The 129403-nt window shown below is 37.1% G+C and overlaps 1 protein-coding gene across 1 annotated transcript; it reads right to left on the bottom strand.

Moving 5' to 3' along the window:
* Positions 1 to 27531: 27531 nt before the first annotated feature.
* On the bottom strand, positions 27532 to 125733 carry PRKCI (protein kinase C iota). Its single transcript, XM_057499922.1, has 18 exons — positions 125430 to 125733; positions 111682 to 111803; positions 78605 to 78694; positions 76947 to 76997; positions 65644 to 65729; positions 64058 to 64198; positions 53528 to 53582; positions 52384 to 52442; positions 48884 to 49060; positions 48401 to 48498; positions 47650 to 47736; positions 45656 to 45791; positions 36959 to 37046; positions 35824 to 35949; positions 34530 to 34609; positions 31682 to 31771; positions 31199 to 31314; positions 27532 to 27690 (listed from the first exon to the last, which is right to left on the bottom strand). The coding sequence occupies exons 1-18, from the start codon at positions 125528 to 125530 to the stop codon at positions 27603 to 27605; spliced, it is 1791 nt and encodes a 596-aa protein (XP_057355905.1). The 5' UTR covers positions 125531 to 125733; the 3' UTR covers positions 27532 to 27602.
* Positions 125734 to 129403: the final 3670 nt, after the last annotated feature.

Genomic DNA, 129403 nt, shown 5'->3' with positions numbered 1-129403 from the left:
ACGAGGTGGTGGTCTGGAATTTCTTCTTCAGTAGTTATGGCCATCTGGCAATAATAGAAACCAAGAATTTAGAGGTTATAAATGCAAGACCACTTCTGCCCTGTGACTTGATAAATGGTTTGGGGCAAATGTTTTCCTCTTGTTTCCATTTATTGATCTATTGATAATGACCTACTAATATTAATTATGAAGACTATGAAAATGAAAAGGATAGGGTAAAGTGCAAATAGTCGACGTAAATTAATTTTATTTTTATGAAGGAAGAAGAAAAGTCAAATAAACATTAATCCAGCACACAAACACTGCCTTGTGTTTTCATTTATACCTTCTTCTTTTTTCCAAGGAAAGGAAACCAGTTATAACTTGATAGTTCCAGTGCCTCCTCTCCCCTCTTCCTGGATCCTCAACAAAAAAACTTTTTAAAATGTTCTTTTAACAGAAGTCAGATGCTACATGGCTATATGGTCCTTCAATTTCACAAAAGAATCTCAGCCATTTGCTTTTCCTTCTCATTTTTTTCTGTAGCTTTTCATTTATTTCTACTCATCAAAATGATGATGATGATGATACTCTAACCTCCTCACAGCAATCTAATCTTTTTTTCCTAGTTATCCTCTTCCTCATGCACTTTACTCCCCGTATTAGTTGAGTGCTACTGTCCCTGCCAGTGCAAAGTTCCTTTCTCACATTAACAAGGCTTTCTTCTCCGGGCTCCTTTCTCCTCTTAACTGCCAAGTCAATACTGTAACTACAAGATCCCAATTCTCATTTTCATGCCTTTAACAAGATGGGAACCAGATGCTTAAAAACTATTAACTCCTCTTCCTGAATAGTGTTACCTAGCACTTCTTTTTTTCAGGTTTTAACTTGGGCTTTATGGAATTGGAAGGGAGGAAAGAGGAAGAAATCAAAGAGGAGTAGCCAGAAAGGGTAAAATAAAGAAAAATCATCCTGGAAATATCTGAGTTTTCAATGGGTAAATTGCAAAACTCTAAAATCACTGTAACAGATGCATTAACTGTATTTCATTGTCAATTCTAAGAATTTCCTTAATGTTTAGAAAGTCTTGCAAAGTTTGACTTACTGCAAAAGAGTCACTTTTTCTCTGTGCTGTTTTTTTCTGGGGAAAAAAAAATGGGAGGAATCATAATTAGCCTTATGATGTTGCCAAGCTATGATTTGAAACCTGAAAGTGGAGAAGTGGTGTCTAATATGTAGTGCTTGACTATAAGCAGCTCAAAGTGCTTCACACTTTCCTATGAGATTTATACAAGAAATTCCTTTTTAACAAAAGAGAAGTTGAGGCAGAGTTTAGGTCATGAGCCAAACCACTTTGCTGCTCAGTGGCAGAACAGGCATCAGAGCCAAAGGCAATTGACGCACATCAGTGAACGCTTCCATTCTTCATTTCCTCACTTTTTTTGGTGCTCATTCAAATAAACTGTAAGGATTGATTCAAATTAGCCAAAAAAGAGCAAATACTGAAATTTGCAGTGTAGTTAGCATCATGCCAAGCATTATGATGTATTTATCACAACCCTCAGTAATATTTACCCTTACTATGTGCAGTATTTTCTGATATTCTGCTCTTTTCTGGTTTTTTTGGTACTTCAATTCACTACTAATGCATTGAAGCATTAACACAGTTTAAGAAACAGCGCATTAAAAAAGAATAACCAGTGTTAACATTTATATAGTGTTCACTATTTCTATGCTCTGTGCTAAGCACTTAACACATAATAACTCATTTAATTCTCACAACAAACCTATTTGGCAGTGGCTATTATTACTCCACTTTACAGATGAAGAATCTGGCACAGAGTTGTGCTCAAGGTCACATGGCTAGCTAAAACCTTCTTTCAGATTGTGAAAAAGATTACACATGATTTTCAAATCAGAGTTCTATGGAGGATTAATCTGGATGTAAAAAAAATAGGATTAAAATTTACATTATATGACTTAAGGGGTCACTGAAGAGTATATTTCCTCCACTGTCTTTCTGACTTAGTGTTTGAAATTTCCATAAAATACTTTATTTCCATTAATATCAAGGTTAAACTGAAAATGTATTACAGGGGAAAAAAGCATTATTATGATCATTAATACCACTACTATCACTATTATTATTCTCTAAATTTCACAACGATGTCTCAAAAAGGCAGTATTATCTCCACTTATCAAGTATCAAGTGAGAAAACTGGTATTCTGGGTTCATATGAAAACTTTGTTACAGTTTGTTTTCTATATCAGATTAATTGGTCATCTAGCAGAATCCTATTATGATGGTACTTAAGATAAAGCAACTTTGATTCGAGGAAGGTGTAGAAATAGAATGTATTCATGGTATAGCTCAGGGAGGGAAAGCTCAGATAAAGGACCAAAGTGGGGTGTCCAGGATCACCAAATGGTAAAGAGAATTATAATGGCCTCCCATGGGATTGGCTGTCCAGCTCTGTATCTTTTCCTGCCTCCTGTCTCGCCCTCTGAACCACATGGCCACAGCAACATGGCTTCATGCAGCTATGGCTGACCTTGCCCTCAGTCACAGCCAGTGGGACCAGAAATAGACACCTGAGCCAAGCTAGGCCAATGAGCACCATCTCAGAGATGTTTGGAATGAATGCTGAAAGAGCCTAGCCTGAACCTGGCTGATGTATTAAATGGAGGAAATATAATCTCAAGAGCTACTGATGGTCATACTGTCTGTATTGTGGAGTGAAAAAGTTGTGTAAGCAGGTCTGCAGAAAAACCCAAATGAGGCAGATGAAATGAGAGGAACAGATAAAGTACTGATAAAATGCATATCTTACGTTCCAATTTGTTCCCAGGCTGAAGGGTATTCTTTCCTTGGATACTCCTGCACCCTTGAACTGAATCCCCTTTTTTGCTTTAGCTAAACAGAGTGGGTTTCGATTACTGGCAATCAAAAGAGTCTGCAAGAAGTGGAAGGATGGGGTAGTGGCAGAAAGACCTCCTCACTTCAGTTTCACATATTACTGAACTTAGTTTTAACTGTCAAATCTCAGTAGCATTATATTCCTCAACCAAAGAAAAAAAAAAGAATCAAACAGAACACCCTTTTGTGCCTTTGACATATAAAATATTTAAGGATCTTCTCACTTATTTTAAATGTAGGAGTCTCTAGGCCAGTGCTGTACCATAGAACTTTCTGAAATGATGGATATGTTCTATATATACAGTGTCCAATAGGGAGCCCTTCGCCACACGTGACTGTTGAGCACTTGAGATGTGGTTAGTGCAATGAAGAAATCCATTTTTTATTGTAATAAATGTAAATTTAAATAGCCACCATATGTGGCTAGTGGCTATCATATTGGACAGCCCAGCTTTCTAATAATTGAAAATAGGTTTTCTTCTGTGACAAGGTTCAATAGCAAAGCTGGTTTGCAGTGCCAAGATGAAAATCAAAAGAAAACTGAGAATAGTGCAGAAACACTAGGGAACAACTACAAAGTGTCCGTTCCAAGAATTATAAACTACTTCCCCCTGCCCCACCCCCAGCTTCGTGCAATAACTTGGGAAAAGGATGTTAAGATGTATACAGGATAATAAGACTTACTTTAAAAAAAAAAAAAAAAAGAAAGAAAGGGACAAAAGAGGGAAAGAAGGAAGGAGGGAAGCTGAGAGAGACAAGTCACTCTGAAATAATAAAATGGTTCTCTAGTCACAGTAAAATTTCCCTGATTGTATTAACAAATCTATAAAATAAATGTATCCCTCAGAAGGCATAACTAGTCAGCAAAATAGTTGTGCAGATGAATGCATCAGTCTCAAGGTATTCAAAAGCAAATTATGTATTTAACTTCCCTTATTCTGATTCTTCACCGGTGAAGCAGTCTTCTGATTATAATTGAGCTTCCCCACTTGCATGTGAGAAGGTCCATGCCAATGCAAATGTTCCAGTTCCTTTCTAACTGTAAACAAAGGCATGGCATGCTGGCTGTGAGCGCCAGGTGCTGTAAGTTTGGGTGAAGTGAACCTGCTCACAGACCAGATCCCATCTTGTTTGTTGACAAAATCAAGTGTCTGAACCTTCAAGGCAAAAAGCCAGGTTCTAATTAACCCAGATAACATCAGCCAGGTCTGCCTCTGGCAGGCAGCCAAATGACCTCCCCACACACTCCCTGACCTTCCCAGGGATTTGACTTCAAAATATTAATTCCTAATGTAGAATCAGGAGAAATTTTAGAAATCCTTAGTGGATTCTGGCATGGCCCAATAAGAACAGGAGATCCAGAGACGTTAGGAATGGAAGGTGATGAGACAGACAACTTAATTAAGAAGTATGTAGGAAAAATCTAAGGCCAGCAGTGTTCTTGTTTGGGAAGTATTGGGGAGGCAGAGTTCAATATTCTCTTTAAGAAAGTCTGTTTCTTGAGACCCAGAACTGACTTGAAACAAAGAATAGCATAACTAATTTTTTTTACAGAAAAACTTTAAAATAGAAAACTTTTAATTTTGACATCCTCCTACCCTTAAAGTACCCATTAAGCCTCCAAAGCAATTTTTCTCCAAGAGGGGCTTACCAAAGCACCTGCACCATTGTTATCTGAGGAGCTTGTTAAAAATAAAGATTCTTGGGTCCCAGAACTACCAAATTAAAGAAAGCTGCATTTTTGAATAAACTCTCTAGTGCTTCTCTGCCGTCTCACGTCTGAGAAGCTCTACACCAAGGGAAGCATGAGGAAAAAGTAGGGAGAAGAATTCTACCTTTAACTGGGGACAGCCAGGGCAGCAGGATCAGCCTGCAGACTTTCCTGAGAGAAGAGCCGCCTGCTTTCCAAACCCTGCCAGCTGTTTCACTACCCTGAGGGCAGAGAGTTTTCTTTAAATCTTTTACAAAATTTGCCAAGTTAAGCATAAAAGAGCACCTGGAATTTTATCTTTCTCCCTTGGATGCTAGCCTCCCTAGCCAGTCAAGCTGCCCTAACCTTGTTCTGCAGTAAAACCATTCTGGATATATGAATTATTTCCCAAAATAAAATTAAGTCTTTTTTATAAACAGTTTCACAGAAAAACAAGGAAAAGAACAGGTTATAAGTTTCAACCATTTTTGTGAACTAATCAGAGAAGTGAAACTTTTTATTTCTTATATGTTTACACACATGGAAAGAGGGAGTATATATTCTTGGTGTTCAGCAGGTGAAATATTAAGAGACCAAGAGAAATAGAATGATAAAAATATGACAAGATAGGTAGCAAAATTAAAATTTTTCAAACCCTTCAACTCAACAGTTACTTTTCTAGATATTCATCCTAATGAAGTTTTGGACAAATGCAAAAAGATCTACAAGGATTTACATCAGTGTTGTTTACAATACAGTAAGGCTGAAAACCTCTAGTATGAAATACATCAATCATGATGCATGCAACGCCTCTATCCTCCTCTGACAGAACCCATTTTGCTCACAGTCCCTTGCCATGGACTCTAGACTATTCCTTGAACAAAGGCTGATCACAGAATAGATCAGGAGTGGGGACCTCAACCATAGGCTGGCCAACAGCCTAGACACAGCCTGAACCAAAAAGCCTGGTCCAGAGGGGTTGATTAGTTAGGCCATTAGACTTTCTCCTTTTACTGTTTAACAGAAAAATACAGAATTAGCCAACTAGAATTGACATACAGATTTTTCCTTATAAATAAATTTAAAAGTTACATGTTAAAACCGTAGGCAGTAAAATGATTATTTGCAAATATGCCTTAATATTTTTAATAATTTTAATTTAATAATTTCGAAAATATGCAAATATAAAAGTTATTTCCTGAAGAAAAATACTAATAACACTGTTGTTTTATCCATTAATGTCTCAACCATTGATCTGTTAAATTAGTTACAGTAGGTGGTCAACATATTATTTTTAATTGACAGCATGGGAAATAAGTGTTGATAATAAAGTCTTATATTCACAAAGTTAAATATCTCAGATTTTAAAACTCACTAGAATTGGCCTCTATTGGCTGTGCATATTGGCTCTGTTACCAAAATTAGAGACTGTATTTCTAATGAATTTGTTTTCTTTACACAGGTAATATAGATTTTAAAGAAACCATATGGGCTCATTAAAAGTTAGTATAAATGTGAAATTATTACCCTGAAGTTCCATTAGCCACTTTGTTGATTTTTAAATAAATCAGCTTGTCAGATAAAGCTCTATATATTTTCCTCATGTACTTTAGTCACTTTCTCCTGGATGAACAAGTGCCAGGCATTCAGTATGTTTTACACATTTAAAAATAGATAAAATAAATACTACATTACCATAATTTTAGAAAAATGGAGAACAACTTGCCAATGAATGTTACAAAATTATTTAGTTGTAAACAATCATCCACACTGAAGTAGACTCCTAAAACTCTCCATGAAAAATATGCTGCAGAGATCACGACAGACAAAAATAAATAGGAAATGAGTCCAGCCTCCCACAGGCCTCTATGGCCCACCAGCAGCCCCACACCTGCTCATTCAACTGGCACCTCTACCTAAACTGGAAAATCTTCTGGTATCACCTCCCCAGACTTTTCTCCTTGCTTCCAGAAAATTATGCCAACCATAAGGCCAGCCCCATTGACCGTCCATATGTCAAAATGTTCAGAAATATGCATCTGTTGTTAATCAGCTGTATCCAATTTCTGCCCTTCAGGATATAACCTCTCTCCTCTTTAATTCTTATCAGTTGTGAGGAATGCTATTCATCAAAGAAGGCGAAGAGTACTGGAAGGCCATCATCCACTCTTCTAGGCACTTTACGCTTTTCTCCCCCTTAGATTTTTTTCTTTGGATCACATCAAAGCACCCGAAATGTTCATACTCAAATCAAGGAGTGTTCCCTTCCTTAGCAGTATTTGGGCATTATGCTCTCCATCTGTATAATGGATTTTCTAAAAAAAAAACCTCATTTTTTGGTTGAAGATGGCAAGGTGTTCCTTTTATGAGGACCCATGAGACAAATTTCTGTTGGGCCTCAATTGCTTTGCATCTGTCCTACAAAAAAGGTTGGAATTAACCACATTGTCCCCCAGTTCCTTAGAAGCTCAGAATCAAATTTGTAAATTATGCCCAATTACAGTTGTGTGTTGACTCTACACCTGGTTTGATTTTATTTTCCACCTGTAATTTCTCTTGCTCCCATTTCATTTCATCCATGAGACAAGGAAGGAGGAAGGGAGGAAGAGAAGTTGGAAGTAAGAGGAAGAGAAACTGGAAGTTCTGGTTAACTTATGCCATTTGTTGGTTCCTGTTGCATACAAATGTAAAGGCAATGTCCACTTTATAAGTACTGAGATAACTTTCAAGGTATTTATACCAACACAGTCACAGGGTCAACAGAGGGGTGAAAAACTGCTACTATCTCCATTCACCATGTCCATATAATTTAATCAGATAATTTGGTTAAGGAACAGATATCCATTCCATTTATTTCAAGTCACTTAGAGGTGGAGGAATAGAAGACCTGTAACTGGAACCAGAATGTCTGAATTCAGACTCACAGGTAGCCTGGCACCACCTTCTTTTCTTCATAACTTTGACTTACACATGTGGTATCCTTTCACCTGAGTTCTTTTCATGTTTCTACATTTAAATTGTCAAGAAGGAGACTCTCGTGAGCTCAGAATGTCTTTCTAAGACAAGCTATGCTGGTCAAGCCACACCTGGGAATGGCAGTCTTGGGTCAGGTAACAGCTCTTGCCTAACCTGCTGGAACAGGGGTAGTGGGCATTAAAACATGACTGTCTAGAAGAGCCTTTGGGCAAGGCAGCTTCTTTGGAGGGAATGCAGACAAGCAGGCACCAGAAACATCTGGTATACCATGAAAGAATTGGATGAGAAGAAGACTCCCTTTCCCCTTAACAGCTACTGAAATTTGGGCCTCCCTTCAAAGAGAGAGTCAATTCCCAAATCTTCTGTGAAGCTTTGCCTGTCCATCTCAGCCTTTCCTCATTCCACCAATCATTTATATTTACCATAATTATGTTTTAGAACACAATTTTATGATATTAGATCTTCATCTGCATTGGAAGAGATCTGGCAAAGCAAGAACTGTGTCTTAACTGCTGTCTGTGTCCCCCACCGGGTTTGGTACGTTCCTTGACACGGTACTCTCAGTGAGTATTCACTTTTGACGATGCAGCAGCTGATGCGATCAGTTCTGCTAACCCACCAAATAAATTAGTAATCCTATCAGCAAGATCCTGAAACACACCAAAAATCCTGTTCTTTATAACAGTTTACTACATTCTGGTATTTTTCTAGTATTTAGGAAGAATCTTAGAATTATTTTTAAATTGAATAAAAATTAACCACTGGGAAGAAAGAAGAAGTAGATTTCCTACCTCTCTCTCAGGCTCTTAATCCCCCTCTCCATCACCTTTTACTTCCTCACAGTGCCCAGGAAAGTCTCTCATGACTGCAAAGTTTAGATATGCCCTTTGCCTGTGTGTATAAAGAATGCCCTTTGGAGTCAATCAATGTGCCACAGTCTGCCAGTCCTGACTCGGGCACTTCAGACTCTCCACCAGGATGGATTTCCTGTCTGGCTAACACCCTTGGTGTACAGATTCTTATCATTAAGTCAACACATTCAGGCTCCCCAAGAGACTGCCTTTTTCCTGGTAGTACATTTCCTACCCATTCCTGCTTTGTCAGTGTGATAAGCATTGTATTTTTTAATCCACTCTGACTAGGCACTAGAGTTCTCTGCTGTCAAAGAAATAGCTATGGCCAGGACTCGTACTTCCAAGAAAAGTCGAGGTGCAGCTCAAGTACAGGTCTAGATCTACGGCAGGGATCATGAAGGCTGAAGGATTCCTAGACCTGCCCTCATTGGTCTCTGATGTTCCTGCCCCAACCTATATGCCTCCCCACTCCCCATCAGTTTATTTAATCAGAGAGCATGCGCCCTCCAGTTTACCACTGCCCCATTACTCCCTGTCACTGGCCTTGGCACATTCACACTCAGCAATTACTGCGCTTCACAGTGGCCAGCTACCCTGGATCTTCTTTGGCTCTGAAGACCTAGACTGACTCCAGAGGCCCAAGCAGAGCAGGCTCTGTGACAAGCCAGAGGGCACCTGGCATCCACAGTGGCTTTCTAAGTCTGCTAGAGAGAGAGCCAAGCCGGTGGGGTGACAGTCTGTGGGGCAAGGAAGGCAGGTCAGATTATGTGTGATTTGTTGGCAAGAATATTTTATCGGCACTGTTGGGCTCCCCATAGGTGTTCAGCAAATGGTTTCAGTAGCCATTGGTGATCATTGCCTAGATCCATTATTTCATTAGGTGCTGCAATATCATTTATTTCTTCCTCATTTATTAGATGGCATTTTTTTTAAAAAAAGAACTCTCCCTTATCTACTTGTCACCTTCGGGTATATATATTTTTTGTTATTGTTGTTTTGTTTTGTTTACTTTTTCTGGGAAAGGCAGGAAGTCTGATTCTTTCCTTTTATTTACCAGTTTTCAGAATAATGAACATCCTTCACAGATGACCAAGGAGTTTTTTGGGTTTTAATATTTTCTGTCTTACAAACTCATGGATTTTAGCATATTTTATGTATCCCAATCCATTACAGTTGGTTTTTGCTCAAAGTGTCCCACTTTGGGCCATAGTTGCTGCTTTGGTTCTTAGAGATGAATGACCCACATTCACCTAAGTGTTTACTTCCCCATATGACCGAGAGCTACTTTCCAGAACTTATAAAACAATTTGTTATGAGATGTTTAAATCTGGTATTTTTGGAACAAAATTAGGTGCTACTAGATTTTGGTGGACTCTACATTCTACTATCAAATCTGATTGTCATGTACATGGTGGGCATCAGCTCTGATTGGAAGAAGGAACTTCACTTCCATGCGTCACTGGTGTTGCTACTCCTGCGGAGCTGCTGTGACTTTTACTCTACAAGACAGAGTCTGGGAAGTGTCACATTCTTACGACCCAATAAACAGTGCTCCGGAAAAAATTAAGTATGCATCTTCCTTAATAGTCATTAAAAGGGAACTGAATGAATAAAGTACGTGTCAACCCATAAGAACAGCAATGACAAAATGCAGAAGATGAGGACAAGAGAAATGTGACAGTGAAGGTGAAGGGAAGCCCAGGATGATGAGCATGTTCTAGGCCAGATTAATGCAGGAGGATGAGAAGTGACAGAAAAACAACATACTTCCCAGTGTTTGAACATAGGGAGAGACTGATGGTGTAGTGAGAGTTTGAAGATGAATGAGTGATAAACAGGTAAATAGAAAATTAAGCAAAGGTTTTTTTACAGGTACTTATTAACTCTAGGAAAAACAAAAAGTTATTCAAGAAAGGAAAATCATAATATATTACCTGGCTCTGCTATGAATAAATAAAATTGGCAGAGTCCCAGTAATGTAAATCCTCTATTAATAACCAAAATTGTGAAATTGTGATATAACTATATTGATAGGAAGAAGAGGATGTAAAGTTTGTGTGTGTGTGTGTGTAAGAGAGTTGAACTTTCATCTTCCTTGGTAGGAAGACCTTAGATAACATAAAAAACTCAAAAACTTCAGAAATAATAAGAATACCTTATTTAGAATTATGGAGGTAAACGCGAAAAGAAACAATTTAAAAAGTCAAAGGTGGTTATTCCTGGGAAATGGGAATCTAGAGGATGAAGATGGGACAAAGGGATTTTATTTTCATTCTATTTGACATTTTAATTATGTCACTGTACATTTTTTAATTGAGCTATTTTCCGTTAAAAACTTGTCACATTTCCATGTAGCTCTAATTCAAATAATTCTGCTGCCAGACAACTAATTTCAGTCACGATTTAGCGTTCTCCCCTCCCTGAAGTCAAGCAAGAGCCCCAGATGGTCTCATGCATTCGGGAATATATGGGGCCGGCCCTCTTGTCTCTAGAGCCACGCCCTGACCAAGTCCATAATCTTTTCAGTTCTGGAGCCAGACTTGGGCAGAGGAGTCTTTCACTGCTGCCCTCAAATCTTAGTATCTCCCAATACTTCTCCTCAAAAGCTCTTGTTGCCTCTTGGGGCCCTACGTGGAATGGGACTCCATTGCCTCTGCTCACGGAACCTGAGAACACTGGCAGCGGCTCCATCCCCATTTCCTTCCTCCTGGTACTTTCCTTTCTCCTTCTCTTAATGAGCTTCTGGAAACCTAGGGCCTGTCCGTCTTTCCTATGGGGCAGTGCTAAGAGAAGGTACCAAACAGCACCTAGGGCATGCCTCAGCCCCTCCCCACCATCTTCGGTTCAAACAGTGGACTTCTCAACCTTATGTAAAGTTCTATGTAGAGAGAGCTTCCTGGCCAGGTCTCATGACCTGTCACTTGGCCCCGTCTCCACCTGCTCACTCGCAACAAAATTCTGCAGCAGTAACTGAGGGGAACCCCTTAGCCTTTTTGTCTTACTCATGTGTAATGTTTTTCTTTGGTTGTACTTGTAGAATCTGTGTATGGTTACAATTTTTATTGTGATTTTGTTTCTCTACAATTATAATCACCCAGTTTTCCTACTCCCCATAGGAGTGTGACAAATGCATCCTTTGCCTCATGGAGTCAGTTCTAAGTTACCAGCTTCCAAAGGGGCACGTACCCACCCCAGGGGTACACAAGATAATCATTGGAGTGTGGGAAGAAGATATGAGGACTTTAATTTGCATTTGCTTTCTATTTTTGTATGTTTTCTAATATATATACTAAATATACTTATAAACAAAAATGTACATAATTAGGGGGATGCGTTCTCAAACATTTTTTTCACTGATGAAGTATGTGATCTAAGATATTTGAAAGTTATGTTCTAGGACAACACTACCAATAGAAACATAATGTGAATCACAAATGTGAGCTCCATGTGTAACTTTAAGTCTTCCATAGCCACAACTTTAAAAAGTAAAAAGAGGTATAATGAATTTTAACATGACATTTAACCCTATATGTCCAAATTATTCTCATTTCAATATGTAATAAATATAAAAGTTATTAATTAAATATCTTACTTTTTTTAAAACTAAGTGTTCAACATTTGGCTTTAGTTTACAGTGACAGCTTCTCTCTATTTTGACTCATCATATTGCAAGTGCTCAGGGGTGTAGGTGACTCACGCCACCACGGTGGACAGTGCAAGTTCAAGCGTTTAAGAGGGCATCTGAGGTGAACCCTGAATGTAGACGGCAGACTTCCTGAGGTTGACAGAACTGTACCTGCCTCATGTCTACGGCACACTAAAGAGGTAGGTAAGGGGGAGAGAACTACAATCCATGGAGTATCTCCTCTGCACGTAAGCACTTTTACATCCATCTCATTTCATTTTCTAGCACTCCCTTTGAGATAGAGACGATTAAACCATATAAAGCTGAAGAAACAAACTCAGGTCACAGAACTAGTTAGAATCCCAGTTTTCTTCATCCAGATGGTGAACAGCAGATTCTTCCAAACACTCCTGTCTCTCCTCTGAAAGCTGCCAAAGTGATTCCACTCACCTTTGCTTAATGCTGTTGCCTGCTGAGGCTGCTTTCATAAAGCGAGTGAGCAAAGTCTGCAGTCCGACCACAGGGCAGTCGCGATGCCCTCCTCCAGCCCCCGGAAGAACAACAACAAAAAAATGCAGATTATACCACAGACCACTCTCCTGCCCTCTTAGTCTCTCCAACTGCTCAGTGTCAGATTTCCCAGTGTGGTAGCTTCCTAGCTGGGGCTCCTTTATGTGAAGTCAATCTGCAGTAGATTAATTAAACACTGTATTGATTTTCTATTCTCTGAGGTACTTCTAAAAGGGTTATATTCTTGCAACCCCTTCTCTGAGTTAGCGGAACATTCCACCTTTGCAAATGTGGTACCTCACACTTTATAACCGCCCTCCTACCCAGCCCCACCCAGACAGCATTCCCACCCCAACCCCCATCATCACTTGGCATAAAATCTTAACCTCTTGCCTTTCCCTAAAGAGGGTCATGGCATGAAGATGGGGAGAGAGACTTGCTGGTTTTCAGGTCATGTTGATTTAACACTTCATGATTTATGCATCCTGGCTGTTTTCCTTGTAGATTTTCATTTTTGCATCCTGCTAAATACCTTGCAGGGTGTTGCTCCTCTTAATTAGTTAAGGTTTGTAAGGCACATTACAGATGAAAGTGCTGGGTCAGTGCTAAATCTGGGCACCTGGGTATCCTCACGCTGTCCTTTGCACACGGGTTGTCAGTAAAACACAAACCATGAGAGATCTACATTTGAGATACGGCTTGGGTATACTTCCTTGAACTGTAGATTATTAAAATATACATACTTGAGAATTAAGAGTGGCGATAGGCACAGAGCATTCTTCATCCACACAGTCTTCTGGCCCCCATGAACAGTGCTTTCCCCACTTAATCAAAGCTCTGTGATGATGGGGAACGAGAAGGGAGCCTTCCTCATCAATTGTGCTGCCTCGGTGGTAGACCCTTCAGCTTCCTGTTACACAGCAAGTAATAAGCCTTTTTCCTTTTTTTTTGTTCAGTGAGTGGGCGACTGAAACAATTTAGCTTCATTTCCAATGTGTCTGAGTAGGAAAAAAGATTCGTTTAAAATTACAGCATGTTAAATTAAGTGTTGAGTAATGTTTCACCAAGAAAAAAATTTAAGTACCAGTTTCATTTGCTTTTGTTAAAATATTCACTAAACCTGAGTTTATCAAATTTCTAAATGTGTAAAGAATCATAGTAAGTATCCTTATTAAGGTATTGATTTCATGGCCGGGCTTTGAACAAAAGCAAAAAATGAGTCTTTTAAAAGATTGAATGGCTTCTCATCTTTATTGTTTTCTAATCCTCAACTTTTAAGTTAAGTTTATATTTTAAAATAAGACAACTGCTTGAAATGGAACACAGAAAGTTGCAGGCTTCTAATCTGACAACCAATTTATGCGACATTTTTGGTAGTTTTCTTTTTTTTATAAACAAAAAATAAAATATAAACTTACAGCTTAGAACATACTTTATACTTCCTCTCAAATCCATGAAATAGCTGTTACTACCTACCTACTTGCAAGTAATGTTAATAAGCATTATTATGGCCAATCTGGATTTCATTCAAAGATCAAAGAAAAGTATCCTTCATCTTTTAATTGCTTTTCAATGTAAGAAAATCCTAGGTTTATTTTTAATAATCTAAATTCCTAAATGCTCCAACAAGATCCTCGGTCAATGTAAATTTACGTAATTCATCTTCTTCCACTCAACTTGTTTTTCTATCATTAGTACAGCCGTCACCAGCAAGCCACATTCTTGTGGACAGATAGTTATGGGTATAGCAGGCAGGCTTCACACAAACATTTCCTTTTAAACCATCCATCAGTCTTCTCCCTCATTTCAAATGAGTTAGGTTCTTCAAAGAAGAACTTTTGTCCTATCCAGCCAATTTCCCTTTTCAAATTTGACTATTATTCCATAACTTACAATTCTTTCTCCAAGTCCACCTAGCCAAAAGATGTGAGTCTCAAAATGATTTCTTGGTCAGGCTAATTTTAAGTCTGCATACATTATATTTCTCTTTATAGCTGCCATGTTTTTATCAAGACAGAGTCTCATTTCAAAGTACAGTTATAATGCTGTTATAAACACAGCCAAGCCACAATGTAAGTACAATGAAAAAGCAAGCTTCAGAATAGCAAAATAAATATCTAGCTTTGCATCTTTCTGATATATATATATATATGTATATATAGTCTTTAAGCTATCTTTTCCTTTAGTATTTGATATAATCTTCATCAGTAGTGCTATGTATTCAGACTTTTCTATCACCTATCCTATTATTGCTTCATTTGTAATATTTATTTTAAGGATTGGGTAGCAATGTTTTAAATCATCTAAGCCTTCACTATAAAAAGAATTTGCCTTAAAATAATAAATGGAGGAGGGGAAAGCTAGTATTGATAGTATTTAGTGAGTGTTTTGTGTGTTCTAGGAGCTATGGGGTTAACAAAGAAGTATACATGTGACACAATATTTAGGGCACAATAAATCAAATATACATGAAGTGTTTCCAACTTTGATGGGGATTGGAGTGGCAGATTGCCTATGTAAAAAGTTCCACTATTACAAGGCCGTTGCATATGTTAAGAGACAAGTGAAGAATGCTCACTAGTGTATTTTATGTCTAGATGTCTTCTGAATTGCCTGGGCCAGCTGACTCCAGCAAGGAGTTCCTCACAGGAAGGAGAAGGTGAGGTACCAGGCCCCTAACAGGGATGCAGACTGGAGTTAGGGGGAACAAAAAGATGAGTGTGTTCAAGTGTGAATGGAGAAGCTTCAAGAAAGCCAAACCTATTGCATCAAAAAGAATAAAATACCTAGGAATAAACCTAACCAAGGAAGTGAAAGGCCTATACACTGAAAACTATAAGACACTCATGAAAGAAATTAGAGAAGATACCAATAAATGGAAATACATCCCTTGCTCATGGATAGGAAGAATTAATATTGTCAAATATTATTAGCCATCCTGCCTAAAGCAATCTACAGATTCAATGCAATCCCTATCAAAATACCAACAGCATTCTTCAACAAACAAGGGCAATTAGTTCTAAAATTCATATGGAACCACAGAAGACCCCAAAAAGCCAAAGCAATCCTGAGAAGGAAGAATAAAGCTGGGGGGAATTACACTCCCCAACTTCAAGCTCTACTACAAAGTCACAGTAATCAAGACAATTTGATACTGGCACAAGAACAGACCCATAGACCAATGGAACAGAATAATGAGCCCAGATATAAACCCAAGCATATATGGTCAATTAATATACAGTAAAGAAGGCATGGATATAAAATGGGGAAAAGACAGCCTCTTCGATAACTGGTGTTGGCAAAACTGGACAGCTACAGGCAAGAGAATGAAACTAGATTATTGTCTAACTCCATACACAAAAGTAAACTCGAAATGGATCAAAGACCTGAATGTAAGTCATGAAATCATAAAACTCTTAGAAGACAACATAGGCAAAAATCTCCTGAATATAAACATGAGCAACTTTTTCCTGAACGCATCTCCTTGGGCAAAGGAAACAAAATAAAAAATGAACACATGGGACTACATCATGCTAAAAATCTTCTGTACAGCAAAAGACATCATCAGTAGAACAAAAAGGCATCCTACTGTATGAGAGAATATTTTCGTAAGCAACATATCCGACAAGGGGTTAACATCCAAAATATATAAAGAACTCACATGCCCCAACACCCCAAAAGCAAATAACCATATTTAAAAAATGGGCAGAGAATATGAACAGACAGTTCTCCAAAGAAGAAATTCAGATGGCCAACAGGCACATGAAAAGATGCTCCACATCACTAACTATCAGGGAAATGCAAATTAAAACCACAATGAGATATCACCTCATACCAGTTAGGAACAACAAATGCTGGCGAGGATGTGGAGAAAGGCGAACCCTCCTACACTGCTGGTGGGAATGTAAATTAGTTCAACCATTGTGGAAAGCAATATGGAGGCTCCTCAAAAAACTAAAAATAGAAATACCATTTGACCTGGAAATTCCTCTCCTAGGAATTTACCCAAAGAAAATAGTATCACAGATTCAAAAAGACATATGCACCCCTATGTTTATTGCAGCACTATTTACAATAGCCAAGAAATGGAGGCAACCTAAGTGTCCATCAGTAGATGAATGGATAAAGAAGAGGTGGTACATATACACAACAGAATACTATTCAGCCATAAGAAGAAAACAAATCCTACTGTTTGCAACATGTATGGAGCTAGAGGGTATTATGTGAAATAAGCCAGGCAGAGAAAGATAAGTACCAAATGATTTCCCTCATTTGTGGAGTGTAACAACTAAGCAAAACTGAAGGAACAAAACAGCAGCAGACTCACAGACTCCAAGAAGGGACTAGCGGTTACCAAAGGGGAGGGGTGGGGAAGGGAGGGAGGGAGAAGGGGATTGAGGGGTATTATGATTGGCATACATGGTTTGTGTGTGGGTCATGGGGAAGACAGTGTAGCACAGAGAAGACCAGTAGTGACTCTGTGGCATCTTACTACAGTGATGGACAGTGACTGCAGTGGGGTATGGGGGGACTCGATAATATGGGTGTATGTAGTAACCACAATGTTTTTCATGTGAAACCTTCCTAAGAGTGTATATCAATAATACCTTAATAAAAAAAGAAAAGAAAAAAAGCCAAATCTGCAGGAGGGAGGTCAGATGGAGGTGAGGAAAACAAAAGAGAGAATAAAATTCCCAAGTCAAGGGGAGACCATAAAGGGCAGTGGTCTGGGCATGGGGCATCAGAAGAAGGGCTCAGAACCCCAGTGCTGGTGTCCACATTAGGAAGAACAGAAGAGGACTTACAAGACACGTGAGCCAAAAACCAAGTAATCCAGCTGAATAAGTGACCAGGGAACTCAGTTGGCTGATTCTGGAGAACAAGGAGAGTGCATGAGGCTGAGGGCATGCTGGCTGGGAGCAGGGCATGGGAGGAGAGCAAAGGAAGGAGCTGGAAGTCCAGATAAGCCAGAGATGGAAGAGGGAATCAAAGCAGGATATAGAAGCTGCAGTGATCAGGACCAATTGGGAATTGTGCTGATGACCCTGGGTGTCAATTCAGGACTTCTGAGCTGATCCTTCTCAGTCTGAAACATGCTGATGCTCCTGTAAGGGTTAATTCAGGGCTTCTCATCTGAGGCAACCTGGTCTGAAGCAGGTCTAGCAGCATGGTAGAAGACAACTGGCAGGCCATCAAAATCTATTTGCCATTTCTTCCTAGGCACACAGTTGGCTGACATTCCTCAGCTTCCCTTACTGTAGAAAAATCCATAGGACTGAGTTCTAGCTGAAATAATGTGAGCCTACGTGAGGCAAGTCACTTCTAGGCTGGGCTGCAACACCTCCCAGGAATATGCCTCCCAGACTTTCTTCCTCCTGTGATCTGAAGATGGTAGAGCCACCATCAGCCTGAGTGCCTGAATGTCAACGGGAAACAGAGCCCCATCCTCCCAGCTCCAGACCCAGAACATCTGCTCTGGATTGTTAGGAGAAAAAGAATTGAACTCCCATCACCTTACAGGTCTTGTTAGAGCAGTGTAGGCTACCCTAAATGCTATTCAGTGAGGCCAGGGGGTCACCAAGGCCTGAAAGGATTGTCACAGACAGCCTGCCCCAGAGCACCATGTTCATGTGGGTTCTGTGTATGACCACCCGTGCATAAGCAGAGACTGTTGCCATGGTAACACTAGGTCCTCTAGTTTGCTTGTCTGTGCTTTGTTTGGAAAGTAGACCTTTCCCCATATAGATGGTTTTCCAGATGACAGCTGGCACCTCATGCCTATACCTGGTTGACCTACAGTAAAAAAGCAATTGTTCAGTGCAGGCCACCATCATTTATATCTCTCTGCCTGATGGCAGAGGGTGAGAAAACAAGATATTGGGAAGGGGAAATCAGACACTGCTTTTGTCAAGTCAACATTAATAAAAGGGACTTGGTAATGTTAACCCAGGTTTTAAAGGGAGGAGATGTTTTTTGAGTCCCAAAGGCACAGGGATCATGCTTGCAGAGAGAATGTGAGTCTTAGATGTAGACCTAGTGATGTAGCCATAGGATATTAATCCTCACATTACAAGAGGTCTTATTTTTTAATAAGAAATTTAGAAGTGACCAAATCAAAAGCAAAAAAAGCAACCAATGCAGAAGCATAATCACTGTAATTCCTTCCTCCCCATTGCCCTCCAAGGACACCTGTGCACTGCACCATTACCAGCAGAGCTGGGCCACGGGGAAGAGCGTTACTCCCGTGGTAAAGGGGTGGGCGAGGGGGTGGGGGGTGGGGTTCAGGGCGGGATACTCTCTACCTCAGAGAGCGCCCACATGAGGAGGGCTCCCAGGAGGACTGCGGGTGAGACCCTTCAGTCGTGTGAGCTTCTAGCAAGGGTTCTGAACTAGAGATGCAAGGCCTTCCATCCTCTCTGCCTCAACTCAGATGCTTCCCAGCAGCTGAGATACCTCCAGCAGGCTCCAAGCGGAGGCAAAGGGCACAACTTTGGGGAATCATTGTGGTGGAGAATAAGTATGTTCTCTGGGACATCATCTCTTCTTCCCTGAGGAATAAAGTCTTCCTCTTCCAAAGAGAAGAAGCAAACTTCCTGTTTATCTTCAGAAATCATCCCATTAGAGGCTCTTCGGCGCCAGGGAGTGGAGGAGGGGGGACTAAAGTCCAAATTTCCAGAACAGTATTTCCTGGATTTGCCACCCACATGAGACTTGGCTCCAAGAGGATTTTGAATATTTCTGAGAACTGAATCCATCTTCAAAGTATGAAATACGCACCACAGAGGATTTTCAATAGGATTCACCTAGTAGAGACAATCTATACACTGAAATTCTCCTCTCTTAAATTCTTCTTTCAAAACAGAAAACTAATAGTAAACTAAAATTAATATATGCTTTTCAGTCTCTACAATATTTCAGGAATCCTCTCTCCCTTTATTTCCATTTATTACCTGAGTAACTTGGGGCCTTCTATAAAAGCTCCCATTTACATCAGTGCTGGGGAATCCCACAAAATCCAGAATGATTCACCCTCCTAACTGTAGCGAAAGGTTTCTCCAGCCTGTTAGTGCTTAGTGTGTGGGTGAAGGCCTTTCCCTAGTTCAGTTTTCCAAACTTTACTAAAGTATAAAAGTCATCTGTGTGGTCTGTTAAAAATACTGGTCCCTTAGCATCAACTCTGCTAGAGCAAATGAAACTTTCCCTGCCAACCTCTGCTCAGGGTGAAACCACAAGCTGGGAGGAGCTCTCTTTATGAAGTACAGAGCTGACAATTGTTCATATTCATTTGTTTATTCATTTAATGAGTATAATTGGACGTTCGATATGCCAAGCACTGTCCTAGATGCTGGGACTATAAATGAAGTTGACGTGGCCCTTGTCCTCATGCAACATACAGATTGGTGGTGACAGATAATAAAAGAAACTGGCAAATATGTAATTACACCAGCATTTACCCAGAGATGCTGCAAAGAACGTGAAGTGGAATGAGAGAACAGTGGAGGGACCCACGAGATAATGTGGGAATGGCACACATGCTTGAAGGCTGTGAAATGCTCATCCTGAGAAAGGGTGAAGAGGGAGGAGAGTGTTACAGGCATGTGGACAGCATGTGTTAAGACCTTTGGTGTAACTAAGTGTGGTAGGAAAAAGACCAATATGAAGGAAAGAATGGGATTTGGCATTTGGATGTTGGATCCCTGTCCATTGAGACACTTAAGTTTTCTTGGATGACTGACTTCAGGTAGAACAGTGAGCCAGCTGCTGAATCTTCCTCAAATGAAATGGAGTAAGCAGGGGGCTGCTAGATGACAGAGGCTGAGCCTCCTAACCTGAAACCCGAAGTAGTTTCCACACAGAGGTGGAGGGGTAATAGCATGCGGGCGCATTAGGGGACCAGGAGAATGCCAAACCCTGGGAACCATCAGGAGAAAACACAACCTACACATGAGAGGGTGGCAGGAAAAGCTATGTCCTCCAGGGACAGTCAGAAGGGGGAGGAAGGTGAAGCGAATAGACTCAGAACGCTTATATTCATTTACCCAGGAAGGACGGTCCCAGTGGGCACAGGAGAAATGTTACGAGGGATTTGAAGAGGGACGGTTGAGTTCGGGGAGAGAATAGGAATGGGAGTACAGGGCAAGCTACCTGTGTCACATCTTGGGTGATCACCACAAATAACCAGGAAATGCGTATAACTAACTCCAAGATGTCTAAATGAACTAACCCCAGTCACTAGTAGATTAGATGGGCATCTGCTATTCATGTGGGGATCCTGGTTTCCCAGAGATCATCAGCATCCTGGATTTCTTGATCTAAGGGAGTTACAGTTAGTGAGGAGCCCAGGCACAGGATTATGCCCCTGGGCAGGCTCACACCGAATGCCGAACATAGGAATAGTTTCTGATGTGCTACCACATGGTTCTGTGTGCTCGAAAGGGGCCCAAATACCAAGTGCATTTCATATGTCTTTGCAGTGGGAGGCTCAGACCATGGAAAGATAACACAGTATCATGGGAAAAGGCTGGCAGGGATGAGCCAATGCAGTCATAGAGACCAGACTCAGGCTGTACACAGGCTCATATAAGTAGCCATCAAGGAGTCAGCAAGACAGAGTTTGGGACAATGGTGCATCTGAGTGTAATTTCTCAGGAGACTGAGATTTTAGAGCCAACTTTAGAGAATCTTGAGAGGCAACAGGCCTGGGAGCCATACAGACCTTGAGCAAATTACTTAACCTCCCTAAATCCTTTTTTTTTCCCCATCTGTTGAAGGGTGATAATAGTACATATTAATACAGGCTAGCGGTTCTCAGAATTTAACTTGAGACCAGCATGAGATGTTAGTCTCAGGTCCCCCCTACAAAGATTTCAGTTCAGCAGCTCTAGGTGGGAAACACTGTCAGAGGATTGTGAGAATTAAATGATATATGCAAAATGTCTAGCATATGCCTGGCCCATGTCAGCTATTAAAAACCCACAAGGAACATTTTTATTTAGGTGGGCTCAACATAGAGGAGTGACTTTCCTTGGGAAACTTCTTATCGCATCACTGAAAACGACGCAGAAGTAAAAAAGCCACCAGGCCTCATTATAAAGTACAAACTTGCCCTTCTATTTTGAAATACAAAAAGGAACTCTTACACTTTTAAGAATATTTCATAAGTAGACAGATTTCATACTTCCCAATTACTCTTACTACCAAGTTGCAATGTGGAGATTATAATGTCATGTCAGCAGCACAACAAATCTAGAAAAAGTTGTTGATGAAAAACCTGTGAAGGAGAAGGTGTGAGGTTGTTTAATGCAACTTACAGCACATTGTACAGTCAGCTATTCTGGGCAATGAAGTGAATAACTGCCTGGAATTGAGGCCTGGTGGAAATTAATTTTCAAAGGGACCAGCAGGAAAGTGTTTTTTTCTTTTCTTGGCACACCTTTCAACTATTTACCTCCCATACAAAAGTGTTTAGAATTTGTGAACTAGCAAAAGTCAAAACTTTTCTGAAATCATATTTTTAATGGACAATCTGTCTTCAAACATTCATAGGTTAAATCTGCGATGCCACACAATGTTTGGTAAAGTTCCACAATGAAAGGATGTGGACAATTTTTTGGATTTTTGTTTTAATTGAATTCCTCTGTATTTAAATGACAAAACTCAGCACTGGTTTTATTTTCAGCTGAAGATATCCTTTCTAGAAGAAAAAAAATGCCCAGAAAGCATGAAATGTGACATGACTAAATTCTTGTTTATGTATTATGTAATACGTATAATTGCTTATGTAATACCCAGGGCCTGCCACATAGTAAGTCCTCATTTGTGTTGACTAAATATGGAAGGTCTAACACTCAGAATGGTTAAAAGGCCAAGCAGTTTTATGAAAACTTGCCATATTTGAGATTTCCTTCAGAAAAGCAATTCAGTTTTTCTGTAAAATGTTAATAGTTATGTAAAATCAAAATTCACATGATCAGTCTTGGTGAAATTTTGGAACCTCTGGGTAGCCTGCACACACTGAACATCCTGCACCCGCTGCGGGTCTAGAATGCTGGTTAACTCTGACCTTTGTTACAGCAAGACACTGGCCCCTGGTGGTGGTGAAGCAGACAGACTCACCATTCTGAGAACAAGACGTATTGCTGTCTCCTCCCGCTTCCATATTTTTCAAACCTCACTACTTGGGGGAAAATGTTAAGTTTTATTTTAATCATAGGAAATATTCCCTACCTAGAGGCATAACATACACACAGATTTTTAAAAACTTAAGCCAACTTGTCTGCAATGAATTTACTCATTTCACAAAAAATTCTGATAAAACTTATTCCTGCAGAATCAGCACAGTGCAAGACACATTGTAAAGCCACAAATACATGGATTCAAAATTTAAACTTACAGAAATAATAGCTTAGTAAAATATCAAGTCTTCAGCACAATGATTCAGATTCCTCATTCAAATATTGTTTCAAACTGGATAAACTTTCAAACTGCTCACAAAGGCACATCCACGATCTTTAAATTTAAAAATCTGACTTTTAAATAAATATCTATAGAGTTCCCAGAAAAAAACACTTTAATTTATAAATATTTTCTGTAAAAGTTCATAAATTGTTAGAATTCCTGTGTTTATCTACCTTTACATTATTTTTTACTAAATATAGTTGGATAATGTAAAAAGTCAGCAAGTATAAACACCCATATTGCAGAGTTTATATCATGGGAGTTTTAAATCTGGTTAAGAGGCACTCCTTCTAGAAATCCAGTCCTTCCCTTTTATGGAAAAAAAAAAAAGCATCTAATTTTTTAAGGATTTTGCTACAGCCTTTCATAGGGCTCTTTCTTTTCTTTTCCCTCCTCCCTTCAATGGGCTCTTTCTTACACAATTAGAATTTGCTTCTGACCAGCTAACCTATCAATGAAAACTTGAACTAAAGCTCCCTCAAGTCTAGTGAATCCATCTGGCATGGGTTTTAACTTCGAGATATCCTATAAAGGATTGTGATAAAGAGCCACTTAATTCTTAGAAAAATTATCATTTCATTTTCTTCAATAAAAACATTTAAAATAGTAATCAGAATAAGAAGTGTTAATGCCAGTAAGGCATAAATTACATGAAGAACTGCATTGCCACATTTCACATCCAAAAATTACTCACTCCCAAATTGATCTGGATTCATTTAAATTATCAATTAAGAGATGAATTATAAAAAATATAATGTAAGCTGAAGAATCTAACATTTTCCCATCCCATTCTTATGTAAAATTCAATTCATATTTCTGAGCACAGGAGCAAAGAAAAATTTTATATGTAAACACACTATATATATAGTATATGTAGGGAGGAATCTAAGATTTTTTTGTGTATAAATGAATTTTGAAAACCTTGTACAATTCATCATAATCTGAAAAATGTTTAGCATGGATCAATTACATATGAATGTAAGTAAAACTGATAAAAGTTTCATTGGTTAAGTTGATAAACTATCCTGACCACACAGTGTGCATTTCACTGAATTTATCTGGCTTTTATTACTGTCTATTTATTGTGGAGCCAAATATCTTTCTCAGTATGTCTGTTCTCTACTTTGACTGTCAAGGGCAGAGATTCTTTTGATTAGCCTTAGCACCATGCATAGTAAATTCCGGTATCATGTGGAATAAACATAGACATAAACTACTCAGACTATCTGGGTCTTAAATGATCCTGTAAGTCCTAGAGCAGAGGAGAGTAAATCTACTAAGGGAGATCATCAAATATACCAAATGGGTGTTGTCTAGAAACCAACCTGTTGGATTTTTAAGAATGGAGATTAGTTTTATCTTTCAAGAAGAAACCGTGATGTGGAATGTCCCTACACCTTCAAACTTCTCTTTGGACTTTATGTTGGGGTTTTACTAACTCAGAAGAAAACCACCAAATTTATGATTTGGTGCAGGGGATATTTGAACAGTATTTCATTAATACTACCTGTAATTCCATTTTAAGCAAGAGTTGAAATTAGGATAAAATAATAAGAGAAGACACAGGAGATCAGTCTTTGGTGGTTTTAATATACAGGGTCTAACTCTCTGACAAGTCTCAGATTTCACTTAAGATTTCATTCTCCTTGTGAAGAAAAGGACATATTAAGTTATATAGTAAAGAGGTTTGTAAGTGTGAGGATACCAGGCTCACACTTGCTTATATACTGACACCAGCTATGATTGAGAAAGAAGTTCTGGAACTTTAGAAATGATCACTGTAGAACATAATCTGGGAATAATCTGTTCTAAATCGATTTTAAACTGCTTCAATTTTAAAACCAGTTAAAATATTCTATGTTCGGCTGACTTTTATACTAAACTTGTTTTCCAAGAGAAGAGATACATAGAAGGGTGAGTTTTAAAGTACACTGAACTTCATTAGTGAATGTCTACAATATGGTATCAATACTACCATAAGTACAGCAAAATCCCAAACTCTAAAATTTTCATTTTTCTTCTTGAACAAACTTTGATACACCTGTGTTCTTACACAAATTTCTGATATACCACATACTTAAAGTGTTATGATCTTGATGAGTATTAAACATTTTATTTCAAGATTTTAAAGTAAAAAAACAGGTATACAAATACAGATTACATTATGATGAGCAAGGCAGTATTCTACATAGCAACAATCAGAACAAAACAAAATTTAAAAAGTAAATGTAGAGGTACTAACCAAGCATAATACCTGATATCCAATTCAGGTGGCATACATATAAAATGGTCTGACCACATACACATTTGTACAAAATAAATTTTCTCTTAGAACACCAAAATTCCAACCATTATGTCAACTGCCTTATTCCCCTGGTATTTTGAGAGAACTTCTGTATAATATAAAAGCAATTGGCGTGGCACTTAAAGACTACAAAAACAGAACACAATTAAAAACATTTGTAATGCAATTCTGTATAAAATATACACAGTGAAACTTACTGGTTTAAAAGAAAGATTTAAAAACAGAAGACAACCCTGAAAAATGGTTAAAAGCTTGTCACAGAAAAACGTTTGTCGTTTGTAACATTGATAAAGAGCTGGTGGGATTTTTTTTTTTTTCGGAGAAGATACCTAGCTTTAACAAGTTATTCATTCAAAATTTATTTAAAATTGTAGATAAGATAGTAACTCATTGCCTATCCCTTCTCAAAACGTTTTATCCTGAATATTCTTTCTAATATATAACTATCGGACAAAATAAAGGAGTAACTCAAAGAAAGTGTTTCTCAGTGAGGGCCAAAGACCCTACAGAATTCTAACCCGGGTTATGTCCCTTTTAAACAAACTTCCTAGGTGGTTATTCCTCACTCTAAAATTTCAGAACTAAATGCCCTAGGGAAAACAGCACCACTTAAAAGAAAGAACACAAACATTTCTGAAATGTCAGAATTTTCTCTAAGTTTATGAGTTGAAGTGAATACTGCTTTTAAAACAAGTTTCAGATATTAAGAGAAAGATATACAGCTCTTAAATAAACATGTGAATGTATATATAAACATTTTCCTTTGAGGTTTTCATGCCTCTAGACTTAGTTATTTGAAGAAAAGAGAGTACATGGCCAGAAACTTTGGAAAAACTACATTTCCAGAGAAATGTAGCATCCAAAAAAAAAGAGATAATTTATTAAATGCTTACAAATTATAAATCATTCTAAATTTAAGGCTAGATAGCTTCCCCGAAATTAATTTTCTAAGATAGGACAATTATAATTTAGATGATCATGTTATAGTTACTTTTAAAGTCTCTTTTCATAAAAAAAAAAAAACTAAAATAAGCAACAGAAGATGTTACTGGTGGCATCCTTTAATAATAAAAAATAATCCGAAGAACTCTGCCTCTTATTGTTACCTTCTTAACAAAAGCTCATATAAGGAGCTGGAACTGTGAAGTATGTGAGTGAATGTGCTTGTCCTGAACATTTATTCATGTTTATTATTTTTCTTGGATTTCACTGAAGACTACAGAAACAAGGTCCAAAAAAGTATGGATAATGTGATTCTGGAGAAGAAACGAGTACAATCAAGACACTATTTGGGAGATAAATTCCTCTCCTGCATACTAAATTATAAGGAAAAATTAGTATACATTCTGTCTTCACTAGATAATGGAATGCTTTTACAAGTTTGGTAGCAAGTGAGCACTTCCTTATTATTTAAATCAAACCACCAAAAGCAACGATGGGATTTACTCTCCAATAAGAAATAAATGATATCATTGCTCTTTTTTTATATCTATTTTAAATTTCTCCTTTTACCTTCCAATATACTGAGAAATGTTCCATTCAACTGTAGCCTGGGTCCTTTGAACTACACCTACTACCAGTACAGTTAAAGTGTTAGCTAAAAAGACAAGCTTAGATGCTAACCCTTAATAATGCTAAAGAAATCACTTGCATCAGCTAATGATTTGGAATCTGATTCTTAATAAAATGTGCCTACTTTTTTCCTCAAGGAGAATCTGTATTCCCAAATTCTAAGCAAGTAATATTTTTTATTACCAATTTAATAACTGTTGTCTTAAAAATCAATAATTTAATTATCCAGGGCAATTATAAAATGTATAGCTAAATAGCTGAATCTTAAACACAAAGAAGTCAGAAAGCAATAGGAAATATAAAAGGTTGCTGTATTTTGAATTACTCTTTAATCCAAAATTATCACTTAAATGACTTAAAGAGGAGTGACAACAATCACAGGAGGCTTATGATGTAATCCCACAACATGCCTTAATGGAACAGATACTCTGTTTAAAAGCAGTGGTAAGTATTTCCTTTAAACAAAACAGACAACCTCATTATTCATCAGTAAGCTGTTGGATTACCAGTACAACTAAATTTTGACATGACTGGATACTAATTTCATTTTTTTCATAGTTAGATGTAATAATTGACTCTTATAGCTAACAATAGCAGATATTGAGTGATTTTATGTAGGTGAAAAATACAAAATGGTTCGTTGCATCCAGGCTAATAACATGTTTATTCATGCATTAGATGGCAACACAAGCAAACTGCAGAGTTGAGAAATGGGCTCAGACACATTCTTCTGCAGACATCAAAAGAGGATTGATATACTCAAAACCTTCAAATTCAGACTGATCAATCTTCCTCACAATGTCACTGTTAGAAGAAAAAGATTAATTTTCATAAGATTTCTTCATGTTTTTATTTAAGTGGTAAAAGATTAAAAACAAAAAGCAAGCCTAATTTATATAAATCATAGGGAAAAATTGACAAGTTTTTAGATTAATCCAAAAACATTTTCTAGAAGAATCAAGAGTACTGAAAATAAAAAAAGACTAACAACCCCACAAAGCAAGTTTAGAACCAAAAAGTAGTCCAAAATTGAAGACTGGAAATAAAAAAGGCACAAGTTGTCACAATTCTAGTTAATCTTAACTTTTGACCTGAACAATATTCATATTTGTAGGTGAATATCCAGGTCTGAATTAGCATTCAATTTAGTGGTCACCTCAGCAGCCAAATAGAAGATGGTGAAGAGAAAGCCCAGAGGACGTTAACGAAAACGGAAAGCAGTAAGGCCAAGCACACTGAGGGGGCTGGAGTAAGGGAGGACCACCACCGGGAGGCAACGGGTCACAGGGAGTGCGGACGCTGGCATTCTGCTACGCTGGGCTTCCAGTGTAATATACAGTAAGAGGGAGTAGTACTATTGAATATTCTAACACTTAAAATGTATGCACCATAATGCAGAGCACAAAGTTACACAGGATATAGTCCCTTCTCAAGGAGAGCGGTACCTCGTTTAACTGAAAGCTATAAGAGAGCAGTACCTGCTAGGTTTCATATGGGACAAGCTAAGTACTGCTCTAACCAGTTTTAAAGAAAAGGGTGATTTCTAGTTGGAGAAATCAAGAAAGGCAGCATTCAGTCTGCCAACACTGACTGAATGAAATTATGAAAGATTATGGTAGGTCTGGCAAAATGCAAGTTCATAATGGAGTTGAAGCACAGGAATAGAAGGGTGTTAAGTGGAAGAAGATGCTAGAAGGAAGGTAATGGCTAGCTCAAAGAAGCCTGTGATGTTTACACTATGGAGTAAAGGTCTGGTTGCATTGCAAGTTGGAGAAGACTTCAATAGATAAAAACGAAGGAGGAATACAGAGGAAACGGCCTGCGCGAAGTAGCAGCACTATGAGGGAATACTGAGCTCAATCAGAACACAGCGTTTGTGTTAGAGGATAGGGAGAGAGATGGCTAGAAAACCAGGCTGGACCAGACGCCGTGAGGCCTTAACTGTCAGCCACGGGGATATAGATTTTATCTGCTTGGCAGTGCAGGAGTTGCAAGGTTTCTAATTAAGTGAGTTAAGGAATCTTCATGAGGTGTACAGAATGGGCTGCAGAGTAAAGAAGGAGCCCGATTAGGAGGGTGGTGTGATAGTCTAGCTATGATTTGAAAGAGATCTGAACTGCGCTGATGGGAATGGGGATGGAAATGAAGGAGCTGACACAAGTGATGAAGTGAAGGGAAAACAGACTTAGCAGCTGAATATTATTTTGTTTGTTACTGAATATATTAGTTTGTTATGGAAAAGGAGTAGTCAACAATCACTGACATTTTCAATCTGAATGCAGGAATGCATGGTGGTATGATGAACAGAGAAGGTAAATAAAAACAAGGAACTGATTGAGAACAACAGAAAAACAGACCATAAAGTGCACTGCTTTTATTTCACACTTGGTATGTTCAAGATACTTGTATGACAAACTAGGGATGTGTTTAAAGAAGCAGGCAGCTCAGGAAAGAGATCAGGGAGGGAGCCACGTGTCCTGGAAACCATGGCTCATTTGTTCTTCACAGCAGCCTTGTGAGGCAGGCAACACAAGGAGAAACAGGTTCAGAGACACCATGCAGTTCACATCCAGGTTACCCAGCTGATAAGAGGTGGTGTTGGGATTCAAATTCTTATCTTTTGATTAAATCCAGTGTTCTTTCTAATACACGATGCAGTCAGAATGATTTTGGTACACCTCTCTCCCCTCTAGTAGACAGTGGGCTTTTTGTGAGATTGGTCTGTATCTTGATTGTCTTTGAAGTCTAGTACTTAGCATAGTGCCTTTTGCTAATTGCCAGTTTAGCTGGGAGTCATTTAAATAGCTTGTATCCATGCTATGGGGCTGGCTGCAATCTCCAAAACTGCATAGCAAAGAGAAGGCTGCCACAAACAGGACTGTGGGGCATCCTAATCTCAAGGGGACAGGGAAAAAAAGATGATAAGTTGTCACAGAGATGAAGTAGAATAAGATGGGCATGCTGACATGAAGGAACATGGGGACTGGTCAAAAATGCTTTAAAATTTAGAAATTAAGAAGCTAATTCAACTTTTAAAAGCTGAAGGAGCAGGCAAATTACAAGCAGTTAAAGTGTTGGTATCAAGGAAGTGCATGACAATCAATGTTGATGACTCAGAAGGAATTTGACAGAATACTGCTTATTTATATTTCCTTTTAGGAGAATCTATTAACTGCTTTTGAAAAAACATGTAGATGAAAAGAAAGTGAGAAAAAAATGTGGTGGTTCAAAGAAGTGCTAAGACTCAGAGGAAAAAAATAGGGTATCTGAACATATTTATAAACAGGGAAAGAAGCTGGAAGAGAAATTGAAGAAGGTGGAGTAGTGGAGATAACCAGTAAAATAAAACCTGGTAGAAACTAAGGAAGCCGGTCTAGGAAAATAGGAGGGCATCCCTTGCAAAAGAGGGATAGGCTTCCAAGAAGAGGGCAGAAGAAGAAGGTTGAGAAGTATTAGAGAGCAATTCTGAGACGCAAGCTGGTCCAGTGAGAGCTGGAAAGTAGCAAGCTCACACCAGGGAGGCTCAGTCCTTGTAGTCAAGTTAAGGCAAGGTTAATCCACTAGGAGTGACGGAGGCAGGGGTATGATGGAAGGCTTCTAAAATGTAGAGTCTGGAGCAGCTACTGTGAGAAATGTGGTAAGAATCAGCAAGATGTAAGTAAAATGCCAAACAGTGAGGGCTTCCTGGAGATGAAAGAGTGAATGTGTAATGACAGGTAAATGATGAACTATTCCCAAATTACTCTAAACCATATTTCTAAAAGACCCAGCATAAACACAAAAAATGTGGCAGATCACTGATGGCTGGACTTGCTAAATTGATGGAATCTTTTTAAAAAGCAATTTGGCAATACATATCAAGAGCTCTAAAAATGTCATGCGATTTGACCTCATTCCCTTTCTAGGAATCTACCTTAAGGTAACTAACACTCAAGAACTCTGACAAAGACGGTTATTGTCACAATGAGAAAACACTACAGTGCAGTGGAAAGAGCACAGGCCTTAGTCAGATTTGGGTGTGAATGCTGGCTCTGCCACCTGATAGCTGTGCAACTGTGCTTAACTTCACTGAGGCTCGGTTTCCTCATCTGTAAAATGAAGATGTCAGTAACTAGATTAAGCAGCTGTTTTGAGAACTAGAGATAATGCATGTAAAGCAAAGTAGAAAAGGCAGTTATTAGTATAACAGATTCAAATATCCCATAACTGAATGGTTAGACAAATTATAATTTGATAATGAAACATTGTGGAGCCACTAAATATGGAATTTCCAAAGAACCTCATAAATATTTCAGTCTATAGAATTACTTACTCATCGTCTGGAGTGAGCTGGACAGGTTCATTAGTAAACTGAGAATCAAAGTTGTCCAAACCAAATTCCCCAGAAATATTTGGTTTAAAGGGAGGCACCACCTGCTTTTGCTCCATCTAGAAAGACATATTTGATGACAGCTCAAGCCTGCATCCTCAGAAAAATTCCACCCTCCTTTTCTCCTCTGCCCTCAGATGTATCCCAGTCTTATTAAAATGAGTCTTAGGCATGGTTCTATAATATTCACAATGATGGAAGTATTTAAAACACTGAATGTTGATGCAGGAGTTAGTAACTATTCCATTAAATTAATATTCTAAGCTTTTATTATTTTAAAAGCTTTTTTTAAAAAGACAGTTTAGAGAGTGGTTTAAATTATTTAAGCTGTGATATATTAGTTTTTTCAACATTCTTTTAAGATAGTGAAATTTGGTTCAAGATAGTAATGAAATCTAATATAGAAAACAATCAAAATATACATACCATATCCCAATCAACATTTCGGAAGAATGGGTGTCCCTGAATATCAGCAAATCCTGTTTGAGGATGACAACCCAATCGTTCCTTTGGGTCCTATGGTGGAAAGAAATGTTTTAAGAACTGGGTAAACATCATGCTTTAGAATAAGTCACTTTTGTGACCTGTGTTTCATGTCTATTATATAACTCTATATCTGAAATCAGAACAGTCTACCTTTTGTTTCTAAAAAGTACAACACTAGACTCAAATGAGTATCTGAAGCTGTGACAAGATTTCCTCATGGCTTTCTCTGCAGCTATTCTGTTACAGTGGTTGTGTGTCATTACTCTTTGCTAAAAAAAATAGGAGAAAAAAGAGAACAGGAGAGTCATTTGAGTAGCATACACTTATTCCTTTGGAATGGGTTAGAGTGACAGTCAAAATATGCAAACTCCCAAACTTCAGAAGTTTGTCCCCAGCTCAATTTAAAAGCCCTATGCTCCATTACAGTGACAAACCATAACCTGTGTGTAGCCACGATCCAGCTGTGGTCTCAATCAGTGGACAGAGGTGCCTGCATCTTACAAGAGTCTTCGCTTATTTATTACTATGAATGAGACATATTCCCAATAGAAGGCACTTTATTCTATTTTATTTTTTATACCCAAAATACCCAAAAATATTTTATATTTATTAGCACCTCAACTTCATTTTTTATTGTGTTAAAGCTTAGTTTCTAGTTTAAATCTTTCCTCACATAAAGTATTCATTTAAAACACGCTTCAATTTCTTATTTTGTTAAAATTAATCATTATCTTCTGATTTACCTTAGAAGGTAAATAATGCACATCAACCTACTTTCTAACTTACTGTTAATTTAAAATAAGATTTATGATTGCCATGATTATTGTGATACAATAAGAAGTATATATTTGGTCTTTGTTCCAGCTTCCTAACACAGAGCTTCTAAAACCCTGTAATGTCCTAGAAGTGTCTTTTGTTATTCATAACAAGTCCCTTTCAATCATACCTCAGTTTATGCTAATAAGGTGACTCTGGGTGAAGCTCAAGATAGCTTCAGGATGGTGTCTGGCTGCCAAAGGAACCAATTATACGATTAGAGTGTTGGAACTTTCAGCCCCATTTCCAGAGGGGCTACAAATTGAGTTCAATCACCACTGGCCAATGACTTAATCAATTGTGCCTATGTATGGAACCCACATAAAAATCTCAGAACCATGGGGTTCTGAGAACTGTGTTGGTGAACACATCCCCCCTGTGCTGGGAGGGTGACAAACCCCAACTCCACAGGGACAGAAGCTCCTGTGCTCAGGACCCTCCTGGATCTCATCCTATGTACCTCTTCATCTGGATGTTCACCTGCATTCTTTATCATAAACCTGTGATAGTAAGCAGTGTTTTCCTGAGTTCTATGAGTGGTTCTAACAAATTACTGAACCTGAAGTGGCCAGGGGTGAGATTGTGGGAACACCCAACTTTGTGGCCGAGTCAGACAGAAGTGTGGTTACTCAATATTGTGCCTGGTATGTGAAGTGAGGGCAGACTTGGGGGACTGGGCCCTTAAACCTGTGGAGTCTGATAATAACTCCATGTAGTTAGTGTCAGAAATGAAGTGTATTGTACGACACCCCGTTGGTGTCTAAGGAGCTGGGAGAATGGTTGTTGGTGTGGAAAAAGCCTATACCTTTGGCGCTGAAAGTATTATGAGTAAAAATAGTTCAGGATCATAATCTTAGATTCTAAAACTCTTCTAGCATACCAATGACAACAATCAAATGGAGTTCAGATTTTTTAAGGGACATTGACAGCATTTAATTTCTTGTAAATTTTTTCTAATTCAGGCTTTTTTTTTTTTTAAGATAATTATTTTTTATTGAAGGGTAGTTGACACACAGTATTACATTAGTTTCAGGTGTACAACACAGTGATTCAACATTTATATACATGATAATTCTAGCTACCAGCTATCACCATACCAAGTTGTTACAATATTTTGACTATATTCCTTATGCTATACATTACATCCCAGTTACTTATTTATTTTACAATTGGAAGTGTGTACATTTTTTTTTTTTTGTGAGGGCATCTCTCATATTTATTGATCAAATGGTTGTTAACAACAATAAAATTCTTTATAGGGGGGTCAATGCTCAATGCACAATCATTAATCCACCCCAAGCCTAATTTTCGTCAGTCTCCAATCTTCTGAAGCATAACGAACAAGTTCTTACATGGAGTACAAATTCTTACATAGTGAATAAGTTACATGGTGAACATTACAAGGGCAGTCATCACAGAAGCTTTCGGTTTTGCTCATGCATTATGAACTATAAACAGTCAGTTCAAATATGAATATTCATTTGATTTTTATACTTGATTTATATGTGGATACCACATTTCTCTATTATTATTATTTTTAATAAAATGCTGTAATTCAGGCTTTCTGACATGAAAATTTGTAGGGAACATTATGGCCCCAAGCGCTCAGTAAGTAAAGAGATACTGTGAATAATAATCCAAGGAAAACTGAAAAATAAAGCTAAAAGTACAATTGAGGCTATCCTCAAAGATGTAATTTTCCCCTAATTGAGTACATGGTGTTATCATCATTTAGAAAAACACCATATGTAATAAATAGCTAAGGGGTAAATTATATTGACAAAACAGAAAGGACAACTCCTGTTAGAATTTAATGCTGTCAAATTAGTTTTTGGTGAAGAGACAAATTCTGGACCTAAATGAAAAAATTATGTACTCTGATGTTTTGCAATTTTATGTTATCTGAACCTTTACTTACCAGTTTAATTTAAATAGAGATAAACCACTAAAGACTTTTATACACAATTTATACCTTGTTGAGAAAACTCTTCAGGACACTTGCAGCTTTTACAGACAGAGAACGTGGTATGCGAATTTGTTTTTCCAAAATAACTAGAAAGATAAAATTTATGGGATTACATTTAACTTTTACATGGCTTTAATCTTGAAGTTCTTATTATGAGATATTTAAGACATTCTAGCAGAAAAAAATAAGACATTACTTACACTATTTAAACATCTCATGTCCTTTCCCCATCCTATTCCTCTCCTTCCTTCTCTGAGATAGTGTCTAATCTGTACAGTCATAATATACATGCATATTTTTATTTTTCTTTGACTACCCTACTGTACCTTAGTTTCCTTGATCTATAAAATTGGAATAAAAATAATACCTGCTTCACAGCATTGCTATGAGGTTTAAATGAGTTAATATCTGTAAAATGCATGGCACATTCACTATATTCACTTTTATTGAACATTGCCAAATTATTCTCCGAGCTGTTATGTTAATTTTTCACTCCCACAACAGTCTATATGAGAGCTCCAGTTGCTCTGTATCCTCACCAGCACTGGGTATTTTCAGACTTTAAAATTTATGCCAAATGTATGGGTATGAAGCATTAGCCCATTTTAATGTTTTAAAGTGCATACCACTAAATTATAGAGATAGTGCAATTGAACTCAGTGCAGTTGAACTTTTTCCATATATTTCACAGCCAATTGGATTTCCTATCACAGGAACTATTTATTCATTTCTTGTAATGACCTTAATTAGTAAATGTACAATTTTATGTCAGCCTTCAGACTTCTTTGGACTGTGTGTTGGGGCTGGGGGGAGGTGCCTGTGCTTCTCTCCTTGTTTCTATTCAATTTTTTGTATTCCCAATTGTGGGTATTTTTTATTCTCACCTTTTTATCATAATCCCTTATTTTCTTGGTACTCTACTTTTTCCCCGTATTGTTCTTGGACTTATGAACTCAGCCTTGGGGTCTATGTGAAAAGACTTTCTAGTCACATGATTCCTTCCTCTAATCAAATGATTCCTTTCTAGTCACATGATTCCTTCCTCTAATCTCTGTGATACACAATCTGAAGGAACATCTTTATGTTTTGAGTTCGAGAAGGTACCTGGAAAATGGGACTGAAGATTAGAGAGGTAGGAAAGACATATCAGAAAAAAAAAAAAAATCAAAGCTCTACATATTAGGGAGTATATTGTCCAGATTATGCTTCTCTTTCTTACTCAAAGTAGTAACTTGAGCTGTCCTCATTCACGACCTAGAATAGGTTATTCAGAGAATCTCTGTCAGATATTGCAAATTACCTTGGAAGAGATAGTCCTCTGTGTTTTGATCAGGGTTATCAGAGCTCCCAACAATATCAAATGGAGACCTTCCTGCCATCATCTCAAACATCAGCACTCCAAGAGCCCACCAGTCAACACTGAAACCTTTGAAAAAGAAATTTTAAAGCCATATATTACCCATTCTGCATTCTTAAGTCAGTAGTTTGAGATTCATTTTATTACAGAATGGAAAAGTAAATATAATGAAAAAGTAAACTCTAAATGCATTATAACTATCATGGGTGGTACTGAGGACTACAGGAATATTTCACTTATCAACAAGGTGAGGTACCTAGAATACAACTTTCAAAATAAATTAAAGGAAATGAAACATAAGTTTCTTTTCCAAAATATGTCTATAATTTCAGACCACTGGCCTGTATCTAATATTTTGTTTTGAGGAAATGCTTAAATTGTATTTGAGAATAAACTTCCTTGGTCTGAAACCTGATCTTCTGCTAGCTGACTAAAGATCCTTGAAGGACCTTGGAATCAGATTATGAGCAGCTGTCAGAAGTAGCCACCCTCCTTTACATCTGCTGAACTCAAAGGGCCAGAACCCAAGGAGTCAAATGTTTTCTTAGGATAAATAAGGAACCCCTGGTTCGGGAAAGGCAATCTTTCCACTACCTTTCAGATCCCTGGGGGAAATATCCAAGGACATCTGAATAATCTTCCAGAGGTTCATGACTCAAGGCACATGGCTGAGGTTTCATTCCCTAATCTGACACTTTCTAGCTGTATGACCTTGCGGCAAGTTATGTAAACTTTCTGTACATCAGCTTCCTCATCTGTCAAATGCGAATTAACAATGCTTACCCCCTAGGATTGAGAGGATTTATTTAGTTAATATATGTAAGCTACTTAGAATAGTGCCTAGTACTCTTTAGTGCTTACCACTAATAAGACACTATTCAAATCTGCACTCCCAAATCCTGCCAAGGTTATAATGTCTCTGATTTCTGAGTCTGGGGTTTTCATATGGGTTTTAAGAGGACCAAGAATGTTTATATTAATAAGACTAGTACTGAAACACTACAGTGTCCTGTAATCCAACTGGTAATACATTTAACCACCCTTCTGGCACATAGCTAAAATACCATCTATTTATTACCATAATCTTCTCCTCTTAAAATTTCAGGAGCGATATAATTGGGAGTACCACAGAAAGTGCTGGTTGTATCTCCTGGTCGTAATCCTTCCTTTTATTAAAAAAAAAAAAGAAAGAGAGAAATACTAAGATCCAAAATTGTTTCAAATTCATATCTTTTGTTTCATCCATCATATAAATTCAGCGTCTATAGGTACTATATTAAGCTGAAATAAAATATTACTAGCACAGCTGCCTTTATTATTAAAATTATGGATTATCACTAAATAGCTTAAAGAAGATTTGTCCTTATGGGATGTTGGTAAAGAATCATGTCAATTAAGGTAATTGTTTTCCCCTTATTGTTCTTGGACTTATGAACTCAGCCATGGGGTCTATGTGAAAAGACTTTCTAGTCACATGATTCCTTCCTCTAATCACATGATTCCTTTCTAGTCACATGATTCCTTCCTCTAATCTCTGTGATACACAGTCTGAAGAAACATCTTTATGTTTTGATACAAAATTTTATACAAAATTTAATACAAAAATTTAAATTACATGAGTAAATGAGTAATTTATGAAAAAAAGAGCACTTTAAATACCACCTCCTAATGCAGCCACTGCTCAGCAATATGATGTTTCCCTTCTGGTTGTTCTTCCTAAGGTTCAAGTTTGGTTTTGTATTTTAATAGCTATAGGATGGAGAAACTAAGGCAAAATGCCCTAATATGTGTAGAGAAACTACATAATAACAAATGGAGCAATCACAAAGAAGTTATAACAAACTTTACACACCAAACAATACAGCATCAAATTATAAAGAATAAAAATAGACAATTATTAGGAGAACTTCCCTGAATGGGAAGAACAATCCCCACTACAGACTGAATGTTTGTGTGCCTCCCAAATTCTTATGTTGAAGCCCTAACTTAATAGCATTTGGAGATGGGGCCTTTGGGAGGTAATCAGGTCATGAGGTTGGAGCCCCAATGGTGGGATTAGTGCCTTCTAAGAAGAGAAAGAAGCTGGCCCTCATGTGAAGAGAGCCATGTTTACATCTGCTGAGCCATACAATGAGAAGTCAGACATTTGCAAATCAAAGAGTACCTTCACCAGACATGGGAACCGCTGACACTTTAATCGTGGACTTCTTCCAGCCTCCAGAACCATGAGAAATGTTTTAAACCAGCTAGTCTACAGTATCTTGTTATAAAAGCCTGAACTGATAATGATGACAGGTGATATTAATATATCTATATCAGAAAATGATAGATCATACTGACAAAAAAAATAGTAAGCAGAAAAAGATACAGACAAAAGCTAGAGCTAAAAATATATATAATATATACACATAGAGAATATATATAATCTACGTTCTTGTGTGGAGAAAGGGAGGAGGCAGAATGTGTCAAAGAGAGACTCCTTGCATGAAAAAACAGGGGTTATAAGTCCTTTTTTAAGAACTTGTGGGAAACTAATCAAATACTATACAAATAAAGGAAATCTCAATATATTTCAATGAACCAATAGCATCCTGTCCACAAGGCAATTAAATAAGAAGTTAATAATAAAAAGATAGCCTAAAAACAGAGGAATATTAAATATATAATTAAACATCTGCTTTTTTTTACTTTATGAGCATGTAATTCCCTATGTGGTTACAGACTTCCTCTTATTAATGACTATATAAAATTCAATTGAATGCATGTGCCTAGAATTTAATCATTTCCTTATCATTACATTATATTATATAAATTTCCAAAGAAAAAAAGGAGGGGAGATATAGCATTGACCCTTGAACAGAATGGGGGTTATGGGCCACTGGCTCCCCGACACAGTTGAAAATCCACATGTAAGTATGACTCCCCAAAAACTTAAAGCCTTCTGTTGACTAGAAGCCATACTGATAACATTAACATAGTCAATGAACATACTCTGTATGGTATATGTATCTATATTCTTACAATGAAGCTGAAGAAATGTTAAGAAAATCTTAAAGAAAAAATACATTTTATAGTGCTGTACTGTACTTACTGAAAAAAATATATGTTGTAAACGAACCTACACAGTTCAAACCACACTGTTCAAGGGCCAACTGTACACTGAAAACAAAGGCTTCTTCCCACTCCTGTCCTGACACACCCAGTTCCAGCTCCCTAGCAGGAACCACCATTAGGAAGATTTATGTGCCCCCTAGAGATATTCTGGGCATGGTACACGCATTTTTCTTTCCCTTTTTACTATGTTATAGATAACACTGCTATAAACATCTAGAAGAAATACTAAGTAATATCTTGTGATTCCAAGCATTTTTATGATACCTAATAAGGATATGCAATTTTTGTATCCAGAAAAATACGAATGGGATGTAAGTTGTTTTATATGATTAGCTATGGCTTGACATAGTCTCATGATAAATGACATGCACTTTCAGGGCAAAAGTTAGAAGCAAGGAATGCAGTCTATTAACATGTAACAGAGCTATGCTAAATCATTCACTTGTTGACTGAATATCTAAACATAGGCCCATCAGCTAAATTATCTACACCATAACATAAGATGTTATTAGAAAATTTTCTGGTAATGAAAAAATAGTTAAAGACAAATCAATTTATAAAATGACTATAAATAATTTGTATTGATAATTTATTTATAAGTAACTTATTTCAGTCAATAAAAATCAATGCTCATATATCAAACATAAGTCTGAAAATATTAATTCAAGTTTTCATATGCCTCCAGTTATCACTATCCTCTGTACTTTTCATATAAAATCATCTACTGAGAAACTAAAGAAATTAATTAAATCTAAAAGAAGAATTTCTGGAGGAACTATGAAAAATTTTTCAGTGTTTTAAATTTCCAAGGAATTTTTAAAGGAAAAGAAATTCATCCAATATTTCTACCAGGTCAGACTTTAGGTAAGTTTAAGAACTGACTCTAAGTCATAAGAACATTTCCAGAGAACTCACTCAGCTTTCAAATCAGAAGGGTGTAAATTTGTTAGTGAGAGAAAAGGTAAAGTACTGCCAGGAAAGTCTTTGAACAGAAGTTCCAATCCTTATAATTTCCCTACTAATCAAACCAACCAGGTCCTGGGGGAAGAAAGGCAGAAACAGAGGTTGGTAGAACCACCAATTTAAAGAACTATTAAATAAGACTTCTAAGATTTATCACAGATCCTGATTAATTGAGGATCTCCAGAAAGAATGAGAATGCATAAAATCCAATGTTATTTTTCACTGAAAATAACAAAAGGTTATGTATTTTTTCTCTAACAACCTGCAAGAAAAACAGGATTCCTCACTATCTTTGAATAAAAAGAGACAGAAAGAGATAGACATGTCCTTTTTGTGACTTCCATTGTTTAAGTAATGCATAACCATTATACTTAAAAAAATTATAAAAATGAACAGAATGTGTGATGCTATGTAATACATAATAGGATACATAATAAAACATATAGAATTACACAATTTTAGACCTTCAAACTTTAACAGCGCATTAGGAGCATTTTACAGTGTTGTAAATGTAGATCAACATTTATATTCTTAACATTCATCATAAACCACAATAAAACATTTTGGATATATTATAAATATCTACGCACCCAACACAGGATCAGTTGCATATGTAAAACAAATACTAACAGAATTAAAAGAGGAAATAGAATGCAATGCATTCATTTTAGGAGACTTCAACACACCACTCACTTCAAAAGACAGATCAATTAGACAGAAAATAAGTAAGGAGACAGAGGCACTGAACAACGTATTAGAACAGATAGACTTAACGGACATCTACAGAACACTCCATCCAAAAGCAACAGGATACACATTCTTCTTAAGTGCACATGGAACATTTTCAAGAATAGATCACATACTAGGCCAGAAAAAGAGCCACAGTAAATTAAAAAAGATTGAAATTGTACCAACCAGCTTCTCAGACAACAAAGATATGAAACTAGAAATACATTACACAAAAAAGATGAAAAGGTCCACGAACACATGCAGGCTTAATAACTTGCCCCTAAATAATCAACGGATCAATGACCAAATAAAAACAGAGATCAGGCAATATATGGAGATAAATGACAACAATTATTCAACACCACAAAATCTGTGGGAAGCAGCAAAGGCTGTGCTAAGAGGGAAGTATACTGCAATATAGACCTACCTCAGCAAAGAAGAACAATCCCATATGAACAGCCTAAACTCACAATTAACGAAACTAGAAAAAGAAGAACAAATGAGGCCAAAAGTCAGGAGAAGGAGGGACATAATGAACATTAGAGCAGAAATAAATAAAATCAAGAAGACTAAAACAATAGAAAGAATCAATGAAAGCAGGAGCTGGTTCTTCAAGAAAATAAACAAAATAGATAAACCCCTAGCCAGACTTATCAAGAAAAAAAGTCTACACACATAAACAGAATCATAAATAAAGGAAAAATCACTATGGACAACACAGAAATAAAAGAATTATTAGACAATACTATGAAAAATTATATGCTAACCTAGAAGAAATGGACAACTTTCGACAAAAATGCAACCTTTCAAGGCTGACCCAGGAAGAAACAGAAAATCTGAATAGACCAATTACCAGCAAGGAAATTGAATTGGTAATAAAAAAACTACCTAAGAACAAAACCCCTGTACCAGATGGTTTCACTGCTGAACTTTATCAAACATTTAGTGAAGACCTAATGCCCATCCCTCCTTACAGTTTTCCAAAGAGTAGAAGAGGAGGCAATATCCAAAACTCATTTAACGAGGCCAGCATCACTCTAATACCAAAACCAGGCAAAGACACCACAAAAAAAGAAAATTACAGACCAATATCCCTGAACACAGATGCAAAAATACTCAACAAATTATTAGCAAACCAAATTCAAAAATACATCAAAAAGATCATACATTATGATCAAGTAGGATTTATTCCAGGGATGCAAGGATGGTACAACATTCAAAAATCCATCAACATCATCCACCACATCAACAAAAAGAAGGACAAAAACTACATGATCATTTCCATAGATGCTGAAAAAGCATTCGACAAACTTCAACATCCATTCATGATAAAAACTCTCAACAAAATGGGTATCAAGGGCAAGTACCTCAACATAATAAAGGCCATATATGACAAACCCACAGTCAACATTAGACTTAACAGCAAGAAGCTGAAAGCTTTTCCTTTAATATTGGTAACAAGACAAAGATGCCCACTCTCCCCATCTTTATTCAATATAGTTCTGGAGGTCTTGCCTCAGCAATCAGACAACACAAAGAAATAAAAGGCATCCAGTTTGGCAAGGAAGAAGTTAAACTGCCCCTGTTTGCAGATGACATGATACTGTACCTAAAAAATGCTAAAGAATCTACCCCAACACTACTAGAACTAATATATGAATTCAGCAAAGTTGCAGGATACAAAATTAATACAGAGAAATCTGTTGCAGTCCTATATTCTAACGATGAACCATCAGAAAGAGAAATCAGGAAAATAATTCCATTCACAATTGCATCAGAAAGAATAAAATACCTAGGAATAAACCTAACCAAGGAAGTGAAAGACCTATACTCTGAAAACTACAAGACACACATGAGAGAAATTAAAGAAGATACCAAAAAATGGAAACACATCCCATGCTCATGGATAGGAAGAGTATTGTCAAAATGGCCATGCTGCCTAAAGTAATCTACAGATTCAATGTATTCCCTATCAAAATATCTACAGCATTCTTCAAGGAACTAGAGCAAATAGTTCTAAAATTCATATGGAACCACAAAAGATCCCAAACAGCAAAAGCGATCCTGAGAAGGAAGAATAAAGCAGGTGGGATTACAATCCCTGACTTCAAGCTCTACTACAAAGCCAGAGTAATCAAGACAATTTGATATTGGCACAAGAACAGACCCACAGACCAATGGAACAGACTAGAGAGCCCATATATAAACCCAAACACATATGGTCAATTAATATACGATAAAGGAGCCATGGATATACAATGGAGAAATGACAGCCTCTTCAAGAGCTGGTGTTGGCAAAACTGGACAGCTACATGCAAGTAAATGAAACTGGATTATTGTCTAATCCCATACACAAAAGTAAACTCAAAATGGATCAAAGACATGATGTAAGTCATGAAACCATAAAACTCTTAGAAGACAACATAGGCAAAAAACCTCCTGAATATAAACACAAGCAACTTTTTCCTGAACACATCTCCTCAGGCAAGGGAAACATAAGCAAAAATGAACAAATGGGACTACATCATGCTAAAAAGCTCTGTACAGCAAAGGACACCATTAGCAGAACAAAAAGGCATCCTACAGTATGGGAGAATATATTCGTCATGACATATCTGACAAGAGGTTAACATCCAAAATATATAAAGAACTCACACACCTCAACACCCAAAAAGCAAATAACCCTATTAAAAAATTGGTGGAGGATATGAACAGACACTTCTCCAAAGAAGAAATTTAGATGGCCAACAGGCACATGAAAAGATGCTCCACATGGTTAATTATCAGGGAAATGCAAATTAAAACCACAATGAGATATCACTTCACACCAGTTAGGATGGCCAATATAGAAAAGACTAAGAACAACAAATGCTGGCGAGGGTGCGGAGAAAGCGGAACCCTCCTACACAGCTGGTGGGAATGTAAAATAGTTCAACCATTGTGGAATGCATACAGAGGTTCCTCAAAAAACTAAAAATAGAAATATCATTTGAACTGGGATTTCCACTCCTAGGAATTTACCGTAACAATGCAGGATCCCAGTTTCAAAAAGACATATGCACCCCTACGTTTATCGCAGCACTATTTACAATAGCCAAGAAATGGAAGCAACCTAAGTGTCCATCAGTAGATGAATGGATAAAGAAGATGTGGTACATATACACAATGGAATATTATTCAGCTATAAGAAGAAAACAAATCCTATCATTTGCAACAACATGGATGGAGCTAGAGGGTATTATGCTCAGTGAAATAAGCCAGGCGGAGAAAGACAAGTATCAAATGATTTCCCTCATATGTGGAGTATAAGAACAAAGAAAGAACTGAAGGAACAAAACAGCAGCAGAATCACAGAACCCAAAAATGGATTAACATTTACCAAAGGGAAAAGGACTGGGGAGGATGGGTGGGATGGGAGGGATAAGGGGAAAAATGGGCATTACGATTAGCAGACATAATGTAGGGAGGGGCACAGGGAAGGTAGTATAGCACAGAGAAGACAGGTAGTGACTCTATAGCATCTTACTACGCTGATGGTCAGTGACGGTAATGGGGTATGTGTCGGGGACTTGATAATGGGGGAATCTAGTAACAACAATGTTGCTCATGTGATTGTATATTAATGATACCAAAATTTTAAAAAAAATTTTTTGTTTATAATCCTTTCTTCAGAGACTGAAATATTTCATCAGAATATCCCAGAGGAAAAATTACTGGATCAAAGAATATGGCCAGCCATCTTTAAGATGCCTGATATATCCCCACCAAACTGCTTTACAAAAGATTATAATAAAATAATACACTTACCAGTGACATATGACAATGCCCATTTCATTAAACTCTAGTAACAGACGAGTATAATTTTAAAACCAGTATCAGGCATGCAAAGAAAGTCCCCTATTGTTTTAATTTGTATACTTTGTAACAAATTAATATTCTTCATATTTTTTTGCTCAGCTTTATTTTTCCCTTGACAAATGTAAGACTCCGTTATTATTGTCTTTTATTTTTATTGTCTGTTTGAAATGAGAAAAAAATCCAGAGGAAAAAATTGACATAGAGATCAAACAGTTATCACAAATCTGAGTGAAAGGTACACAGGTTCAATTACTAAATCTGTTTATGATTAAAAATTTACATAATTGAAAAACTTAAAGAAATAGAAAATTAATACAAGAAAGATAAATGTCTGAATTATGTACTTAAAAGCAAAAATTATTTAGGTGAAGATTTTCTTTTCTAATGCTGCTGAATGGATAATAAGTATAAATTTTCAATCTGTTAGACTGCTTTATTTAATGTTAGCATTTAATAATCTCCAAGCTCTGGAGACACTTTCCTCAAGTGAATACAGTTCACACATTTACATGCTTACTGCCATACTGCTGTGTGAGGATAATTCTGTCCTGGCTACTTTAACAAGGAGAATAGCTCCCTACTTGTAGAAAAAGACTGGGCCCATAAATGAAACACTGTCACAAAAAGGAATAAAACACCAAGAAATAAAGGAGATGTCCTGAGACTAAAATTCCTCCTCATTCTATTGCACTTTATATCAGATATTTAAATTTTATATTTAGGAATGTAAATTAGTAAGGAATGATTATATTTTCTAGGAAAATCTTGAACACATTATTAAGAATTACAATTAAATGGCAAAACTAGGTGATAAATAAGTAGTTGTGCTAAGGTCATGGGATGGTAGACAATTTTTATTTCCAAATTTTCTTCAATAGTGTCATGACTTTCATGACAAAATGTATGACGATAAATGGAAATTAACTCTTATCATAGCATATAAAACACAGAAAATATGAAATTTCATAAATGGCTGGGAAATATTTGTCGTTGTGCTAGAATTCCAAAAAAGCAACCCACAGTAACAATCACTTCCCCGTCTTTATGTATGAAGTTATTTTACCCAATTTTATGAACTGCAGAGACATGAATAACCAGAAATTTCCCTCACCTTACACATGCCGTAGTCAGTGAGTTTAATGTGTCCTTCAGAATCCAGCAATACATTGTCCAATTTCAAATCTCTGTAAATTATTCCTCGTTCATGAAGATAATTTAATGCTAGACTGATTTCTGCAGAGTAAAATCTAAAATAATAAAATGAAAAATAACTGATTTGATTCAAATTTTTTAAATTATGGTTTCTATAGGAAGGTATTTAAGTCCTATTCCCATCTGCAAAAGAAAACTTTAAAATCATATTGAAAGATTTTTCCTCTCAGTGTTTTTAGGAATACCAAAACATAAAGTACCACTTTAAAATATCTGAGCCCAAAATACAATTATAAAAGTTTCAGTCTAAGTGAAAACTCTTACTTATCATAGTTTATTAAATCAAAATTCTTGAACAAGGGTTCTTAATGTGGGTCTTGTATGACTTTGGCAGTCCATATTCCTACAACAGGAGGCAAAATGTATGTACATATGTACATGTACATCTTCTATAGAGTTTCTATCAATTCCTTATTTCTCTAAGGGACTACACAGCTCTCAAAAAATGCTAAGAAACCACTGATTGGTCAAAAACAGGAGGAATACTACAAGTTAACTACTCAAACTATAAAGTGTGTACCAAAATTCTGGAAAAGAAATTAAAGAAATTATTCTATAACCATAACATTTAATACTAAAGAAAGAACTTTTAAAAACTGCCACCAACTCATTGGTGATACCCAAAACTTTGACCTGAATAATGAAAATGAGACATGCAAGCTGGTTTATGGCTACTTTGGTGAGTGTTATCACAATCATGTTTAGAGGTACATAATACATACCTTCTAGCTATTTAATTCTATAAACAGGGAATTTGAGCCCTGATTCTATAATTTGGTTCCTGGAAAAGCAAAGATGGTCTAAAACCAGAATAGGCGATTTAATACAGTAAAAACTAAACAAGTTCCCCCAAGCCCAAATGAATAAACAAGGAACAAATACTATGTTCACAATTCAAAAATCATCTGTGGCATTGCTATGAAGAGTGAACATTTGATAAAACCTAAATAAACAATGAACATACAGTCAATTTTAAAAAACAACAGTTTTGCCCTAAGGTTAACAACATTTATACCTTCTTATGAAATTATCTTTTTGACAAGGATACTATATCTCTTTTTGACAAGAAATAATCAATGAACTAGCAAGATTTCCACTAAATAAGTTATTTTTAAAAATGAAATCTCTAACCTTTACCACATACATATACAAACTCATATTACTCTTGTGAGGTACAAAAGGGTGAGAATTACTGCTAATTACAAGTAAAAAACAAAACACAGCACTGATAGATTAATTACCCATGGCACGATCCTTTCCCACCTAGTTCCTCCAACATATAAACAATTTACAACCTTGTCTACTAATACCAAATTAAGGGAATAAAATAAACAAACAATATTTAATACTCTTTTCTCTTATTCATCAACATGTACAGTATCGGGAGGAAGCTAAAGGCAGAACAATTCAGAAATTATAATTATAGGAAGAACAGTCTGAATCATGTAATAGCTTAAGAATTGTTTTTATTACTTTCAAGTATATATGTGTAATGATCTTCTAATGAAAAACTGTCAGAAATCACTACAAACCTGATAAGATTACTAAGTGTTTGTGAATTCATCAATTATTTAGGTGGCTGATGCTGAATAGATAAAATATCTGAAAATAATTAACTTTAATAGACTAAATATTTCTTCTTTAGTACTATTTAATTGCTTATTTTTAAACAATTTAATTGCTTACATTACTACATATGTAATACATAATTTGTATATATGTTATATATTATGATGTAAACTAACTTTTAGCTTATCTTCTACATGACTTATAAAGACTAACCAGGATCAGAATAATTGATATATGTACAGTGTTCAACCATTGGCACATGGGAAGTCCCACAGAGGGTCCCACCCCGCCAATTCCAACATCAGCAAACAATAAAAAACTTACCTGGCATGTTCTTCAGGAAGTTTTCTTTGTCGCTGCATATGAAACATTAGATCTCCTCCATTTACATATTCTATGACAAAGAACAATCTAAAACAGAGGAGAGACACTTGAAACCAAGATCCAAAGTAAGGCAGTATAGCTTTGTGTTTTAAACACTATAGAGACCAGTCACAGCATAGAGAATTCTATATGATTCACCCTTAACAAAGATTCTAGGAATTTGGTGGAAACAATGGGGAGTTGGAGTAAAAATCTGTTTTATCACAGGATTTACAAAGATAATAAACCAGCATGATAGCAATCTGTAACCTGCTACTTCTAAAGTGATACCACTTGCATCCAGAGCGTCTCACTCCCACCCCAATTTTAGCATTTGCAAGATAAGTCATTTTCAACTGTCAGCTAAGGTAAAAAGAAGTTAGGATTTCTCTCCCTAGTTAAACTCTAGGAAACTTTAAGTTCTAAAGTTAGAATCTTGGGGATATTAAAAGGTGGGATTTCTACTGCCATAATTATAACTTGGCTATTTTCTTTTTTTCATTTTGCCTAAAGTTGGTAATTTCCTAAGTCTGATCCAATGTCAAATTGATATTACTGAATAGAGTATGAGTAACAGGAAATTATAAGCACAATACTGCTGTACCCATCTCCATGACTTCAACTTCAGAAATTATAGTAGAAAGGGTTTTCATTGTGTAATGTGCCAAAATGTATAAAGCCCAGTAATCAGTCCATTATCTTCCAATCTTACCTGCTTTCTGTCTGAAAGCAAGAATGTAGCCCAACAAGAAAAGGATGATTGGATGCCTGCTCAAAAACATGCTTCTCTGTTTGTACCCAATCAATATCCTATTTTAAAATATGAAAGAAATAAATGTCATATTGAAATATCATCAAAACTACAGTTTGTTTTTAGCAATTCAATTATTACAAATGCAAACATTAAGTATAAAAAGCATTGATAATCATGAAACAAGTTATAAAGAGAAAAAAACACCACCAGTAAATCCTTCAATATTATGAAATAGTCTAGAAAACTTCAAAATCAAAACTGACTTGATTTTTATAAAAAAAACTAATAATCATCAGATTATATTAAATGTACCTTATAAAATCTGTTTGAAGCATATTTAGAAAAGTAGACTGAAATATGGCATACACAAGGTTTTCTCTAAAAATAGTACACTAAAACTAATTTAACAGTTTAGAAGTAATAAAATATCATTGTGCTTACCTCATCATCATTGACAAGCTCTTTCTTCACAACTTTCATTGCATAAATACGATCTGTCTTTTTTAATCGCACCAGTAGTACTTTGGCATAACTTCCTCTTCCTATAACCCGGAGCAAATCAAAATCCTGAAGACCTAAACTGGATGAAGCTTTGCCACTTTCCCTGGTGTTCATTGCCTACAGAGAAGATTTACATCAAAGAGTTATTCCTGGAAGTATTCTGCATAAAACATTATATTTCTAACACCTAGTTATACCTGATTTTTAATGCTTTCTGATTTAAGTATTTATCAATTGTTTTCTTACAGCATTCCATATGATATAATCTAACCACTCAAGAAGTAAGATGAATATACGAGTTGATGTCAGATAGGAATGAAGAGGCAACTGAAATCTGAGAAATGTTAAAGGATGTGATAAAGAGGATCTGACAGCTTTTGGGTATGGAGGCAATGAGACACATGAATTTTAAAAAATGACACTAACTTTAGTGACTGGGACATTGGAGGTACCACTAATAGGAAAATACAGTGTGAGCAAAGGATAAAATTGATAGAGTTGTTGAGATAATGAGCTTGGTTTTTCACACTGAAGTTAGAAGTTACAATGGGACGCTAAGATAAAAGAGTGCTAGAAATCTGATACATGAAATCCTAGCTAAAGGGAAGACACATTCAGAGACATTCTTGGAAGCTAAAGGCAGAAAACAAGCATGAGGCTGTTCAGGTAACGGAAAACATTCTTTTCTACACAACACCAGCTTCCTTTGGAATGACAGTCAGCCTTGTAATTCATTCAAAATTAAAAACTTAGGCTTCAGGTAATTTATAGAAAAGGGAAGATAATCTTTTATTAGATATCTGCAAAATCTTCTGCATACAAGTAACAGATGTACCCATGAGAATTAAAAGTGAATTTTCTGAAGTGAAGGATATCAAGAAAAGCAAAGACAAAATTTTAAGAAACTAGTAACCACAAAACAGAAAAAGGTATGAAACTTTAATGAAAACAATAATTCAAAAGAAGAATCATACACGAATATTTAGAAATAACAAACTGATTTGGTAACAAGTATAAATAGGAGTGAGAAGAAACCAGAATAAGTCAGGTTAAGAAAGCAAAGACTGGTAAGAAATAAGTCCATGTACAGACTTGATATATAGTTAACTGGAACCTATAAAAGAGAATCAGATAGAAAAGCACAGTTCCTTCACATAATCAATAAGACTGAATGAAACAACAGAAGCCAGGAAATAGTGGACTGTCACTTTCAAAGGGCCTAAAAAAGAAATCCTGCTGACCTATAATTCTATATCCTGCAAAAATAGCCTTCAAAATCAAAGTGAAATAAAAACATTTTCAGACAAACCAAAACCAAGGAAATCCATCACTAGTAGGCTCTCACTAAAAGAAATACTGAATTCTTCAAGAAAAAAGATGATCTCATCTGGAAGGACAGACACAGGAAGGAATGTAGAAAAACAATAAAATTTGGATAAGCCTAAGAAAGAACTGTTTAAAAACACTAATATGCATACATACACACAGAATTTTAAAATATGACAAAAATAGCACAAAAGGCAGGAACAGAGAGTAAGTGAATTTACAATGTTCAAATAGAAAAAGTATTACTAATAATTTGTATTGAATTTAAATAAGTTAAGGATATAAGATAAAATCTCTAGAATAATCAGTAACAGAATAGCAAAAACTTCAAGAAAGCTAAAAGAGGTGAAAAAGGAATAACAATCAGACCATGTAATGGTCATATAATTGATGAAAAGATAGCTCTACAGAGTAATGAGGGAAAGTACAGTCTTTTCATTATTTTCATTAGCCTTGGGAAAGACAGATTTCTTCAACAGGTTCCAAAAGCACTACCCAAAAAGGGAAAGATGGATGGATTTCACTATCTTAAAAATCAAGAACATCTGTTCATCAAGAGATACCATTAACAGAATTAAAATATCAATACTGAGTGAGAGAATATATTTGGCATATATAATTGATAAAAGGCTAATTATGTAGGAATATACAAAAATTCCTACAAACCTATACAACAAAGGCAAACCACTCCTATTTGTTTTAGAGAGACAAACAGGCACTGTACTAAAGATGATACCCAATGGCCAATAAATATATGAAAAGGTGTGTAGAAAGGAAATGCACATAAAAAACTATAATAAGCTACCACTATAAATTCAACAGACAGGCTAAAATTAAAGACAGACTATACAAAGTGTTGCCAAGGATGTAGAGCAAATTGAACTCTCATACATTGTTGGTTAAAGTATAATTTGATACAAGAACTTTGGAAAACCATCTGGCATTATCTCCTAATGTTCAATGTACACATGACTCAGAAATATATGTGCACCAAACAACAGTTACAAGAATGTTCATAGCAGTATATCATAATAATCCCAAAACAGAAGGGAAAAATCAACAGTATAAATTGAAACAACAGTGAAAATAAGTACAATACTACTATATGAAACATGGCTGAATCTCACAAACATGATATTGAGCAAAAGAAGCCAGATACAAAAGAATAGATACTATGTGAATACATTTATATAAAGTAAGGGGGAAAAAAAGCAAAATAACCTGCGGTGTCAAAACAGTGGCAAGTAAAGGTATTGAATGAAATAGAACAGGAATCTAAGATTAAACAGATAATACAAGAGTGAGGGAAGTTGGAGGAAGTGGATACACAAAACAACACTTGCCATGTATTGATAATTGTTTTAACTGGGTTATGTACACAGTTATACTAGTCTGTTCACTTTTACTTACTTTTATTATGCTTGAAATATTCCATAATAAAAAGATTTTTTAAAAGGTAACCAAAAGTAAAACATAATACACCTATCAAACACTGGAAAAAGAAGGGAAAGGGAGGAGGTAGTGTGAACTAAACCTTTCATGGCCAGAAATAAAGTTGGTAAACTGAAAAGCAGAGGTATGAACACTATGAACACAAGTAGAAATTATTGGAAAGGGTTACCTCTCAGAAGTCAAAGCAGGGTGAAGGGTTTGAGGCATGATAAAGCTTTTTCATTATAAGCTTTTAAAAAATTGGTTATTTCAATTAAAAATTTATTTTAAAAATATATAAAATGTTTAATAGAACAAAATAGTGGCAGTTAAAAGATGGTTCATTTATACTTTATATTAAAAATTAGCCCATAAAATGGAAGCAGCATCCCTAATATATTTTAAACACTACCAAACAGTCTAAATACTATTCTTAAATACATTAGAATTTTTGGATTATGCTGTCTTAAAATGAAAGTAAGTTATCCCATTAAATTATTTAATTTAAATGAAATCAGTAATTTACTAGATCAAATAAAAAAACTCTAGAATCATTAAAAATCAGTCCTGTGTTTTACCATTATGATCTAAAATCTAAGCAAGTCAATTTGACATATTTTTAAAGCTGTCAAGTCTTATTAAAAAGCTGATAGCGTAATATACAATAAAACTAATTATCTTACCTCCTTTTCTTCACCAACTTGGTCTAAACTCTCATGACTTGAAGGATTATATGGAATTACTGAAAACCAAATCCAAATGTTAAAAAAAAAAAGAGAGAGAGAGAAACACAGCATACATTAACTTGAGTTTGACTGAAAAATTTTTTATTTCTGAATAAATCTGCATCATTTAAAACTGAATACCTATCCTACTAATAACAAACTATGTAAATGATTAAATCCTAATTTTTATTTGTATTTTATCCTAATTTTAATATGAGTAAACAGAACAAGAAACAATCAGTAGCTATACACTGATTCTAACATTTTTGTTTTAAAAATATTGCTCTTCTTTTACAAATTAATCAATTCCTTATAAAAGGGTGACTCCATAAACTCTATTTAATTATTTTAATCTGAGTGAGGCATAGAGATAGAGGGGTCCTGGTTTTCACTTTTCACTTCCTTCAAACAAAATGTTCCTGACCACCATACCACATAGGTCAAGTAAAGAACTGGCAAAGACTGGACTCTGGGCTTCTATTCCTTGAAGCTACCGGGGGGAATAAAAGCCTGCATTCATATAACCAGCTTCTTCATGAACAAAAGACTGCATTCTGTCCTTCCAGAAAAACTCCACTGCCTTTCCTTTTTTAATTCATCCCAGATAAGGTTGCTCTTACCCCATTTAATTGCTCTCCATATTTCTCAGATACATATTTAAGGTTTTGTATCTACCTGACATTTGAACTCATATGATCTTTTCTGAATTTTCTATATGTAGCTGTTTCTTTCCTACAACTATTGCTGATAATAAAGCTTTTAATAAAAAAAAAGTCATTTGAACATAGTCAACATGGCCCACAAAATCAGTATATTTTTCATTATTGAAAAAAACTAGCTTTGTTAAATTTAAAGAGGTCTCAAAAGAAATTCATCTTAATTAGAGAAAATAGTCATTATGGTTTACATAGCTGACTTGTTTTAAAATGCCAAATGTACATGTTAAACACTGTGACTAGTATTATTACAACAAAATATGGTTACCTAACTTTAATCTGGGAAGAGCATAAATGTTTTTAAACTTGGGTGAGAGAGTCACCTAAAGAAGTCTTTAAATGATACTTTGTTAATTAACAATGGTTAGTGCTGGTATCGTTCTTACCTGTCTGTGCATGCTCTGAATGCATGGATGACTGATCTATGGGCATCATTGGTTCCTACAAATATTTTCAAAGATACAGTTATCTTAGTGGATTCTTTTAAAATCCCAATACCTCTATAAATCCAGAAACAACATTATTTCGATGAGACACAGCAAACTAAAATTTAAATGTGAAATCATGTGAGAATATATTATTATATATTTAACTTACTTTTAACATTATTATATGAAACCATACAATATGCCTGTGACTACGGTAATGTTAATCACATTTTACAGATAAAAGAAGAAACACATAACTAATTTCACATCATCAACAGAAATCCAATTAAACTTCTATACACTATGGTTTGTTTCTCTTCTACATTACCTATCTTCCTTTGAGCTCTGTTTAATCCCTGTAAATCTTTGGCAAAAAAAGTCTCTAGAATTTGAGTTCTTTGGCTAAGTTCCTGAGATAGACTTCAAAATAGATTTTAAGTCTATAAACCTAAAATTTTGTGGGTTTCCCATATTTCTGATGATTCTCAAAGGTGGCAGTGACCCAAAAAAGGAAAAGAAAAACCTCCTAGAAACTGACTTAATATCAGGAACAATGCTAATTCAAACCAAAATGTTACTAATTCATTAACCTTGGACCCAAGTTTAATACCAGCAAGAGTAAACTTGAGAAGGAGCCTTGGTTATACAGTTATAATTTTAAGGCTACCATAAAAGACAGGCTTACGGAGAATATTTCACTGTATTTAGCATTAAATATCAACACAATTATTAACCCTGTCCCTCTTTCCTTCTATATTTATGAACTTACACAGTCATTCTATCTCCTAAGAATAGTCAATAGTATCAACAGTAATCTGGATAAATTATGTTTACAATTTTTGGCCTTCTATTTTTCCTTAAGATTGGATTTTCACCTCCTTAACCATAAACCCATACCTAAGCTTAATATGAAGTAAGTGTAATAGCAAAGAGTCACCAGTAATAACCTATTTTCACAATGTCCAAAGAATGCACTATAAAAAATGATGGCATAATCATTCTAGAAGATAATTTGGAAAGATGCATCCAGATCTTTTTAAAATTCTTATCCATTGAGGCGGAGCCAACATGGCGGCGTGAGTAGGACAGTGGGAATCTCCTCCCAAAAACATATATACTTTTGAAAATACAACAAACACAACTAGCCCTAAAAGAGAGACCAGAAGACGCAGGACAGTGGCCAGACTGCAGCTACACCAGCGAGAACCCAGCGACTGGTGAAAGGGGTAAGATACAAGCCCCGGCCCGGCGGGACCCGAGCGCCCCTCCCCCCAGCTCCCGGCGGGAGAACAATAGGCAGAGCGGGAGGGAGACGGAGCCCAGGACTGCCGAACACCCAGCCCCAGCCATCCGGGCCAGAGCGCAGACACAGTACATGCCCAGGGGTCCCTGGATACTGGGGGAACAGGGAGTAAGACCTCTGAGCGGGTGCTGAAGCTGATGCCCCTGTGACAAAGAAAAGCGGGGGCTTTTTGAAAGTCTTAAAGGGACAGGGACTTAACAGCTTGACGGAAACAACCCAGGTCACAGTACAGCAGCTGGAAATTACAGGGAAAACCGGGTGCACTAACCCCCTGGGCAACAGCTCTGAGACCCCTCACGGAGGCAAACAGTCAAGCAGCCCCCCCATCCATCACCCCACCGGGCGCTGCGAAAGCAGAGAAGCAGCCTGAGACAAATTCCGCCCACAGAAAGGGAAATTTCTCCCTCCCGGCCAGGCAAGACACAAAGACCCACTCTACACGCAATTACCCAACACAAGCCACTAGGGGTCGCAGTTGCCCCAGTAAAGAAAGGCCAGTAGTAAGTGAAAATTTTGGCCCTCCCAGCTGACAGTTAATAGCACCTGTCAACATGAAAAGGCAAAAAAATATGATCCAGACAAGACTAACCCAGACAGCTTCAGCATCTGCTACATCTTCCCCTGAGAAGGAATCTGGGGAGATAGATTTAGCCAGTCTTCCTGAAAAAGAATTCAAAACAAAAGTCATAACCATGCTGATGGACTTGCAGAGAAATATGCAAGAACTAAGGAAGGAGAATTCAGAAATAAAACAAGCTCTGGAAGGACTTCAAAACAGAATGGACGAGATGCAAGAGACCATTAATGGACTAGAAAACAGAGAACAGGAACGCAGAGAAGCTGATGCAGAGAGAGATAAAAGGATCTCCAGGAATGAAAGAATTTTAAGAGAGCTGAGTGATCAATATAAAAGGAATAATATAAGAATCATAGGCATTCCAGAAGAAGTAGAGAGAGAAAAGGGGATAGAAAATGTCTTTGAAGAAATAATTGCTGAAAATTTCCCCAAACTAGGGGAAGAAATGGCCTCTCAGACCACAGAGGTACACAGAACTCCCATGACAAGGGATCCAAGGAGGGCAACACCAAGACACATAATAATTAAAATGGCAAAGATCAAAGACAAGGACAAAGTATTACAAGCAGCCAGAGAGAAAAAAAAGGTTACCTACAAAGGAAAACCCATCAGGCTATCATCAGACTTCTCAACAGAAACCCTACAGGCCAGAAGAGAATGGCATGATATACTTAATGCAATGAAACAGAAGGGCCTCGAACCAAGACTACTGTATCCAGCACGAATATCATTTAAATATGAAGGAGGGATTAAACAATTCCCAGACAAGCAAAAGTTGAGGGAATTTGCCTCCCACAAACCACCTCTACAGGGCATCCTACAGGGACTGCTCTAGATGGGAGCACTCCTAAAAAGAGCACACAACAAAACACCCAACATATGAAGAAGGGAGGAGGAGGAATAAGAAGGGAGAGAAATAAAGAATCATCAGATTGTGTTTATAATAGCTCAACAAGCGAGTTAAGTTAGACAGTAAGACAGTAAAGAAGCTAACTCTAAACCTTTGGTAACCACAAACTTAAAGCCTGCAATGGCAATAAATTCATACCTTTCAATAATCACCCTAAATGTAAATGGACTGAATGCACCAATCAAAAGACACAGAGTAATAGAATGGATAAAAAAGCAAGACCCATCCATATGCTGCTTACAAGAGACTCACCTCAAACCCAAAGACGCGCACAGACTTAAAGTCAAGGGATGGAAAAAGATATTTCAAGCAAACAACAGAGAGAAGAAAGCAGGTGTTGCAATTCTGGTATCAGACAAAACAGACTTCAAAATAAAGAAAGTAACAAAAGACAAAGAAGGACATTACATAATGATAAAGGGCTCAGTCCATCAAGAGGATATAACCATTATAAATATATATGCACCCAATACAGGAGCACCAACATACCTGAAACAAATATTAACAGAACTAAAGGAGGAAATAGAATGCAATGCATTCATTCTAGGAGACTTCTACACACCACTCACTCCAAAGGACAGATCCACCAGACAGAAAATAAGTAAGGACACAGAGGCACTGAACAACACACTAGAACAGATGGACCTAATAGACATCTACAGAACTCTACATCCAAAAGCAACAGGATACACGTTCTTCTCAAGTGCACATGGAACATTCTCCAGAATAGACCACATACTAGGACACAAAAAGAGCCTCAGTAAATTCCAAAAGATTGAAATCCTACCAACCAACTTTTCAGACCACAAAGGCATTAAACTAGAAATAAACTGTTCAAAGAAAGCAAAAAGGCTCACAAACACATGGAGGCTAAACAACACGCTCCTAAATAATCAATGGATCAATGACCAAATCAAAATGGAGATCCAGCAATATATGGAAACAAATGACAACAACAACACTAAGCCCCAACTTCTGTGGGACGCAGCAAAAGCAGTCTTAAGAGGAAAGTATATAGCACTCCAAGCATATTTAAAAAAGGAAGAGCAATCCCAAATGAACGGTCTAATGTCACAACTATCAAAATTGGAAAAAGAAGAACAAATGAGGCCTAAGGTCAGCAGAAGGAGGGACATAATAAAGATCAGAGAAGAAATAAATAAAATTGAGAAGAATAAAACAATAGCAAAAATCAATGAAACCAAGAGCTGGTTCTTCGAGAAAATAAACAAAATAGATAAGCCTCTAGCCAGACTTATTAAGAGGAAAAGAGAGTCAACACAAATCAACAGTATCAGAAATGAGAACGGAAAAATCACAACAGATCCCGCAGAAATACAAAGAATTATTAGAGACTACTATGAAAACCTATATGCTAACAAGCTGGGAAACCTAGGAGAAATGGACAACTTCCTAGAAAAATACAACCTTCCAAGACTGACCCAAAAAGAAACAGAAAATCTAAACAGACCAATTACCAGCAACGAAATTGAAGCGGTAATCAAAAAACTACCAAAGAACAAAACCCCCGGGCCAGATGGATTTACCTCGGAATTTTATCAGACATACAGGGAAGACATAATACCCATTCTCCTTAAAGTTTTCCAAGAAATAGAAGAGGAGGGGATACTCCCAAACTCATTCTATGAAGCTAACACCACCCTAATACCAAAACCAGGCAAAGACACCACCAAAAAAGAAAACTACAGACCAATATCCCTGATGAACGTAGACGCAAAAATACTCAACAAAATTTTAGCAAACCGAATTCAAAAATACATCAAAACCATCGTACACCATGACCAAGTGGGATTCATCCCAGGGATGCAAGGATGGCACAACATTCGAAAGTCCATCAATATCATCCACCACATCAACAAAAAGAAAGACAAAAACCACATGATCATCTCCATAGATGCTGAAAAAGCATTTGACAAAGTTCAACATCCATTCATGATAAAAACTCTCAGCAAAATGGGAATAGAGGGCAAGTACCTCAACATAATAAAGGCCATCTATGAAAAACCCACAGCCAACATTATATTGAATAGCGAGAAGCTGAAAGCATTTCCGCCGAGATCGGGAACTAGACAGGGATGCCCACTCTCCCCACTGTTATTTAACATTGTACTAGAGGTCCTAGCCACGGCAATCAGACAAAACAAAAAAATACAAGGAATCCAGATTGGCAAAGAAGAAGTCAAAATGTCACTATTTGCAGATGACATGATACTGTACATAAAAAACCCTAAAGACTCCACCCCAGAACTACTAGAACTGATATCGGAATACAGCAAAGTTGCAGGATACAAAATCAACACACAGAAATCTGTGGCTTTCCTATATACCAACAATGAACCAACAGAAAGAGAAATCAGGAAAACAACTCCATTCACAATTGCATCAAAAAAAATAAAATACCTAGGAATAAACCTAACCAAAGAAGAGAAAGACTTATATTCTGAAAACTACAAGTCACTCTTAAAAGAAATTAAAGGGGACACTAACAGATGGAAACGCATCCCATGCTCATGGCTAGGAAGAATTAATATCGTCAAAATGGCCATCCTGCCCAAAGCAATATACAGATTTGATGCAATCCCTATGAAACTACCAGCAACATTCTTCAATGAACTGAAACAAATAATTCAAAAATTCATATGGAACCACCAAAGACCCCGAATAGCCAAAGCAATCCTGAGAAAGAAGAATAAAGTAGGGGGGATCTCACTCCCCAACTTCAAGCTCTATTATAAAGCCATAGTAATCAAGACAATTTGGTACTGGCACAAGAACAGAGCCACAGACCAATGGAACAGACTAGACAATCCAGACATTAACTCAGACATATATGGTCAATTAATATTTGATAAAGGAGCCATGGACATACAATGGCGAAATGACAGTCTCTTCAACAGATGGTGCTGGCAAAACTGGACAGCTACATGTAGGAGAATGAAACTGGACCATCGTCTAACCCCATATACAAAAGTAAACTCAAAATGGATCAAAGACCTGAATGTAAGTCATGAAACCATTAAACTCTTGGAAGAAAACATAGGCACAAACCTCTTAGACATAAACATGAGTGACCTCTTCTTGAACATATCTCCCCGGGCAAGGAAAACAACAGCAAAAATGAACAAGTGGGACTATATTAAGCTGAAAAGCTTCTGTACAGCAAAAGACACCATCAATAGAACAAAAAGGAACCCTACAGTATGGGAGAATATCTTTGAAAATGACACATCCGATAAAGGCTTGACGTCCAGAATATATAAAGAGCTCACACGCCTCAACAAACAAAAAACAAATAACCCAATTAAAAAATGGGCAAAGGAACTGAACAGACGGTTCTCCAAAAAAGAAATACAGATGGCCAACAGACACATGAAAAGATGCTCCACATCGCTAATTATCAGAGAAATGCAAATTAAAACTACAATGAGGTATCACCTCACACCAGTAAGGATGGCTGCCATCCAAAAGACAAACAACAACAAATGTTGGCGAGGCTGTGGAGAAAGGGGAACCCTCCTACACTGCTGGTGGGAATGTAAACTTGTTCAACCATTGTGGAAAGCAGTATGGAGGTACATCAAAATGCTCAAAACAGACTTACCATTTGACCCAGGAATTGCACTCCTAGGAATTTACCCTAAGAATGCAGCAATCAAGTATGAGAAAGATCAGTGCACCCCTATGTTTATCGCAGCACTATTTACAATAGCCAAGAATTGGAAGCAACCTAAATGTCCATCGATAGATGAATGGATAAAGAAGATGTGGTACATATACACAATGGAATACTACTCAGCCATAAGAAAAGGGCAAATCCAATCATTTGCAGCAACATGGATGGAGCTGGAGGGTATTTTGCTCAGTGAAACAAGCCAAGCGGAGAAAGAGAAATACCAAATGATTTCACTCATCTGTGGAATATAAGAACAAAGGAAAAACTGAAGGAACAAAACAGCAGCAGAATCACAGAACTCAAGAATGGACTAACAGGTACCAAAGGGAAAGGGATTGGGGAGGATGGGTGGGTAGGGAGGGATAAGGGGGGGAGAAGTAGGGGGGTATTAAGATTAGCATCCATAGCGGGGTGGGAGAAAGGGGAGGGCTGTACAACACAGAGAAGACAAGTAGTGATTCTACAACAGGTTGCTACGCTGATGGACAGTGACTGTAAAGGAGTATATAGGGGGGACCTGGTATAGGGGAGAGCCTAGTAAACAAAGTATTCGTCATGTAAGTGTAGATTAATGATTAAAAAAAAAAAATGCAGTTCCTATGTGGTGACCTCTAATGAGTTCTACACAATGATATAAAGGACATATAAAAGTGTAGGCAAAGGGTCTGTTTGTGTTTATACAGAGGATCAAAGCCTAATTTGGCTACCCCGAAAATGAACTAAGATACGATATGAAAGAGAACTTCCAACATCAGCACTCTTGGGAAGACTCATGCCAGAAGATGATCATCAAAAAACCCCAACAAAGATCCACGCACTGCTACAGCTGTAGATGCACTCATCCCACCAGCTCCTGGACTTGCCATGGGAATGAAGGAGATATCTAAGCTGGCCTGTGCATACAGTAAAACAACAAATTTGACTGGATCTATACTGTTGGAACTCAACCAAGAATTAGGAGAAGTGCAAATTGTAGCGCTCCAAAATCTTACAACTACAGACTATTTACTGTTAAAAGAACATATGGGATGTGAACAGTGCCCAGGAATGGGTTGTTTTAATTTGTCTGATTTTTCTCAAACTATTCAAATTCAGTTAGATAATAACCATCATATCATTGATAAGTTTTCACAAATGCCTAGGGTGCCTAACTGGTTTTCTTGGTTTCACTGGAGATGGCTGGTAATTACAGGTATGCTTTGGTTATGTAACTATACTCCTATTATGTTAATGTGTGTGCGCAATTTAAGTAGTAGCTTAAAATCTATACATGCTGAAGTTACTCTACAAGAAGATATGTCAAAGAAATAATCAATCTTCCCATGTTTTCTCCCGCCTGCTACTTCTATAGCTTCTCTTCTTCCTTCCTAATTACAACGAATTCTTAAATAGAATTCGTGCCTCATATCAAATTTACCGAGTATCATAACTCCTCCAAGTGGTAAAGATACCTCAAGACAAATGCTGGGCATAGAAGCCACAGGGTATAAATATGCAAAGAAATAAAAAGCTAACCATTTCAAACAATAAGGCTTCTCTCTCACTTACCAACTTAACATTTCCCTGTATGGCCCTGGAAGATGACTGGTTAGCCAGAGACGGGTAAGATTCCTCAAGGGAGGAACAACCTAAGACAGGCACAGTCGCAAGGGGGTCATCAGGTGAGAAATTGGGGATCAACAGAGGTGAGGCTTAGAACCTCACCCTCCCTGTTCTGAGAGAAATCTTCTGCATACGTGGATGTTTTATTGCCCTTGTCTAGCTTGGATTAACACATAGTCTACAGGCACACACCTGATCATCTACATTTGCTCTCTTACAACACTAAACTATGTTTTCTACCTTTAGGTTGTATCTACCTACCACTTCAGCATTTTATTAAAAATAATAAAGAGAGAAATGTGGTATCCACATATAAATCAAGTATAAAAATCAAATGTGTATTCATATTTGAACTGTTTATAGTTCATAATGCATGAGCAAAACCAAAAGTTTCTGTGATGACTGCCCTTGTACTGTTCACCATGTAACTTATTCACTATGTAAGAATTTGTTCTCCATGTAAGAACTTGTTCGTTATGCTTCAGAAGATTGGAGACTGACGAAAATTAGGCTTGGGGTGGATTAATGATTGTGCATTGAGCATTGACTCCCCTATACAGAATTTTATTGTTGTTAACAACCATTTGATCAATAAATATGAGAGATGCCCTAACAACAACAACCAAAAAAAAGTACACACTTCCAATTGTAAAATAAATAAGTAACCGGGATGTAATGTATAGCATAAGGAATATAGTCAAAATATTGTAACAACTTGGTATGGTGATAGCTGGTACCTAGAATTATCATGTATATAAATGTTGAATCACTGTGTTGTACACCTGAAACTAATGTAATGTAATACTGTGTGTCAACTACCCTTCAATAAAAAATAATTATCTAAAAAAAAAAAAAAAAAAAAATTCTTATCCATTGACCCAGTAATTCTACTCTGGGATCCTAAGGAAATAATAAGATTTATTTACTGGAAAGTTCATTATGATTGTCTTTATAGGAAAATTTAGAAAACAACCCAAATGTTCAATCATGGGGAACAGGTTAAGTAATTATGATACAAATATATAACAAAATATTATCCTGAAAATGATGAGGCTATAAATAGAGAAAGATGACCAAAATGTATTGTTCAGAGAGAAAAATGAGTTAGAAAACAGTACATATGATCTCACCTTTGTTAAATATAAAACACAGCCAAACAGTATGTGCCTTCTGATGGATAAACAGTCCATGCACTATGAAGGAGTCTCAAAAATTACCCACAAAAAACCCAAAAACTAGAATCTAATCTAGATCCAACTATAATATAGAGAAAATAAAGACATGGGAACATTTTAAGAATAACTATGGAGAAGCAAAGAGAAATTTTCTGCAACATTTCAAATGACAATATGCCTCTTCTACAATTAAATTATAAGGGAAAAGAGCTGTATGGAGGAATCAGTAAATTAAAATACTTCTATGATACATATCAATCAGTTACAAATAGGATTTCATTTAGATCCTGATGCATAAGGCAAATTTTAAAAATAAAATTATATAATTTATGAAACAAGTGAAATATTGAACATTGCTTGGATGGATATCTGATATGAGGAATTTGATTTTTATTTTTTTTAAGAGGTGTTATCTTTTAGAGGTATATACTGAAATATGTTTGGGATTTGTTTCAAAATAATATAGGGTGAGGTAGGTTAAATGGATAGGGGTATAATGAAACAAGACGGGGCATGAGTTGATAACTATTGGAGCTGGGTAACTGGTATATGGAAGTTCATTATACTGTTTCATCCACTGTTATATATACGTATGTTTTAAAATTTTGCATTTAGAAAAATTTTAAATGTTTTATGCATATAAATTTGCAATGAAGAAGACCTCAAATAATAGACACAAAATGATAATTACCTTACATTGTAGATTTCATGGAGGATTTTTATTTAATTTTTCTTTATTCATCTGTATTCTCTATTTTTTCTATAATGAACATGTTTTAATTAAATATTTTAAATAAAAAGTGGAAAGTTTTAAAATGCAAAAACCATCAGTAATCTCACACTGTAAACAGCAAACAAAGCCTCTGACTTTTCTTACCTGATCTCTGCTTAGTGTAGATGCTAGAATAATGCGAGCTGTAAACTGAGTTTAGCTTAAAGAGGAGAAAAAACATCTCTTAAAAGGTTCTCCCTACATCATCTTCCTAATTTGGACTGAAGCATTTTGTAGCAGATTAAACAAAGAAGTTAACTATATCCTACAAATTTGTAATAACAATTCCAAAATTCACAGTATGTTAAGTGGACTATAAAGTATTCCTACCCACATTCTGTAACAACACTGTTGAGATATGATTCCTTAACACCTCCTTATTTCAGCCCTTGGTTCTAGTAGTTTGATTTGAAAAGCTCTATTGGAAAAAAGAAAAACAGACAAGTATATCTTACCGGTGGCAAAGAATGCCGCCCACACTCAATTGTGACAAGTTTGTGGCACTTCTTATGAACCAGCAGTTTGCAGTTGATGCACTTATATCCCTGGCGTCCAAGTCCCCATATTCGGTCAGTGCAGATGGCACAGTGGGCACGCTGGAAACAGTAATTAAACAGTATTTAATTAACAAAAGTAAGGTTATACTCATTTCCCAAAAATTTGCTCATAAAATAATAAAAATAAGTAGCTTTTTTCTCTAACTCAATTCCCTTCATCATACATAACTTTTCCAAAGCTGTGATGGTCACGGAAAAATAAAAAGGAAGAGAGCTTGTTTTAAAGTAACAGTGAAATTTGCAACCATGTTGTTTTCTGTTAAAAGTCCAAGAATTTTCAGTCTTCACATAATTAAGTTCAGAATAATGAAAATAGGAAAACTGAACTAAACTTGAAAAACATGGCAGAAAAAGCTGTAAAAGGACTCCTAAGCAAGCATAAACCTTCCAGACTGTTCAGAGGTGAAACCAAAGCCCTGCTTTCTTATGAAGCAAGGCCCAAAGTGACTTTCCATTTCAAAGCTTTTTAAATTTCAGTGCTACTGGGAATAAGAGGTTGGGAACTCAGGTGGTAGCTTTTATTTACATTAATGAATTCAGGATATGGCACTAGATTTAGAATGGAAATGGACTCTATAAATTTGTAGTTATTGAGAGTAGTTATAAACATGGACTTCTGGAAACAGACTGCTTTCAAACCTTGGCTGTGACTTACTCGGTGTGTCATCCTAGACCAGTTATTTAACTGCCCTACACCTCAGTTTTTCATCTAAAAAATGTCAATATGTACTATCTAACTCTATAAGATTGTTGCAAGAGTTAAATAAGTCAATATATGTCAAGCATTGGAAAAGTGCCTGGTACATAGTAAAAGCTAGATGTTATTTGCAATGATTTTTTTCTAAACAGTGAAAATTAAAATTACAACGTTAAATGGCTCGCAAAAAAAAAAAACCTTGCTTATTTTCTGGCTGTCTGGATTTATATTTTTAAAAATCCAATTTTCTTAGAGTAAGCATAGAATTAATCATCCCATCTGGAACATTTTTAAGAGTGAAAGGAGATGCTATTAAAAGTTACCCCAAGATACTAGTGGTTACCAAATGGAAAGGGGATATGGAGGGCAGGTGGGGAGGGAGGAAGAAGGGGATTAAGGGGCATTATGATTAGCACACAATGTAGAGCAGGCATGGGGAAGGCAGTACAGCACAGAGAAGACAAGTAGCGACTCTATAGCATCTTACTACGTGGATGGACAGTGACTGCAGTAGAGTATGGAGGGGGTGGGAGATTTGATAATATGGGTGAATGTAGTAGCCACAGTGTTGCTCATGTGAAACCTTCATAAGATTGTATATCAATGATACCTTAATTTAAAAAAATTACCCCAAGATAACACATGTACTGCCCAGGCAAACTGGGAATGTTAGGTCACCCTACTTAATCCTTTAAAGGAATAACAAGATGACATTTCCTTCATCGTAGAGAGGGCAAAAATAGATGTCTTAAATTAGCAACATTTAACAGACTAAGGTTTATTTTACCCTGTTGAACCGCTTGGCTTGAAAAGTGTGGCCATTTGCACAATAGAGCTTTCTCCAGCGGCGTGCACCTCGGCGGTAGATGGATTCTGAATAGAGATTAAAAGTTAAAAAGGCAAAAAAGAGCAAATGTGAATAAAAGTCATTTTATAATCATGTCTGATTTTCTTCATGGTTTTCATTGCAAGAAAAAATAATTCTGATAAAAACCTGAAAGTGGAAAAAATAAAATAGATTCATCAAGGGACTAGACGAAAATAGAGCCCATGGAATATAAATATTTGAATAACTATTATTGCTTTTCTGTTTTTAAATCTTCCAACTCTGGATTTTGAAAAAATTTCAAGCCCATGGAAAAATTAAAATAGAATAAACACCTGATCCTTCATATAGGTTTACAATTACTACCATCTTGCCCCATTTGCTTTCCTTTTTATACCCTTTTTTCTACCTGAATCATTTAAAAGGAAGTTGTAGACATCTTAACAGTTCACCCTTAAGTACTCAAGAATCCATTGTCTGAGATCAAGGCTATTCCCCCTAATTCTACTTAACCATATAATTACCTAGTATTAAAAAATTAACACTAATTCAGGATCACCTAATATACAGTTCCCATTTCCCTGTTTGCTCTCAAAATTTCCCTGTCCTCAATGTGTCTTCATTGCTTTCTCTCACAAGGATCCAATCAAGAGCTATACCTTTTCTCTTTAATGTATGCTAAGCATTCACTCTGCCTTACTGTTGTTCTTCATGATGTTGACTTTTATTTTTTTAAGAGTCCAGGCAGTTGTTTTATATTATGTCCCACATTCTGGATTTGTCTATTTCCTCATTAGAATCAGTATTAAATACTTTAGGCAAAAATCAAATTATAAGAGATGTGTATTTCTTACTGCATCACATCACGAGATACACAAACATCAGACTTGACTCCCATTACAGGTGCTCACTCTGTTAAAGGCAGCTGACTACTAGTTCTCTTCATTGTAAGGCACCTTTATTTTTCCTAAATACAAGACATACCTCAGATTTATTTTGGATTCAGTTGAAGACCACTGCAATAAAGTGAATATTGCAATAAAATGAGTCAAATGAATCTTTTGGTTTTCCATTTATATGATGCTGTAGTTTATTAAGTGTGCATTAAGAGTATGTCTAAAAATCAATGTACATATCATAATTAAAAAATATTTTATTGCTAAAAAATGCTAACCATCACCTGAGCTTTCAACAAGTAATAACCTTTTTGTTGGTGGAGGCTCTTACCTCAATGTTGGTGGCTGCTGACTGATCAGGGTGGTGGCTGCTGAAGGTTGGGGTGGCTGTGGCAATTTCTTAAAATAAGACATTGAAATTTGCTCTGTAGCCTACAGTGCTATTTGATGGTGTATTACCCAGAGTATGTGAAATTTAAAATTACACAGAGTGAAATTTTCAAAATTGGATCCAATCTTCTCAAACTCTGCCACTGCTTTATCAACTAGATGCCATTAAGAATAATAAGAACATTAATGGCACTTATGTAATATTCTAAATCCTTTGTTTTCATTTCAACAGTCTTCATAGCATCTTCATCAGGGGCAGATTCATCTCAATAAACCACTTTCTTTGCTCATCCATAAAAAGCAACTCCTTATTCTTTGAAGTTTTAGCCTAAGATTGCAACAATTCAGTCACATCTTTAGGCTCCACTGCTAATTCTAGTTCTTGTACTATTTCTACCACTTTTGCAGTTACTTCTTTTACTGAAGTCTCTAACTCCTATAAGTCATTTATGAGGCTTGGAATCAGCTTCTTTCAAACTCCTGTTAATGTTGGTATTTTGACCTTTTCCCATGAATTATGAATGTTCTTAATGGCATCTAGAATGATGAATCTTTTCCAGAAGTTTTCAATTTACTTTGCCAAGTTCATCAGAGGAATCACTATCTGTGGCAGCCACAGCCTTACAAATGTATTTCTTAATAAGACTTGAAAGTAGAAATGACTCTGATCCACGGGCTGCAAAATGGATGTTGTGCTATCAAGCATAAAAATAGTATTAATCTCATGGTACATCTCCATCAGAGATCTTGGGTGACCAGGTGCATTGTCAATGAGCAGTAATATTTCAAAAGAAATCTTTTTCTGAGCAGTAGGTCTCAAGAGTGGGCTTAAAATATTCAGTAAACCATGTCATAAATAGATGTGCTGTCATCCAGGCTTTTTGGGCTGAGTAGGTTTAGCACAATTTGAAGGTCTCTAGGATTTTCAGGGTCAATGAGTATTGGCTTCAACTAAAAGTCACCAGCTGCACTAGCCCCTAATAGGAGAGTTGGTCTGTCCTTTGAATCTTTGAAGCCAGGCATTGACTTCGGTGTAGCTATTTAAGTCCTAGGTGGCATATAAGGCTTCCAACGTAAGGCTGTTTCTACATTGAAAATCTACTCTTTAGTATAGCCACATTCATTCATTATTTGAGCTAGATCTTCTCAGTAACTTGCTGCAGCTTCTACATCAGCACTTGTTGCTTCACCTTGTACCTTTATGTTATGGAGACGGCTTCTTTTCCTAAACCTCATGAACCAATCTGTGCTAGCTTCAAACTTTTCTTCTTCAGCTTCCTTACCCCTTTGAGCTTTCAAAGAATTGAAGAGAGTTATTTAGGGTCTCGTTCTGGATTAGGCTCTGGCTTAAGGGAGTCTTGTAGCTGGTTTGGTCATCTATCCAGACCACTAAAGCTTTCTCCACATCAGCAGTTAGGGCTGTTTAGATTTCTTACAGTTTGTGTGTTCACTGGAATAGCACTTTTAATTTCCTTCAAGAGCTTGTCCTTTGCACTCACAACTTAGCTAATTGGCGCAAGAGGCTTAGCTTTTGGCCTATCTCACTAAGCTTCTGACATGCCTTCCTCACTAAGTTTGATCATTTCTGGCTTTTGATTTAAAGTGAGAGACATGCAAATCTTTCACTTGAACACTTAGAAACCACTATAGGGTTATTAATTGGCCTAATTTAAATACGGCTGTGTCTCAGTGAATAGGGAGATCTGAGGAAAGGGAAAGAGGGGAATGGCCAATTGGTAGAACAGTCAGAACACATACAACATTTATCAATAAAGTTCATGTGTTACATGGGCACAGTTTGTGGGGCTCACAAACAATTACAGTAGTAATATCAAAGATCAATGATTACAGATAACCATAACAAATATAATAATGAAAAAGGTTGAAATATGACAATTACCAAAATGTGACATAGACACATGAAGTGAGCAAATAATGTTGGAAAAATTGTGCTGATAGACTTAACCGATGCAGGTTAAGCTCAATAAAATGAGGTATATACCTGTACTGTATAAAGGATACTTTGCAACCACAAGAATGTTCCCTTCCCCAACAATCTTTTATCTAACGCTTTCATACCAATAGTTTTCCTAAACAAACTAAGAGTTTCCGCGAAACCAAATCCAGTTTACTTGTGTAATTTTGGTTACACGCATCACTGTTATATATATTGTCTGTTAGTCATTAATAGTAATACTCCACAGTAATAGTAAATACTGTGGAAAGATTCTACTAGGTTTCTAAACTCATATTTAAAACAAATGTAGTACTAGGTTTACTGTTGAAAATTAAGATAGAAAAGACCAGTTGAAATGCTCTGAATTAGAATTCATAGAGGAAACATAGATACTTTATTTTTAATTACTTATTGTTATGAGTAACCAAAGCAAAAAGGTTGTTAAAAATATCTTAACCTATTTCAGAAGCTTTTATGAATTACAAGTTGGTATATATCCTAAATTTAAACATGTTACTGTGGCCTAGGAATTAAAAGAGACAGAGATCACATTTATGCTTATCAATTTCTCTCCAAGCTCTAGTTTAGTCATATTTATTATACTGGGGGAGAAGTGGTATCAAAATACCTAGCAGGAAATTTTAAAGGGGGAAGGTGGGCATGAAACATACTAAAAAGTTAGGAAATTATATTTATCTGGCAAGTATGCCATAGGCCCAGAATAGATTAGGAGATGGGACAAGGTCTGCTACAATGGCAAGCCTTTCAAAACTCTGGCTTGAACATTGAAAGGCCAGCTGCTTCTCCAAACAGCTCTGTGAAGGCAGTCTACACTGATTTTAATCCATCTGCCAGGAGAATGCCAATGAAATACTCCTAGCTGAATCCTAAATTTGGTCACTGTTTTTCACTATTACTTCAGGGTTCTACCTATGCCTTATTTCTCCATCTTCCTATGTAGCACATGGCCCCCATTCAATTCTATATACAAACACCCTCAGTTCATTAATTTTTTTCTTTTCACCAAGTTCCAAGAAGAGTCACGGAATTAAAAGTTTAGAATTATTTCACTTAATTCAAAGCAAAGCATTTACCACTTCTCCTTCTAAAGTCATGGATATATGCTGTAACCACAAAAATGAAAATGAGTTGCCTAATGTCCATAACAAATAAATTATAACCATATAGCAAAAGTAGTAACTTATGTACATCCATAAGTTTACATATTTGAATTAGAGCAGACCATATAGTTGTTTGACTCCTTCAATTCATCACATTAATGGTCAATCTCTAACCACTAGCTTGGATATTAAAAGGAAAATCCCCTAACAATTCTTAAGGATAAATGCTGAAGTATTCACAGGTGAAATACCATGTCATTGACTTAACCTCAAATGGTAACAGCAAAAAAATAAATAAACCTAAAACAAGTGGAAAATTCTCTCCACCAGAAGATTAAAGATGTGAGAAGTGAGACAGAAACTTCCTCAAAAACCACATATAATATGAAAATACAGCAAATACAATTAATTCTTAAGGAGCGACAGGAAAGACTACAGCAGACTGCCTACATCTGGGGAAAAGAGAAGATCTCACAGAAAAGGGTAAAGTAGCAGAGCTGCAATCCAGTGGGACCCAAACCCTTCCCCCATCCCAGCTCAACGGAAGGAAGAAAACAAACAGAGCGGGTGGGGTGTGGAGGCCTACGACTGGTGAACACCCAGCAGTGGAGATCTGCTCTGGGAGCAAGAACCTACATTACATGATGCTCTGGAGATTAGTGGGGTTGGAAAGCTAAGACAGGCAGAATACTCAGAGAGACTGAAATTCCAGCTGCTTGTGGAAAACAGGTACCCACAACTGGCCAATCCGGGACAAAAGAAAGGCGGGAATTCTGAGAGACTTTCCAACAGCAAGAGGGCTGCTAAAGGGAAAAAGGTTGCACATAACTTGCTTCTCGGCAGAAAGGACAGGTGGATAAAACTGTTCCAGGCACTCAGTACAACAGGTTAGGAACTTTCGGGAGCTTCAGGAACTCCATCCCCTGGCTGGCAACAGAGCCCTGAGGCCCACCACTGTGATACGCAGCCTGCTGTGCCTTTCTCCCCGATGGCGCCGGCTCACAAACCTGCTGCCCCCCACAATTGCGCCAGGCAAACTATAGGGTGGCCCCGCCTACAGCAGCTACAGGGGCATAGCATAGAGGCTTTTCCCTGCATGCTCAGCCTCTGGCCCTGGCAGTGGAGGCAGGCACTGCAGCTGGGAATCAGGAAAGGGCTTTTTCCTCCGGCAGGCACCAGTGCTAATCACCTGTGACCCCCGGGATTGCTCCAGGTGCTGAGCAGAGCAGAGTAGAGCTTCTGGGAACTAGAGGACACTGCCTACACAAAGTTTATATTGCATATTATTCATTACATATAAGAAACATCAAAGAACCTGGTACAAATGAAAATTCCACAAACACCAGAAGAGGGTCAGGTGAAACTAAAATCAATTTCCCCAAGAAAGATTTCAAAATAAAAATCATAAACATGCTCACGGAGGTACAGAACAATACTGAAGCCCTCAGGGAGGAACTCAAGAGATAGAAACTTTGAAAAATATAGTATCTGAAATGATAAATACAATGGAGGGATTTAAAAGCAAATTAGATGAGGTAGAAAGAGATGGTAAGTTAAATAGAAATTAGAGAACAGGAATACAAAGAAGCAGAGGCACAGAGAGAAAAAAGGACCGCTAGGAATGAAAGAATATTAAGAGAACTGTGTGACCAATCAAAATGAAACAATATTTGCATTACAGGGGTAACAGAAGAAGAAGAAGAGAGAAAAAGGGACAGAAAGTGTCATTGAAGAAATAATTGCTGAGAACTTCCCCAATCTGGGGAAGAGATAGTCTCTCAGGCCATGGAGATGCACAGATCTCCCAACACAGGGGACCCAAGGAAGACAACACCAAGACATATAATAATTAGAAGGGCAAAGATCAAGGATAAGGACAGACTATTAAAAGCAGCCTGATGGAGAAAAAGATCACATACAAAGGAAAACCCATCAGACTATCATGAGACTTCTCAACAGAAACCTTACATAGGCCAGAAGAGAGTGACATGATATATATAATGCAATGAAACAGAAGGGACTCAAAACACGAATACTCTACCCAGCAAGATTACCATTTAAATTTGAAGGAGGGATTAAACAATTTCCAGATAAGCAAAAGCTGAGAGAATTTACCTTCCACAAAACATCTCTACAGTGTATTCTGGAGGGACTGCTATAGATGGAAGTGCTCCAAAGGTGAAATAGCTGTCACCAGAGAAAATAAAACCATGGAAGTAGACCAATTAATTACTAAAAAAACGGACAACTGTATGAACTACCCCAAAAGTACAGAATATGACACCTAATATATAAAGAATGGAGGAGGAAGAAAAAGAACAGAGGAAAAAAAAACCTTTAGATTGTGTTTAAAATAGTGTATTAAGTGAGTTAAGTTAGACTATCAGATAGTAAAGAAGCTACCCTCGAACCTTTCATAACCATGAATCTAACACCTGTAATGGCAGTAAGTACATATCTATTGATAATCACCCTAAATGTAACCAGACTGAATGCACCAATCAAAAGATACAGAGTCACTGAATGTATAAAAAAAACAAGACCCAACTATATGCTGCCTAAAAGAGATTTACTACAAATCCAAAGACACACACAGATTAAAAGTGAAGGGATGGAAAAAGATATTTCATGAAACTAAAAGGAAGAAAAAAGCAGGAGTTGCAGTACTTGTATCAGACAAAACAGACTTCAAAACAAAGAAAGTAACAAGAGATAAAGAAGGACATTACATAATGATAAAGGGGTCAATCCAACAAGAGGACATAAGCATTATAAATATCTATGCACCCAACATTGGAGTCCCTACACATGTGAAATGAATACTAACAGAATTAAAGGGGGAAAAACAATGCAATGCATTCATTTTAGGAGACTTCAACACACCACTCACTCCAAAGGACAGATTAACCAGACAGAAAATAAGTAAGGAGACAGAGGCACTGAGCAACACATTAGAAAAGATTGACCCAACACACATCTACAGAACATTCCACCCAAATTCATCAGGATACACATCCCTCTCAAGTGCACATGGAACATTTTCAAGAACACATCATATACTAGCAACGGAAAGAGCCTTGGTAAATTCAAAAACATTGAAATTGTACCAACCAGCTTCTCAGACAACAAAGGTATGAAACTACAAATAAATTATGCAAAGAAAACAAACAAGCCCACAAACACATGTAGGCTTACAACATGCTCCCAAATAATCAATGGATCAATGATCAAATAAAAACAGAGATTAAGCAATATGTGGAGATAAATGACAATAACTCAACACGGCAAAATCTGTGGGATGCAACGACAGCCACCCTAAGAGGGAAGTATACTGCAATACAGGACACCTCAGGAAAGAAGAACAATCCAATATGATCAGTCTAAACTCACAATAAATGAACCTAAAAAAAAGAAGAACAAGTGAGGCCCAAAGTCAGTAGAAGGAGGGACATAATAAACATTAGAGCATAAATAAATAAAACTGAGAGAACAAAACAACAGAAAGAACGAATGAAACCAGGAGCTGGTTATTCAAGAAAATAAACAAAATAGATAAAACCCCTAGCCAGACTTACCAAGAAAAAAGAGTCTTTACACATAAACAGAAACAGAAATGAGAAAAGAAAAATCACTACAGACAACACAGAAATACAAAGAATCATGAGAGAATACTATGAAAACTTATATGCTAACAAAATGGATACCCTGGAAGAAATGAACAACTCTCTAGAAAAATACAACCTTCCAAGGCTGACACAGGAAAAAAAACAGAAAATCTGAATAGACCAATTACCAGCAAGGAAATTGAACTGGTAATCAAAAAACTACCTAAGAACAAAACTCCTGGAACATATGGTTTCACTGCTCAATTTTATCAAATATTTAGTGAAGACCTAATGCCCATCCTCCTTACAGTTTTCCAAAGAGTAGAAGAGGAGGGAATACTCCCAAACTCATTCTATGAGGCCAGTAACACTCTAATACCAAAACCAGGCAAAGACACCACAAAAAAAGAAAATTATAGACCAGTATCCCTGATGAACACAGAGGCAAAAATTCCCAACAAAATACTAGCAAACTGAATTCAAAAATACATCAAAAAGATCATCTACCATGATCAACTAGGATTTACTCCAGGGATGCAAAGGATGGTACAACATTCAAAAGTCCATCATCATACACCACATCAACGAAAAGGGAAAAAAATATGTGATCATCTCCATAGATGCTGAAAAAGCATTTGTCAAAATTCAATATCCAACCATGATAAAAACTCTCTCAACAAAATGGGTATAGATGGCAAGTACCTCAACATAATAAAGGCCCTATATTACAAACCCACAGCCAACAGCATACTTAACAGCAAAAAGCTGAAAGCTTTTCCTTTAAGATCGGGAACAAGACAAGGATGCTCTCTCTCCCAACTTTTATTCAACATAGTACTGGAGGTCCTTGCCACGGCAATCAGACAACATAAAGAAACAAAAGGCATCCAGATTGGTAAGGATGTTAAGCTGTCCTTGCCTGCAGATGACATGATATTGTATGTAAAAAACCCTAAAGAATCCATCCCAAAACTACTAGAATATCTGAATTCAGCAAAGCTGCCGGAACAAAATTAATATGCAGAAATCTGTTGCATTCCCATATACTAACAATGAACCATCAGAAAGAGAAATCAGGAAAACAATTCCATTCACAGTTGCATCAAAAAGAATAAAATACCTAGGAATAAACCTAACCAAGGAGGTGAAAGACCTATACCCTGAAAACTACAAGACACTCATGAGAGAAATTAAAGAAGACACCAATAAATGGAAATACATGCCATGCTCATGGACAGGAAGAATATTGTCAAAATGGCCATCCTGCCTAAAGCCATCTACAGATTCAATGCAATCCCTATAAAAATACCAACAGCATTCTTCAATGAACTAGAGCAAATACTTCTAAAATTCATATGGAATCACAAAGACCCCAAATAGCCAAAGCAATCCTGGAAGGAAGAATAAAGCTGGGGGTATACACTCCCTGACTTCAAGCTCTACTAGAAAGCCACAGTGTTCAAGTCAATCTGGTACTGGCACAAGAACAGACCCGTAGATTAATGAAACAGAGAGCCCAAATATAAACCCAAGCATATATGGCCAATTAATATACACTAAAGGAGCCATGGATATCCAATAGGGAAATGACAGTCTCTTCAACAACTGGTGTTGGCAAAACTGGACAGCTACATGCAAGAGAATGAAACTGGATTACTGTCTAACTCCATACACAAAAGTAAACTCAAAATGGAAGTAAGACCTGAACGTAAGTCATGAAACCATAAACCTCTCAGGAGAAAACACAGACAAACATCTCCTGAATATAAATATGAGCAACTTTTTTCTGAACGCATCTCCTCAGGCAAGGGAAACAAAAGCAAAAATGAACAAATGGGACTACATCAAGCTAAAAAAGCTTCTGTATAGCAAAGGACATCACCAGCAGACTAAAAAGGCATTTACAGTATGGGAGAATATATTTGTAAGTGACTTATCCAACAAGGGGTTAACATCCAAAATATATAAAGAACTCACATGCCTCAACGCCCAAAAAGCAAATAACCATATTAAAAAATGGGTAGAGGATATGAACAATTCTCCAAAGTAGAAATTCAGATGGCCAACAGGCACATGAAAAGATGCTCTACACCGCTAATTATCAGGGAAATGCAAATTAAAACCACAATGAGATATCACCTCACACAAGTAAGGATGGCCAACACAGAAAAGACTAGGAATAACAAATGCTGGTGAGGATGCAGAGAAAGGGGAACCCTCCTACACTGCTAGTGGGAATGTAAATTAGTTCAACCATGGTAGAAAGTAAATCGGAGGTTCCTCAAAAACCTAAAAATAGAAATACCATTTGACCCAGAAGTTCCACTCCTAGGAATTTACCCAAAGAAAATAAGATCACGAATTAAAAAGACATATGCTCCCCTATGTTTATCACAACAATATTTACAATAGCCAAGACATGGAAGCAACCTAAATGTCCATCAGTAGATGAATGGATAAAGAGGTGGTACATATACACAATAGAATATTATTCAGGCATAAAAATACAAATCCTTCCATTTGCAACATGGATGGAGCTGGAAGGTATTATGCTCAGTGAAATAAGCCAGGTGGAGAAAGACAAGTATCAATGATTTCACTCATTCATGGAGTATAACAACAAAGCAAAAATGAAGCAAAACAGCAGCAGACACAAACTCCAAGAAGGGACTAGCTGTTACCAAAGTGCACGGAGAAGACAAGTAGTGACTCTGTGGCATCTTACTACACTGATGGACAGTGACTGCAATGGAGTGTGGGGGGACTTGATAATATGGGTGAATGTAGTAACTACAATGTTGATCATGTGAAATCTTCATAAGAATGTATATCAATGATACCTTAATAAAAAATAAATAAATAAGTGTATTTATTATGTATATGCACATATGTGTTATGTGTGCACACATACAGAGGCAGAAATACAGCCATCACAGAAAATGATAATATTTGGTGAATATAGGCAAAGGATATATGGGTGTTTTTGTTCTCAATGTTCTTTCAACTTTTCCATAGGTTTGAAAATTTTCAGAATTAAAACCAGGAAGAAATATGACTTAAAATTAACTGAATCCTTTCAAATGTGCAATAGACAATTATATCAGTAAATTTAACTAAGAACTACCTGACTTTGATTCTGTAAAAGTAGAGAATTCAGGCAGTTGCCAATATACTTTAAATTATTGAAGAATGGAAAAGAAATCAAATGAATTAAAAGTTGTATTTCTGATTTCTTTTCACTTGTGCTATTGTATGAAAAATAACTCTACTCAAATTATGAAGTATAAACACTCACTATCTTCTCCTGGACAGGGCATTCCAGGACGTTCTGGTACACAAGGGAATACTGAAAAAAAAAAAATTAAATTAATATAGCATATTTAAGACATACAAATTAATTAGAATTTTAAATTCAAACATCAAAAACTGACCCAAATTTCAATCTGACCCTCTCTTGACATAAGGTAATTGGTATGTGGTCAGAATCATTTTTTGAAGAGATCCATTCTACGAAGGGTATATGAAAAAACTTTTTATGAAAATAAACATCCATAAGCAATGCATTAGAAGCTTAAATTACTCATTCTAGTCCTTGATATGTCACTATATTTTTGGCCTTAGAAAAATCATTAACTACTATTTTTTAAGTCCTTGTTGTGGTGACAAGTTTACTTCAATGAAGAATTACAATTAAATTACAAAAATGTACACATAAACCACTTTTATGACTATAAATCATTACAGTTCTTAAAAAATGTATAGTAAATTTAAGAAGAAATTACACCAGAAACAGTAACAAATCTAAAAGTATAAGTTTTATCTTAGGAACTATCAATTTATAAACATGCTAATTTAGACCATTTTTATAAAGAGGTAGAATATAAAGAAACAGTAATTTTATGGACATCTAATCAACTATCTATAGACTGATGTACAAAGGACATGGTTTAATAAAGAGCACAGAGTATGGAAAGTACAATTCCTAATACATTTTTAAAAGTTGAAATATAAGGCAACCTTGGAAAACATATGTGATATAGTATAAAAGGCAAAAAATCTTAAAACAAACTAATACTACTGATCAATCATTTCTTTAAACATTCATTATAGATTTATTCTAGAAAAAGATGAGCAAAAAAGTGGATTACTTCTAAAGTTCTACCAGGATCTCAACAAATTAAGTTATGGATCCTTTGGGAGTCACTATGTCAAATGCTTTGAAAAAATCTGTTTTTTAAAATACACAAGGTAAAGAAAATGAAAAGGAATAACAACAAGGTATTGAAAGGGCTCATTATACTTAGGAGAAGATTTCTCAAAGCTCTCAAAAATGTTACATGAAATATTGCAAGTGGGTTCTACACGATGCAGTTTTAGGGGGTATCATGGTAGAATGAAAAGAACACCCATTTGGAATCAGAATACCTAGATTCACAAGCCAGGTGTACAATGTACCAGTCAATGATGACTGAGTTTAGGCCTCTTTACCACTACCCACTACTTTTAGGCTTGCTGATTTTTAATGCATGTCTATCATAACTATGTAAGTGGTTTCACTGTTAACCCTTAAAGAAAAGAAAGGACATTTAAGATACCTTACCTTTGGAGATCATTATCTGCATACAATACAAAACTGCAGAGAGATGATTTATGCTCTACTAGACTCTCAATTCTTAAATTCTATCCTAAACTTTGCTGTGAAACAGAGAGATAATCAGTTAAATACCCTAGAAGGCATACCCATAACAAAATTCTCAAGACTATAAGAAGCTGATTGATTTGATCTTCTCTAGCATTTAAGAAACTACTGTGTAAGGACAATTACATAGTGATTACAGAGGGATAGAGCTCAAGAAAATGACATCAGGATTATGTTTTAAAATGGTCAAGAATATAGGACTTTTTGAAAAAAAATGTATAGTTCTAAAAGAGTAAGAAATAACTCCTCTTTACCATGAATCAAGAGTTCAGAATCCTTGTTTAGTTCATAAAGCCTAAAGGCTTCTTCTAACTCCAACTGAGATGATACTGTACATGGGTCTCCTAAAAAATACAAAAGATAAGGTAAAGCTCACTTTTTAAATCCTGTAAATGTGATATTAGTAAACAATTTCCATTATTTAAAATCTTAAAGAAAACAAGTACATATATATACAGAGAAATATTTGTCAAGGACAAATTTTCAGATACTTAGACAAGTCTCTTCTCTTTTGGGAACATAACTCCCATTTTTTTATTTCCACAAAACATTACATAAGGTTCATAGATACCAAATATTATACATAAATAAAACTGTAATTCTCAGTAATATATATATTCAAAATATAGCAAACATTTCTATCCTGACCACATTTTGGACTGTCACTGCAATATGATTAATGGCCAGAGGCAAGCTTTCTGTTACCTATTTCTTTAAGAGAGGAAGTAAAAGTGGTTCCACTGCCACAATGTTTGGTTACAGGTCACCATGTAATTATTTCATCAAATTTTTCTTTCATCTAAAAGCTTGCTCAAGAGGTTCATTGCTTCATTCTAGCTGACCTCTAGAAAGGAGCCCAGCTCCTGAAGTACTCTGGACTGAAAAGCCATCCTACTTGAGATGCTTTTAAATGTAAATGCACAGTTTTAGTAAACTTACACACACAGAGAAGAAGAAAGAAATACCTCCATTAGTCAACCAGCCAAAGAATCAAGTCATCCCTAGCAAGCAACGAGATGGCACATCTCCCTGTACAATGGCATTCCTTTGCTCATTCCTGTGGTTACACCAAACGTTACCACATACAAGATGCCAACCCTATCCAAACCTCAGTCACTCTCAGCAGAGAACTTGGTCTACTGCTTGAGGGAAAAATGAAGCCAACCCCTTCCTGCTGCTTCAAAGTAGTGAGTGTCTCTGTGTTTTCCTCCAACTTAGCCATTGAATCCCTCCTTCCTTTTGTCTTCTCTGGGCCCTTATTCCATTTACCCCACCTCAGTTCCACTTTCATTTTTACTTTTCTTCCACTAGTTCTTCTCAGACACAAGCATGTTGAATCTCCCTCTCAAAAGTCTCTCACTCAGGTTTCCATTCCACTCACTCAAAAGCCACATGTCTCAAGAGTAAACTAGACTGAAATTGGAGTTGGATGGGCAAGAAGAAGGGGAAGAAAAAAAGGGTCTTGGATTTTTTACTTTATACTTTTCTTTTGCATTTTTAAATCATAGGTTTATCGTTTTTTAGATTTATTAGAAACAACTTGTCTTCGCATCAAGAGTGATCCCAACCTCTCACCATGTTCCCACTTCCGTGCATTTCTCAAAATTCTGCTATCAGTTTTAGTCCAAACAATTCTCTTCAACTGTATCTAAGGCCATAAAAACAGCTGAAGAAATCAATAGTATTTCTCTGTCTTCATTCTAGTTGACCTCTTTATAACCTAATAAAGTTGCCCATTGACTATTTATAGAAATCTCATTTATCAACTATTAACTTATTTTAGAAAATTTCAAGTATTACAAAATCCTGTTTTACCTGCACAGCCCCTCACTTATCCCTTCTCCACTGTACCATCTTGAACAAATCCCTACACCCCTAGATAAAAAAAAAATCCTTAGTATACTCACAATGCCATTATAAACCTATAAAATTGAACAAAAATCCACTCTAATGTACCCAAACATAAGCATTTACAAAAGAATGAAGTTAAACCTTTATCTTAACACTACAAATAAAAATTCCTCCAAAGGGATCAAAGTCTTAAACATAACAGGTAAAACTACAAAATTCTTGGAAGAAAGTAGAAAGAGAAAGCTTCATGACACTGGGTTTGGCAATGATTTCTTGGATATGACACCAAAAGCAGAGGCAAGAAAAAAAATTGGTCTACATCAAAATTTTAAATGTTTGTATATCAAAGGTCACTATCAACACAGTGAAAATAAAATCCATGGGAGAAAATATTTGGAAATCACATATCTGATAAAGGATTAATATCCACAAAATGTGGTATATACAGGGACTCCAAGATTATAAAGATGGCGGCATGAGAGGTGAGACAGAGAACTCCTCCCAAAACCACATACAATAGGAAAATATAGTTAATACGACTAATCCTAAAAGAGCAAAATGAAAGGCTGTGCCAGACTGCATACACCTGGAGAACAGAGCAGACCTCACAAAACAGGGTAACGTACCAAAGTCTTGATCTGGCAGGACCCAAGCTCTTCCCCAACCCTGCTCACCAGCGGGAGGAAGAGAAATGGAGTGGGGAGGGGGTGGAAGCCTAGGACTGCTGAACACTCAGCCCTGGAGATCTGCTTTGGGAGCACAAACCTACACTGCATGGTGATCTGGAGATTAGCGGGGCTGGAAAGCTAAGACAGGTGGAATACTTGGAGAGACTGAGATTCCGGCCATTTCTGGAGGACAGGGATCGACATCCAGCTGCTCTGGGACAAAGGAAAGGCAGGCAGTCTGATAGGCTTCCTAGCAGTGAGAGGGCTGCTGAAGGGGCGGGGACTGTACAGAGCTTGCTGCAATGGAGAAGACATAGGTGGACAAAGTTGTCAGGGAGCACTCTGCCCAGCAGGTTGGGAAGTTTCAGGAGCTTCAGGCGCTCAATCCCCCTGGCTGGCTACTCAGCTCTGAGGCCCCCCACTGTGATAAGAAGCCTGCTGCGCCTTCCTCCTGGCCTACAGGCACTGGCTCAAAAATTGGCAGTTGCTGCCCTGGCATCAGGCCAGCCAGTGGGAGGCACCGTCTATGGCAGCTACAAACGAGAAGCACAGAGGCTTACACCTGTGTGCTCGGGCCACTGGTTCTGACAGTGGAGATGGGCACTGCAGCCGGGAAGCAGGTAGCAGCTCTTTCCCCCCACCCCAGGCACCAGCACTTCTTCCCTGTGACCCCCAACATCACTCCAGGGGCTGAGCAGCTCCAGAGACTAGAGCTTCTAGTCACTAGAGGGGGCCACACACAAATATGAAATGTCAAAGGAACCTGGGTCAACCCAAAATCTCACAAACACGGGGCCAACTGAAACTGAACTCACCAATCTTCCTGAAAGAGAGTTAAAAAAAAATCATAAACATTCTCATGGAGGTACACAAAAATATTCAAGAATCCAGGGATGAATTTAGGATAGAGAGACAATCATTAAGAAATCCCATATCGGAAATGAAACATACAATGGAGGGATTAAAAAGAATATTGGATGTAGTAGAAGTGAGAGTAAATGGAATAGAAATAAGAGAAGAGGAATACAAAGAAGCTGAGGCACACAGAGAAAAAGGGATCTCTAGGAATAAAAGAATATTGAGAGAACTGTGTGACCAATCCAACAGAACAATATTTGCATTATAGAGGTATTAGAAGAAGAAGAAGAGAGAGAAAAAGGATAGAAAGGGCCTTTGAGGAGGTAATTGCTGAAACTTAACCAATCTGGGGAAGGAGATAGTCTCTCAGGCCATGGAGGTGCAAAGATCTCCCAACACAAGGGATCCAAGGAAGACAACACCAAGACATATAATAATTAAAATGGCAAGATCAGGGATAAGGACAGACTTTTAAAACCAGCTAGAGAGAGAAAAAACATCACATACAGAGGAAAACCCATCAGGCTATCATCAGACTTCTCAACAGAAACATTACAAGCCAGAAGGGAGTGGCATGATGTATTTAATGCAATGAAACAGAAGGGACTCAAACCAAGAATAGTCTACCTGGCAAGATTACCATTTAAATTTGAAGGAGGGAGTAAACAATTTTCAGATAAGCAAAAGCTGAGAGAATTTACATCCCACAAACCACCTCTACAGTGTATTTTGGAGGGACTTCTATAAAGTGTTCCTAAGGCTAAATAGCTGTCACCAGGGGAAATAAAAACACAGTAAAGAAAGAAGAATAATTAATTACTAAGCACATGCAAAATCGAATAAACTACCCCCAAAGACAATCAAGGGATAGACAAAGAGTACAGAATATGATACCTAATATATAAAGAATGGAGGAGGAAGAAAAAGGAGGGAAAAAAAAAGAATGATTAGGTTGTGTTTGTAATAGCATACTAAGTCGTTAAATTAGACATTAAAATAGTAAGGGAGTTACCTTAGATCTTTGGTAACCACAAATCTAAAATCTGCAATGGCAATCAGTACATACCTATCGATAATCACCCTAAGTGTAAATGGTCTGAACGCACCAATCAAAAGATACAGAGTCACTGAATATATAAAAAAACAAGAGCCGTCTATACACTGCTTACAAGAGACTCACTTCAAACCCAAAGACATACACAGACTGAAAGTAAAGGGATGGAAAAAATATTTCATGAAACTAATAGGGAGAAAAAAGCAGGAGTTGCAGTACTTCTATCAGACAAAATAGACTTCAAAACAAAGAAAGTAACAGGAGACAAAGAAGGACATTACATAATGATAAAGAGGTCAGTCCAACAAGAGGACATAACCATTATAAACATCTATGCACCCAAAATAGGAGTACCTACATATGTGAAATAAATACTAACAGAATTAAAAGTGGAAAGACAATGCAATGCATTCATTTTAGGAGACTTCAACACACCACTCACTCCAAAGGACAGATCAACCAGACAGAAAATTAGTAAGGAGACAGAGGCATTTAGCAACACATTAGAAAAGATGGACCTAACAGGCATCTACAGAACACTCCATCCAAAAGGAGCAGGATGCACATTCTTATCAAGTGCACATGGAACATTTTCAAGAATAGATCATACACTAGGCCACAAAAAGAGCCTCAGTAAATGCAAAAACATTGAAATTGTACCAACCACCTTCTCAGACAACAAAGGTATGAAACTAGAAATAAATTACACAAACAAAACAAAAAAGCCCAAAAACACATGGAGGTCTTAATAACATGCTCCTAAATCAATGACCAAATAAAAACAGAGATCAGGCAATATATGGAGATAAATGACAACAATTATTCAACACCACAAAATCTGTGGAACACAGCAAAGGTCATGCTAAGAGGGAAGTATATTGCAATACAGGCCTACCTCAGGAAGAACAATCCCATATGAACACTCTAAACTCACAATGAAACTAGAAAAAGAAGAACAAATGAGGTCCAAAGTCAGTAGAAGGAGGGATATAATAAAGATAAGAGCAAAAATAAATGAAATCTAGAAGACTAAAACAATAGGAAGAATCAATGAAAGCAGGAGCTGGTTCTTCAAAAAAATAAACAAAATGGATAAACCCCTAGCCAGACTAATCAAGATAAAACGGTCTATATACATAAACAGAATTAGAAATGAGAAAGGAAAAAATCACTATGGATACCACAAAAATACAAAGAATTATGAGAGCGTATTATGAACAACTATATGCTAACAAACTGGATAACCTAGAAGAAACAGACAACTTTCTAGAAAAATACAATCTTCAAAGGCTGACACAGGAAGAAACAGAAATTCTGAATAGACCAATTACCAGCAAGGAAATTGAACTGGTAATCAAAAAACTACCTAAGAACAAAATCCCTGTACCAGATGGTTTCACTGCTTAATTTTATCAAACATTTAGTGAAGACCAAATGCCCAATCTTACAGTTTTCCAAAAAGTGGTAGAGGAGGGAATACTCCCAAACTCATTTAACAAGGCCAGCATCACTCTAATAGCAAAACCAGGTAAAGACACCACAAAAAAAGAAAATTACAGACCAATATCCCTGATAAACAGATGCAAAAACACTCATCAGAATATTAGCAAGCCAAATTCAAAAATACATCAAAAAGGTCATCTATCATGATCGAGTAGGATTTATTCCATGGATGCAAGGATGGTACAACATTCGAAAATCCATCAACATCATCCACCACATCAACAAAAAAGACAAAAACCACATGATCATCACCATCGATGTTGAAAAAGCATTTGACAAAATTCAACATCCATTCATGATAAAAACTCTCAACAAAATGGGTATAGAGGGCAAGTACCTGAACATAACACAGGCCATATATGACAAACCCACAGGCAACAGCATACTTAACAGCAAGAAGCTGAAAACTTTTCCTTTAAGATCGGGAGCAAGACAAGGATGTCCACTATCCCCACATTTATTCAACATAGTTCTGAAGGTCCGAGTCACAGCAATCGACAACACAAAGAAATAAAAGGCATCCAGATTGGCAAGGAAAAAGTCAAACTGTCTCTGATTGCAGATGACATGATATTGTACATTAAAAACCCTAAAGAATCCACTACAAAACTACTAGATCTAATATCTGAATTCAGTAAAGTTGCAGGATACAAAATTAACATACAGAAATCTATTGCATTCCTATACACTAACAATGAACTAGCAGAAAGAGAAATCAGGAAAACAATTCCATTCACAATTGCATCAAAAAGAATAAAATACCTAGGAATTAACCTAACAAAGGAAGTGAAAGACCTATACTCTGAAAACTAGAAGACACTCCTGAGAGAAATTAAAGATACCAATAAATGGAAATATATCCCGTGCTCATGGATAGGAAGAATATTGTCAAAATGGCCACCCTGCCTAAAGCAATCTACAGATTCAATGCAATCCCTATCAAAATACCAACAGCATTCTTCAACAAACAAGAGCAAATATTTCTAAAATTCATATGGAACCACAAAAGACCCCAAGTAGCCAACGCAATCCTGAGAAGGAAGAATAAAGCAGAGGGGATTACGCTCTCTGATTTCAAACTTTACTACAAAGTCACAGTAATGAAGACAATTTGGTACGGGTACAAGAACAGACCCACAGACCAGCGGAACAGACTAGAGAGCCTGGATATAAACCCAAGCACATAAAGTCAATTAACATATAATAAAGAAGCCATGGGGGAAATGAGAGCCTCTTCAACAACTGGTGTTGGCTAAACTGGACAGCTACATGCAAGAGAATGAAACTGGATTACTGTCTAACCCCATACACAAAAGTAAACTCAAAATGGATCAAAGACCTGAATGTAAGTCATGAAACCATAAAACTCTTAGAAGAAAACATAGGCAAAAATTTCCTGAATATAAACATGAACAACTTTTTCCTGAATGCATCTTGTCAGACAAGGGAAACAAAAGGAAAAATGAACACATGGGACTACATCATGCTAAAAACCTTCTGTTCAGCAAAGGATAACAGCAACAGAACAAAAAAGCATCCTACAGTATGGGAGAATATATTCATAAACAACATATCCGACAAGGGGTTAACATCCAAAATATACAGAGAACTAACATGCCTCAACACCCAAAAAGCAAATAACCCTATTAAAAAATGGGTGGAGGATATGAACAGACACCTCTCCAAAGAGGAAATTCAGATGGCCAACAGGCATATGAAAAGATGCTCCACATCACTAATTATCAGGGAAATGCAAATTAAAACCACAATGAGATATCACCTCACACCATTTAGGATGGCAAACATAGAAAAGACTAGGAACAACAAATGCTGGCGAGGATGCGGAGAAAGGGGAACTCTCCTACACCGCTGGTGGGAATGTAAAATAGTTCAACCATTGTGGAAAGCAGTTTGGAGGTTCCTCAAAAACCTAAAAATAGAAATACCATTTGACCCAGGAATTCCACTCCTAGGAATTCACCCAAAGAAAACAACTTCTCAGATTTAAAAAGACATATGCACCCATATGTTTATTACAGCACAATTTATAATAGCAAAGAAATGGAAACAACCTAAGTGTCCATCAGTAGATGAATGAATAAAGAAGATGTGGTATATATACACAACAGAATACTATTTAACCATAAGAAAGAAACAAATCCTACCATTTGCAACAATATGGATGGAGCTAGAGGGTATTATGCTCAGTGAAATAAGTCAGGCAGAGAAAGACAAATACCAAATGATTTCACTCATTTGTGGAGTATAACCATGAAGCAAAACTGAAGGACAAAATAGCAGCAGACTTACAGACTCCAAGGGACTAGTGGTGGGTGGGGAGGGAGGGAGAAGGGGATTGTGAGGTATCATGATTGGTGCACATGGTGTGTGTGGAGTCACAGGGAAGGCAGTGTAGCTCAGAGAAGACAAATAGGGTCTTTGTGGCATCTTACTACAGTGATGAACAGTGACTATAATGGGGTATGGGGGCGGACTCGATAATAAGGGTGAATACAATGACCACATTGTTTTTCTTGTGAAACCTTCATAAGAGTGTATATCAATGATACCTTAATAAAAAATAAATAAATAAAATGTGGTATTTACACTATTTAGTCTTAAAAGGTAAGGAAAATCTGACATATGCTACAACATGGTTGAACCCTGAGGACATTTATGGTAAGTGAAATAAGCCAGTCACAAAAGGACAAGTCTTATTGTATTAACTAAGAAAAAGCCACAAAGTGGTGCTATCCTAGTTCTAAGTTTCCACTTTAAAAAGGTCTGGCACCTTTTGCTTTTTGTGCTTTTAGGAACTGTAAGAAGTTCATTTACAGAGAACGGCAAAGAGAGCAGAAGTCCTGAGACTGCGTAGACAGAGAGAGAACCAACTATGCCAGCACCCCAGGTGGGCCTCCACATGCCTCCAGATGGAGCTGCCCTCTGACTGCCACTACATGAGAGACATCAAGTGAGACCAGCAGAGCCAGTCAACTTACAGAAGTGTGAGAGATTATACAATAGAATGGTGGGTTTTTTAAAAGACCAGTAAACTGTGAGGTGATGTGTTATGAAAAATTTCCTTCCTAAATCTTTCAAGCTAAATTCTGAAATTCTGTGAATTGTATAAGATCCAGAACAAATACCATCACTTTTGAAAAGCCTTACCTACAGAGGTAATATTTTGTAATTAAAAAGAGTGCTGAGTACAATCTACTAATTTTTTGATAACAGATTTATTCAGATATAATTCACATTGCATTCAATTTGCCTATCTGAGGTGTACAGTTCAATGGTTGTTGGTATGTTCATACAGCTGTGCAACTATCACCATTATCAACATTTTGATTATCTCCCTTTCAAAAAAAAACCCCTTGTCCATTAGCACTCACTCCCCCTTTCTCCCCATACTCTCTCCCCACTACCAGACCTTGGCAACCACTAATCTACTTTCAGTATCTATAGATCTGACTTTTCTGAACATTTCATATAAATGGAGTCACAAAATGTGTGTTTTCTTTTGTCTGGCTATTTCCACTTAGAATGTTTTAAGGTTCATCCATGTTGTAGCATGTATCATGTCCTACTTATTAGTGAATATAGTAAAGATTCTTGAACTAGAATACTTGTGTGTTTGATTAAATTCTTAGGATAATTTCCTAGGAGTAGAATTGATTGTTTAAAAGTATGCACATTTAGAATTTTGACAATTACTCCAAAATTTGGGATGACCATAACTCCAAAAAGGTTATGACATATACACTCAGCCAACAGTGTATCTTTCCTCTCTAAAGTTATTAAATTTTAAATATTTTAAATCTGATAGGTGAAAACTGATGTTGTATTTTAAATCTTTAATTATTAGTGATCCTTGAGCTTTTTTGTCATTTATGTATTAGGTATTTGTACCTCTTTAAGTAGATTTTTCATCATTTTTTTTTAGTTAACTATTTTACATTAAAGATAGCAATCATTTGTAAATGTTATGAATATTTTCTCTCAGTTGCTATTATTCTTATATCTGTGATTATGCTGTTTTCTGAGATACAGAATTAATCTCTTTACATTTCTTTTTTTCAGAATTTTCCTGTTTATTCAGGAGCAGTTATTTTTCCAGATGAAATTATCAGTTTAAAAAAATCCTATTAGAATTTTTCTTGGGGGGATTGTACTCTTTATAGATTGATCTGTGGGACGTCCACATTTTACATGTTGCTTGTTTATGGCAACAATTTTTTAAAGTTTTCTTTATATGGTTCTACACATGTCTTTAAATATTCTTAGATTTAAAAAAAACAATTTTTATGTTACTATGGATGAACTCTTTTCTTCTAATATACTTTCCAACTGCATTATTTATATAAATAAGGAAAGCTATTGGTTCTCTCATATACTCACTTTATAGCTGCCTATTGTTGATAACTCAAGAAGCTAGAGGAAAAAACACTGAGGTCAGTACGATTTAACCAGATTGTATAGATATACCATTTCTGGATCAACTCTCAGTACCACTGATAACAAGTACTGGTGAGGATGTAGAAAACCTAGAACCCTCATATATGGCAGATAGGAATGTAAAATGATGCTGCTGCTTTGAAGAACAGTCTAGTAGTTCCTAAAAAAACATGGTTTCCATATGATGCAGCAATTCCACTCCTAGATCCATATCTACAAGAAATGAAGACACATTTGCACAGAAAATGTTGTAACCAAATGTTCATAGCAGCATTATTCACAATAGCCAAGAAGTGGAAATAACTAAAATGTCCATCAGTCAATGAATGGATAACTAAAATGTAGTATATCCATGCAACGGAATAATATTCAGCCAGTTAAAAAAGGAATAAGTACTGATATATTTTATATGCCATTTATAGATTAGGCAAGTCTATAGGAACAGAAAGCAAATTAGTGGTTACCTAGATCTGGGGTCTGTGGGAGAAAAGTGCTTACAGGGAAGTAAGTAGTGAATGCTAATGAGTGTGGTGTTTCTTTTTTGGGTGCTGGAAATGTTCTAACATTGACTGTGGTGATGATTACACAACTCTGTGAATATACTAAAAATCACTGAATTGTTCACTTTAAATAGAAAATTATAAAGAAAGCTGTTTAAAAAAAATTTACTGTAGCATTTTTTAAAAAGTAAATATGGTAACCAAGTAACATTCGAGTCCAAAAGCAAAGTCTTTTTTACCTTGCCTCAAGGAAATAAAGTAATTCATTTACACAGACTCACTTTTCCAGTTATGCAAATTTCTCCCACTTTGCCACACATGTGAAAGTGAAAGTCAGTACAATTATATTTCATTTCTGACACAGATATAAAGAACTTTTGCTTCTACATAGTATATTTAAGTGTAAGCCAAGGTTAAAAAACAGAAAAGTAACATAAAAAAGAATAATGAAAATTTCACACTTACTGAAGTATGCAAATTATTTTTCCAGTTGGAAAAACAAGACAGGTGATTACATCAATTCTAAATAATGAAATATTCGAAGAATTTTAGATATAGAGTGAATGTGAAATATAATTAACACTTCATTTCCAATTTTCCAGGTGAGGAAACTGAGTCCATGCTGGCAAACAGATTTAAGCATGACTCAGACTTTTTCTGAGACAATGAAAAATATATACATTCATATGTGTGTGTGTGTGTGTGTGTGTGTGTGTATTTATATCTACCTGTCTCTATATATACATATTTACACATACCAATGGATAAATCATACTTTTAAAAAAATTTAAACCAATTCTCCCTAGCCTCACTGGCTGACTTTGATGTCCTAATTGGGTACTTCTACAAATTTATCCAAAAAACCTAAAAGGACTGAACCCAGCAAACTGTGATTTCCACAATTCAAGTGACTTCTGTGGTTAGGATGATTTTACTGCAGTAGTCTATGAATCAAAAAATGCAAACCCTAACCACCTCACTTCCTGAGCAACCTCAGGTAAACCATTCCCTTAAGATGGCCCTTGATCACCTTCATTGCAGAAAAAAAGGAGATGAAATAAAAACTGATTAAATGTTGATTGAATACTACCTATGATAGGCTAGGATATCTTCATAAAAATCTGAACACACCAATTACTAGTAAGAAAATTAAATATGTAATAAAAAAATTCCCAACAAATAAAAGTCTAGGACCAGATGGCTTTACCAGATGGTGAATTCGACCAAACCTTTAAAGAAGAGTTAATACCTATCCTTCTCAAACTATCCCAAAACACAGAAGAGGAAGGAATGCTTCCAAACTCTTTCTACAAGGCCAGCATTACCCTGATACCAAAACCAAAGACACTACAAAAAAAGAAAATTACAGACCAATGTCCTTGATGAACATGTGTAAAAATCCTCAACAAAATATTAGGAGACCAAACTCAAAAACACATTAAAAGGATCATTCACCATGATCAAGTGGGATTTATTTCAGGGATGCAAAGATAGTTCAACATCTGCAAATTAATCAATATAAACATCACATTAACAAAAGGAAGGATTAACAAAAGGAAGGATAACCATACAGTTATCTCAATACATGCAGAAAAAGCATGTGACAAAATTCAACATCCATTCATGCTAAAAACTCTCAACAAAGTGGGTAGAGAGGAAATATACATCAATATAATAAAGGTCATACATGACAAACACCTAACATCATACACAACGGTGAAAAGCTAAATGCTTTTCCTCTAGGGTCAGGAATAAGACAACGATGTCCACTTTCACCACTTTTATTCAACATAGTACTGGAAGTCCTAGCCACAGCAGTCAGACAAGAAAAAGAAATAAAAGGCATCCAAATTTAATGAAAAAATAAAATTGTCACTATTTACAGATGATGCAATACTATATATAGAAAACCCTTAAGACCCCACCAAAAAACTATTAGAATAAATGAATTCAGTAAAGTCACAGGATACAAAATTGATATACAGAAAAGTGTTGTGTTTCTATATACAAATAATGAACTAGCAGAAAGATTAAGAAAACAATCCCATTTATAATTGCATTAAAAAGAATAAAATATCTGGGGAAAAAATCTAACAAAGAAGGTTAAAGACCTGAACTCTGAAAATTGTATGACACTGATGAAAGAAACTGAAGATGACACAAATAAATGAAAAGATATACCATGCTCATGGATTGTAAAATAATATTGTTAATCCTTAATATGTTAATGTGTCCATACCTCCCAAAGCAATCTATCGATTCAATGATATCCTTATCAAAATGCCAATGGCATTTATCATAGAACTAGAACAAATAATCCCAAAACTTTTATGGACACAAAACACCCTGAATAACCAAAGCAATCTTGAGAAAGAAGAACAAAGCTAAAAGTATCATGCTCCCTGATTTCAAAGTATACTACAAAGCCACGATAATCAAAACAATATAGTACTAGCAAAAATTTAACACATAGATCAATGGGACAGAAAAGAGAGCACAGAAATAAATCTATGTTTATATGGTCAATTAATTTATGACAAAGGCAGAAAGAATGTACAACAGGAAAGGGATGATTTCTTTGATAAATGGTGGTGGAGAAACTGGACAGCTATATGAGAAAGAATGAAACTGGATGGATTTCTTACTCCAAACACAAAAATAAACTCAGAATGGATTAAAGGCCTAAATGTAAGGCCTAAAAACATAAAAATCTTGTAAGATAATAAAAAGCAATAAGCTCTTGGACATCAGCCTCAGCAATTTTTTCTGGGTATGTCTCCCCAGGCAAGGGAAACAAAAGCAAAAATAAACAACTGAAACTGAATCAAACTAAAAAGCTTTTGTACAGTGACAGAAACCATTAACAAAACAAGGCACTCTACTGGATAGAGAAGATAGTTATTTGCTAATGATGAATCTGATAAGGGGCTAATATCCAAAATATATAAGGAATTCATATAACTCAACACCAAAAACACAAGTAATCTGATTAAAAAATGGGCAGAGGAACTGAGTAAATATTTTTCCAGAGAAGGCATACAGATGGCAAAAGACACATGAGAAGGCGCTCCACATCACTAATCACCAAGAAAATGCAAATATATCACCTCACACAAGTCAGAATGGCTAGTATAAAAAAGACAAGAAATAAGAAATGTTGGAAAGGATGTGGAAAGGGAATCCTCATACACTGTTGGTGAGAATGCTAACTGGTGCAGCCACTATGGAGGTTCCTAAAAAAATTAAAAATAGAAATACCATACAATCCAGTAATTCCACTTCTGGGTAGTTACCCAAAGAAAATGAAAACACTAATTCAAAAAGATACATGCACCCTTATGTTTACCGCAACATTGTTTACAACAGTCTAGATATGAAAGCAACCTAAGTATCTTATCAATAAATTAATGGATAAAGAAGATGTAGTATATATGTACAATGGAATATTACTTAGCCATTAAAAAAAATGAAATGTTGCCATTTTCAACAATATGGATGGGCCTAGAACATTATTATGTTAAGTGAAGCCAGACAAAGACAAATACCATGTGATTTCCATTATATGTGGAATCTAAACAACTAAACAAATGAATAAAAAGTACACCATTAAAGAAAGTCACAATTAAAACACAATTAATTAAAAGGTCACATTTATCATTCTATGCCCAACATTCTCTCCCACAGCACATGAGAAAGAGAGGGATGTGACGGCTACAAAATTACTATTCATTCTGAAATGTTTAGTTAGATTAAGCAAGCCAGTTTTTCCACAAGCACATCAAAACAAATCAGTAAAACTGGTTTTGAACACAAAGAAAAAGGGTGGTTGTCATCATCTGTTTAAAGGAGTGAAATAAGCTAATCATCTTTACTCACTGTAATATAAAATCCCATAATTAAATGTTTAGCTTCTAGACCAGAGTTTGTAAAAAACCAGAGAAATCAAATTATAGTCCTGTCTTTCACTGATCCTAGAGAAAATTTTCTCTTCTGAGAAGCATGCCCGAGTGCCTACATGGCTAAAAATAAAGGTGACAAAATTACAACTGACAACTAATTGCAAGGAATTTAAAAATAATTACTACTGGCTCTGTATACCTAAAATTAAGAAAAGACTGGTATCAGAATTAACCAGGGTAAGGATCACATGGGAATCAACAGATCCTAATGTCAACTTCAAACCTTTCACTTGAATGATGCAAAGACTACAGTTTTGTAGTTTCCCCCCCAAATTAGGATACTTTATAGCTATTTAGAAAGAACTATGAATTGAACTGCATTATAAAAAGATAAGACAGTTTCATCAGATAATTTAATTTTCTATGCAAATCAGTTAATTAAAATATTCTACTGTATTAAAAAATAGAATAAACCACAACTCCCAAAGCTTAATCTCCAAAAAGTGACATAACACTATATTGTGGAAAGGCTAGCTACTACTAGGCTTTCGTACAATTCACAAATATTTCTAAGCATACTATCATTGAGTACTGTGCTAGGTACTGGTACTCCATGATGAAAGCCAAAACTCTGCTCTCATAAAGCTTACATTCTACCATAAGATTAAGATACAAAGTGAATAGGGGTAAGAGGTTTCTTGGAAAATGACATTTTAGTTAAGCCCTGAATGACAAGTATGAGGGAGCCATGTGACAATCTGGGAACAGACTCCTCCAGGCAAAGCCCATAAAAAGCACAAAAGGTATTACACAAATTTTTAATGGATTGTATCTAAAACAATTTGTTTTAATAAAATGCATTATCTAGTGATTCTTATGTACAGTATGGTTTGAAAACCACTGATTAGGAAAAAAACCCAAATAACAAATAAATGCAAAGAGTTTATTTTGGAGCATTTCTCAAGATGGCAGCATGAGTAGAGTGGCAGAAACCTTCCCCCAAAACCATATATATTTTGAAAATACAGTGAATACAACTATTGCTAAAACAGTGACTGGAAGATATAGTACACAAGCCAAGCTACATCTGCAAGAGCCCAACATCTCACAGAAAAGGGTAGGATACAAAGCTGTGACCCGGCGGGATCCAAACATTCCCCCAACTCCAGCTCACCAGTGGGAGGAAGGGAGTCAGAGTGGGTAGGGAGTGGAAGCACAGGACTGCTAAATAACCAGCCCTGGTGGTCTACCCCTGGAGCACACACAGACATTGCATGGTGCACTGGATATTGGAGGAGTGAAAAAGAAAGGTCCGAGATTGAGACTGCAAACAGGTTCCCACAGCTGGCTGCCCTGGGACAAAAGAAAGTGGGCACTTTAAAAGTCTTAAAGGGGCAAGGGCTTAACAGGTGGACAAAATCGTCCTGGCACACTCAGCCCAGCAGGCTTTAAGGAACTTCAGGAGCCCTAACCCCCTGGGTGGCAATGCAGCTCTGAACCCCATCGCGGCGATAAGCAGCCTGCTGTTACTTCCCCCTCCAACACTGCAAGCAAACCAGCTGACTTGTCATTGATGCAGAACACCAGTGAGCAGCCCCACCTAAAGCACCTACACAGCTTAGCACAGAGACTTCTCCCTGCACTTGGCTAACCAGCCCAGACCGAGAGGCTGCTGCCTGCTCATGGTTGACCAGCACAGACAGCAGAGACCAGCACAGAGTCTGGGAGGGACAAAGGGGCTTTGTTCTCGCGGCAGAACATGTGCCGCTTGCCTGTGACCCCTGCAAGTGCCCCAGGACATCCCGAGGGCCACCCTGCCCATGGCAGCTCAGGGGATTAACTCAGAGGTTGCTTCCTGCGCTTGGTTGACGGCACAGACAGCGGAGACGGGCGAAGAGTCTGGGAAGCATGAAGGGGCTCTGTTCTCACTGCAGAACACACTCCACTGGCCTGTGACCCCTGCCAGTGCCCTAGGCCATCCCGAGGGCCACCCCGCCCATGGCAGCTGAGGGGATTAACCCAGAGCCTGCTCCCTGCACATGGTTGACTGGCATAGACAGCGGAGATGGGCACAGAGATCAGAAGGGACAAAGGGGCTTTGCTCTTACAGCAGAACATGCGCTGCTGGTCTGCAACACCTGCCATTGCCCTAGGCCATCTCGAGGGCTGCGCCACCCACGGCAGCTTAGGGGATGAACCCAGAGGCTGCTCCCTGTGTGCGGTTAACTGGCACAGACAGAGGAGAGAGGCAAGGCAACCAGCAAGCAGGAAGGCACTTTCTTCTCCCAGCTGACACACATGCCGCTGGAGGGTGACCACTCCCATTGCCATGAAAAGGCAGAAGAAACTTGTTCAGACCAAAATCCCTCAAACACCAGAGAGAGGACTTGGTGAGACTAAAATCACCAATCTTCCTGAAAAAGAATTCAATATAAACATCATAAGCATGCTGATGTAGCCACAGAGAAATATTCAAGAGCTAAGGGATGAATTCAGGAGGGACATAACAGAAATGAAACAAACAATGGAAGAGTTTAAGAGCAGACTGGATGAGGTAGAAGAGACTGTTAATGGAATAGAAATCAGAGAACAGGAGTACAGAGAAGCTGAGGCAGAGAGAGATAAAAGGATCTCCAGGAATGAAAGAATATTAAGAGAACTGTGTGACCAATACAAACCGAACAATATTCGCATTATAGGGGTACCAGAAGAAGGGGAGAGAGAAAAAGGGATATAAAGTATCTTTGAAGAAATAATTGCTGAAAACTTTCCCAATATAGGGAAGGAAATAGTCCCTCAGACCATGGACACAAGGGACCCAAGAAGGACAACACCAAGACATATAATAATTAAAATGGCAAAGATCAAAGACAAGGACAGAGTATTAAAAGCAGCGAGAGAGAGAAAAAAGATCACCTACAAATGAAAACATATCAGGCGATCATCAGACTTCTAAAGGAAACACTAAAAGTACAGAATAAAACACCTAACATATAAAGAGTGGAGGAGGAAGAAAAAGAAGGGAGAGAAATAAAGAATCATCAGACTGTGTTTATAATAGCATAATAAGTGAGTTAAGTTAGGCAGTTAGATAGTAAAGAAGCTGCCCTTGAACGTTTGGTAACCACGAATCCAAAGCCTGCAGTGGTAGTAAGTACAATCTACTGATAATCACCCAAAATGTAAATGGACTGAATGCACCAATCAAAAGACACAGAGTAATAGAATGGATGAAAAGGCAAGACTCATCTAAATGCAGCCTACAAGAGACTCACTTCAAACCCAAAGACATACACAGACTGAAAGTAAAGGGATGATAAAAGATATTTCACGCAAACAATAGGGACAAAAAAGCAGGTGTTACAGTACTTGTATCAGACAAAATAGACTTAAAAACAAAGAAAGTAACAAGAGACAAAGAAGGACATTACATAATGATAAAGGGGTCAGTCCAACAAGAGGACATAACCATTATAAATATCTATGCACCCAACACAGGAGCACCTACATAAGTGAAACAAATACTAACAGAATTAAAGGAGGAAATAGAATGCAATGCATTCATTTAAGGAGACTTCAACACACCACTCACTCCAAAGGACAGATCCACCAAATAGAAGATAAGTAAGGACACAGAGGCACTGAACACACATTAGAACAGAAGGACCTAACATACATCTACAGAACTCTACACCCAAAAGCAGCAGGATACACATTCTTCTCAAGTGCACATGGAACAGTTTCCAGAATAGACCACATACTAGGCCACAAGAAGAGCCTCAGTCATTTACAAAACACTGAAATTGTACCAACCAGCTTCTCAGATCACAAAGGTATAAAACTACAAATAAATTGTACAAAGAAAACAAAAAGGCTCACAAATACAAGGAGGCTTAACAACATGCTCCTAAATAATCAACGGACCAATGACCAAATTAAAACAGAGATCAAGCAATATATGGAGACAAATGACAACAGCACAAAGCCCCAACTTCTGTGGGACGCAGTGAAGGCAGTTCTAAGAGGAAAGTATATAGCAATTCAGGCCTATCTGAAGAAGGAAGAACAATCCCAAATAAATAGTCTAAATTCACAATTATTGAAACTGAAAAAGGAAGAACAAATGAGGCGCAAAGTCAGTAGAAGGAGGGAAATACTAAAGATCAGAGAAGAAATAAATAAAATTGAGAAGAATAAAACAATAGAAAAAATTAATGAAACCAAGAGCTGGTTCTTTGAGAAAATAAACAAAATAGATAAACCCCTAGCCAGACTTATTAAGGGAAAAAGAAAATCTGCACATATAAACAGAATCGGAAATGAGAAAGGAAAAATCATGATGGACATCACTGAAATACAAATAATTATTAGAGAATACTATGAAAATCTACATGCTAGCAAACTGGGTAACCTAGAAGAAATGGAAAACTTTCTAGAAAAATACAATCTTTCAAGAATGACCCAAAAAGAAACAGAAAATCTAAACAGACTAATTCCCAGCAATGAAATTGAATTGGTAATCAAAAAACTACCCAAGAACAAATCCCCCGAACTGGATGGATTCACCACTGAATTTTATCAGACATTTAGAGAAGACGTAATACCCATTCTCCTTAAAGTTTTCCAAAATATAGAAGAGAAGGGAATACTTCCAGACTCATTCTATGAAACCAGCATCACTCTAAAACCAGGCAAAGACACCACAAAAAAAGAAAATTACAGACCAGTATCCCTGATGAACATAGATGCAAATGCAAAAATACTCAACAAAATATTAACAAACCAAATTCAAAACTACATCAAGAACATCAAGAGGATCATACACCACGATCAAGTGGGATTCATCCCAGGGATGCAAGGATGGTACAACATTCGAAAATCCATCATCACCATCCACCACATCAACAAAAAGAAGGACAAAAACCACATGATCATTACCAAAGATGCTGAAAAAGCATTTGACAAAATTCAACATCCATTCATGATAAAAACTCTCAACGAAATGGGTATAGAGGGCAAGTACCTCAACATAATAAATGCCATATACGACAAACCCACAGCCAACATTATACTTAACAGCAAGAGGCTGAAAGCTTTTCCCCTAAGAACGGTAACAAGACAAGGATGCCCACTGTCCCCACTTTCATTCAACATAGTACTGTAAGTTCTAACCATGGCAATCAGACAACACAAAGAAACAAAAGGCGTCCAGATTGGTAAGGAAGAAGTTGAACTTTCACTGATTGCAGATGACATGATATTGTATATGAAAAACCCTAAAGAATCCACTACAAAACTACTAGAATATGTGAATTCAGCAAAGTTGCAGAATACAAAATTAATACACAGAAATCTGTTGCATTCCTATATTCTAATGATGAACCATAAGAAAGAGAAATCAGGAAAACAATTCCATTCACAATTGCATCAGAAAGAATTAAAAACCTAGGAATAAATCTAACCAAGGAAGTGAAAGACCTATACTCTGAAAACTATAAGACACTCTTAAGAGAAATTAAAGAGGATACCAATAAATGGAAAGTCATTCCATGCTCTTGGGTAGGAAGAATTAATATTGCCAAAATGGCCATCCTGCCTAAAGCAATCTACAGATTCAATGCAATTCCTATCAAAATACCAATAGCATTCTTCAACGAACAGGAACAAATAGTTCTAAAATTCATATGGAACCACCAAAGACCCCGAATAGCCAAAGCAATCCTGAGAAGGAAGAATCAAGCGGGGTTATCTCGTTTCCCAACTTCAAGCTCTACTACAAAGCCACAGTAATCAAGACAATTTGGTACTGGCACAAGAAAGACCCACAGACCAGTGGAACACAATAGAGTCCAGATATAAACCCAAGTATATATGGTCATTTAATATATGATAAAGGAGTCATGGATATACAGTGGGGAATTACAGCCTCTTCACCAGCTGGTGTTGGCAAAACTAGACAGCTACATGTAAGAGAATGAAACTGAATTACGTCTAACTCCGTACACAAAACTCAAAATGGACCAAAGACCTGAATGTAAGTCATGAAACCATAAAACTCTTAGAAGAAAACATCGGCAAAACTCTGTTGAATATAAACATGAGCAATTTCCTCATGAACATATCTCCACAGGCAAGGGAAACAAAAGCAAAATGAACAAGTGGGACTATATCAAGCTGAAAAGCTTCTGTACAGCAAAGGACACCATCAAAACAAAAAGGCATCCTACAGTATGGGAGAATATATTCATAAATGACATATCCAATAAGGGGTTGACATCCAAAATATACAAAGAGCTCACACACCTCAACAAACTAAAAGCAAATAATCCAATTAAAAAATGGGCAGAGGAGCTAAACAGACAGCTCTCAAAAGAAGAAGTTCAGATGGCCAACAGACATATGAAAAGATGCTCCACATAGCTAATCATAAGAGAAATGCAAAATAAAACCACATTGGGATATCACCTCACACCAGTTAGAATGGCCACCATCCAAAAGACAAACAACAACGAATGCTGGCGAGGATGTGGAGAAAGGGGAACCCTCCTACACTGCTGGTGGGAAGGTAAATTAGTTCAACCATTGTGGAAAGCAGTGTGGAGGTTCCTCAAAAAACTAAAAATAGAAATACCATTTGACCCTGGAATTCCACTCCCAGGAATTTACCCTACGAATGCAGGTGCCCAGTTTGAAAAAGACATATGCACCCCTATGTTTATTGCAGCACTATTTACAATAGCCAAGAAATGGAAGCAACCTAAGTGTCCATCAGTAGATGAATGGATAAAGAAGACGTGGTACATATACACAATGGAATATTATTCAGCCATAAGAAGAAAACAGATCCTACCATTTGCAACAACATGGATGGAGCTAGAGGGTATTATGCTCAGTGAAATAAACCAGGCAGAGAAAGACAGGTATCAAATGATTTCACTCATCTGTGGAGTATAAGAACAAAGCAAAAACTGAAGGAACAAAACAGCAGCAGACTCACAGAACTGAAGAATGGACTAACAGTTACCAAAGGGAAAGGGACTGGGGAGGGTGAGTGGGAAGGGAGGGATAAGGGGAAAAAGGGGCATTACAATTAGCACACATAATGTAGTGGGGTGACACGAGGAAGGCAGTATTGCACAGAGAAGACAAGTAGTGATTCTATAGCATTTTACTCTGCTGATGGACAGTGACTGTAATGGTGTATGTGGTAGGGACATGATAATGGGGGGAATCTAGCAACCACAATGTTGCTCATGTAATTGTATATTAATGATACCAAAATTTAAAAAAGAGTCAAACTGTAAAAAAAAAAAAATACAGAGAGGGGCGGAAGATGGCGGCGTGAGTAGAGCAGCAGAAATCTCCTCCCAAAACAACATATATCTATGAAAATATAACAAAGACAACCCTTCCTAGAATAAAGACCAGAGGACACAGGACAATATCCAGACCACATCCGCACCTGAGAGAACCCAGCGCCTCGCGAAGGGGGTAAGATACAAGCTCCAGCCCCGCGGGAGCCGAGCGCCCCTCCCCCCAGCTCCCGGCGGGAGAAGAGCAGGCAGAGCGGGAGGGAGACGGAGCCCAGGACTGCCGAACACCCAGCCCCAGCCATCCGGGCCAGAGTGCAGGGCCCTCGATACTAGGAAAACAGGGCAGCAAGAACTGTGAGCGGGCACTGGAGGCTGGGCGCCAGAGGACATAAGAAAAGCACGCAATCATTTTTTTTTTTTTTTTGCTTTTTTGCTGTTTTGTTTTGGCGAGCGCTTTTTGGAAGTCTTAAAGAGATAGGGACCCCAATACTAGGGAAATAGGGCAGAAAGACCGGTGAGCAGAGGCCTGAGGCTGGCACCGGAGAATAAAGAAAAACGAACGACCACCTTTTTTTTTTTTTTTTTAATTTAAAAATTTTTTTTTCTTTTTTTTTTTTTGGTGGTCGTTGTTTTGTTTTGGCCGGTGCTTTTTGGAAGTCTTAAAGGGGCAGGGCGGGTCACTTAATCCAGAGGTAGGGAATCCGGGATCTCTGAGCACCCTAACCCCTGGGCTGCAGGGAGCAGGGAGGCCCCTTACGGAGATAAATAGCCTCCCAGCAGCTCCTGCTCCAACGCGACTCCACCATTTTGGAATAGCTGCCCGAGCCAGGCCACGCCCACAGCAACAGCGGAGATTAACTCCATAGCAGCCGGGCAGGAAGCAGAAACCCTGTCTGCGCGCAGCTGCGCAGCACAAGCCACTAGAGGTCGCTGTTCTCCCAGGAGAGGAGGGCCACAAACCAACAAGAAAGGAAGTCCTTCCAGCCGTCACTCGTCCCAGTTCTGCAGACTATTCCTATCACCATGAAAAGGCAAAGCTACAGGCAGACAAAGATCACAGAGACAACACCAGAGAAGGAGACAGACCTAACCAGTCTTCCTGAAAAAGAATTCAAAATAAGAATCATAAACATGCTGACAGAGATGCAGAGAAATACGCAAGAGAAATGGGATGAAGTCCGGAAGGAGATCACAGATGCCAGAAAGGAGATCGCAGAAATGAAACAAACTCTGGAGGGTTTATAAGCAGAGTGGATAGAATGCAAGAGGCCATTGATGGAATTGAAATCAGAGAACAGGAACGCATAGAAGCTGACATAGAGAGAGACAAAAGGATCTCCAGGAATGAAACAATATTAAGAGAACTGTGTGACCAAACCAAAAGGAACAATATCCGTATTATAGGGGTCCCAGAAGAAGAAGAGAGAGGAAAAGAGATGGAAAGTATCTTAGAAGAAATAATTGCTGAAAACTTCCCCACACTGGGGGAGGAAGTAATCGAACAGACCACGGAAATACACAGAACCCCCAACAGAAAGGATCCAAGAAGGGCAACACCAAGACACATAATAATTAAAATGGCAAAGATCAAGGACAAGGAAAGAGTGTTAAAGGCAGCTAGAGAGAAAAAGGTCACCTATAAAGGGAAACCCATCAGGCTAACGTCAGATTTCTCAACAGAAACCCTACAGGCCAGAAGAGAATGGCATGATATATTTAATACAATGAAACAGAAGGGCCTTGAACCAAGGATACTGTATCCAGCATGACTATCATTCAAATATGACGGTGGGATTAAACAATTCCCAGACAAACAAAAGCTGAGGGAATTTGCTTTCCACAAACCACCTCTACAGAACATCTTACAGGGACTGCTCTAGATGGGAGCACTCCTAGAAAGAGCACAGCACAAAACACCCAACATATGAAGAATCGAGGAGGAGGAACAAGAAGGGAGAGAAGAAAAGAATCTCCAGACAGTGTATATAACAGCTAAATAAGCGAGCTAAGTTAGGCAGTAAGATACTAAAGAGGCTAACCTTGAACCTTTGGTAACCACGACTTTAAAGCCTGCAATGGCAATAAGTACATATCTTTCAATAGTCACCCTAAATGTTAATGGGTTGAATGCACCAATCAAAAGACACAGAGTAACAGAATGGATAAAAAAGCAAGACCCATCTATATGCTGCTTACAAGAAACTCACCTCAAACCCAAAGACATGTACAGACTAAAAGTCAAGGGATGGAAAAACATATTTCAAGCAAACAACAGTGAGAAGAAAGCAGGGGTTGCAGTACTAATATCAGACAAAATAGACTTCAAAACAAAGAAAGTAACAAGAGATAAAGAAGGACACTACATAATGATAAAGGGCTCAGTCAAACAAGAGGATATAACCATTCTAAATATATATGCACCCAACACAGGAGCACCAGCATATGTGAAACAAATACTAACAGAACTAAAGGGGGATATAGACTGCAATGCATTCATTCTAGGAGACTTCAACACACCACTCACCCCAAAGGATAGATCCACTGGGCAGAAAATAAGTAAGGACACGGAAGCACTGAACAACACAGTAGAGCAGATGGACCTAATAGACATCTATAGAACTCTACATCCAAAAGCAGTGGGATATACATTCTTCTCAAGTGCACATGGAACATTCTCCAGAATAGACCACATACTAGGCCACAAAAAGAGCCTCAGAAAATTCCAAAAGATTGAAATCCTACCAACCAACTTTTCAGACCACAAAGGCATAAAACTAGAAATAAACTGTACAAAGAAAGCAAAGAGGCTCACGAACACATGGAGGCTTAACAACACGCTCCTAAATAATCAATGGATCAATGACCAAATCAAAATGGAGATCCAGCAATATATGGAAACAAATGACAACAACAACACTAAGCCCCAACTTCTGTGGGACACAGCAAAAGCAGTCTTAAGAGGAAAGTATATAGCAATCCAAGCATATTTAAAAAAGGAGGAGCAATCCCAAATGAATGGTCTAACATCACAATTATCGAAATTGGAAAAAGAAGAACAGATGAGGCCTAAGGTCAGCAGAAGGAGGGACATAATAAAGATCAGAGAAGAAATAAATAAAATTGAGAAGAATAAAACAATAGCAAAAATCAATGAAACCAAAAGCTGGTTCTTCGAGAAAATAAACAAAATAGATAAGCCTCTAGCCAGACTTATTAAGAAGAAAACAGAGTCAACACAAATCAACAGTATCAGAAACGAGAAAGGAAAAATCACGACGGACCCCACGGAAATGCAAAGAATTATTGGAGAATACTATGAAAACCTATATGCTAACAAGCTGGGAAACCTAGGAGAAATGGACAACTTCCTAGAAAAATATAACCTTCCAAGATTGACCCAGGAAGAAACAGAAAATCTAAACAGACCAATTACCAGCAACGAAATTGAAGCGGTAATCAAAAAACTACCAAAGAACAAAACCCCCGGGCCAGATGGATTTACCTCGGAATTTTATCAGACATACAGGGAAGACATAATACCCATTCTCCTTAAAGTTTTCCAAAAAATAGAGGAGGAGGGGATACTCCCAAACTCATTCTATGAAGCTAACATCACCCTAATACCAAAACCAGGCAAAGACCCCACCAAAAAAGAAAACTACAGACCAATATCCCTGATGAACGTAGATGCAAAAATACTCAACAAAATATTAGCAAACCAAATTCAAAAATACATCAAAAGGATCATACACCATGACCAAGTGGGATTTATCTCAGGGATGCAAGGATGGTACAACATTCGAAAGTCCATCAACATCATCCACCACATCAACAAAAAGAAAGACAAAAACCACATGATCATCTCCATAGATGCTGAAAAAGCATTTGACAAAGTTCAACATCCATTCGTGTTAAAAACTCTCAGCAAAATGGGAATAGAGGGCAAGTACCTCAACATAATAAAGGCCATCTATGATAAACCCAAAGCCAACATTATATTGAACAGCGAGAAGCTGAAAGCATTTCCTCTGAGATCGGGAACTAGACAGGGATGCCCACTCTCCCCACTGTTATTTAACATAGTACTGGAGGTCCTAGCCACGGCAATCAGACAAAATAAAGAAATACAAGGAATCCAGATTGGTAAAGAAGAAGTTAAACTGTCACTATTTGCAGATGACATGATACTGTACATAAAAAACCCTAAAGACTCCACCCCAAAACTACTAGAACTGATATCGGAATACAGCAAAGTTGCAGGATACAAAATCAACACACAGAAATCTGTGGCTTTCCTATATACTAACAATGAACCAACAGAAAGAGAAATCAGGAAAACAACTCCATTCACAATTGCATCAAAAAAAATAAAATACCTAGGAATAAACCTAACCAAAGAAGTGAAAGACTTATACTCTGAAAACTACAAGTCACTCTTAAGAGAAATTAAAGGGGACACTAACAGATGGAAACTCATCCCATGCTCGTGGCTAGGAAGAATTAATATCGTTAAAATGGCCATCCTGCCCAAAGCAATATACAGATTTGATGCAATCCCTATGAAACTACCAGCAACATTCTTCAATGAACTGGAACAAATAATTCAAAATTTCATATGGAAACACCAAAGACCCCGAATAGCCAAAGCAATCCTGAGAAAGAAGAATAAAGTAGGGGGCATCTCACTCCCCAACTTCAAGCTCTACTATAAAGCCATAGTAATCAAGACAATTTGGTACTGGCACAAGAGCAGAGCCACAGACCAATGGAACAGACTAGAGAATCCAGACATTAACCCAGACATATATGGTCAATTAATATTTGATAAAGGAGCCATGGATGTACAATGGCGAAATGACAGTCTCTTCAACAGGTGGTGCTGGCAAAACTGGACAGCTACATGTAGGAGAATGAAACTGGACCATTGTCTAACCCCATATACAAAGTAAACTCAAAATCGATCAAAGACCTGAATGTAAGTCATGAAACCATTAAACTCTTGGAAGAAAACATAGGCACAAACCTCTTAGACATAAACATGAGTGACCTCTTCTTGAACATCTCTCCCCGGGCAAGGAAAACAACAGCAAAAATGAGTAAGTGGGACTATATGAAGCTGAAAAGCTTCTGTACAGCAAAAGACACCATCAATAGAACAAGAAGGATCCCTACAGTATGGGAGAATATATTTGAAAATGACACATCCGATAAAGGCTTGACGTCCAGAATATATAAAGAGCTCACACACCTCAACAAACAAAAAACAAATAACCCAATTAAAAAATGGGCAGAGGAACTGAACAGACAGTTCTCCAAAAAAGAAATACAGATGGCCAACAGACACATGAAAAGATGCTCCACATCGCTAATTATCAGAGAAATGCAAATTAAAACTACAATGAGGTATCACCTCACACCAGTAAGGATGGCTGCCATCCAAAAGACAAACAACAACAAATGTTGGCGAGGCTGTGGAGAAAGGGGAACCCCCCTACACTGCTGGTGGGAATGTAAGTTAGTTCAACCATTGTGGAAAGCAGTATGGAGGTACATCAAAATGCTCAAAACAGACTTACCATTTGACCCAGGAATTCCACTCCTAGGAACTTACCCTAAGAACGCAGCAATCAAGTTTGAGAAAGACAGATGCACCCCTATGTTTATTGCAGCACTATTTACAATAGCCAAGAATTGGAAGCAACCTAAATGTCCATCAATAGATGAATGGATAAAGAAGATGTGGTACATATACACAATGGAATACTACTCAGCCATAAGAAAAGGGCAAATCCAATCATTTGCAGCAACATGGATGGAGCTGGAGGGTATTATGCTCAGTGACACAAGTCAAGCGGAGAAAGAGAAATACCAAATGATTTCACTTATCTGTGGAATATAAGAACAAAGGAAAAACTGAAGGAACAAAACAGCAGCAGAATCACAGAACTCAAGAATGGACTAACAGGTACCAAAGGGAAAGGGACTGGGGAGGATGGGTGGGTAGGGAGGGATAAGGGGGGGAGAAGTAGGGGGGTATTAAGATTAACATGCATGGGGGGTAGGAGAAAAGGGAGGGCTGTACAACACAGAGAAGGCAAGTAGTGATTCTACAACATTTTGCTATGCTGATGGACAGTGACTGTAAAGGGGTTTATAGGGGAGACCTGGTATAGGGGAGAGCCTAGTAAACATAACATTCGTCATGTAAGTGTAGATTAGTGATACCAAAAACAAAGCAAAAAAAAAAAAAAGGGCAGTTCCTGTGTGGTAACCTCCAATGAGTTCTACCCAAGGGTATAAAGGGCATATAAACGTGTAGGCAAAGGGTCTGTTTGTGTTTATACAGAGGATCAAAGCCTAATTGGGCTACCCCGAAAATGAACTAAGATACGATATGAAAAAGAACTTCCAACATCTGCACTCTCTGGAAGACTCATGCCAGAAGATGATCATCAAAAAACCCCAACAAAGATCCACGCACTGCTACAGCTGTAGATGCACTCATCCCACCAGTTCCTGGACTTGCCATAGGAATGAGGAAGGAGATATCTAAGCTGGCCTGTGCATACAGTAAAACAACAAATTTGACTGGATCTATACTGTTGGAACTCAACCAAGAATTAGGAGAAGTGCAAATTGTAGCGCTCCAAAATCTTGCAACTACAGACTATTTACTGTTAAAAGAACATAAGGGAGGTGAACATTCCCCAGGAATGGGTTGTTTTAATTTGTCTGATTTCTCTCAGACGGTTCAAGTTCAGTTGGACAATATCCACCATATCATAGATAAGTTTTCACAAATGCCTAAGGTGCCTAACTGGTTTTCTTGGTTTCACTGGAGATGGCTGGTAATTACAGATATGCTTTGGTTATGTAACTCTACTCCTATTATGTTAATGTGTGTGCGCAATTTAAGTAGTAGCTTAAAACCTATACATGCTGAAGTACTCTACAAGAAGATATGTCAAAGAAATAATCAATCTTCCCATGTTTTCTTCCGCCTGCTACTTCTATAGCTTTTCTTCTTCCTTCCTAATTACAACCCTTAAATAGAATTCGTGCCTCATATCAAATTTACCGAGTATCATAATTCTTCCAAGTGGTAAAGATACCTCAAGACAAATGCTGGGCATAGAAGCCACAGGGCATAAATATGCAAAGAAGTAAAAAGCTAACCTTTTCAAACAATAAAACTTCCCTCTCACTTACCAACTTCACATTTCCCTGTATGGCCCCGGAAGATGACTGGTTAGCCAGAGACGGGTAAGATTCCTCAAGGGAGGAACAACCTAAGACAGGCACAGTCGCAGGGGGGCCATCAGGTGAGAAATTGGGGATCAACAGAGGCGAGGCTTAGAACCTCACCCCCCCGTTCTAAGAGAAATCTTCTGCATACGTGGATGTTTTATTGCCCTTGTCTAGCTTGGATTAACACATAGTCTACAGGCACACACCTGATCATCTACATTTGCTCTCTTACAACACTAAACTATGTTTTCTACCTTTATCTTGTATCTACCTACCACTTCAGCATTTTATTAAAAATAATAATAATAAAGAGAGAAATGTGGTATCCACATATAAATCAAGTATAAAAACCAAATGAGTATTCATATTTGAACTGACTGTTTATAGTTCATAATGCATGAGCAAAACCGAAAGTTTCTGTGATGACTGCCCTTGTACTGTTCACTATGTAACTTATTCATTATGTAAGAATTTGTTCTACATGTAAGAACTTGTTTGTTATGCCTCAGAAGATTGGAGACTGACGAAAATTAGGCTTGGGGTGGATTAATGATTGTGCATTGAGCATTGACTCCCCTATACAGAATTTTATTGTCGTTAACAACCATTTGATCAATAAATATGAGAGATGCCCTCACAAAAAAAAAAAAAACAGGACAGACTTCCAATGGTAAAATAAATAAGTAACCGGGATGTAATGTATAGCATAAGGAATATAGTCAAGATATTGTAACAGCTTGGTAGGGTGATAGCTGGAACCTAGAATTATGTATATAAATGTTCTACCACTGTGTTGTACACTTGAAACTAATGTAATGTAATACTGTGCGTCAACTACCCTTCAATAAAAAATAATTATTAAAAAAAAAAAAATACAGAGATGTAAATGTAAAAAAAAAGAAAAACAAATAAATGGCATGAAATGACAGGATTAAAATGAGAATAACATTGGTTCATGATAAGGATCAGTTTACTGATGCTAACTATAGTCTATGCACTGTGCTAAATTTTATAGTCTCATTTTCATGATGAAGATACATGTGAGATATCCACATCATTTATTATTAATAATATTTAAACAAACCTTGTGATAGAAATCAAAAAGTGGTTGAATAGATGAAGATACTCGGTCTTACTCTTAAATAACATGAAATTTAAAATACCAACCTAGCATTTCACTTCAGTTAAATAAAAAGATGTTAAATATTCATATGATGACTGGTTAGCCAGAGACGGGTAAGATTCCTCAAGGGAGGAACAACCTAAGACAGGCACAGTCGCAGGGGGGTCATCAGGTGAGAAATTGGGGATCAACAGAGGTGAGGCTTAGAACCTCACCCTCCCTGTTCTGAGAGAAATCTTCTGCATATGTGGATGTTTTATTGCCCTTGTCTAGCTTGGATTAACACATAGTCTACAGGCACACACCTGATCATCTACATTTGCTCTCTTACAACACTAAACTATGTTTTCTACCTTTAGGTTGTATCTACCTACCACTTCAGCATTTTATTAAAAATAATAAAGAGAGAAATGTGGTATCCACATATAAATCAAGTATAAAAATCAAATGTGTATTCATATTTGAACTGACTGTTTATAGTTCATAATGCATGAGCAAAACCAAAAGTTTCTGTGATGACTGCCCTTGTACTGTTCACCATGTAACTTATTCACTATGTAAGAATTTGTTCTCCATGTAAGAACTTGTTCGTTATGCTTCAGAAGATTGGAGACTGACGAAAATTAGGCTTGGGGTGGATTAATGATTGTGCATTGAGCATTGACTCCCCTATACAGAATTTTATTGTTGTTAACAACCATTTGATCAATAAATATGAGAGATGCCCTAACAACAACAACCAAAAAAAAAGTACACACTTCCAATTGTAAAATAAATAAGTAACCGGGATGTAATGTATAGCATAAGGAATATAGTCAAAATATTGTAACAACTTGGTATGGTGATAGCTGGTACCTAGAATTATCATGTATATAAATGTTGAATCACTGTGTTGTACACCTGAAACTAATGTAATGTAATACTGTGTGTCAACTACCCTTCAATAAAAAATAATTATCTAAAAAAAAAAAAAAAATTCATATGTGAGGTTGGTGAAGGCAAGTGTAAAGGGATGTTCTCATTCAATGTAGTTGTGCCATATATTGGTTTAATTTTTTCTGATAGCAAATTGTCACTAGCTACCAAAATTTACAATGTGAATATTCTGCAAATCCTGTACAATAGCACAAAATTGCACATAAAAATGTTCACTATATACTCCTTACAATAGAAAATAACTGGAAGGAGTCCAAATGTCAATCTGCAAGGGATTAAATAAATCATGAAGATCTACAATATGGAATACTATGCAGTGTTAACAAAAAGGTAATGCAATCTGATGCACACTGAAATGAAGAAATATCCAATACACAACGTAAAAGGGAAATATTGCTTTGTATTTAATTCTTTTCGTGTAAGAAAAATGTGCTTATAAATAATGTATAGAAAAGAATGTTAATACATACATAGACTCCAGAAGGATATATACTTGTTACCAGTGGTTTCTTCTCTTAGGACAGGGATTAGTGAGGGAGAAGAGGAGAGAAAGTGCAAATGCAAGACTTCTTTTCAAATTTCCTAAACATCTGCAGTACTCTTTTTTTCCCCAAACAGTGAACATGGGTTATCTTAGAGAAAATTTTCAAATGTCTTTTAAAATTGAAACTGGGTTTGAATTTACTATAGCTTAGTGCTGGGATAGTATATTTCCAGGGCTCTTCACGTCATGGAACACAGAAATGGCCCCAAATATTGAGCTACATATAATGACATTCCTTATAATGAAATTCTATTTACATTTTATTACAATTTACAACTAATGGAAAAACATTACAATTAATGGAATGACCATATTACAATTAATGGAAAACCATTATACAAAATTAGCAGATTTAGTGCTTCTTTTAACTATTCTTGAATGACATTCCATCATGTAAAATAAAGTCTACTGTGGGTTGCAAAGCATTCCAGGATCTAGTCCTATGTTTCTCAAACTTTAATATTCATATCTCACCTGTAGACCCTAATAAAATATAGATTCTGGTTCAGTAGTCTGTGATGGGGCCTGGGTGTGCCCTTTTCTAGTAAGTTCCACAGACCATACTTTGAGCAGCAAGGATCACGTCCAAGTTCATACTTCACCATGCCCCACACTTTGGATTTAGTGAATTACAGCTCTTCCTCACACACCATGTTCTTCATACCTCCATGCCCTTTTATATCTTATTCTTTACTGTAAATGAAGGTTTTCCCATCACCTTCTTCACTCAAAAACTTTTACTCTTTGTTATAGGTTTAGTTCAAACATCACAGATACTTCAGGCATATGTATATGCTGCTTCTTACACATTCCAAGGTCCATATGCATTTACATTCAACTTCCACATTTGTTATTCACGTATCTATCTCCCTAAGAGACTATGAGTTTGAGGATAGAAAATATCTATCCCCAGCACACAGATATTTAATAAATGTGTTCTGAGTACAAGTTACTAAGTATTGAATTTCTGCAACCACCTATGAAGTAATGGTTGTCACAGTTATTTTTATTCCATAACATTTTATTTAAAAGGAATACTGAGTAAAAAATACTGTCAAATTATTGAAGGCAATCTCTTAAAATATAAGACCACTTATATTCAAAATTAAAGTAAAACAACATTATTTAATGAGATGTTTATCTTGTTGTGGGGGGGAAGTCACATTAATTTCACTTGACTTGGAGGTAAAAAGGGCAAAACAAAGATTGTATTCTTTGCTACTCTTTTAACTTAAATACCAAAAGAAAAACAAGAATAACATCAAATTTCTAATATTCCTTCCCCCTTAATTAGGACTTTTATTATATTTTAAAAACAAATGACAGAATAGTATCTTAAACCAAATGCTTACACAGGCAGTCCCCTCTTTACTACTCACCTTCCTCATCAATCCATTTCATGGTGAAAAGCTGCTCATTGTCAAAAGAACACATGTCTCGAACCTCATTACAAAGGCCCTCAAAGGAGATTGAAGGTTCAAAATGGGTTATCATGATATCCCTGAAAAAGAAAAGGATTTTTAAGTTTGACAATGATTAAAAATAACACTGCTCTCTATATATTAATAATTGCCCATCTGACAATTTGATGGACTTCTACTGTTTTGTGTCTGTGTCAACATGGGTTGCTTTCAGTAAACTATCTTTGTAAAGTAAAAAAAAGAAAGTATCAGTGTTAAGAGATACTTAAAAATAAAAATAGTGCATTTGTGGGAAATCTTAGTTCAATCTCCCTTCCTCATTCAGGAAGCCCTGACACATGGCAGTCCTGCTTTTGCTTTAATGTTAGTCACCAAAAGCTCACTCTTTCGTGAGGCATTGTACTCCACTGATGAATAGTTCTATTATTGATAAGTTTCTGCCTATATTTAATTGAAATCTATTCCCATCACTAGTCCCAGATCTCCCCACCCCAAAAAGTCTACTTGTCATCCAAAAAATGGTCCTTTAATAATTTGACATAGAGCTGCCCAATCTCCTTCCTCAGCACTGACTTCCACAGATTAACCACACGAGACTGTCAACCACTCTTTGTATGGCATAATTTTAGATCCCAAACTTCATTTTCACCTTTTTCCAAAGAAAATCCCATTTGCCAAAACTGGTTTTAAAACGTGATTCATATTTTTATGATTCATCAGGTAGATAGCAAAAAGCATAGGAATAAACATAAATGTGTATTTACTTTTTGTATTAGCGTTTGAGAAGCAATAATATTTAAATACATCTACCTAGCAGCTATTCACTGTAAACTGCAACAATGTTTCAGAGCAGAGGCATGGGATTTTCCTCCAAGGAGCCATGAGAAGGCTCCCTATGGTCTAATCACCACACAGTAGCTAGCCACAGTCATCCTTCCAAAAATAAGTCGACTAGACTGAATGACTCCAGTTTAACAAACAATATAGTTATCTTTGTATGTGTCAGGCTCGACTCTAAGAGAGTTACACAAAATTAATGTAGTTCATGTCCTTTTTCTGTTTTAAACCCTTCAAATACCTTTCCCCTCTCATGCAGAATAAAATGAAAAGTCCCTACCTAACTGGGCCTACAAGGTCCTGTGTGAACTGGTCCTGGCTATCTCCTGGACATACCTCTTCTATCCCTGGACAGATAAAACAATGTTCATTAGTCCACCATCTACCCCAGCTAAAATACAGGCTTGGCGAAAGGAGGGATTTTGTTTTGTTCAATATATTCCTAGAGATCAACACAGTGCCTAGCAAAAAATGGGTGCTTGATAAATATTTGTTGAAGGAAGGAAATGACACTGTGTTAGGAACGTGAACAGACATGGGTAGTTAGAACACAGTCGGAAATAGGAATTAAAAATTTTAGTCATCTGCAAAAAAATTTAAGACTGCAGTGGGCTATAGAAGGTAAGCAGAGAGCCAAGCATGGAAATTGAATGGCCTTTTCTTGAAAATCGTTCTCTAAGTGTCTCAGAGTTTTCTGCCCCTGCCTCTTAGAACCCTTCTGCCTGGGCTCCCAGAACAGTATGCTCCCCTGGCTCTTTCTACTCTGCTGAACACTTAAGTCTCCTTTTGTCTTCAATCACACAACATTCTTTTACACCCTCTCTCATATTCATTCTTCGTCTCTCTTTCTCTCTGAAACCTAACCCACATTCAATGTTTTAACTATTATCTCCATATAGGGGGTTCCTAAATCTGTATTTCCAGTTCTCTGTGCTATTTTAAGACTTGTAATAATCTGGTCCTAATTTCTATCCCACCATTCCCAACACAAATAACTCTACTACAGACATGTCATTTGCTCATAAGCTCCATACATAAGACCTTGATGATACAAGTTTTGATCTTGATGTTTTCTCAGTTTAAGGCCCATTTTATGGAGGGAGGTGGGGGATTAATCTTTAACAGCCACTTCAACATCAACTTCTATTAAACCTTTTTCAACCACACAAGCCCAGTGGTCTAAACTTCTAAGCCTGTCCAACGTCTATCTTTATGTTCCATTTTGTTATTTGGCTCATTATATAGTGACAACACCTCTTCAACTAAATTATACTCAACTGGAGGACAAAACTTTGGGGGGATTTTTAAATATTTTCACTCAACTATTAACATAATAGGAACTAAATATTTGTTAACTGAATGAAGGAAAATATTTTCTAGGAGAAACCCAGATTCCACAAAATGCACTTCTGACAAGGAAGTATCACTGTTTATGCTTTCTTAGTCTATAAACATTTATAGAAAACTTAGTATGCTCCCCGTGTTTAAACAAACTTTATCTTATTTAATCTTCACAATAACCATCAAATTAGCCATACTAATCTGACTTTACAGATTTAAAAAGCAAAGCACAAAGAAATATTTGCCAATCTCATGGTTAGGAAATAGAATATGCATTCAAATCCAATTCTCCTAACGACACTCACTGTGGCTGCTGTGACTGACCTCCCCCAACCCAGGCACACCCTCCTTAACAATAGAGCATTTATTATACCAGCTGCTGGGGGTGCTACCAGTAGACAACCACAGCTGTCAGGCTCCTTCAGAGATCTGACTGCTCCCCTAGGGGCACACCACATCCCACAACCAATGACTGACCCAATGTGGGGGAAGAAATGTCCAAAACATGGCTGAGGAAAGCTGAAGTGTCAATTCATCTTCAGAACTCCCCGGAGGGTCAACGGAGGTTTCTGTTGAGACTCCAGGGTATCTTGATTTTTTTTCCTAAACTTGCTGCCCTCCCTTCCTTTCTCTTCCTTAGCTGTCAATCCCAAGAGCACTCCTGAATAAACCTCCTACGTGCTAATCTGAGACACCACTTTCCACAGCGGTATCCACCCAATGCATAGCTGTTACCAGATGATATTTTTTGACAAAAACATAATGGATACAAGCAGTCAATCTTACTTTTAAGAGATTGGCTAAAGAAATATGTAATACTTGTTTTGGAGATAAGTCTACTATAGTACATGAAGCTATTTTTTTTTTAATTTTCAGAGAAAATACATTGCCATCACATGTATTATACATATTTTGTGTATACCATGTATGATAAATGTCTCCCCTGCCCTCCCCTCCCCTGTAAAATGTAAAATCTATGACAGTAGACACTTTGTTTTGCTATTGCTGTATCACCAGTACCCGAAGCAGTGTTGGCCCAGAGTGGACATTCAATTAATATATGTTGAGTAAATGTAGGTGTTACATGTTGGACTCTAAAGAAAGGATGGAGAAATGTAAAAATAAACAACACTCCAGGATGCAGGAATGGTATATATTAGGAAGTCACAGTAATAATGGTCAAGACTAGAGAGGTAAAGATAGGATGCTTAGGTTTGAATCCAGACTCTATCACTTACCAGCTGTATAACCTTAGGTGAGTTACTTAACTTCTATGTGGCTCAATTTCCTCATCTATATAATGGGAATATTAATTTCTCACACAGCATTATAAGGATTTAATGGATTGAGTTAAAATTTATACTTCAAATAATGCCTAGCATAGAGCACTCTATATGTTTAGTAAATTTAAAAAACTTTATATATTTGTGAAACGTCATTACAGAGATAAAAATAATCCAGCCTTCTAAAAGTAATACATATATATGCTTTCTGTTTAATGTGGCAGAGGGAACACACATCTATATATTCTAAAGGCCCAAGGAAATGACAGAAAACTGAAATGACAAATTATCAGTCTCAGAAAACAAAAAAGTTACTAAGAAGACCAGAAAGTATGAGAAAATCCTAGATGATTAAAACCAGATGGATTAAAACTGACAAAAAAATTTAAAAAAACCCAGCCCCAAACAACAAAGTTAAGAGGAACCTTTAAAAGAGAGACGTTTTATTGACACAGGATTACTTTTCCTGTAGTGGGGGCGGGGGTGGGTAGGGCACCGGGAAGGCAGTATAACACAGAGAAGACAAGTAGTGACTCTATAGCATCTTACTATGCTGATGGACAGTGACTGTAATGGGGTATGTGGTGGGGACTTGATAATGGGGGAGTCTAGTAACCACAATGTTGCTCATGTAATTGTATATTAATGATACCAAAAAAGAAAGATTACTTTTCCTTCTCTAAGCATCTACTTGGCTCATCAAGTACATAACACTTACATAAGCACTCATTACAAATGCTTTTTAAAATTACTTTAAAGAAAAATTTATCAGTTAAAAAACAGAATGTTATAAACTTTTACAATGTAAAAACTACTAAGAAAAATCAACATGTGGAGATAAGGGAAAGGAATAAATTTTAAAGTCTCTTTCCTAGTGGAGAGTCAATACTCTATCTAAAACTAGTAATTTAAAAATAAAAGCAGGTTATGAGGGAAAAACCTGAATAAAAAAACAGGCAAATGAATTGAACAGATATTTCTTCAAAGAAGACATACAAATGGCAAACAAGCTTATAAAAAGGTGTTCAACATCACTAATCATTAGGGAAATGCACATCAAAACCATAATGAAAGATTACCTCACACACATGAGGATGGCTACTATCAAAAACACAGAGATTAACAAGTACTGACAGGGAGGTGGAGAAACAGGAGTCATGTGCACTGCTGGTGGAAAAGTAAAATGGTGCAGCAGCTATAGAAAACAGTATGGAGGTTCCTCAAAAAATCTAAAATAAAATTTCCATATGATCCAGCAATTCCACTTCTGGGTATACACCTAAAAGAACTGAAAGCAGGCTGTACACCCATGTTTACAGCAGCATTATTCACAATAGCCAAAAGGTGGAAGCAATCCAAGTGGCCTTCAACAGATGAATGGATAAACAAAATGTGGGGAGTGTGTCAGTGTGTACACACATACATACATATACACAAAGGAATACTATTCAGCCTTTAAAAGGAAGGAAATTCTGACACACGTTACAACATGGATGATCCTTAAAGACATTATGCAAGTGAAACAGGCCAGTCATATAAGTGATTCCATTTATATGAGGTGTCTAAAGCAGCCAAATTCACAGAAAGTAGAATGGTGGTTGCCAAGGGTTGAGAACGGCAATGGAAAGTAACTGTTCAACAGGTATAGAGTTTCAGTTTTGCAAAAGGAAAAAGTTCTGGAGTTTGTTGCACAACAATATGAAAATAGTTAATACTACTGAAATGTAAACTTGAAAATGGTTAACATGGTAAATTTAATTGTTTTATCCCAATTAAAAAGAAAAAAGAAAAGTAGGAGGTGTATTATTTAAGTTATAAATGTAACCACAAGAGCAAGTAAAAATAGGAGAGGAGGCAATGAACAAGTGCTAAATTCTACATCTTTCATACTGATGAACACCCATACTAACAGAACAAAATTTTAAAAGTAGTTAACTGTGGGTGGTGAAACTGGGGACTGGAGAGAGGCTACAATGAAAAGAAAATGTACTTCTTAACTTAGAACCTTCTGAATGGTATAGATTATTAATTTTTCTACCCTGTAAAGGTGTGGTTTTATTATAAAATTTACCTTCTAGTAAAATAAATATAAATAAAATATAAAACATTTAAAAAGACTTTTATAAATGTATTGCTTTAAATATTTAAAAATTTTTTAAAAAACAAAATAGTTCCTTCTAATAATGTTAAAAGAGAACCTGTTATCTTAAAGCAATTTTTCTCTCAAAATACCCTCAAAGTTACTAGTATACGGAGGTAAGTAAGGATTGAGAGAATGTATCTGAGAATTAAATTAGAAGAGAAGTCTCCCATGGAATTTCTCAGGCAAAGAACAATAGTGACATTATCTTTTTTGAATGCAAGGGGAAAAAATTAGTATGATTAGACATCATCACAACATGAGTTCCTTATTAAGGTCTACATGGAGTTAAAATTACCACGTATGTAAATGAGCATGCTTGTAAACAATAAGCATTTTTCAGAAATCTTATTTTTCAAGAGCTAAAATATCAGAAGACACAAATGTTTTTAAAACATCTGCATAATCCTTAATAACTTAAGTACACACATTCTAAAGAGAGTCAATGAAGCAGTCATGCCTTATCAACTGCCACTCCTTAAGTTCCAGGAACTTAAAACATTTAAGGGAGTTTTACATAAACACTTCACTAAGTAATTGGGAAAGCACCATGTTCATCCACTCCACAATCACCAGATTCTTATTTTAGTGCCAAAGCTAAAAATGAGCTGTGAAATAAAGATATTACATTCTAAAGGTATAAACAAATTATGCATGACAGATTTTTTTTCTGGGTTTAACTTCAGTGTTAGCATAAATTATGTTACCACTGGCCTTCAATGGAATATAGACTGCTTCACCACAAAAATTCCCCAAATGGCAAATTTAGATATAGTTTTGGTTGATTTTTTTTAAAAAAAGGGAAAACAGTGCTTTTAATTTTGCTATTGGGCTACAGAAGATAAACTGCTTTAAGCATTCACTATGTTCCTATGTTCTAAAATAGAGAATCTAGTTTTTCCTTAGGAATAACTACTTTAAAAACAAACCTGAAAAGAGCCATATTCAGCCCTTCCCCTAACTCAGTATGAGCTTTTCTCCTAAATTAAATGTAGCATAATCAGGAAAAAAGTTTTATTTGTAATCACCATGATACTGATTTTAGATGGGATCATCCATGTATGGCAAAACCAGTGGGTGAGAAATGTTTTGGGGAAATAGTACATTTGTACAATTTCAAAATATCATTCCTTGTTAATTTACAAAAAAAAAAAGGCTATAATGCAACTACATTTTTAATAATGAAAGACAGCGAATTAACTCAAAAAGAACTGTGAAATAGGAATTTGACAATAAAGCAAAAAAGTAATCTTAAAAAGCACCACCAATACAGTAAAAGGGAAAAGAAAGTTCGTTGAAGGGTAAGACTTAGCTTTGTATTGTAGCTTACTAAGCTTCAATGTTTTCATCTATAAAATGGAGATAATGATATTTACCTATGAATGTTGTGAAGATTAAATAAAAATAAGTTCAAAACACAATTCTTGGAATGTGTAAGTATGTTATAAAAGTTTCTATGCTCACAGACTTCAAGAAGGGACTACCAGTTACCAAAGGAGAGGTGTGGGAGGGCGGGTGGGGAGGGAGGGAGAAGGGGGCTGAAGGGTATTAGTACACATGGTGTGGGGGAGTTTAGTACACATGGTGTGGGGGGTCACAGGGAAGACAGTGTAGCACATAGAAGGCAAATAGCGAATCTGTGGCATCTTACTACACTGATGGAAAGTGACTGCAATGGCGTATGGTGGGGACTTGATAATATGGGTGAATGTAGTAACCACATTGTTTTTTATGTGAAACATTCATAAGAGTATATATCAATAATACCTTAATAAATAAAAAAATTAAAAAATAAAAAGTTTCTATACTCTTCGAACGTATTTCAAAGGGAAAAAAGGAGGCTGGGTGTCTCTAAAGATAATTTATGAAATTTTTCTATTGATCATATTTCATTAAGATAAAAGATTACTGCCAAAATTGAGCACTGTCTGGAAAACCAAAAAAAAGTAAAACTGTTATTAGCAGATGATATTACGTACGTCTAAGCTCTAAGACAGTAAACTAAGAAATTACTAGAATAAGGTGGCCAGTTCAACTTAAACATACAAAAATAGATGGTATATAATAAGCACCTGAGAATAAAAAATCCCATTCATATAAACAGCAAAATTATAAAATATCTAAGAATAAACTTTCCAGGAAGTGTGGAAGATGTATGGCACAGGAATCCTACTGAAAAACAAGGAAGAAATTCCACATACTTGCAAAGCAAGCCTCAATGTTATAAAACTAGCAGTTCTCAAACTAATCTGTAAATTCAGTACAATTCCAAATCAAAATGCCAATAAGATTTCTTTTCTGGAACCAAAACAACCTTCAAAAATTCATCTGGAAGGAAAAATGCAGAAGATGGCTAAGAAAACTCAGAAAGAGAAAGCTAATAAAATGGGCCTTTCCATAACATATTAAAATTAACTCTACTGTAATAATTAAACCAATGGTGGTATGTGCAAATTAGACTTCTCCCCCAAAATCAATGAAACAAGGTACTTATGCATATCTAAGATATTTAGTACATAACAAAGTTGTCATTTCAAATCAGTGGTAAAAGAACAACCTATTCAATAATGGTACTAGAATACATTTTGAAAAAATTTAAGTTGTATCAGTACACCAAAAATAACTAAACCCCCAAATACCAGATTCATTGAAAAGATAATCACTTAAAAGTTGCATAACAGCAGAAAAATAGAATATTTTTAGATGAGACACACATCTACAGAAGAAAGGAAACCCAGAAACCATAAAGAAAAAAAAGGAGAGATTTAATTACATAAAAATTAAAGACTCCAGACAAGCAACAAGTTAGAGAAATGCTGGCTGGCAACTTTTTTTAACAGATAAAATGTCAGGGTCCCTTCAGACAAATTAATTAAAAAAGGAAAAAGAATCCAAGAGAAAAAATGAGCAAAGGACATGAACAATCCACAGAGGAAATTCAAATGATCAATAATGTATAAAAAGATAGTTGCAAAAAAAATTAGCATTTTTTTGCCAATCCTACTGGCAAAAATTTAAAAGATCAATAACATGCAATGGGAGCATAGGGAAAATGTTTCATTTGTATGTACACTGTTATTGGGAATGTAAACTGATGTTTTTGGAGGACAATATCAGGTTTTAAAATTGGCAGAGCTTTGACCATGTTTGCAAAATATATATTAAATACAAGGATGATTTGAAATAGTGATTTCATGAAAGCAACTGTGTATGTTAGATTAAAAAAAAAGATTAAAGTACGGTATTACAATAATATGGAACACTAGGTACTAATTATAAAGAAAGAGGTGCATTACTGTAACTGTCTTGTCTACCTATCTATCTGCATATACGTATCTATTTATCTGTCTATTCTGACTGACATGGACAGATGACCACAAATGAAAAAAATCAAGTTGAAGAAACGTGTGGAAATATCAATCTATTTATTGGAAAAAGAAAAGGGTGTGTGTGTGTATGTGTACACATATCTATACACACTGATATGATGTAGCATATCCCAAACTGTTAACAATGGCTACCCCTAGGATGTGTGAGTAAGAGGCTACAGGGAGAACTTTCTACTTAACGTATTTCTGTATTTTTTAAATTTAGCTTTAATGCCTTGACTTTGTGATCTGTATTTGGTCACTAGTGGCATTTTTATCATCATTCTCAGACACATTTCTACATAGGTGAGCTGTCATGCCTAGTGCTTAGGACATAGAGCAAAGCACACAACAAATGATTTGTTTAGTTAATTCCAGACATTTCACTTGGATGCCCCCAGAGCAGCCTGAGCTCCAAATTAGGTTATTTGTTCCAGGTAAGGAATTCCCTTCTCTCACAAATCTCTTCCTTCTATATTCCCTAGTCTCTCCCAAATAAGAAACTTACGAGTTGTCAGGCATTGTCTCTCTCTTCCAGACAGGCAATCTTTAATTCATACTGATTCTGCCCCCTACAATTGCCACTGAGTCCATGTCTTCTTTTCCTTCTCCTCAGACTTTCTCACCTGGACTACCTACAAAGCCTCCAAATTAGTTTCATCCTTCACCAATTCATTTCCCATACTGGCTCCAACAATGATCTTTCTAAAATGAAAATCTTACCATGTATCTCTCTTACTTAAAACCTTCACCAGTGAGAAAAATCTGACGCCCCCAGTGTGATATTCAACAATCTTCACCACCTACTGCCTGTGAACCTTATTAACTCCATTTCACACTTTATGTCCTAATAAGGAATGAATATAAGGAATGAATATAACAACTAAACTGACTAATTCCCCAAACATCATGCAGTTGTGCCACGCCTGGAATAACCCTCCCCCGACCCCATCACCATCCACCAAGAGAACCTGTTCCTCCTTTAAAAGCCTCAGACATTTCATCCTCTGGGGAGGCTCCCCTCACCCCAAATTCCTCTCCAGTATCCATCCCTGCAAGCACCTTACACATAAACACACACCCTTTTATTAAATATGTCTTTCCTCCTACTAGTCTCTTAGCTCCTCCAGGGCAAAACCTTGTCCTATCCACTGCTATATACTCTGGGTCCATCCTAGCACCACGTGCCTAGCTTAGAGTAGGTGTTCAACAGTATTTATTAAATTGTGTTTAAACAAACTTTGGTAGTATGTGAAATCCTAAGCAAGATTGGGATTTTTAAAATTCAGGTTTTAATTAGGCTCAATTCAACCATAAAAGAAACAAACACTGAAGTTACCATAAACAGAGGGTTGGGAGTTGTATTAGAAAGCTGACACCTCCAAGGAGAATTTTTCTGTAGAGCTGCTTCTTTCTCCTCTGCTTCCTCAAACCTTCAGTTTGCACATGGTCCTGGCCTCCTCAGCCTCTCCCTCAACTCTTTTGCTTCAGACCTCACTGCTAACAAGCAATTTATCTCCTATTATCTAATTCAAATTTCTGAGAGGGTAGTTTTGGTTTTGGTTTTTGGCACCAGGCCACCATGTCCTTTCTCTCTAGTAAAGCTATGGATCCGTTGCCCAGTGGTTAGGGTGCTATGCTGAAGCTCCAGGACCAATAAACATTCCCCCAACTCTCAAATCAATATACTATTTTTATTTCCTGAGAACAATTACTAGAGTATATTGCTAAAATTATTTTGCAATACTTTAAAAAACAAGTCTTGCCAAGACTTGTTCACAGTGAGAAAAATGCTGCATACTTCTTCACTGAACCAGCTACACACTCCAAATACATAAGAAGTTAACAATTTCTTTTTATTTGTAGATGTGCACAGAAAGAACCATCTGGAGTGTTACAACTGCTCAAGAATAGTGGTTTAAAAAGCATTTTTAAAAGCTTTTTGCATAATTTCCCATAGATTTCAATATAAAGAAATAAGCAGTCCAGACATTTCCTTGTTAAGTTCTATCCCATAATATCAGGTAATTTTATATAAGGATAAGCACACATAATGGCAATCTATTACTAACAAAACCTGTTTGTCTTCCTCCAAACTGACACCACTAGGTAATGACTGGAGAAGGAAAGCCATTCACTGACGAGCTCTCGTGAGGAAAGAGGGGTATAGGCTGTGAGACAGGCACTCTTAGGTGGTCTCCAATAAAATCAGATTCTCAGAGCAGTTAAGGTCCTGCTTAAAAACTAGAAAAAACCTAAGAGTCTATCAGAGAGACATCAGATTTGCACTAAGAACAAATTTAACAGAATGAGAACATTACACTCTTTGAAAGAAGGCAATGTATTCACATAAAAAGTTTTGGCTATTCCAAGATTCAACATTCACTGGAAAGAAATATTGTTAGAAGGTGCTAAGGGGAAGCTCTCTGATAATGACCATTCAGAAAATCTGAGGAAAAAGAAGCTTTTTCAAATGCAGGTTATCTTCACATTTCTTAATATAAAGAAGGATCTTCTATTTTAAAATCAGGTGGTCTATGGAGAAGACAAGTAGTGACTCTATAGCATCTTGGTACGCTGATGACTGACTGCAGTGGGGTTGGGGAGGACTTTATGATAAGGGTGAATGTTGTAACTACAATGTTGCTCATGTGAAACCTTCATAAGATTGTATATCAATGACACCTTAATTTAAAAAATCAGGTGTTCTAGTTAGCAACCTGTTTATTAACTATGCTCATTGGTGACTCTTTAGTTTCATCTGTAGTAATGAGCAGCTGACTAATATAACCATCAGTTTGGACTAGTGTTAATAAATATATCTTAACAGATCTAATTTCAGAGGACAAAAATTGGCATAATTTAGAGAGCACTGATGTCTCTAAATGAGGCTTGAAATGAAGGCACTATTCGAAAGCTTTCATTGAATAAAAAGCACTAAAGGGCAAGGGTTGATTCTTTCATTCCTTAGCAAAACTTCCTAGATTTTAAAAAACAATGAAAATGCTAACTTCAATGTCTTGGAAACTTTATAGTCAAGCACTAAAAGAGTTTTATGTACTTATTTTCTTTTTTAAAAGTAATTGGAGCAATAAGCCAAGAAAAAATAAAACCTCCCCTCCTAAAGGACAGTCAACTTTGATTTCTTTCCAAAGGAGCTTATAATGGTTTTAATTTCCTAACTGGCCTCTTTACATTTGTCAAACTAACAAAAAAAGGAAGAAGCACTGATTTCTCTGCATCTAACAACTCATGGAACTATCAACTTTATAAAATAGAACACATTCTAAAGTGAAATAACTCATCAATCATATTAAAGGTAAGGTAAAGGAAGCAAAGTTTTTTCCCACAAGTGTACTTTCCAGCTGACCATCCTCAAATCAAAACAGCTCTTGAAACAACTACGGACTTTTAAAAAGCATATACACACTTCCCGGTATTTTAAAATCAAGACCTCCTTGATCAATTTAAGCAAAAACACTGACATTGTCCAAAATAACTCCTGCAAACTGCTCCTGAATACAGTCAAGCTAATAAGAGGTCAGCGACTTTCTGAGAGCAAACAAACTAGTAAGTCCTTATATCAAATCGTTAAGATATTTAGCGGCTTATATTTTCTTTGAAAGCAAAACAAGAGCGGCATTTTGAAAGTCTGCTATCTTCACTGATCCTCTCAGGAATGTAAAAGTATGCACTGCAATTTCAACCTCCTAGTGCTTGAGTTTTCTAAAGCAATTTACCTCTGCTTGGACCAGCTCTAAGACAGACCAAAACAGTCAGGTTTTCTGTTAGCTCTTTCAAATTTTTCTGTTCACACTAACCCATCACCTTTCTAATGCTTCAAAATATAGCCATCTCAAAGAAATTTTAAACCACAACTGAATTCAAGGGAAGGGGGATACTTCAGGTCACTGACTGTAAAATATGACTTAATACAACAGTCTTAGGGCTAGATTATTTCTGGTATTTCCAGAGTTATAATTTAGGTAATAAGGGTAAAGATCACAGATTATAAAACTGTGCCTAGGCTCCTCCTCTTCTCACCTTACCATATTTCACCCTATCTGAGGGTCCTTGAAGCAACTGATAGGAAAATCGTTCACAACATTTTAATTGACACATACATAACCTAATCTTGGCGAAACGTTAAGTCCCGAATGCACATCCCTGAAAACCCATCAAGTTAAGTAACATCTCCTATGTCTAATATACTGGCAGCCTGACTATAGCCCAGATAACACTTTGTGAACTCCTCTAGGCGATGTAGTTAAACCTGACTTAAAAGAACCTGCGACTTTCGGCCTTCTGGTAGTCAAAAGGGCCAGCAAATTCAAACAGTCCTGTCTTTAAAGCCTGTGGCAAACTTACTTAGTAACGGAGGTATCTCTCGGAATCAACTCTCACCCCAAATACATCCAGACTTAATGACGTAAAGACCTTATAAATGTCTTAGCAGGCGAATCTCTCGAACCCACCAGGTGGACCTACTCTACTCCCAGGCTCCTCCCTCGGATCCTCCGCTGGACTCAAAGCCGCGCGACTCCAGGGCACCCGGCACCACATCTTGGGGACGCCCCACGCACCTCCCTCCGACCACTAGGTCATCCATCGGAGTCCCCAGTCTCCAGCCCAGACCAACCCGTCCACATCTTCAGTCCCTCGCCCTCCCCTCCTCCAGGCCAAGTCGGCTGGCCTTTCGCCTGCCTTCCACCTCCACCACTACACCGGGAAACTCACCCGCGGTAGTAGGCTTTCACCCGGACCTGGTGAGCATGTTCCCCGCTGCAGCCGCCTGCGACTGGATGAGACATGGTACTGCTGTCCCTCTGGGTCGGCATCTCCTTACTCCCCCGTCGCAGAGCCGGAGGCCGCGGGTGCGGGAGGCGCGCCAGGCTCGCAAAGGGCTCCGCTGCCCGAGTCACGCCCAGAGCCGCGGTGCCTGCTCGCCTACCTGCCCTTCCCGCCCGCGGCGCGGACCAGATGGTCGCCCCCGCGGACAGCCGGAACAGCGCGGCTCCTCCCGCCGCGGGGCGCAGCACGCCTCCCCACCTCGGTCCCTCCCACCTCACTGGTTCCAAAGGCCCACATTCCGGGTGAGGGCGGGCGCGACCATCGATCCAGCTCCAGGAGCCTCGGTGCCCGGCTGAACCACTCTTACGGGGGGTAAGGAAAAGGCAGGGAGGGAGGATGGGAGATGCTGACCACCACAGCAAATGGCCCTAAGGGAGACTTTCGTTGAAGCTGTGATTGAGAGAACGCCAAACTTCAGGTAACTAAATTCCGTAAAAAGTCCTTTCCCTACAGGGAAAACAGCAAGGGACAAATGCTGCTGCAGCATCCCACCCACTTTCCTAACTTGGTCGCGTCCGCGGTCAGCCGACTTGGGACTCGGGATGGATTCGCCCTGCGGCTTTCTGGGATTTGGAGTTCCCGGGGGATTCTGGGACTTCAGGTTCCGTACGTGTAGAGCGCCCCGCCTTCTCGCCGGTGGAGTCTGTCTCCCGCTGGCGTCTCGGGAGCCATGGGCGTGGAAATTCTCTGTCTTGCTTGAGCATCTGAGATCACTGGAAATGAGTGGGCTTCGACAGGATATGTAGATTTTGTTCTCTGATGAATTATCCCTTCCAGTTGCATAAATCATCTCAATTATACAGTGACTTTTTTGGGAATAAGAATTTGGTTACCTGCTGAGCATAGCTTCTTTAATGGAAGAATTTAATAATACATGTAATAATGAATGAAATAAAGGAAAACTCATCTAAAAGATACGATAGAGGACTGATTTTTCTTCCCTCGCGGCCCCCAGATCCAGGCGTTTGTATATTGCCATTGCATAGAACACGTACACGAGGAATATTGATCCAGCCAGCCATCATCCATCCAGTCATGGCTCTGTCACATACTGCAATTACAGGTAGCATGAATCCAGCCACTTCATTAGTCCTGATACCAAGGCATGCTAAAAGAAAATACCTCTTCACTATGGCAAAACAGGCTTATGAAGTCATAGTTTTGTGTGACACTTAGTTTGGTATGATGTCCTTCAACGGCTACAAATTTGGATTAAATATTCTTAAAAATTCTCTTTGAAAGAGTGGGTATCAAGATTTGGGGTAATTGGGGACCTTCAGCAGAATGATAAATACCAATCAACTATGGAATATAAATAATTTTTAAAAGTGAAATTGTGAAATTTTAATTGGATTAATAGAAAATTTAGTATGCTTGTGACATATTTGAAAGATTATATAATGCTCTAGAGAAGAAAATTTATGTTAAAGGGAAAGTGAGAATTTAGAAAGGTAAGGCATGGAAAACTTTTTACTTTGGATCCCTATTTCTTAGAAGTTTGAAAGCTCCTTTGCCATTGGCCTCATAGCATGCTTTGGCCATTTTTTCAGAACAGGGTTATTGCTTACACTGTCATCAACAAAAATCTGTAAATATTGATAATTTGCATCAATCCCACCATATAAATAAGTTTCCTTTATTGAATGATGAAAGCTTTTAGTTGTGATTATCAGGGAAAACATGACCTTTATTTTTTAACAGCATTATTGACATAATTCACATACCATATGTATTGCCAATGGGTTTCAGCCCTGGACAAGTTTGCTATGGATTTAACGTGACCAAAGAAATTGACAGCAAAATGTTCTTTGGGGTGAAAGGGTATATTACCCAGCTTGTTCTCCCAGCGGTTAGGTTAAGCACTAGCGTCTCTGCCTCCACCCAGAGCACTGAGCGTGAGCTCTCTAAAGAGTGCAATAATAGCTTATTGCCTAAAGATGAGGAATCAGTAGCATAGCAACAGGCCAGTTACATCATCAGGTGGTTTAAGTTCAGTGAGGATCCTGGCCATAGGAACCCCAACTTCCCCACACTCCACCCATCCAGAATTCTTGCCTTTCAATCTACATGCTCTCAATCTTCTGCAATGGTCCCTGTGCAAGAAAGCTGGGGCATGATAACCAGATTCCACAACAGCAACAGAGGATAACAACAACTTAGAGATAATAACAAAAATTAAGATACAACAAGATTTTGATACCGGTAAGAGAAATTATAATAATCCTCAAGCCAGAGGAGATTCCTAATAACAAAAATTATAATAACCCTCAAGCCAGAGAAAGTTACCAATCCACAAAGACCTTAGGGGCAATGACACACATGTTTTAATGACACCAACATAGGCAAATCTTGTCCATCAGGTAGGGTGCATGCAAGAGAGTGGTCCTGTGATAGTACTGTAGCAGGAAGGGTTCCTTTCCAGGTCTAGTATATTAAACTTTTACTCCTTTCCCCATGGGGGTTACTGGAGGTGCATGTACTGGCCATAATGATAAAACAAAACTCCCCAATAAGATGCTCCTACTAATAGCTGTTCAGGATATACTACTGCGACCTTTGGGGGCCGCTCTGCTGTTATTCCAGGAATACACAGGAGACCAGCTTCCAGGCCTTGTCCCCAACATGCCAAGAAAGCCAGCCATTGTTGGTCCATGTGTCAAAAGGTCCAAGGCCATGTTCACTCAATGGAGTCTCCAGGGTTTAGTGCAGTTGGTGCTTGCAGCAAGATATTCTGGTGGCCAAACCTTGGCTTCAGTGATTCTTCCTTGGTTTGTACTTGCAGTTATATAGGGGAGGCAGCCATATGTGTTAACATGTCTATAGGGCTCAGGGCTCCCTTTTGGGGTCTCTCATTCAAACACCGTAGCACAGTCCATAATGGGACTGACCATCCCTGCAGACAATTGGTATCTGACTTTAGTCTGGATTTTAACAAGCCACTGTGCCTCTCTATCATGCCTGCTGCAGTAGGATTGTATGGTCCAGGAAACTTCCATTTGATTCCCAGCTGTTGTACCCATTCTTGCAGTGTATGTCCAGTAAAATGGGTGCCCTGTTCACTCTAAATTACCTGTGGTCAGCCATAGGCAACAAAGAGACGATCCAGGCCTCTTTTGGTAGTCTGCTGGTCTGCACAATGGGCAGAAAAAGCAACCAGAAGTCCAGTAGCTGTGTCCACAAAAGTCATAGCATACCGATATCCTTCTGACACAGGTAGAGGCCCAATATAGTCTATCTGCCACCTGACGAGGGGTATAGGCCCCTTAGCTATTGTCCCATGTTGCACACAAAACTCTGCCGGGCTTTACTAACTACATCAAAGGTCAAAGGCAAGCCCCACCGATGGGCTACAGCCCACATTGTCTTTTGCCCCGCATGCAACAAACACTAATGTAACCATTGAGATACATCAGAGGCAGGCTTTCCTTCTAACCAACATATCTGGGCCAATTGATCTGCTTCATCATTTCCTGGGGATGCCAGTAGCAAATGACCTGTCACATGGTATACTATAATTATTTTAGTCTGACCACAGGCCCATAAGTCTTGCCACATTTCTTGCCCCCAAAGGGGTTGGTGACCAAACAGCCAGTTGGTATGGTACCAGGTTGGTAGCCACAGGGTCAAGCCCGGATAGATGGCCCAGCTGTCAGTGCAGACAACTACAGGGAAGGGCTCCTTGCTGACCAAAAGCCACACAGCCCGCAACTCTGCCCACTGGCTGCTCTTCCCCTCACTATCTTCCATCCTTATTGTCTCAGACTTAGAATGGAAAGTTATAGCCCTCCATTTTGGGGGCTGCCCATGGCTGGAGCTGTGTAGCATGCATCTTTGGGTATAGGGACTCTTCCCTCTCAATA

This window comes from Manis pentadactyla, chromosome 1, assembly GCF_030020395.1.
Source record: "Manis pentadactyla isolate mManPen7 chromosome 1, mManPen7.hap1, whole genome shotgun sequence".
Classification (NCBI taxonomy): domain Eukaryota; kingdom Metazoa; phylum Chordata; class Mammalia; order Pholidota; family Manidae; genus Manis; species Manis pentadactyla.
This window is presented reverse-complemented; position numbering and strand designations above follow the sequence as displayed.

What these genes read in the sequence shown, in the direction of transcription:
- PRKCI (XM_057499922.1), bottom strand. Translation starts at nt 125,530, where the DNA reads ATGCCGACCCAGAGGGACAGCAGTACCATGTCTCATCCAGTCGCAGGC. An exon ending in AAGCCAAGCGGTTCAACAGG is followed by an intron (nt 64,199 to 65,643) that starts GTAAAATAAACC and finishes TACTGTTTCCAG; the next exon opens with CGTGCCCACTGTGCCATCTG. An exon ending in TTTAAGAGGAGAAGATTATG is followed by an intron (nt 35,950 to 36,958) that starts GTAATAAATAGA and finishes TCTTTTTCAAAG; the next exon opens with GTTTCAGTGTTGACTGGTGG.